The sequence below is a fragment of the Lycorma delicatula genome, chromosome 7 (assembly GCF_047948215.1).
Source record: "Lycorma delicatula isolate Av1 chromosome 7, ASM4794821v1, whole genome shotgun sequence".
In the NCBI taxonomy this organism is placed as follows: Eukaryota; Metazoa; Arthropoda; class Insecta; order Hemiptera; family Fulgoridae; genus Lycorma; species Lycorma delicatula.
The window spans coordinates 43885733-44029911 of NC_134461.1; the positions used below are offsets into that span (position 1 = coordinate 43885733).

Below are 144179 nucleotides of genomic sequence, written 5' to 3' on the forward strand. Positions count from 1 at the left end.
ATTGGTAAATTTCATTATTACTCCATATTAACCCTTCAAACTTGGAATTTAAAAAAAAAACGTGTGCACTTACATTGTAAGAACACATATACAAATTTTCATCAATTTATCTTAAGTAGTTTTTGCTGAGCGTTAATGAATCATTTAGTCAGGACAAGTTGCTTTATATGTTCAGATATATATATATATATTTGTGTGAGTGATATGACTATATAAACGTAAATATATAATACACGATAATATATGTTATATTTACGGGAACACTCTCTACAATAATTATTATCATAAAATACTTTACAATGAAACATAATTTTTAAAGAAAAATTTAAGTAATAGTTTAGCTAAATGCTTGTATACTAATCAAGAAAATTATGAGCAATGTTTATTAAAATTGTTGTTTTACTTTATTTCTCTTACATACTTTTACCATTATTTTAACTTAAGATAAACTTTATCAATCTTTTAAGCAAAAATAATCTTTTTATCTCGACATTAAATAAAACAAGTTGAAAACTTCAAACTAAGACCCAAATCCTCTTAAGATCAAAATTTCTCTCTCCCAAATCCTCTCTCTAATCTTTTTAGAATATACACTGATGTTCTGAAAAATACTAACACACTAGTTCATAAAAAAGAGAAATTGTTACATTATTATAAAGGGTGTCTGAAAAAGAACTCTACAGTTTTAAATTAAATTTAATTTATTAGATTTAGAATTACAGATCTATGTGTTTTTTTTACATAAAAGTAATAAACCTAAATAAAAGTAATACAAGGAAGTAAAAAATCTCAAGTTTTTTTACCTCTTAATATAAATCAATATGAACAATGTTTACAGACCTATGGATGTCAAATTGATAATTCACACTTCATTCCACTGTTTGGCAAGCATGTCTAAAGGAGTTGGTTCTATACCTGGTATTATTCTTTGTCACAGTTGGGTGAATTTTTTCTTGGTATACTTTTACATAGCCTAAAAAAAGAAATCCATCCTTCAAATTGGGACTTCACGGTGGCCAAGCGATGGGAGCTTCTTTTCCTTTCCAGCCCTCTAGGATTTTGTTATAGAGCACAGTCCATACACCTTCTTCATGATGTGGAAGGACTCCATCTTGTTGGAAAATTAGGCCTCAATATTTTCAATATGAGGAAACACAAAGTTCTTTAACATTTCGAAGTACACAATATTGTTAACAGTCAGCACATGAAAAAAAAATGGTCCAGAAATTTGATTATGCATGATACAAATCCAAACATTTATTTTTGGACAGTTGTGGACAATTCCATCACTGATTGTCTGAGGCCCATATTCAACAATTATGAAAATTCATGACTATGAACATTAAATATTGCTTTATCAGAAAATAATACATGCTGCAAGTAGTGTTCAATAGCAGTGTTAAGTCTAATATGGATGTTACAAATTTGGTTCTTTGGGGCTTATCTTTAGATTTAACTTTATGGAGTAGCTGCCATTTATAACCCTAAGTTTAACCACTTGAAAACAACATAATAAACAGTGCTTTTATAATATTTAGTTGATGACTTATATTATAAATGAATATTCTAGATTGTTGGTAGGCAGATAAAATAATCTTTCTGTGTTTTCAACTCTTGATTTAGGTCCACATGGTGAGTGTCCTTTCAAAATGTTAACAGTTTCCAGTAACTGCTCACTTATCTTACAAATCCTTTTGTCACTTGGAGAATTTTTGCAATAGATTCACATATAATTTGTTTGTACTACAGTCATTGATTTTGTTTCTGCGACCAGTACACGCACTGTGTTTTCACTTTTGGTGACACCATAAGTACTAAAGCCTGGGCCTGTGTAACAGTCTAATGCAACTGCTGCCTACAGAGAATGTCTAAACTAAAACTTAATTGTTCTCACTTCAAAATCACATATACAACAATACTATTGGGAGCTGTAAAGTAAAAACTATATTCATTCTTGAAACCCAAAGTTCTTTTTCAGACACTATATTAAGAGTTAAACATTGCATGGGACAACAATATGGATGATTGTTATTAGTTTATCTTCTGATGACTACTAATGTGTAATTTGTAAATGTATTGATTATTATTGGTTTATTTTCATTTTACAGAAACTTCAATGGGGGTGGAAATTAGTGCTCAACTACAGGAGAAGGGAAACAAATTTGTTCATGCAATTACTGAGTATGCAACTTTGTACTCAATTAAAATAGAAATGATTAGATGCTGTTAGATGTATTTTAATGTTTGATATGCTTATCTTTTGAACCTATTATATTATGTACTTCTAAAGGCACTTGTGGATGAAACTAATAAAAATAAAACATTTTGAATTTCTTAAAATCACCTAAAATGGAATGGATTAGGCTTGCTATTTTTCTGTATTCATAACTAATTTTTTTTGTTAACATTTATATACATAAAACACACTTGACTCTATGGAGATGGCAAGTTGACAAGTTTACGTTAAGGGGTTTACAAGGATGATGTCTACCCCACCAGTAATTTGAACAGCCTATATAACAGTACAATATTTTCTTTTTTTCAATATCTCACAAACGTGATTTGATCAGGAACAGAACTGCATTTCTTAGTTTTTCAAATCTCTAGCTTAGATTGGTAGTTGTTAGCAGCTGTGTCAAAAGAAAAAATTAAGTATAGGACTGCTTTTTGCCTTAAATAAGAAGATTACTAGAAATATAGAAAATTACATCACCTATATATGCATAATTACAACACCATAATATATATATATATATATACAACAAAAAAAAAAAATAGTCCAAAATTGTTTGCTTTACTCATTACCATTAATGTAGGTGGATTGTGTGAGCAGCTTATAGTCCCTGCCATAGGATCTCAGTTCATACACATATGTGCTCTCTCTTACACAGGCTGTTTAAAACAGTAAGCAATTTTTTTCTCATTGTGTAATTTCTGTACAGTTCATAATGTAACAATTAAACATTATATTATTTAGATTAGACTATTTTATTCTAAGATCATCTTTGCAATAATAATTTTTAATGTTTATTTAAAATAAAATAATAATTATTATTAATTTAATAATAAAATAATTAATCTAAAATAATTGTAGAATTAGAAACTTTTTTTGTATAGTTTTGGTTGTACTATAATATTATTTCATATAAGTTATCGATAAATACTTCGGTATGCATAATTTTAATGTAGGATTGCAAAAGATATACTCAAATCATTTATTCTTAGCGTGAACGATAAATCAACATTCCGGAAAGCAGTTACGATAGGAGAACATTAATCAACCTTTATTTCTTATATGTTTATTCTAAAAATAATTCAAATATAATAAGAAGTTTAAACAACTTATAAATTTAGTAAATTACTGACCTAGCCAAAACAGTTTTCTTTTATATTGGGAAATTTGTTGTAAATCTTCGGAACTGCTATGCTGATCACTCACACTTATTTATACTCACTGAAAGGTGGTTAAGTAAATGATCACTTGAATAATATGAATGATACTGATATACAAATGACACTGTATATTAAAAAAAGGAAAAGTAAACATCCTTTAAACTTGACCATAAAATTTCCGTAAATTATACAAATTTAGTTTATTTTACAACCTTAAAATAAAAAAAAGTAAGTTTATTCTAACAAGTTGTCTGGTTCACTGTCTTCATCATTACGGAAATTTTTAATAAAACGGCTCGTTTCTTCTCGCAGCCCTTTTTTGACAAAATCATCATATTGAAGTTCTTCAGCATGACTAATGCAACTAACCCAGTCATCAGTGGTTACACGTTCAGTGGTATCATGCAGTAACATTTTAACAAATTTCATTTTAAAAGTATCGTTTTTATCAGCAACATCTCTTTTAATCTGGACCCACAGAAGTTCGATTGGGTTAAATTAATAGTGGTATGGTGGAAGACATAAATTAGCATATAAATAACAATTATAGTAAGAGTTGATTCTAGCAATGTATATTTTTGACACTAAACAGTTACCTAAACTGGAGTCATTGGAGTGAGCATGATACACAAAATTTCTTTTATGTTTAATGTACTGAAAGAAATTTACACTACATATTATAAAAAAATTTCTGTATGATAAATCAAAATTTTTCATGAAAAAGTTTGCAGTTTATATATGAAATTGAATTTAATAATCTTTTTAAATTTATTTGAATTTTTATATTAATACATCGAAAAATGAAATAACTGCATAAAATTAAAGGATTTTGGTCTCTTTGTACTTTTATTAATGGATCTGTGAAGAAAAAAAACAGCAGGTAAGTGGCCCTAGATATGATAAACATTTATTTTCAAGAATAATCTTGTTCTGTTCCAAATACCTTCTAATTAATTTGTAAAACTTCATACTCTCTATTTTTATAAGGCATCACAAATTACTTTTCTTGTCCCCATAACTGTCATTTACTTGTATCTGAATGTTCTGGGTATATAAATTTAAATAAAAAATGAAATAATTGTTAAATGCCTTTACTCCTATAGTAACTTATTTTTTCTGTATCCATATATATATGAAATCATGAATGTGCACACACACATATGTGCGCCCCCATATATATAATTGTGTTTTTGTGTGTGTGTGTGCGCGCACTTGTGTACAAACCAGCATATGAGTTTTAATACATATGATGTTCAAACAAGTAAATTCTAATTCATACATGAATTTTGTATGCTATTTGTTACAATATTTTATGTTCTGTAAATTTAAATGTAATAATTGATATCATTTCATCAATGATGCTTTTGTTTCATTGCAGTATAACATTTAGTGCTATTCATCGTTCTGTGAGGCCTTGGTTATTTCCTAATAAGCTTTTTAATTTGACTTCAGTTGGAAAGTTATTTTATCAGTCACTTGATATAATAAACAATTTTATTGAACAGGTAATTAAATATTCACATAATTTTTTTAATGAGAAAATTTAAATTAGTATTATTAATTTAAATTAGTATTATTATAATTAAGCTCAGCATTTTACCTGAAGATAAAATCCATTTCTGTAATAAAAAAAAAGACAAAAAAAACTATTTTACATCTTTTATAACTTACTAGGATAGCTGTAATTGAGCAATTACCTGCAACTACTGTAGGAGAATTAATAATTATTTTTACCCTATCTTACTGAATACACATACATACCAGTGAGTACATTATATATATATATATATTGGTACATATAAAGCAAATAAATTATACTATAAACTATATACAGGTAGTTCGTCTTAAAGAAATGATATTTATATATACAACCAATCCAAGACTAATAATGGAAAATTGTCACATGTAGTGTTTAATATCACCCAAATTTTGGTGGACTTAGTGTGCTTATTATCAAAGACCAGTTAAGAAACAATAATTCATTTCTTTTTTTTTTAATATCTATTCTTGAAAATAGCTATACAATTTTTGGTAATGACTTCTCTCATGCCTGGTTGCCTACAACCAGGCCAATGACAGGTTGCAGCAGCTGACCTTATTTTTATTTATTAGCCAATTGTCTAGTTTCATGATATTCTCCACATATTATTTTATGTTAGATTTTTAATATTTTTGTAATTATTCCATCCTTCAATCTTAGTTTTCTGTTCATTATATTCTAATCTTTTTTTGTTATAACAACTAAATCTGGTTGTCTTAATATTTGGTGATCAATCTAGTTTACTTTTCAAGATTTTGCTTAATTTTTTCTAATCTTCAACATCTCCTACAATGCAATTCAAAGGAATCTATTTTTTCCATTACTAAATTAGACTAGTCTTATTGAAAACTAGAAATGGTCAAACAGATCATACAGAGATAGAATTTTATAAAACATTAAAAAACCCAAAAGAAACACAAAATGACAAGTGTGTAAAAGGTCCTTACCACTTAAAACACACTATCGATTTCTAAAGAAATGCTGTCACATCCATCAAAGCAGTTACAAAGTTATACAGTTAATTAAAATCTGATTCTTTCATTAAATTTATCAAGAGCTCATAAAATATCTTTATTGTTATTTCTATTGCCTAGGTTTACTGTTAGGCCATTCTTTTTTCCATCTTCTTGAAGGCCTCTATGTCAAATTCCAAGGTGGCTGAGGTATCTGAGATGGAATCTTTTGATGCTCCATAGTAGCTGCTGACATCACATGATATCGTTCCAATGGTGCAGCCAGCAGTGTATCAGAGTTGAGACTCGATGCATTCCCCACTAAAGCATGTGGGGTGGCTGAAGTGCTCGCCTCTCATTTAAAGGTCTCCATGCTTTTGGAGGTTCCATTGTTGTTCAAAATCCTCTTTCTCCAATAACTTTACTTTGGGTTTCTTAATTCATTGAATAGGGATTCTGTGTTTCTACTTTACCACCAGTGAGTGCATTGTGTTCATAGTTATTCTGTAGTTTAGCTTCACTACCCTTCACCTTTTGATTTGTCAAAGGCAAATTCCTTGGTTGTGTAACAATTTTTAGTTTGGAGACATCTATTTTGTTTTGCGTTGGTTTTGGGCTACTTTGTCTAGGTGGTCAACTCTTCAAATTTTCATTGATAATACATTCAACCATACTAGCCAGGGCTGGTGCCAGTTGAGAGGGTATGTCTTCTGGTTTAAAGGAAGCTGCAGGGGTGCCAGCAACCTGCGTAGGATGCATAGTTGGCATTCTGCCAAGCACAATTTTCCTGGCTTCATAGTGGCTGATGTTTTGTATTGTTTTAACTTCTTGAAAAGCTATTTCTTGTTTATAGATGGGATGATGGTCTCGCCAATTGGGTCAATGACAATTGACACACAGGTATTTACCTGTGTATTTACCCTGCATGGATCATCAGGATATAACAGAGTCGGGATAAACGAACATACAACCAACCTACTGAATTCAGTCTTTATCTACTCTGGACACTTTGGTATGTGGAGGGTATAACTTCTTCGTTGCGTTTTGTGTTCAATCGACACACAAGTCCTTGAACATGAAATTCTTCAATGATTTCCTTCTCTGTGTAGTTCAGTGAATTCCTGCACACAACCATTCATTCCTTTTAAGGTGTTTAGCATTCCATGGGGTGAAACCTTAATGTTCATATTTTGAAAGCAATCTGCTGCTCTTTGGTCGAAACTTGGTTCGATCTGTCTCTACAGTATCAGTAAAATCTTCACTCATCCTTCATTTCACTTACAAAGACAATGGTTTAGACTCTCCTAGATGAAGATTTTAATGCGGTCCCTTTGCCACAAATGTGGAAGAAAGAGTTTCCATGTATGAAGTTTTGTCAGTCAAGATGTCACAAGGTGCGCACGGAGAGATGGTTGGACCGTTTCCATGGGACAATTACTGACAAGGGCCGAAGTGACTGACTAACACTGAGCGGTGCAAGATTTCTGCTGAGCTCACCCTCAACCAGGCCTCATAACCGGGAAAAGGGATGAGCACTATCTGTTCACACTCTGCCCAGTGTTGAGAAAAACATATCACCACCCCAACAAACAATGAAACCGAGAAACATAATTGCAAACCAGCTGAGAGAGTTCGGGATCTCCAATCCCGAACTTTGGGGAGCTCCCTAAGGGAGCTCCTGGGCAAAACCATTGCACTGTTGTTCGACATAAGTAAAGAAAATGCCAAAGTACCATGTCATTGCCTGACCTGGATGTTTGTGTAGGTGTTACTGCACGGATGTGGAGTTGGGTTTATCCAGGATGCATCATTCTTATTCTTAAATTTATGTTTGATATTAAACAATTTAATTTATTTTCTGTTAAAAGCTTTCTTTGCCACGAGTCATATTGCTTTTGATATTTATCTGACTTTGTATAGCCTTGTAATTTTATTACTTAAATAATAAAATTACACAATTTCTGATATTTTTTTCTCCAAATATTTATTTAGATTTCTGATTTTTGTTTATGACGTAGTTGACTAATATTAATTATATGTTGTTCTGGAGGAATGAACATTTAAAATGTTCATTGTTTTTGTTTGAATTTGAGTTATTTAATCAATTTAGAATTGCTGCACCTTAATTGATATATTCCAGGGGTATTGTGCTTATTTTTTATGCAAATGCTTGTTCTAATGCAATGATTTGATTTAATATTTATTTTATTTAATTTTTTGTTTTATGTAATTTTGATTTTTATGTAGAAGTGTGGCAATGCGTTTGCTAGATTTTATCTTTGATGATTCATTTTTATGTAATCTCAAGGGAACATAGGTGTTCTGAGTATATTAATCATACTTCTAAAAACAAATAGTTCATTTAAGATTAAGTGACTGTGAATGAGTGTGTCTGTCATTGTTACTTTTCTGTACATTTTTAAAAAAAATTGTCCTTGTTAGTAATATTTTACAAAGTTGAGCTCAAGAAAATTTATTTGTTTGTTCTACTCATAATTTATCTGTAATCATAATTTATCATATTTATTATAATTCAGTTTTAAACTGTTGTAATAATGATTTTTTCATTATAAATTAACAAAAAATAAACAGAACTTACTTTAAGATTTGACCAAATGTTGAAAGGGAGTTACAACATTTATTCACGAAAATCTTCTTCATCTTTCAAATGGTAGCCATGAATATTTAAAACATTAAAAAATACATATATATATATATTTATTTAATGTAGCTTTAGGTCAGAAACGAGAGACAGATCTAGTAACACAGCCCCTTTGAGGTTTAAGAGGATCAGGGTTCAAACAGACACCTTTGAAGCAATACAAAATAACTAGATCAGATGGTAAAATACCCTCCTCATTCACCATAATGGGTATATTGACCTCTTTTGCTTTTCACAACTTTTTCTTATCTTTGATTTTTTCTTTTTATCATTATTAATTCTGTGGTAGTAGATCTGATCCTGCTAGATCCTCCAAGCTGAGGATAATAGGACTCTGATATTAGAGCCAATACATCCTTTGTGTAGTCTGATAAGACAGACTGCCTGTGGATGACCTAGGGACTAGTTTCCTGTCCACTAACAGGAAATAACATTTGAAATGTTCATCACATAATTACCCCACCCTAAAAATAAAAATAAATATTTTTGAACTTCACCCTTACACAGAATTTAACATCATTTAGTTCTTCAGTAGTGTGATTAACTGTCAACTATTACATCAAGTAGTATATTAACTGTATTATACAGTATGCTGTTACATTACTGTATTATACAACTATTATATTTATTGACGATCTTATTCACGAAAATATAATAAATTTTATTTTTTGAAAGAGTTACAACTTACACAGATTATTAAACAATTATTGTTAAAGTACTTTTGTTATAAGAAATTATTAAAATCTACTTTTTATTTAATCAGAGAACAAACTTCATACATGTGCTCGTGGACTATTTTGCCAATTACAGAAAATTTAATAATATGAATATTCTTTTTTCAGGTTATAGACAGTAAAAAAAAATTAAAAGCACAAGAGAAATCTAAAAATGTAAATAATGAAGATTCATCAGTCTTAGGTTGGCTTGTTTTCTTTAATATAATTCATATTTATTTTGCTAACATATACTTTACTTTATTAACAACTTTTCTTTGAGGTGTGACATGTTGTTAAATCTGTGGTTATTTTGTACAGTGATGTTTCAGCACCATACTTTATATTTTTTGATCTTCTCATCCATACCAACTTCTGAAAAATATACACACTTAGCCTAATGAGATTCTTGTTATTATAAAAATTCATGTCATGAAATATAATAATGTTTTATAGTTATAGTCTGTTTTAAGTTACTACAACCTGGTTCCACTTGTTCTCTAATACTGAGATGCATATTTAAAAGAAATCAAAAGAGATAATAACAAAATAGAGAGTTCTCTATTGGTCTCAATTTTCCTGTAGTTAGGCAGCTTTTTCTATTGCAGAGGAAAGAATCTAGGATTAAAAAAAACTATGGAGAAAATAGATATTGGGATATATAGAAAGAATAAATGCTACATAATTATGTCGTTTATTGATGAATAATAAATAATTGGAATAAATGCTTAGCTTTAATGTACATGCAAAAAAAAAGTTAAAAAAGCTCATCAAATATATTTTATCATTAAAAATGTCATAATTAATTAAAATGATAAATTATTTTAATAATAGTTAATAAATTGCACTATTTAGATAATTAATTGGAACGATACCTACCTAATTACCTTATTTGAACGATATAATTAATTGAAATGCTGCCAAATTAAATTAATTAAATTAAAACTAGGCATGAAATATGTTGTTTATTTATTTACAAATGTATATTTCTTCTGAAATATTAGTTTTATTTTTTTCAAATAAATACGTAAAAATCATAAATTATTTTATTAATTCATTTAAATAATTGTTATCTAATTAATTTTTTTTCTGTTTCAGCCAACTATAAACCATATTTAATATTTTTCTTAGTATACTCTTCTGGCCTTTTTTCTGAATTCTTCTGATATTATTCTTTTTTTGTTTTAGAGCTTCTTCTTTGAAAATCCTACTTTATAAGATTTCTTTTAATTTTTTCTTGATTAATGCTCAATTTTGTAAGTCTGAAACATTTATCCCTGCTTTGTTTAAGCCATTTTAACTTTATCACAATATAAGTTTTAGTTTTTATTTATGGTAAAAGAGAAGAATTTTGTTATTGTACATAGTAAGGTATTATTTTTATTAATCATTTGATTTAAGTAAACTAATATTATTATATTTCCAATTAAATTTACTTGGTTCTCACAATGAAAACAATTAAAACTAGCAGTTTACAAAAAGATGTAAAAAAACTAAGCTCCTTCACATGAGTTAAGGTCATAAATATTTATTTTGTAAAGAAAAATACAAGTAAAAAAAAATATATATTTTTTTCTAATATTTAATTAAACATTTGTTAAAGGTGAGAAGAAAAAGTCTGCATTTCTTGACCTACTTCTTGAACACAATTTGAAGGATGACGAAATAAAGAGTCAAGTAAATACAGTTATGTTTGGTGTAAGTACAAGTATTTCATGCAGCCAACCAAATAGATTAATTTTTATTAATTTCCAATAATAAATAAAGAAAATATCCAGAATATGATTTATGTAACAACAATTGCAACAGTTACTGTAGCAAATAATTGGAAAATGGTTGGCTAGACATTAATAAATTTTACTGTACCACTCTTCATACAAGTGGTTGCATTTCATCTGAAAGGTACTGGATTTGAATTCAGTAAAGTTTAGAATTCTTCATACATTACAAAATAATATTAAAAATATTTCTCAGCATAAAATTAGAAATTAAGAATTGTATTAATTAGTTTTTTTTTAACTAAAATACGATGAAAAATAATCAAAATTTTGTCTTGATATGAATTAAACAATAATAGAATCTCAAATTCTACAAAATGTGTATTTTTTACTCTAAAAAAATGCCTTTTTGGACCCATAAGAATATCACAAAATTTTAGCACATTCTGAAATTAAAGGACATCAATTTTAATAGAACATATTTATATAATATATATTTAAATACTTCAATAAAATTTTAAATTATCTTTATTTTTAAGTTAACTGTTCTTAATTTCTAAGTATGAACCTTTTCAACTATTCACCTGATTCAAAAATCAGGTGAATGGATGTGTTTCTAAGTCAACTTCAGTATTTTTTAAACTGTGAAATAACATTTAGAATTTTATATAGAAAATACTTCCTTTTATTATATACTGAGAAGCATATGTTCTTACTTATTCTTGAAATGATCTGTTTAATGCATTATGTATTGATCTAAATGAAATATTTATTTTTGACAAAATTATTAATTGGTTCAATAACATTTAGTTGTCATATTATTTAATTGATATTTCTGTATTACATTTATGTAATTTTACACAGATTAAATATGTATGTAATCTTTATGTAATGTAGATATTTTTTTATTTTAAAATACTGAATTAATTAATTAATTTAAGTAAAACAAATAAATAAATTAGATTTAATATGTAATAATCTAAGTATTTTTTTAAATTTTAACAGGGTCATGATACTACGACTTCAGCAGTAGGTTTTGCACTTCATCTTCTTATGAAACATCCTAAAGTACAGGTAAGATCATTTATGAATAATTAGATATTTAAATAAACATATTTAATTAAAAAAACTGGTCTATAATAAACTATTGTTAATTTTTTGCTTGAGAAAAAATTCCTTTCCCTCATGTGATTAGATTGGCTGCTTGAAATTGCAATTCTTTACAAAGTCCATTGTGTAACAGAGGATTTAATATTACATTAAGAAAACAATAATAAATATTTATACTTAACTGTAAAATTTCCAACAAGATCAAATTAGTACTGCCCAATGAAAATGTTTTAGGCTCAAAAAGGCTTATTCTTAATGTATTTCTAACTGCTGAATTCAAAAATCACCATAAAAATGACCGATGAGCACTTGGTTTGGAGATACAGTGACGTCATTTTTTACTCAATCTACGTTTTTAGTTTGGGGGTAATATTGTTTTTGGAGTTGTCACACCTGTTAAATGATAAAACACAACGTTCTCCAGCTGTTTGTAGGTTATTAACGTTATTACTGTTGCTATGACTGTAAGTTTCATATTGTTTGTACTGTAATTAGTGCAGAATTTCTGGTATCAGATGCTTTTGAAGTGAAAAATTTATTAAATCAAAATGCCACGAAAATGTGTAAATTCAGTGAATAACTTTTGTTACATTTGTAGTGAAATAACATTTTCGTCACAGCAATGCAATCTGACACCTGTTGTGAAGACTGCCTATCAGCATTATTTTGGTATGAAGATACGGGAGAAGGATAAGTCATGGGCTCCACATATATGTTCCAACTGTTGTTCAATTATACTAAAAGAATGGCTGAAAAATAAAAAAAACGATCTATGGTTTTTGCTGTGCCTGTGGTTTGGCGCAGGAGCCTACACACCATACAGATAACTGCTATTTCTGCATATAGATAACTGCTATTTCTGCTTTACTCCATTTATAAAGGCAAGATTGTCAGTGAAGAAAAGAGGAACAGTTCAGTACCCTAATCTTCCTGCTATTCGACATATTCCACATTCATATAGTTTATCAGTTCCTACTCCACCCCAAAATTATGAGCTTGAAGTAGAAAATGAAGATGTGTGAAGAAGAAGCCTTCATCTCAAGCCTTCATCAAGCCTTCTATCCCAAGACTCTGATTTTGGTGAAAAATATGATAAACCGCACAGACTAAGTCAATGTAATTGAATGAACTTATTCAAGAGCATGATTTGTCGAGAATTCAGAAATTCTAGGGTCAAGAGTCAAGACTACAGCAATGGGATCTTCTCCAACGTAATGTCAAAGGTCTCACAATACAGACATCATCATAGGGATCTACTTTCTTTGTTTGAGAAGAAAAACAATCTTGTTGTTTGCTGTGATGTTAATGGCTTGATGAAATGTTTGCATTTGAATCATGATCCAACTGATTGGAGGCTATTCATAGACTCCTTCAAACTTAGTTTGAAAGCTGTATTGCTTCACAACAGCAACCACCAGTTCACATGAAGGAGACTTGTGCTAACATGGCAATCCTCCTAGACTGACATCAAATATGTCAATCAACTATGCTGAACACTAGTGAAAAATCTGTGGCGATCTAAAAGTCATTTCTGTACTCTTATGATTGCAACTGGGGTTCACTGCTGCATTTTATGTATGTGGGACAGTAGGGAGAGAGAATCACATTATATTCAAGTGGACTGGCCTGTAAGAAATCTTAACTCTAGTGAGAAAAATGTCATTGCTGAGCCTCTCGTGGACCCAGAAGATGTTCTTCTTCCACCCTTTCATATAAACCTGGGTTTGTTAAAAAATTTTGTCAAAAGTATGAACTGAGAAGAATAGGCCTTTAAGTACTTAAGAGATGAATATATTTATAAATTGATTTAAAAAAGACAATACTTTTTATTCAGGATATGCTGGGAAAAGTAAAATAAAGATTGGATTTAGTATTATGGAGTAGAGTATTAGGCTCATAGTAAATATAGAAAAATACAGATATTGGCTGTAGAACACCAATGCCTCTAGTGTGGTCACAAAATTAGTTTACTAGAATTGATGATTATTAAAAATGTATGTAATAAACAGTAACTGGATAATTGGGAAACTTTCTTTATCAGAATGAATCAAAACCTTTATTGTTGAATTCTGGTAGGAGACCAATATCCGATAACTTGTTTGAAATTTTAATTTGTTGAAAATCATTTTATGAAAGTTTTCATACATAAGAAGATTAAATTATCTCCAGTGTTCATTGGTGGGAATATCACTTTGATCAGTTTAAGGTTCATGATTTATTTTTTATTAAAATAAGTTTTATCTACTCTATATATGATGGAGGTGTTCACTAAGTCAAGGTGGGTAATCCAAATTATGGATCTGAATGGTTTAGATATTTAAAAAAAAATTAATTATACACTTTCTATAGATATTGCTAAATAATAAGCAGTTTTCTTTTTTTAATTTTTCTAAAATTCTGATTAAAATTTCTTGTTTTATATTAACTGGTAGTCTAGTAATACTGTAGATTATTTCTTGGCTTTTATTTCTACTTTCTTCACTGTTTTTCATATTTCTTATTTATTCTTTTCCATAGTATACGCTGATGATGATTGCTAAACAATTGAAATGACTATCAAGGTCCAGATTTTAAGTAAACATTTTTCATAAATTCTTTTTGGGTGTTATATGTAATGTAATTGTTTGTAATTTCTTTCAGTAACTGTTTAACATTTATTTTTATTTAATTTAAGTTATATTTATTCAAATATTAAAAAAAAAAATGCCTTTAAAATAATGACTAATTTTTGTTGAACACATTACAAGTTCAAGGGTAATGGAATTAAGTAGAACTGTTATGCATTCTTTGTTTGTCTAAACCTGTTTCAGTTTAACTAGTTTCAGTTTAAGGTAGTTGATTTCATGGATGATACAAAATATTGTCAGAAGTTTTTAATATTTCTTATGAAATTTAATCCAGTTCAAAAGTGTATGTCAGTTGAGATTTCTTTTTTCTGCTTTTAGGAATATAATATTGTTATGTGAACTCAACCATTTACACAAACATGAATTTGAATTTAACAAATTATCCTTATGAAGAGAATATAATAAAGATTGAATTATAAAATTATTTATTTATTTTTTTCCATTTCAGGATAAGGTAGTGGAAGAACTCAATCAAATATTTGGTGATTCTAACAGACCTGCTACATTTCATGATTTAAAAAACATGAAATATTTAAAACGTGTTATACAAGAGACTTTGAGGATGTATACTAGTATTCCAATTATTTTTCGACAGATTACAGAAGATGTTCAACTTTCATGTACGATTAAAAAACTAGTATTAATGAATTTTATTCTTAAACTAATTAGAATAATTATTTTACTCATCTGATCCTCCATTATTTCCAAATTCAAAAATATTATCAATTAAATCAGGAACACTTAAACTGGTGTTATTCAGATAGCTTTTGAAAATTAAACCAGGTTTATAACTTAGAATGAAATATAATTATAATATATGTTTATTGACTCCATTTTGTTGGAACTTGAGGTAAAAGCTTGGTAAAAAAAAACTGAGGTAAAAAACTGTTTGGATGTTTGAATTTAACACTGAAAAATTGTTCTTATATTTACTGTTCTTACAATGATTTATCAGAATTATACTTTAGTTTTATTTGTAGGCAACATTTTAAGTTAAAAATGACAAACCAGTATGAGTATGTATTATTTTGCAAAAAATGTTTTTAATGATTCAATGATTGTAATGTGTGCTTTCTGAAGTGATTTATCATTCTCTTCATAATTAATTTTTCTGCATAAAAATTAAATTACTTTATTTTTCTTATTATAAAAATAAGTATTGTAGAAGATGTGATCAAAAAGTATTTGACCTTATTTTTTTATTGAGGTAATCAGTTGTAGTGTGGGAGAGGTCCCTCATAGAATGTGACTCATATTGGTTGCATATGAATCTGTTTGGCTGCAAAATATTTTTGTTGCCATTGCATCCAGTCACTGCTTATTAACCATGTAAGTAAAATATATGAATATGTTTTTCACATTTTTTTTGCTGTTTAAAATGACTGAATGTAGAGCAGAGAATTCTGCCTGTTGGCAGGTCCCTGGCACCATTGTTGTCTCGATCTGTCTCTGTCCCATGCTTTTCTTTTCATCTCATTATAACCTTCACTGTCCTTTATGTCATTTATTAACGTCCTCTTCCTTCCTGTTCTGTTTTCACTTTCAACGAAGCCTTCAAGAATTGTATTTATTATCCCTTTTCCCCTAATATGTGCTCGATCCAGTTTCCTTTCCTCCTTCCAATTATCACCAATACTGTTCTATTTTTATTTATTCTTCGTAATACTTCTACATTACTTACTCTGTCCACCCATTTTATCTTCTCCATCCTCCTCCAGACCCACATCTCAAAAGCCTCAATCCTAACTTTTTCCATTTTTCCCAGTGTTCATGTTTGACTATTATACAAAAATATATCCCAAACATAGCATTTTGCCAATCTCTTCCTCAGATTCAGATACATGTTGCAGAGTAGGTTTTTCTTTTTAAAAAAAAATTCCTTTGCCATTGCAATTCTCATCTTCACTCCTCCAGTCTTCAGTAAGTATCTGTATGTTTTTACTTGTTCAAGTTTTCCTTCTGCTATTAAAACATCAATATCTTCATAATGTTTATTTTCTTCACATCTATTTTCATCCCGAATTCCTTAATCCCTATTTTCATTGGTTTTGTACCATTCCTTGTAATGTCTGAGTGTCTTTAGCTGCAATCAGCAGATCATCAGCAAATGTGATACAATTTATATTTTTTCCGCCTTACTCCTTTTTGGTCATTCAATATTTATTTTAACATTTCCTCGACATAATGGGTGAACAGTGTTGGTGGTAAACAGCAGTCTTTCCTCACTCCTTCGCCTAATTTTAACCAATTTGTGAGATTCTCACTTATTTTCATGGCTGCTTTTTGCTTCATATACAATTCTCTGACCAGTCTCCTATCCTTCCAACAGACTCTCTTTTGTTTCAGAATCTCAAATAACTTTTCCCACTGTACTCTGACAAATGGCTCAATCTTCTTCATCTTTCAAAACATCTATCACCAATAATTCTGATCAGTCCTCACCTTTTCTAGTTCCTTTTCCTTTTCTGAATCCAAACTGTTCTTCCCCAGCAATCTCCTCCATTTCTGTAACCATCCTTTCATACTCTCAGCATTATTTTTGTAGCATGTGATATTAAGCTGATAGTTCTATGTTCTTCACATTTTTGGTTCCAACCTTTTTAGGTATCAGTGTCATTTCTGTTTTAATAAAATTTTCTGACCTACTCTAGGATCATTAATTGCATTGCACATTGAGAATATTTCATCTACTTCTTCATCATCTAAACATATAAAGAATTCTACTGGAAGTTCTTTTACTCCTATTGCATTCCTGTCATGTGTTTAATAGTTTTTACAATTTCAGATCTCAAAATTGGTAAGCCTTTCTCTTCTTCCATAACCTTTTCTTCCATCTTAGCTTCCCATGTTTCTTGTTTTCTTCTCCCTGCATACAGGTCCTCTATATACTGTTCCCATAATTTCTTTATCTCATTTTATAAATACTTTTACCATCTACCTTTTCAATTTCTCTCATTTTATAAGTAGGATTTCTTCTATCCCATGTGGTGTTTTTTTACCTACCTTCTTATACAACATGTCATACTTCATCTTTTCCATATCTTTACATTCTTCTTCTGGCCACCTTTCCCTAGTTTTATGTGTTTCTCTATTAATTCATTAATCAATCTTCGATAGATTGTTCTGTTATATTCTCCTTCTTTATTTTTACATTTTCTTCCTTCTTTCATTTTTTGAACCAATTCTTGTATTACCCAAGGTTTCTTTGCCTGAGTGCCCCTCATGATTTTATCCCTGACCACATTTCCATAGAACCAGAACTATTGCTGGTTCATTATCCCTTTTACCCTGAGTAATTGCATTTGTCAGCGTTTCACACTTTTACTCTCCTCTTTTATGTTCTCTAGTCTCTCTGTATTCTATTTCTTCATCTCATTGTAGTATGAATTCATTTAATTTTACTTTCATTTCCATCAGTAACAGAATATAATCACTTTCTATGTTGGCTCCTGGAAGCCCATTTTACCTTCTTAACAGTATTCCTGTATCTATTTTCAACCAAAAAATGATCTATCTGTAAGCAAGATCTATCTGTTAGTCTTGCCCTTCAATATGTTGCAGGAAAGGCCTGTAATGCCTTCACAATTCGATGTGTGGTCAATCTTGATTGGGGTCTTAATTTTAAGACTATGAGTATCTTGTATAAGGGCGTTTGCAGGGCAGGTATGCTATATGCAGCGCCTGTTTGGGCGGATACACTAAAATTAAAAGCTATTGGGATATTTTGTTACGGGATCAACACCTTTTGTTGCTAACGGTAACGGGTGGTTACTGTACAATTTTACTGGAGGTGATCGCAAGTGTGAAACCAATAGGCTTGATTGTGTCTGAGAGACTACAGTGGTATGCTGCTAAGAAGTCAGGTGAATTGACTTCAAAGAAAATAAAGGAGATAGAACAGCATGGTGTCACCTTGTGGCAGGCCAGAAGGGATGAGACAGAGTGTGGAAATTAAACACATGATCTTTTCCCTGATGTTGTCGATTTGTGGGACGCCTTTTGGGTACACCCAAACAAGTATGTGATGCAATTTCTTTCAGGGCATGGCGCTTTTCAGGACAGACTACAGAAATTCGGGCTGGCTGACTCTGGTATGTGTCCGCAATGTGGATTGTTGGACGATATTTATCATGTAATATATGAATGTGCTACGTTTGACTTAATGGAAATGGAGACCATTTGTCTATTAGATATTATCGAGTTGACACTTGATCTCTGTGTTAATTGGAAAAGGGCCGGACTGAACGGATGATTACAGAAAGTTTTATTACATATTTCATGAAACAAAGGATCGGGGAAAGGGTTGTATGTTCCACTTGGACTTTCCTTCTTTGTGTTTATGTTTGGCTTTATTGTTGTTTTGTTTTATGGTTTGTTAAACTATTGCTGGTTTTGCTTCTTTTTGATTACAGATTTGTTCGTTTTTTATTGTGTTTTATGTTACTGTTGTGCTACATAATTCATTGTTATTGTTATGTTTTGTTAGTGCTTTTGTGTTGCATGTTCTGATTCATTGCGTTTCGAACCCATTTTTACCTTTCGGGTAGGTAGAGTTCAGTTTCTTGTTCTTAGAAAGTAATTCAGTCTTGTTTGAGACTTGCCTAGATGTGTTTTATTTGGAGTTTATGTTAGTTAGTAGTCCACCGATGGGTATGCCGCAAGCGACATTCCCATCGGTGGCATCTTAGCTGAGGCCTGACTGAAAGATGTCATTGCTGAGGTACTGAAGATGACCTCCAGTAATGCTCATAAGGGCAAGGTACAGAGGGGATGGTGTAGCGACCAGAACTGTCACATGGAGGGTGTCTTTCCCTACGGGGTCAGGATGTTGGTCTTGCCCAAGAATATATTCTTTGTATGTGATTCTTCAAAAACGTATTCATAATGAACAAATCCTTCTCTTGGCAAAATTCAACAAGCCTGTCTCCTCTTTCATTTCGTGTTCCCAGTCCAAACTTATCCACTTTCTTTCCATCTTCACCTGATTGTACCACTGCATTCCAGTCCCCCATAATTATTTTACAGCAATCCTGTTCATTTTATAATAACTCCCCTATGTTAATATATCTTTTCAATATCTTCATCCTTATACTCAGTCATTGGCATGTACACCTGAACTATTACTAGATATTTTTTTGTAGCATTCCAATCCTTAAAGCCATCACTCTATTATCTAGATAAATTACTTTTTGTGTTTTTCTTGCTACATTATTTATTACAGCTATTCTAAATCTGTTTTTTCCTCTTTCAGTCCCTAATTAATATGAGGTAACTTCACCACTTCTCAACTCTTCTCTTCCCTCCCATCGCTTATCCCAGCTAATTCCACTTTATTTATTTTTATTTCTCTCTTCAAGTTTTGCAACTTACCTGATGGTAATAATGTTCTCACATTCCATGTGACTATTCTCATTGCTTTTTCTATGTATTTCACTGTATTTTCTATGACACTACTGCTGCTTCCTCTGGAAATCCAAATGGGAAGTCATTTTACCTCTGCAACATTTAACAAAAGAAAACATTACCAGTGTACCATATGAAAAAGTAATACAGTAGTATTCCGTTGATTTCTGTATTCTAATGCCATTGACTTCCTATAGAAGTTTTTAATGCCTTTGGGGACAATATCTCACACTTGTTTGGGGGCAATAGTTCCCCAAACCCCTGCCGCTCATCTGCCCTACGAAAAGGCCATTGGCACTTCTAGCTCCATATTGGTGGAGCTCCTTGTATTGGCAGAGCTCCTTATCCTGAGAGCCGTTTGGTCCCGTCATTCGTTAGCCTCTTGTGTACACCAAACAACTTTATTATACTATCACTGCTCCTTCATTACCACAGAGAGGTAAATTTCAGCGTTTTACATTTGTGAAATCAAAACCTAATTGGTATTTATTAGATTGTCTAGTACTTTTAGAGAGGAAGTACTTGCATAATTTAATTTTTTCTTTTAACAAATTTAATTATGTTGTTTTCTTTCAGCTTATATATTACCAAAAGGATCTACAGTCTGTCTTTTCTTACATAAATTGCATTATGACCCAAAATTATTTCCTGAGCCTGATGTATTTAATCCAGATAGATTTTTACCAGATGTTGTTAAGTCAAGACATCCATACGCATATTGCCCTTTTAGTGCAGGATCAAGAAATTGTATAGGTAAATTTACTACTTCTTTGCTTTGTTTTAGTTTTTCCATTCAAAAAGTAATAATTATTATTTGATTATACTGTATTACTACATAAGGAATACAATTATATTAAAACTGAAATTAGTGGTAAGTTGAAAAAGTTATGTAAAATAATTTTTAATAATATGTCTTTATTTTAAGAATAATTGCATTAAGCACATCCCTATTTATAACAAGCTCAATAAAAAGAGCTGCACAAGACACAATTATAAATGCTTCGAAAGTATACAACACTACCTCAACAGTTTTATTCTTATTCAAGCATTATACAGTTAATAAAAAAACTGCATATGCCATATTATCAATTACAAATGCATTTACAGAATACATCTGAAATAACTGGTTTTTTTTTGGTTTTTTTTGTATAATTAAACAGAACAAATAAATTATTTTGATATCATCTTTATTATTTAAATAAACTGTTAATTTATTTCTAAATGTAAATTCTGCATAAGTAGTTAATAATAAAAATTAACAAGCAGTTAAACTAATAATTATTTTTAAAAACTGCTAGAACCTTTTAGAGGAAATTTATTTTATTTAATTATTAAAGAATTAAATTAATTAATTATTTTATTTATTTATTTAATTATGAGAACAACTGAAATCTTAGTCTTTCTTGGTCTCTTCATAAACAAAATTTTTGAATCCAATGTAGTAAGAATGACTTTTAGAGTATTTTTCCCTGAAATATATTTAGTATCTGCCATATTTTGGTTATTAGCACTCCCTACATTTTTTATTCTGTTTCCTGATAAAAGAATTTGATAAAATGAAATTCTTAAATCCAAATAATTTTTTTTTATTCCTTTTGTCAAGTGAGGTTTAGCCAGTGCAGCCCCAAATTTAGAGAAAAAGGATACTCTCCTGGGCCAAGCTTTACTTAATTGTATGTCTGGCCCAGGGGAGTTGGGGAAAAAAGCCCCAAAGTTTGGTAAAATAATGTTCTTCCAAACATTAGTTCTAGTTTGATATTTTGAAATATTACTTGGCCGTTCTTGCCAATGAAAATATTTCCCTTAGGTTCATTGCCATCATTATTTTTTTGATTCATTAATAAGGCTTTATCATTAATTGATCTTTTCATCAAAATGTGAATATGATGATGGATTTTAACATTAACTTTTTCTTCTTGAATATAATTTTTTCCTAAGTTATGAGATTCATCTTCTTCCAAAAAAAATATGTGAATAGTTCAGAAAAAGTTTTCAATATAACTATCAATCATACTGGGAGCTATTTGCCAGTGTAAAAAAAAACTTCAACAACTTTATAAAGTACTATATAAAAGTTGTAATCAAAAGTTTGTAGTACAATAGAACTAATGATAAAATAAAACTTTAATGAAAACTAAAAATTAAAATTACTGTAATAATAATTAAAGGTTTTAATTTTTATGCAAGGATAATTTAACCTTTTAGCTTTATAATTTTTATCTTTTTTATATAGGTAATGAGAGAAAATTTGAATGTATCTTATTTTACTATTTTCATTAGGTCTGCTTAATTATTACTCCTTGGCAATAATTAACCAATTAATTAATCTTTATGGTACTTCTCAAAGCTGGCAACACATTATACCAAGAAGTAGTTGTTTCTTTCTTATAGTTACAGTTAATAATATCTGTTAACCATTATAAGAAGCTATAATCTTGAAAAATGTCTTATGCCTGGTAGAACTAAATCAAATCCAGTCATGATATGCAGGCATACCGTATAGATAATGTTTTATTAGAGAACATAAACTTATTTCAAAACTAAAATTATGCTGAAAATCAGTAGTAAATTTTTTTTCCTTGAATGACTTTTTTCTCACCTAAATCACTCTTATCATTATGGCCTTCTTCAATCACCGCAAATAAAGTGAAAAAAAAAACTTAGCCACCACACCTAAGACTACCTCTGACAGCTTTTACACTGGATTCTGGATGCTGAATCTAAAAAATTATATAGGCTTCAACTCAATCTTTTACACAGAACAAAGTATATTAATTTCTTACAAGTAACTCTAGTGGTACTCTAGTAGTACTTAGTCCTTATGTTCTCTACTTTATACAAAATTTATTTCTCATTATAAATGAAATCATTTATCAATTTTTTTTTGATAATTGGTTATAATAATTAAAAATAATTTTGTTACAGGTCAAAGATTTGGTATGCTTGAAATAAAAGTAATTATCAGTGGAATTTTAAGAAAGTTCAAGATTTTGCCACCTCTAGCCGATTGTCCGGATATTATTCTTGGTTTAGATGCAGTATTAAGATCACTTACTGGTATTCATGTAAGATTAGAAAATCGATAAAGTGTTAAACTGAGGATATTTTTTCTTGTCTTTTTTTTTTTTACAAATATGCTTCCTGTTATTTACCATTTGTATTTGTTGTATTGGAGTTAATAACATAGCATTTTAATTGTTCGCTCATTTCAAAATATTTTTTTCTTATTTAAAAAACCATCCACCTCTTTTTATAAAATTATATCTTGCCCAAAACAATATGCTGCCACCTTCATTACTTTATCCAACTGCTTAAAATTTATGAGGTAATGGTACATATTCCACTATTAAAGGTTAACATTCTATTAATCATAAATAATCTCGTGAAATTTAATGAACAAAAACATAAAAACATTAGATTTAGCATGCAGTTCTTTTAACATGCATATTAATAAAAAAAAATATGAAACTTAGCTCTTCTGTAGTGTAATTAATGCTCAAAACTAACAATATAACTTTTCCTAATGTTTAATATATCAGAAAAAATTGTCCAATAAATATAAATTAATTAATTCTTTTTATAAGCTTTTAACTTGCTTTAGTTATAATCAAATCTAGCAACTGCTATATCTTTTGATCTATCGTATGAAAATCAATGAAATTTAGTACAGGTATGTAACTTCGATGACAATACAATCCTATGGTGTTAGAACTTTGATTTAAAATTTTCAATTTGATTTAATTCCTATTTTTTACTTTTTAGAGGGGTTTTCTAATTTGTTTCCTTTTTTTATTAATGTTAATATTAATATTAGTTAAATAAAAGTTTTTTTTTTAAATATTTTTTTATATGTAATCAAATATATTTTAGTAATTTTTTTTTGTATTTTTTCATTCAGAATCACAGTAATAATCACATACAAATTACCAGTAACTCCAATCACACGAGTAATTGTTATTAACAATATCGGTAAACTATTTTAATGTTTTAAATTTTCCAACAGAAAAAAAAATTTGTCATATATATATATATATATATATTTGCATAAACAAAACCATTTTTTGCTTCAGATACAATATGTAATCTTTTCCAATATTATTGTTTAAATTTTTTTAATTTGAACCTAAGCTTTAAAATGACTAAAAAGTTGAATTTTTTTTAATAAAGTGGCTATTTATCATAGAATCATATAAACAAAAAAAACCACAAAATCTTACAAAATAAAGTGCAATATATTTTCATTGTCTAGATGGTGGCTGTTAAATCAGATTTCCTGAGGGCAACGTGGTAGCTTTAGGTGTCAGTTATCTTCTTCGGAAGGCAAAAATCTAAAATCTACTATCGGGGTGAACTTACTGATGTGATGTCCCTCGAGGCATCTGCATCAGTGGCATCTCACGAGGCCGGACTGAACACTGTGGAATGTGATCAGTTTGAGAGCGAGAAGATGTCCTCCGTTAAAGCCACTACTGGCTAGGAATTGAGGGGGTGGTGTAGCGACCTGACACGCTACAAGGCGGGATCTTCTCCCCTCGGGGGGAAATTGAGATGTTAAATCAGATAGAACTGGTTGTGTGTATACTTTATTCAGGTCAATTGTTAAACCAAACCTTGCTGAGAAGTAAATATTTATTTCTGTGAGCTAAGGTAATGGTTTTTTATTTAAACTATAAACTAATAATGCATATGTATGCACGTGTGCGTGTGCATACATGTGTATTGGAAAATACACAAATTGGAAATTTATAATCAAGGTATTTACTCTATTAAGTTCAACAATCATAACTGCTTATTGTATAATAGCCATTACCGTATTTATTTATTGTATAATAGCTTTTCTCTTGAAAAAAAATTAAAAGATTCTTTATGAAATCAATTTTTCTGACATTTAGCAAAGGTTTACTACAATACTTTACACCTGCATAATAAGGGAGTTTTTTTAAAAAAAAGCAGTTCTTTTAAGTAGAAACAAAAATTCAACTCATAGTGGATATTGTGATTAATGCAGGTACCTTATTGTTGGTTTTTCGTATGTTTAACTGATGCTATAACGCTGTGTTTACTGGTACGGTTTTTCAATGCTGGAGAAATCAAAAACCCATATTTTTAACCAGAACGGACGATTTTAGACCTAATGCTTTGGTCTGAAATACTGAAATAAAGTAACAGTGTATACAAACATATCCTAAAAAAAAAACATATTTTTAATCATAACTTCAATACAAGTGAACCAATTTCTATTTTATTTGTACCAAATTACTTATCATTCAAAGGGCCTTCCAATGAAGTGTCACATGCTATAGCACCTTATTTTAAAAAAAGAGTTTTCAACCCTTAAAAATTTATAAAAAATTAAGTGTGAAATTTTGTGTTGGTAATTTAAAAAATAATTTTCACAGTGTTAATCCACACATAATTATTTCAAATGGTTTAAGAAGTAATATCATGTAATATTATAATTATTTTTGTTGGACTGAAATTTAAAAAAATACTACCCTAAATGGTTTTTTGTACCTACCGAGTGAAGAGGTGGGCGGATTTTAATTTTCTTTTCACCAAAACTAATTATTTTTTTCGGGTTTTCAATTAATGTAATTAAATGTTACCATTGCCATTTAAGATTTTTGAGTCGGGGTAGGTGTAGCGGAGAGGGTGGGTTCCACCTCTTTGAAAATAATTTTAAAAAGGTTCATCCCGAGAATGGTATACATGTCTGGAAACAGAAATAAGATATGATTAATAGCTATTGAGTAATAAATGTGGTAACTCTTGAAATGATCACCTGGCATACTATTACGGTCTGGTTTGGTTACAACATTTAAAAATCACAAATATAACTGATATTTCTTTTATTGTTGTTAATATTAATTCCAAATTGATATGCGATTCATATATCCCAAAATACAAATCTTAGTATAAATAAGAAAAACGTTCTATAAATGTAGCTTCATAACGCTTTATTTTTTCTGTTGGTCCGCTTTTGTACGATTTTTAAATTGCAATTCATATTTTAAAAATTAACTGAAATTTATTAAATTTTATTCATTAAATCTGCAATTTACTATAAAATAAATAAAATTCTTTCTTTAACGATTGCAAAATTTTAATTACTGGCCAATTAAATTTAACACGTTGAACGCAGTGTATGAAGAGTACAACTCATTATTATAATAATTATACTGTGTTGTGATAAGTATGCTGTCCTTGGAAACATTTGTTATTAACCCCCGCATTCAGTGTTGTTCGCTCATTCGTTTGATAACTTTCGTTCGACTGTATTTTCAACGTCTTAATTTTTTATGAACTTTGAACATTTTTTGCAAATTAGTTTTTTAAAGTAATTGCAGTAAACTAAATTTAAATTACCAATACGACTCGAAATACTTCAATAAATTTCAAACAATCAAGTAAGAAAATATTTTTTTATTTAAATTTAATTTTTAAACTTCTAAAAAACTTGCGGTCTAATTACAACTTTCATCATGTTCGGGCGATTCAAGTGTTCATTTCGCTATATAAAACTCGGGAGTTAAGAGTTAATCTCCATTAACAATTTTAAAGTTTGATTTGAGTTTAAATTTTTTAATTGTTTTATAACTTTTTAGCTTTTATTATACTGTTTTATTACAACTTTTTTTTTATTATGGATCAGTGTCTTCGATATGTCGGTAATAAATTAAAAATATAATCCAATTTAAACGTTGAAATTACAATTTTTTTAAAAGAAAACCGTAATTATTTGCATAGTATTATATTCCAACATAATTATAACGTGTTGCGTATATTGTTTCCCGAAAATATTAAATCCAGTTTTGTATGTGTGTTAAATGTAATTTATTATATTATTATAGAAATAAAATTGATTTGCAATTTTACAAACTTCTATTATGAAATGATTTAAAAATAAAAAATATAAACTGCACAATTAATTCTTTTTACCACTCTTATATAACTCGTTCTTGGACTATGTGAGATTCATGGTACGAAACTTTTCAGTCAAATTTTTAAGTACTCCGCTTATCCATTCGCTCTGAAATTTTCCATACAGGTTTAGTCCTGATGACAACACTTTTGAGGAACATTTTTAAGTCGCTAAGATGCCCCTAAGTTAGTTACTAAGTGAAAAAAATGTCCCTTTAACTTACGCAACCTCGTTTATTTGCATATTTTCTTAGTGAAAGAATGATCGATGTTTGTGATATTGTCGTTTCAATTGATTAAATTGAACGAAAGAATTTTTTCTACGGCTGAGAAAAAAAAATTGAATTTCATGTAGTCGCTCAAACCTGTACGCTAGCACAGCTGTAAAGTATAAACTTATGAAGAGTTAAAAGTAGAAAATAAAAAATATATAAAAAAAAAAAACTTTTTAAAAACCACCACTCTTATGTTAAATGCGCTAAAAAGTAGAAAATAATTTTAGGACGGTATCTTAGAATGTATTTGACAACAAGCTTTGATGGTGATATGTAAAAAGTTATAGTTTCAAATTAAAAATTTGATGTTTTTGCCAATTTTTTCATATGCGTGATGAATGGCCTAAAGAGTGGGGTGCAAAGATGAGCACCACACTTTTTTTTTTTACATGAAAAAATTGGTAAAAACGTTAAATTTTTAATTTGAAGCTATGATTTTCACATAATCTTACATACCACCATCAAAGCTTTTTGTCAAATCAATTCTGATATACCGTACCGTCCTAAAATTAGTTTTTACTTTCTAGTGCGTTTAATTTCAGAGTGGTTTTAAAAAGTTTTTTTTTTACATATTTTTTATTTTTACCTTTTAGTGCATTTAATATAAGTATGGTTTTTAAAAAGTTTTTTTTGAATATATTTTTTATTAATGTTAGGTAAAAACTGCTTTGTTGTTACGGACGACGAACGTTGCCCGCCGTCCCCGTGTGATTTGACGTACTGCTGACGGCAAACGACAATCGTCTACTTTTTTCAGATTTAAACTTAAAATGTATTTTAAGTTTTTTTTAATTTATCTGGCGGGAAAAAATTCAATTTTCTGCCGCGTTGAACGTATTACTGTATCTCTGTAACTGCTATTTCAGTCAAATTATATTTCATTAGGGGAACTCTAAAGAAATTTATTCTTAAAAAAAAATCACCTTTTATTCAAAAAACCTGAAACAATCGAGTTATGATGAAAATCGATACCTGTTCTCTTAAAATCCAAATTATGGAAAAATCACACTAGATTTTGTGTTAAGCCATCACATTTGAATTTTAAATGGTAATTTTCAAAAATACATTAAACAATTATAATATAACATAACGTAATGTACGTGAGACTTCTAGGTATCCTGAACTCAATGAGTCTTAAGGAACGATACTAAAGAAAGGATACGTAAAAATGAGGGCAGGAATTTGAAGATGGGCAAAAGAAACCGAGTTGTGCACCTAAGTGCTATCTTTCAACGCGTAATCTGTAACAGGAAGAAACAATTGGATTATATTAACATTGATTAAAATACAAACACTCGATACACATTTAAACTATCAAATTAGGAAAATAACTCGAAATTTCAATTTAAACTATCCTCAAGTAAATGAATTGGAAAACGCTTATTATTTTTTATTTCCAGTTTATACAAATGTTATTATTTAAATCTATTTTCCAATAGTTTTTAATTATTATTTAATGCTATTATTTGTAACAAAACATTATGTGAGTGGCAGAACTTGATATCAAATAACCATTCTGTGCACAGATCGAATTTCAAAATTAATTTTTAATATAAATTTAACAAAATTTTTCCTGAACCCGGAAATGTCAAAGAATTAAAAAAAAAGAGAGCATAAAAATTTGATATTTACCATTGAGAAGTTGTTCCAAGCTAAGATTCTGTTACTACATGCCCCAATCTATTTTTTTGGAAAGAAGGGATTGATGAAAATAAATATTTCAGAAAAATTTTTTTTTGGAAGTTGGATTCTGCTCTTTTTGTAGATTAACTTTTCTTTTGGGGTATTTATTCAAGGAACATTAAAAATAAAACAAAAACTAATGGTAAAAATTATAATAAAATTTAATTTAGATAATTTCAAAATTTTGAATATACCTTAAGTTACACTATATATTTTTTTTAATTTCATCGATTGCTGGGTTTTTTGGTGTGAATATTGATTGCATATGAAAAAAATATCCTTCAATTATTTTACTTTAAAAGTAACCATACTTTACATATTTCCTAGTTGGCTTCCCTCAATATCACTTTCTGTTATAAATGTATTTACTGGAACTAAATAATTTGAGAGTAAAAGTATACCATTACAGTTATTACTGAAATTTGGTTAGCTCCAAAAAACATAACAACAATTGACAAAAATATATACTACTGAAAAATACATGAAAATTCTACTGTTTTGCTATAAATAAATTTTTTTGTAAGACAACTACTTTAAATTCTCTCATATGTTCAGTACATTGCATAAATTACCTAGGTGAAACAATAACTAATTTTATTTTACTTTTTTAATTTATGCATTATTTTTCTAATATAATATATTAGAAATATCAAATGAGAAAGCTTTTCTGTTTTAAATTATTTTGTTAGAATTTCATGTAACAGCAAAATATGTATGATATTTTCACTTAAAGAAATTTGCAGAAAAACACAGTTTTTTTATACATCTTTAAGCATGTGTATCAACACTGCTGTTTATTCTCTCCTTCTTATGTTACATACAGAAAAAAATTAGAATTTTTCGTTTAAGATATAAAGTGTAAGTTTGTATAAAATTCCATATTGGTGGTAAAACGTCTGACACAACACAAACTCGCTTCTAAAAATGGTTTAACTCATTCCAAAGAATGATTAATATAATATACTGGGCTGACTGAAGATAATGAAAAAATAAATGATTTTCAATTGCCTTCTTTACTTAGCAAAATGCATTGTTGCTGACCATCATGCCAAGCCCATTGATATCAGATTATATTCAACCCTTCAAGGAATATCTATATTTTGTTCAGCGCTACCTGTATAAATCGTTATAAACTGATTATCAAATTAATGCTTTCAGAGAAAGCAACAATGATTAGTGACAGTTTTACCTTATATATATTATATGAGTCACATTCATAAGGAAAGCTGTGACAGATAGTATAAAACAAAAAATTAATATACAACTTTTATAGGAAGCAATGCATTTTAGACATTGTCCCCATGCGGTAATATGTACATTTAAAAAATCTTTGCTTGTTAAAGGAACATCCTCTCAGAATCATATAGAGTATCTCTGTTTTAGTGTTACAAATCTAATATACTAAATATATGCTCATTTGAGTCATTGTTTCTTAGGTAAAGTTAAAACTTTTTATAAAGATTTCAAAACTTTTAAAACCCCTCTCAATTAGTACATAAACAACTATTTTAATTTACAACTAAGCTACTTTTATTTATCCAATTTTTTTAGCTTACAGGTTATGATGAAAGCAAAAAATCATTTTTTGTCAAAATCTATTTATGTATTTATCATGGTTTTGAAACGACAAAAATCCTAGTAATCGTGGGTACAAACGTTTTTACGAATGTAAGTTATCTTTATACTTAATGTGATGTGACCAATGCTATTTTTCATTTTACATGAGGAAAAGTTTAACGTAAAACCATGAAGTTTGGTAACTATTGAATTAGAAGGTTCTTTCTTTTTCCTGTTTAGCCTCTGGTAACTACAGTTTAGATAATTCTTCAGAGGATGATATGCATGAGTCTAAATGAAGTGTAGTCTTGTACATTCTCAGTTCGACCATTCCTGAGATGTGTGGTTAATTGAAACCCAACCACCACCAAAGAACACCAGTATCCACGATCTAGTATTCAAATCCGTGTAAAAATAACTGGCTTTACTAGGACTTGAACACTGTAACTCTCTACTTCCAAATCAGCTGATTTGGGAAGACACGTTAACCACTAGACCAACCTGGTGGGTTTGATTTGGTATCCAAATTACATAAATTAACACTGTATGTTAACTCTCAACTCTCCAAATACACGATATACAAATTCGTGTTGCCTCCCATTACGTTTAATAGTAGATTAAAATATTTAGGATTATACTACAATCCTAATTTAACTTTATGATAAATGCATAAATGTTAGGATCAGGTATAAATCCCTTATGTAACTAAGTTAAGAGCATAACCCTCCCTAATGGTTGAAAGTGATCTGACTTGAACAACAAGCCACTTCTGAAAAGCGATATTGTTAATCTGAAGAATAACAATCCAAGTTAGTTGATCTTGGGATGGTAAGATTCACAATTGGATCCGGTAGGCAGCGCTGCGATCGCGTTTTAGAAATTTTTTTTTTTTTAATTTTTGGCGTATCAGTCAGATCCGGTAGTTGGTGCTGCTGAGATCGGATTCTAGGAATTTTTTTTATTTTGTTGCCTTTTCGCATATCAGTTACTTGCGTCGTAGCTTAGTGTTGTTATTACATTAAAATTCGTATTTTTAACCGACTACTGTGTTTAGAGAGTAGTTAGAATTAAATCCGACAGGTAGTGCTGTTCTGACAATTGGATTTATTTACATTCTGACTTTTATAAAGTGAAAGGTTAAATTTTTTGAAGTTCCGTGATGTTCAGTTTTTTAAGGTTTTATCAAACTTTCAATTGTGCTTCTTTAATCTGTATGTATACTCAAATCCAGCAATAGCAAACCATTGCCGAGTCTGCTAGAATTGCGCGCTTATTAAGAATATTTATTATTATTTTCGAATTCTCCCGCTAAATGGAAGACGTTAAGCAAATAACTCAACTTTCCTTTCAGTTCTTCTTGTTGCTCCAATAAGTTTTCATTCTTTCCGAGAAAGCTTGTTTACGCTCTTCTGACCACTTTGGTCTATTCTGTTTTTGTTTTGGTTGCTCTGATGTAACTTCCCATTTGTTTACTTTGTATCCGAAGGTGTCTCTTTCTAAAATGTCTGTTGGACTTATGTTGGCGTTTTTTTTGGTCCTTTCGAAGTTTATCCATCCAAGGTGTTGAGTTCTTGAGCGAGGTTACATATTCTGTTACCCTTTTTGTCAATCGATTTTCTGGTATTCTACTGAGATGACCAAAGAATTTCATTCGTCTTTTCTTAATGTAAATTTCGATGTTTGAATACTTTCCTGTTGTTTTGACTGATTGTAGTCTGCAGCCATCTTGGGTATATTTTGCTCCTAGGATTTTCTGAATGATCTTCCTTTCTACTTTTTTAATTTCTTTAAGTTTCATGTTTTCTGTTAAGTGTCAAAGTTTCACCGGCGTAAAGGACTGCTGGTTTTATGACTGTGTTGTAATGCCAGAGTTTAGTCTGTCTTGACATCATTTTTGTTGTAGATGTTGTGAACTAATCCTAGTGCTTTTTTGACTTTTGGAGACGATTTTATAGTGAGATTTTTTTAAGGCCTGTTGGTTCGATTAATTCCCCGAGGTATTCAAAGTATGGGACCCTATTGAGAATAATATATTATTATTTACTGAAATAACGTTTTAAAGTAAAATTAAAGAATATACATTGTGCAAATTTGTAAGGTGCAGTATTGAAGTGAGTATTTTACATGATTTTTCATGAATTTTAATGATGTACACACGTGCATTCAGTAACAATCAACCTAAAAATTTAAATTGTCGGTTCTCATTTGATTCTATGCAACTTATGAGGTATTGAACGGCTCTTTGAAAATAAAAATGTAAGTTTGTAAAATAAATTATAACATTTATAAAATTAAAATATAAGTTACTTATAACAAAAATTATAATAATTATGTTAATTGAAGTTATAATTTTTGTAGCTGATTAATTTTATAAAATATTTTCAAAAACAGTTTTTAATTCACAATTACCTAAAATTTGGTAAAATAGATGTTAAAATAAAGAATGATAAAAATTTTAACTGCGTTGCTTTTTTACAGTGCTTTAAATTTTTATTAATTGATTAATTAAGCTATCACACATGGTTATGAAACTTCAAAATTAAAAAATTAAATAAAATGTAGAAGGTACTTTTTTAGAATGATCGTAAGTGAAAATTAACAGTAACGTGGATGAAAATTTATTAATTTTACGACGTTTCGATTTTTTAATTCAATTTTCATCGGACATCTCAATATTTAGTGAAAATAAATATTAACCATACTACACATAATTAATCAATAAACCCATTACAATAATACAACAATCACAAACTGATAATATCATACTAATAGTCATGTTAATGAAATTTAGAACACATTCCTGCTAATTTTAACTTAAATAAGTTACTTATATTTATGTGTTTGCATTTATTTCAGAACAACGCCACGTCAGGACAACATCTGTCGGGTCCGCTAGTAATTTATAAAAATAGCCATTATTTAATTTATTTTAAAAATGACTGGAAAACAGTTCGTTCAAAAACATAAAAATTGGCGAGGGAAATAGGAAACAATTAGTTAATGTTTATTAGGAAATACATATTTTTTTAAAAGAATTGTTGCTTGTCAAGCGGGTGTAAAATCAATTCGCTTTAAAAAGTAATCAATAAAAAAATGATTTTTCTAATTGTTCTCAGTTTTATGAAGAAGTATTACAGCAATTAAAACAAAATTATAAGATATAAAATAAAAATTCCCTTTTTTATCATAATTACGAAAAGTATGGAAGCTTCAAATTCGTTGGGAGAGGTGTAAACTGCCTAATAGAATACAAAAATGTTTCTGCGTATACAAAGAGCGTGCTGTAATAATTTTTAAAAAGAATGCTATTTAAAATTTAAATATATCAGAATTATCCCGGTTTTATATGTAATTAATTTTGAAATTAAAAACATTTACGAAAACGTGTGCTGTTTGAATAGTTTAATGTGGCCACGAATGGATCAACAATATTTATTATTAAGCAGGTGTCATTATAACGTGCATCACCTTAACGACAGGATACGACCTATAATATAAAAAACTTCGTAACTACTCATCAAAGCGGAAAACATTGTAATATTTTATCTGATTTTAACATCCAGTTTACTATTCTGTTTTTCGAAAAAAATCATTGATTCACATATTTCATATTTTAATAGGCTAACAAAGCTACGTATATGCTGTACCACTACCGTGGAAACTGTTGGTTGATTGTGCTGTAAATTCGTGTTCTTTGCTTTTGCAAAGCTTTGATACCAAACGTCATTTTTTTATCTGCTAGTAAGTTAACTAAAGTAACTTTTTTTTTTAGATTAATTATTTGTTTTAAGATTATAAACAATACTTAACGTGTTAATATTTTATATCTTTATTACAATTTTTACGTTACAGAAAAACATGTTAAAAAATTAATCTACTTTTCCGTATTGTGTAAATTGAAATTTACAATAAAATACGTTTGAAATTTAAAAATACTATTGAAAACGTTACTGAAGAAAATATCAGAATTTTATTTTATTACTTATATTTTTTTTCCAGATAATAATTATATTTGTATCACTAATTAACTGCTAAATATTATTTTCCCGTCTAGATAATGCTATAGCTCTAGAAGGGAAAGTATTGTAATCTGCCCAATTAGATCATATGCGATTTTCACCGGATCTTTACGTTTTGACACCTAAGGAACCCAAAAAAAAAACCGGATAGAAATTTTCCGGATGTTAATATTCCTATTTTATGTACGTATGTGTTCGGTGTTAGTTTCTAAATCACCTTATATATCCAGAACTACTCGACCGATTTTGACTAAACTAGGTCAGATTACTTCTATAAATGGGGCATTAAATTTATATACCATTAAATTTTCAACTTAAAAGGTCAAGAGAGTACAGCTGTAGAGCAAGGTCACCCTCAGTATCTCGAGATTTCGCCTAATTAAGGTCTTATATTTCTTAGACACATTTCTTACCAATTAAAAAATAAAATTTCCAAAAACGTTTTTGCAAAATCGCACCTTAACCCCAAAAAATGCTGTTGTAGTCGTCTGTTATATTGGAACGTCACAGGTGAGCGGTAGAATTAAATAAATTAATAATATTTAAAGTGTAATAAAGTAACTCGGTTTGGCTGGGTCTCGAACTCGATCGCCTGGTTGACTCGGTACCTATGTATTAAGTCTCGCGGCTACACCAGCTGCCAACAATACAAACGAAATTTGTTCTATGTAATTTGTGAAATTACATTAATTTAGTTATTGCTGACCGTCGCCGCTAGTACCGCCACATCCGCGCGAATTAAATACGGTATGCGCGCTCACATTAATTAGAATCATTGAATTAAATAAATGAAAAATATTGTATTTAAATAAAATTATAAATATTTAAAATTAAGTTATATGTGTATGTGTGAATAAACCGTACATCTGAAAAACCCACAGGAACGCAGCTTTAGTCGCGTGACGGGAAAGTCCTGCAATTGTTGTCAACATTTTTTCAATCTTATTTTCAAGTTATTTTGGATGCTATTTCATTGCTAACATAATGAATCATTTTTTTTGTTGAGATGACGGGTATTGACTGCTTTGATGATTGCCCTATGAGAATGGAAATTTGTAGCGTATGAAAAATGTTATGCTTGTCCGGGATTCGAAGCCAGGACCTTCAGATGAAAGTCTGAAACACTACCACTCTGCAACGGAGATCGGAATTACATAATTTAAAGGCCGAACTAGTATATTATATATTTTTCAATATTTTTCTTCATTCTTATATTTTAATATATTATTGAAAATATATTTATTTTTCAGTGTTTATTTTTGATAAATTGAGATTATGATATTTAAATTATTTCGAAATTTAAATTATAATCTTTAAAATGGAAAAGGATGTTTTATGTCCGCAATTTAACCCTTTTTTGCGTGTAAATGTTTTAGCAAGGTAATGAAAATAGTTTAATATTTTTGTGAGTCTGATTTACATTTTTATTGGATTGTTATTTTTTGAAAACATTTATTAAAGGTAACAGCGTTCGGTTAATTAAATTTCAAAGAATTCATTTTTTAATTTATTAAAATTTTATAAGAAAAAAACTTCCTGAAAAATTGAGAAAATGTAAGCAAACTCCTGTACTCCCTGTACTCTTTACATGCAGGTTTACCTTTTACTGTTTTAACAATCCCGGCTAGAAATTAGCATAGCAGTAGCAAAGAAGATGGAAGATGTAAATTGACAAGGATCTATTTGTTATAATACAGTATTTATATGGGATTATTGGGCTCATGTATAATTGCCTAGAAGGAAGAAGAAGCGATGGTAACTATTGTAGAGAGTTTGAATTGGACTAGAAGTTCAGCATTAACAGTGGTATATGTGATACTGGACGTGAACGGCAAATTATTTTCCATCAATCTCACCAATACTGCTGTAATCTATCACTTAGTTGGATTCATTTTGCAGGTGTTTGGAAAATTTTATCTTTTTTTTTTTTTAGCTTGACCAAATACATTATTAATCATCTGATAGTGGTCATTAGAACCAGAGAAGACAGATACAACTTCCAACTCAATTCTGCTATACCTATAAAAATCATCCTTACTTGGTTTGCTTCAAAATCTTATCTATTTCAAATGATCGAATTGTAATTTTCTACTAATAAAATCTATAAAAATATTTTCAGTTGAGATTAAATACGAATTTACAGAAATTAAATTGAAAAAAATTTGATGTGGACACCACATGACGTCTTTTACACCTACTAAATTACATATACACATTTTTTGCTGCACTTCATTTAAACTTATTTCATTTGAAAGTGAGATACGATGCTCCAATTCTTTAATAAAGTGGACAGTTGCACAATTGCTGAAATATTAGTTTTTATTAACATCAACTATTTATACAACATCAACAATCTTACATGAAATATTAGGAGAGAAATATTAATAAATATTAGAGAGATATTAATCGTGTTACTAGATTAGTATTATTCGTATCTTCATGAGTTGCTGATTAAGAAAAGTTTCAGATTTCTCGTATGTCGTATAAGTAAAAGTTAATAATGATAATAATTAAACTATTCCGTTTCATGAACTTCTGTGTGCTGGATACACATGTTAATTTTGATTTTACGGTTTAAAATACTCAGTTTTTATTATTGGATTATTTGATGAATAATAAAGCATGAAAAAGAAACAATCAAATAGGAAAAAGAAAGATAACATAAAGAAATATATCTCAAAAAAAACGACAAGACGATGAATATGAATAGGAAGAAAATGTTAAGAACAAGGGAAGAATAGAAAAATTAAGAAAAGATGATAAATATAAAATGTTAAAACCAAAGAAAGAATAAAAATATTAAGAGAAGATGATAAATATAAAAAGGAAGAAAACGTTAACACCAAGGAAAGAATAAAAAGATTAAGATACGATGATGAGTATAAAGTGAGAGAAAGTTTGAAAATTGGAGAAGGTGTACACAGATTAAGATCAGAAGAATTATATCAAACCAAAGAGTGATTAAATGATTTGCAACAAAAAACAAACAAAATAATGATCAACTCTGACTTAGGGAGAATATTGTCCGGCTATATCAGAGGAATGAAAAAAAAAAAGAATTTTTTGCATATTAAAGATAAGAGCATATATGGCTCAGTGTATATGTTGTCCTTGTGAGGGTCTATTTTCAATCACTCTGCAGTTAACTTTAATGTAGATAAAATTAAAAAGAAATTCCAAAATAATTAAATAAAATTAAACTAGAAAACTTTCTTAAATCGGTTTATATTCCTCTGAAGCAATACCTAACGGTGGTCCCGGAGGTTAAAAATGCGCTCTGATTGGTGCTTTATGTCACGTGACTTTATTTTTACTTATTAATTTCTTAAATATATTAAATAATCTTAAATAAATTAACAAATTAGTTCATTTTCAATATTTTTAGACTAAGACCAATTGCAAAAAACAAAATTGTAATAGGTTTTCCCTTACTGTCATCTAGCCTATTGTCAAAACAGCAGCACTACCTATAGGATTTAATTCAAACTACTTTCTTAATACAGTAATCGTTTCAAAATACCCCTCTATCTTTCTACTGGTCAGATCGAGGATTTAAATAGCTTTAACCTTCTCCGTACAACGCGGACCATTTTGTTAAAAACCGCGTATAAATAGGTTCAGTAGTATTTTAGTCTACAGCGGACACACAAACGAACATTGCTTTTTATATATATATATATATATATAGATAGATAGATTTATTATTTATATTTAATTATGTTCTACTTTTGTTTTATAATTATATATTGAAACAATTATTATAATTTCAAATTAATGCTTTTTAGCGATTATTTATATATTTTATAACAAAATGTACATTACATAAATATCTTTAATTTTATTATTATTCTTTTAAATAATGTTAAAATATACATTGTATCATTTCATATGTGTTTAAAGCATAAATAATACAATTTCTTTACTTGTTTGTCAGTTTTATTCTAAAACGTTCAGAGAAATTTAAAACTAATTTTCATGTCGTACACAAGTCAAATGATAGATGAAATCAGGTGGAAATAAATTGTAAATTAATCTAACTGATACAAAAGTAAAATAAAAATCCCTCCCGGCACGCCGGAAAGCGGAGGTAGATTTAACCGGTGCTAACTAGGGGATAAAAAAGATTTCCACCTTAAAGTTAAGAAAAAAATTCAAATTTTCTCAATACGAAAACGGTTGCGTGTGAAATAAGTTTCACATGTTTAGCATACGACATGCCCCCATCTTCTTACAATTCCAGCAACATTTTGGTCATCCCTTGCCGTAAGGGTGGTCATATCAAAAATTGTTTCAGACAAAAGTTTTAGTTAATGTTTAGAGAAATAACGACCAGTTTAAACCAACTTGATAATGGTTTTGATTTTGGCCAGTTATATTTTATGTACAAATTTGAAAATGATTGACGCAAAATTTCGGCAGTTATCGTGTCCAAAAGAAAGTGAACTATATATATAGTTCACTTTCTATATATAAGCTTTTAAACTGACAGTGGTTTTGGAGTCTGGGGGATGTGAAACGCAAAGATATGTCGAAATTTTCCGGAAGTCGAATCATGGTACCCATTTCAATAGGCAGCTTTGTTATGAAATCTACCTAAGTTTTAAATCAATTATTTACATACGGAATAAATTGAGAATTTATTGCACGTAATTTTACACAGACGTTTTATAAGTAAAATTCATAAACGTAGGTCTTTATTTTTTCATAAAACGAAGGAATAAATTATTTTTATCTATTAAAACGGCTGAAAAATTTGTTAACATAAATTGCCAGCACGAACTTAAGTAAGTACTTTGCAAATACGTTCAACCACGCGCAAGTGAGTGTTCAGCACGGACGGTATAAATCCTGTGCTTTTTAGTCTCCAGTATGCACCACGCATTAGCACGTCGTCGGGTTTTTTAAACTTTTTTTATTCCAAGACGTGTGTAAATGTTGATAAATAATATATTTAAGCGAATTAAAAACAAAAAAATAATTCAGCAAGGAAGGTTAATGTAGCGATGAAAAGCCAGCAGTGAATGTATTAACTGCAAAACAACACAGCAAATGTTGTTTCCCATTAACTGTGTTTGTCACTAATCTAGCAGAGAGACCCTTACCTTATTTTCAAACCTAAAAATATGCACAATTGGAGTTCAGTATGTACTAAGCATTGGTATCTCACTAATGATCAAGAGAAAAATAGCAAATCGGTCTGATATTGTGTTCACACTAACATGGTGAATATTATTAGCTACATCAATGATCTCTCAGTTGGAGGAGGTGTTGCTAATTAGCAACATAGAATAGACTACCACTAAACACCAAATAGTAAAAGAGGATTATGAGCATGTGGATCCAAAAAGGAGAACTTTTTTCAAAATTTATTAAGAAGTTGTGGGATATTGCAAAAAACCAATTTCGATTTTCTTCAAAGGCATTTCAGAGACAACTTTCTTAAACAGAATGGTTATCTATAATGCATATATAAAAATAACTGAAAAAAAGTTTCAAAAAAATCAAACCTTACCTCTAATTTCATTTTTTTTTCTTTTGCTCTGTCTGGTTTAAATATTTTTCAAAAAAAAAAAATTTTTTTGAAAGTTTATACCTCATGTATAGAGCTATCAAGAAATGTATATTTTTTAAATTATAGATGCTGGACCGAAAATGCAGTTAAGTCTTTTGAAAATTTTACTTTTTTATTTTAGCCTTTATTTTTTTTTAAGCTTAATCTATAAATGAACATTTAAAAAAAAACTTTTTTAATTTATTACCTCCCTCTAAAAAATATATATTTTATTTATTATTTTTTGTTTAATTTTTTTAATTTCTATTATTAATTTTTTTTTTGTATTTTTATTCATTACTTAAGGGGCTATTAAAATAAAAGGAGCTGTGGCACCTACATTATATTTCAAACCCAAAATGAGAAACAATCTTTTCCATTACTTTCATAATATTTATACTTTATTTTTTAAATATTTAGAAAAAATTTTCTTTTAAATTTATTTTTTATTTAAAAAAAATAAAAGTCAGGCCCTTAATGTATGAACTGCAAAAACTCTGGCTAAGCTGAAAAATGTTGCAATGAATAAAGCTGTGCAATATAGCTGTGTTAAGCTATTGCACCACTTAACTTGCTTCAGTGAATCATGCGATACTTTCCCAGCTTTTTTTATCCAGATATTAAGTTTATGATAGTTTATTCTGGAAGACTGGTATTGGCATTGTTTGAATTATTTACAAAGCAATGCTTTGCTGTTTACAAAGCATTTAATTGCAGCTTCACAGTGAAGCTGCAATCTGGAACATGATGTTTTTCATACTGCTTTTGTGAGACAATTAATAAAAATAACATCACAACCAATAAACCAATAAATTTATCAAAACATTGTCCTTGTTTCACTTTTTAAGAAGGAAATATTTCACACCTAATCAAATTAAATTCAAGCCAAAATCTTCTTCGCACTTGAATTGCTGATTTGAATTCACTAGACACACTCACTGCAAATACACATTATGGTATTTATTTACACATTTACTCAATAGTCATTAGTGCCAGTAGATACATAAACTACGATCTATGCAGCTTATCGAATAATAGTGAATACAAACCGGATGAGGACTGTTCTGTTGAGTAACGCATTTCAAGTTAGCTCCCACAGCTTATTAAAAATCGTTATATTCTATAGTTTACATTTTCTAATATGAGGTCAGTCTGTAAATGTAAGATTTTAATTGTGATGTTTGTTTTCAACTTAGTATTAGGATTTTATTTTGATCCTTAATTTATGTGATAAATGCTTGTATACCCAAGTCATTTTTGGAAGGATTTACAATATTACAAAAATTTTGTAATTTAAGAATTACTATGTGATCTTTAAGTTCTGTTTCTTTTTAGTTTTAAAACCAGTACTTGATAACAAATGCATCTTAAAACAGTTAATTGAATGATTTATTGAAAGCTGGTTTGGTGGTAAAACTCTTTCTAATAAAATAATATAAAATTAGTTGGCAACAGAAGCTTATTGCTGTTGCTCTGTTAGTATTACTTATGTAATTGTAAAAAGGAAAAAAAATAGTTATCTATAATAATACAAATATATGCCAAAAAAATACTGTACTTTTTTTTATTGTAATGATTGTTTTTGTTCTTTTGCAGGTCACATTGTGTATTATTTGAATGAAAATATGATGCTATTTACTTTTACAGCAGTATGCATTTTATTAGGTTTACTGTATTACCATTATGTCATAAGATTTTCAAGATTAAATAAATTAACTGTAAATATACCAAAACTTCGGTGGTGGCCAGTTATTGGCAGTTATTTAGAATTTGGCAGAACTTCTGAGGGTAAGATAATTCATATACCAATTGAAAATAAAAAAGTCACCTATTTCCCCTCTGTTTCATCTCTTAGAAGTAGGAAAACCTTCTGGTCCATCTTAGCATTGGACAGTTTGGAGCAGCCCCATGTAACAAAATGGATTAAAATGTAATGAAATAAAAAAATGAAACAACAGAATTTCTTCACTTTTTAAATGACATAGAAATTACTGTCCTAATAAATTTAATTAACATATCTTTCAACAATGGAATACTTTTCAGACTCTTTTAAGACTTTTATTGTTCTTCCATTCCATTCCATGAGAAAGGTTCTGCACTTAATTTTTGATCATAGGCCAACTTCAATATTGTCCATGTTGATTAATTCATTAATACAATTTCATCACTTTTTTCAAAAACTTTAGTAAATTCAGACAAAAATGAAATTGGTATATAATTTTGTAAATTAAGTTCAGGAGGGAAAGTAAAAACGAAATATAATTATTATATAATTATTTTTTCTCAAAGCACATGTTTTAACTTCTTTTGTTTTAAGCAAATATTGGATAAATTAATCAAAAAAACTATTCAAGAAGATGGTTGTTGTATGAATAATGACCAGGACAGTAACTCAGAGCAGAATTTGTTTCAGGAAATAATAATTAAATATAACGAAGTTGAAAAAAAGACAAAATTCACTTCTTCTTCTGATTCCAGTTAATGAAACCATGTTACATTTTTATTATATTTTATTTGTTTTTTTATTGACTTTTTGAAGAAAAATATGATACCACTTTTAGTCAAATGGTGTGAGTAGAGTTAAAAATAAATTTCCTTTATATTTTGAGGTCTGAGGAGTATGAAAATTCACTTAAATGGTGGTTTCTTTGATATTTAAAATTTTGTGGCTCAAAAATCTCCAAAACTACTATATAAATTTTATTGAAATTTAGATATGCTATTGTGGTATATCTGAAATTGTGCGTGTAATAATTTGATGAAGATTGGTTAAGTTTTTCTTGAATTAGGCTCAATTTAAGGTCAAAAAATTGGTTATTTATTTATTTATAAACCTATGTATAAAATTTTGTGGCCCAAAAATTTCCAGAACTCATTTTCATTACATGAAATATGCAGTAGTAGTGTGTATTGTATATTTGTATTATGTATTTTATGTGCTTTTTTCATTTTGTGTATTAATTTTTTTTATCAGATTAAAAGGTTCAGTATTAAAAATTAGTGTCAGAAAATCTTTATTTAACTTAGTATAAAAACAATATTTTTAAAAATTTACTTCTTTGTAACAGGTTAAATCTGTAGTAAAAATAAATTGAGTGTGAAAGTTTTTTTGTAATAATTTTTTCATCAAAAGTAGAATTCCATTAACTTAATGATAAGAAAATGTATTATTAATGCATGTTTAATTAAAGTAATCTTTTAAGTGATATTTTAAAGATATTTAGTCGGGTTCTAATTCATTCTTGGGAATATATTTTATTTATGGAGTAGAACACTTACACGTTCTGATGCAATATAATATACATTTAATCTCATTATTGCCAACCAAAAAAAAAAAAATTTATTGCTTTTCATAGAATAATTTAATATAGTACTGTACACATAATGTGATGAATTAATGCAAAAAAATAAATATTGATCAAGTAAAATGGTATAGATTGTTAGGTACTACATTAATGATGACTGCAAAGTGAAAACAAAATGAAAACAATGGCTAAAGAAGCATTTAACAGAAAGAAATAGTTATCATGTTCAAAATGGAATTAGAGTCAAAGAAGTGTTTCATTGAATGTTATTTTTGGACAGTACTTCCGTGTGGATGTGAAACACAGACACTAAGAAAAAGAAAAACTGGAACCATTTGAAATGTAGACATGGTAGAAGATTAAATGAACAGAAAAGGTGAAAAATTAAGCAATATTGAGAAGAGTTGATGAGAATAGAAGCTTTCCTAGAAAAGGAAAAGGACTGATGAAAACTGTGCTAGAAAGATAAAAAAAAAAAAAATGAGGCCAAAAAAAATTGGTACATAGATGAGCTAAATAATTAGATCATAGGAGATATCAAGATTTTAAAAATTAAGCAAGTGATAGAGAAAAATTAGATTGATTTGATATAATAGACCTGCCACAGAACAGATAACCAGATGATAATTGAGCATATGTACGATGTTGTATATTTAAAAATCATTACTTAGAAAACCACACCTCAAAGCAATTTACTTTTTAGAGTAAACTTTTTTCAAGGAATTTCACAGCATACATGTAAACAAGTTGTAAATTTTTTTACAATCAACCATAACTTTTATTTCAGACATAATAGTTTTTATTTAAACTTTTATTTAAAAATGTATTATTTTTTTATCTGTATATATTATTTATTTAAAAATTTTCATTTACATTTGGAAGTGAGTGTAGCATTCAGAACTAACTCTTTCTACATATTATTTTTTTTTCTTTCTGTATTATTATTTTTTGGAAGTTTTAGGGGCATCAACTGCTGTGGTCATTATCTCCTTTCCATACCAGTCTTGTCATTACAAGTCATGCATGAACAGACCTACTGAAGGATATTAAAACACCATATAAGCACAGGATGACAAGGGTGTAAAGAGCCCTTGCCACTTAAACACATTTAAAGCTAACACATTAAAAAACGTATCAAAATATGTTAAAAACAAATTCACCACAATGAAGTAAGGATGAATGTTCGAATACCTAGTTGATGAAAACCAGTTTTTATCTTCTCCAGACACTTGAGTCAGTTGAAGGTCAGGACATGCAACCTGGAGAGTACAACTTCTCCATTGTGTCAAGTGTTCAGTCTTTGCAATGCAATCACTCCTTGTGGTTGAAGCTCTTCAACAACAATTTCTCCTGTGAAATTTAGAAGGTTCCTGCACCTTAGAAATATTTTCAACTTCAATGTTGATGAGTCACATCTTTTTTGTTTGAGTTGCTTTGATGATTGAATAAATAAACAGTCTCAATAAATAAACCTGTCGCAGTCTTTCTTGTATTCTTAACAGCTTTTCCAGCCGCTTTCATGATGCGTTAAACTATCACCAAAGAAGTAATTTTCGAAAAATCGCCTTACTTCTAAGATAACTCCTCTTGATTGCAAGATATTTAGAAATCGATCCGCCACTCTTCAGTCAAAACATGGTTCGATCCTTCTTTTGAAAACTCTGCACTCTTCTTTGTCACTAAACAAGAACACTTATCATTTTCTTCGCTACCGAAGAAAGAGGTTTTCCAAGTAGAGGGGTTATAAGCAGACCCTCTGGCACAGAAGTGGTGGAACTAGAAGTTCCCATAAAATATATTTCGCCAGTCAATATGTCGCAAGGTGTAGATGGAGAGACGGATTGACTTTCCCCGGACCATTGAACCTGCCTGGGTTCTCCCAGTAAACCACCTTTCACAGATTTAACCCGGGCCGGGGAATCAGGTACTGCCTGACTCACGATACCCATATACCAGGGCTCGCACGTAGCAGTAAGGGCTCCGAACCTTACCCATGGAACAATCCATGCCAAGGGCTGAAGTAACTGACTCACATTGGACGTAGCAAAACTTCGGCAGAACAAGCTCACACCAGCCCACCCGCAACCTAGCTCCACAATCGGGAAGAGATGAGTACTTACCGTCTGCACTCTCCCAAACGTCGACAAAAACAGATAACGGTCATGCCTCCTGCCCTCGCTGCAACAACAAAACCGAGAAGCACAGCCGCAGTCAACTCGGACAGCTCGGGACCGCCAATCCCATACTCCACAGTGAGCTCCTGAGCAAAACCATTGCCCCGTTGGCCGACATAAATGAGGGTAGCGAAGTACTGCATTGTTGCCGCCCCGGAATCGTGCGTTGATATTATTAAACTGACGTGGGGTTGGTTTTATACAGGTTTTATTATTATTGTTTTTTATTTATTTTTCTTCGGGGTTGTGGGATCAAATACTTTGGGGATTTACCCTTTTACCAAAATAAAAAAGAAGAAATAATTCAAAAGAAATAATTTAAAAGAAAAAGATTCATATACTTTAAAATTTTTATGCAAAAAATTAAAAACTATTAAATGAATCTAGATAATAAAATACATTACAAACTCTGAAAATCTTGATTTGTAAACATATCACATTTGTTTATCACCTAGGCTTTCCTTTTCACCATCCTTTCTTACATTTTTTCTCCATCATCCTTACGACCTTCATCTCTGATATGACAAGGTGTCTGAGGCCTCGGTCATGATATCTTCTTTCTTTTCAGATACTAGTGATGTTCTGCGGCCGGCATCAGGTGATGCCAACCTAGTACCGGTTAGAATGGTTGTTAATGGGTCCCACCTTGAGGTACACTCCAATGAGATATTTGGAGTGCCAAATATTATTTGGAGTGGGGGCCCCTCTGGGCTTTTGGAGGTTCCATATCTCCATATTGTAGTCTTTGTATCCAAAGCTTTCCAGATTGTAATAAGCAAGCAAAAGCAGCAGGTGCAGAAGAAGACAAATCTAGGGACATCACCCCAAAGTAAAGTGGTAAGCAATTGCCGAGTGAATTGTCTGCAAACAGAGTTTAGATTTTTTAGTGTGTGAGAGACCCACACACCGGAGAACAAAGTCTTCAGTTCCCTGATAAATGCACAATGCATTTTTCCTCCTTTACAAAAAAAAATTTTTTAAATTATTATTATTATTAATAAGAGGAGGATATTTTTCTTTTTTATATAAATTAATGTGTTTTTTTTCTGTTTAATTTTAGCAATACTACAAAACCTCATTCGAATCACAAATGAAAATGGACCAGTGGTGGCTGGCTGGATGGGTAATGAACTGTTCATCATGTTATCTAGTGCAGATGATATACAAGTATGATTTATTTTTTGTTATAAGCAAGCTTAATTATAATGAATGAGAAACAATGCATTATTTCCCACAAAAGGGATTCAATAATTAATTGATTTACACTATCTGATGACACTCTTTCTTTTTTATTGTTCTTTTTTATTTTTTATTGTTACACTCTTTCTCATGACAGATGTAAAATAATTAAAGTGCAAGCAGCATCAGTTTGAGTTACTACAGTAAGGTTGTTAAAATAATTTTTATACTTATAAGTTTATCTGATTTACATTTCATAAATTATTCTCAGTACAAAAAGTCTTTATTCTACCTAGGGTTATATAGGATGATAAAGTTGTGGGTTTCAAGATTATGCAGGTCAGTTTCAAAACCATCATTACAAAAGGTGATGTAATTTTCTTCACAATCAAACAAAACAGATGATCTAGATAAAAATAGAAAGATATTTTTATCTTTTTTTTTGCTGAATTTTGTGTGCTTTGTTATCACAATGTATTGTAAAAATTTATAAATTTATTATAATGAACACCTAATCTTTACACTGTTAATTAATAATTCTGGATAAAACAGGATTTGGTAATTTTTTTAAAAATTTGCTTTCATTAAATATTTAATCAAGTATTTGTAGTTTTAGAACTTATTTTAATTTTTCTAACATATGCAAATATAAGAGTTGTCAAGAAGATTAAGTCTCTGAAATAGTTTTTAATGACTGAACATTAAAAATTTATGAACAAGTAATTCTATTTAAATTGAGTAATTCTAAAAAAAAATAATTGTAGTTAAAAATCTAAACCATTATCTGATTAATTTCACAAATTAAAATTTTAATTTGTCTACCAACAAGGTTAATGAACATTTCAGTTCAACTAATTATGTAATTGCATCCTCCAATACCATTTGATAATGTTTTATTTCACGATGTGTTTCATTTTGAGTACTTTCATGATTTTCTCTCATCTTCAATTGATCCAATCTTTTAATTGCTCACGTAAAATTACAATACACAACATTAACTAAATAAAATCTTGATAAATACAATAAAACAAAATTTGTTAAAACTAAAGTTAAAGGTTAAAAATTCCATATATAAAAATATGTCGTCAAACAATAAAAATATTATTTAAAAGTTAAAATGATAAATATATTAAAAAAGAATGAATGATATAGAAAAATTATACACAGTAATGTAATATTGGCTTGCCAAACCATACACACATATTCATTTTTATACATTTTTTATGTATGGAATTTTTAACTTTTAACTTTAGTTTTGATTTTAAATCTTAAATTTAAAAGGAAAAAATGTTTAATTTTAATTCCATTTTGATTTGAATTGATTTTAAAGTTTATATCCAAAGTTTTAACAAATTTTGTTTTATAGTATTTATCAAGATTTTATTTTGTTAATGTTGTATGTTTATAATATGATATCTAACTTTACGTGATCGATTAAAAGATTAGACCAACTGAAGATCGAGAAAATCGTGACTTCGCCGGAAACTGGTCTCCGGCGAAGTCGACTTGTCTGTAGTCGTGGAGTTGCGGGTCGTCCATTGAAATCAAACCGGGCTTCCCCTCAGCGACAGTTGGGTCCACACTACAGCGTTATAGTGGTGGCCCTCAGAGCCCCGCAGTGTCTGGTCGGAGTCGGTCGTCTTTCGCCAGCGTGGCCGAGGCGGTTCTCCCCGAGCGATCCCACGCTGGGCCGGCACCTGCTGCTGAGTCCGCCGGCCAGGGCGATTGAAACCCGATGAGCTGGAGCGGGAAGGTAGAGTCTGCGTCCAGCGGCTTGTTCGGCGGGCCGGCTAGACCTGCTGCTCCGGCGGGATGTGGGCATCCGCCGAAAGGTCCCACGTTGAGGCGGCCAGGGAACTTCTTCTGTCTTCTTCCATCCTTTTCTTCTTGTTGGTCTTCTCCAGGTGGTGGTCGACGATGAATTAAAAATTCACTGTCGTGTACGCTCTTTTATTGGAGCCTAAGAGTGATGGGGCCTCAGCGCCTCAATGGTGGAAGAACTGCGCGGCGGGAGTGACGCTGTACCAGCGCATACGTGTACTGTACTCCCGCATCTGAGCTGCTACCGTTGCCGTCCGCCGATATTAAGTTAGGCATATATGTGGTAACAATATATATATATATATATATATTGTGGGTTTCATTTTTTAGTTAGCATTTCATATAATTTTTTTTAACAACTACCAAAAATCATTTTCCAACCATAAAAATAAATTCTAGTCTTAGATTTTCAGTAAATTGCTTTTTTTTGTAAGTGGTTTTTTTTTTCACTTTAACCATAGGCATTGTTGTTTACATCATTATTCTTTATTATTTTTAGGTAGTATTGACTAGCAATAGGTTCTTAAAAAAAGGAGAATTTTACTATCTTTTTAAACCTTGGTTAGGATCTGGACTTGTTACTTCACATGGTAAGTCTGCCTAATAATATGCATGAGGTTTGTTCTAAATTAATCTAACATTTTGTTTTTTTTTATTTTTTGAAATTAGCTAGATATAAGTAGCGGGGTTTAGCACATTCCTTTTTACGAACAAGAATAATTGCTTCCACACACTTATTTTTGTTGATAAAAATCAGTCAGCAGTTTTTGTGTATAATTATTTTAAAAACTTTCCTCATATTATTATTTTATGTGTGGTAGCTTAACATTTTGAACAATGATGATAAATCAAGTTTAACCAGTTTGGTAAAATGTAAGTTGAAACACCACATAAGTTTTAGTTTGCGTTTAGTTTTTGTATTGTTAGTATAACACAAATATAACGACGAGGACCGGTCACTTTGGGGGTGTTAAAAAAAAGTATAACACAAATAAACTAATGAATAATGGTGATTATTAAAAATGTTCAATCCTCAAGGGGAATAATAATAGTGATGGAAGTTATTACTTCCAAAACGTTCAATAAATTTGTTCAACAGTTTTCAATAAATTTCGTGAAAAATACCCTACTTTAGAAATTAAACTACTAGAAGAGCTTACATCTGAATCCACGGGTGTATCCATTTCAGGTACTGCATGATCGCGAGCTATAAAGAAAAAATATGGGGTAGTATACACGCCAAAAAAGAAAAGAAAACATTCAAACCCCGTTTTATGCCAATTTGATGATTTCAATAAAAATGCCGTATGATCCAGTTCACGTTTTTTTAAAATCAATTGCCTACTCAATAAGATAATTTCAGCCATCAAAAGTGATCCGGATTTACCGAAAATTAGTCGGGCTATTTACATGAATTTCTTTTATCGATGGGTTTCAAATTTGCAAGAAAAAGTAGAAACAGTTTTGTAACTGATAGAGATGACATAACGATTTCGCGAAGGAAATAATTGAAACAGAGTTTAGAAAAACCAATATCAGTCAGTAAATAAAGTTTGGCGTGACACTTAAGTTAAGACATCTAAACAGGCTTTTCTTTTGGTTCTCATTATCACTCAATGGTACTTTCACGTACCACATAATTCCAGACGGATTAAATATTTACGAACATGTCTCTACACTTTTTCTCTCAACGGCACTGTTCAATTTCCGTTCAGAGTGTGGGAGAGTCACGCCTCGCTGGAAATATTTGGAACTATTTTAAATATCCTAGTCCATCTCGATATCATGCCCATTTCTAAAGATTGAAACTGTGAATTTAAACTTTTTGTAATCCGTTTCTTTAGCTTTTCTGATAATTTTGCGTTTGGAAATGTTACAATATAGTTTATACATGAAAATGATTGATTTAAATTATCTTTCCGTTGATTTGTTTTTTTTTTTTGATAACCAATAATAATGGGACTCGTCAGTTACGACGGATGATCCAAGGCTTTCTTTGTTGTTTTGAACATAACATAAAAAAGATATACCGTTTGTCGTTGATTTGTACAGTCGTGTAGTTTGATTGTTATATACTACAATAAATTTATTATTATTGTTTTAGAGTGATTTATTTTTATTTATATTGTTTGTTGTGTGTTTTCATTCATATTGTAGGAACACTTTTTATTCATGTTCTAACCCTTTGTGTTTGCATGACCAGTGATTGTGTTGGAAATTAGACTGGGACATTTTGCTGGTAATTTATTATATCTTATTTTATATATATTTTTTTGGTATCTTTTACGATTATTCAAATTATGGTTTTTTTAAAGATTCAGACATTGCATCCATACCCGAAGAAGTGATTCTTGTTGAAGCTAGTATTCTTGACAATAATGTAATGTAATAATAATGACCCAGATAGTTTTTTCCTTTTTTCTGCTGAATCAAATTATTTAATACACACTGCTAAATCAGTCTGATGATAGCAATAATAATGATGATGCCTCAAATAACAGTCGGTTTGCTCTGAATACTACTGCTCTTCCATTTCCTCCTTTGGAGGATTCATGTGATCTGTTTGTGCAGAATAAATTGTTGAAGGAAGAAATCCGCCAACTACAAGAGCAACTCCATAACGTGCTAGATTACTCAACTGAGTGTTACATCAGACTGCTTCAATTTACTTCAGGTCTTTGTTGCAAATATAAATAACGTGATATCTACTGTCCAAAGGCTATTTAGTCCTCCGTGTCTTCAGATTGTGGTACCCAGTGTGACATTTCTTCTGCTGCAGCATGTCCGGGTCTTGAATTTACTCGAATGTTGTTTGACAATGGAATGCAAACAAACTGTCTGTGGTACAAATGTGCAGTGTTGAAGGAGGCCCCCCCTCCGCCTCGAAGAATAGAGAGTGCGGGGCCCGCCAGGCCACCGCACTCTACTTAACGCAAGTTCTGTAGTGAACAATCTCCCTCTTCAACGCCCGACTCCTCCGGATCACTCAACTGCCAGCGTCAAGAACACCTCTCTGAGATGTCATTTTGTGTACAAAAAAAAGGTAATGTACTAAAGAGTATAAAACAAAGCTAGGCTAGAGATCATCGGGTTTGTCCTCTAAAGTTGTACTTCAAAATTATTCGTTTTTAAAATCCAAAATTTTATATCAGAATCACTCAAGTGGCCACTAATAAGGAGGATGAGTTGACGATAGAGTGCCAAGAGCTTCAGCCAGATATATTTGTAATTTCAGAACACGGGTTTACATCAGAAATCATTCAATTCTTCCACAAAATCACCAAGGAGGAGGTTTGGCAATTTTTCTAAAACACTCATTTAAATCCGAACCATTGAAAATCTACTCTGTCGACCTTGATTTCGAGGTCTGTGCAGTTAAAATCCAAACCAAGGTGCACAGAAAAATGATAATAGTGGGTTTGTATAGATTTCCAAACCAATTGTCAAATACAAATTCTTTTTTGATAAACTCGAATCTCTTCTTAACATTCTCACTTTGAAAACAAATAAATAACATTTTAATAGGTGATTTCAATGTAGATGTATTAGCCATGCTGTAAATTATTCATCATAACACAAATGGAAAAACCAATCAAGAAGTCAGAATCCAATTTCCATTAAAGTAGAAGATAAAACTATTGCCAGACCCACAGGAAGTAGCAAATGAGTTTAACAATTATTTTGTCTCGGACACTTCAGGTGATTCGACGTTCAGTGGGCCTCGCCACAATTTAGCTAAAGTTATACAACCAATTGCTTCCATGGCTCTTATACCTGTTGATGAGGCGGAAGTGGTACGAGTCACTCCGAAAAAGACATGTGATATTGATGGCATGTCTGTGTGGTTGCTAAAGCAGTGCTGCGGGCACATCATAAAACCATTTACAGAGATGATCAATTTATCCTTTGTAACAGGAATTTTTCCTGACTCCTTAAAAACAGCTAAGGTAGTTCCAATATTCAAAAAAGATAACCCACACCAAACCAGTAATTACCGTCCTATTTCCATTCTTCCAGTTCTGAGTAATATCTATGAAAGACTCTTCTTAGAGAGACTTCTCATCTTTCTGGAAAGATTTAACATTCTTGCTTCGGAGCAATTTGGTTTTAGGAAAAATAAAAGCACAGTAGATGCTGTAGCAAATTTTATTGATGGCATTGTCAGGGAGGTTGGATGGGCGAGAACATGTGCTCGGCATATTCCTTGACCTTTCCAGGGCGTTTGACTGTGTGAATCATGAGACACTGCTGCACTAATTAGGAGCATGTGGTGTGCGGGCTCTGCCACATAAATGGGTAGTGTTTTACCTCCAACAGGTAAACAGTGTGTCCAGATCTCAGGTGCCACATCTAACAGAGTAAGATTGACCCATGGGGTCCCCCAGCGGTAAATCCCGGGGCTAGTTCTGTTCCTAATTTATGTCAACAACCTGAAATCATTTGTCTGGCATGGAGACGTGATTCAGTATACTGATGACAACACTCTCTGCTTTAGAAATAAATATTTAAGTCATTTGGCGGTCAAAACTTTCGTTGAACTAAATCAATTAATTCAACACTTTACAGAAATAAACTTAAGGACCAATAAATCAAAGTCAAACGTTATTAAATTTTATCTCTGAGAGCATGAGCATGACAGGAAACCTTCTGTGATGGTTGATGATGAACTCCTGAAGGAATCTGAAACTGCCATTCTTGAGTACCAACCATTCAAGGTTGCTACCTTGATCGAGGACTGACCTGGGATAAACACATAGATCATGTTTGAGCTAAAGTTTCATCGGACATCTTTGCCCTGCATAAACTCACAAGTATCTGCTCTTTAGATCTGTTGAAAATGGCCTACTATGGACTAATATTTTCACTCTTTTCCTACGGGATTCAAATTTGGAAATATTGTGGTCGGAGCTTGCTGAGTAGGGTGTTTCGGCTGCAGAAGAAAGCTGTTATGACTGATTATGAAATTAAAATTCAGAGAATCATATAGGGACGTCTTCTCCGAGCTGGGATTTCTGACTTTGCCCTATCTTTATATCTTGGATGTTGTTTTATATTGCCGTTTTACCTGTGAACTTTCTGTAGATGAATCTATGATATTATTTAAGGGGAGAAGTTTTTTGAAACGGTATGACCCCAAGAAACCCATCAAAAGAGGTTATAAATTATGCTACCTTGCTGATAAGTATGATTATATAAAGAGATTTAGTATTTATCAAGATAAGGACAAGGAGGTAGAAGAAAAATTCTCTGACTGTAGACTGGTTGAAAGAGTTGTTTTATCTCTGACAGAAAAGAGTTGGGAAAATTCAGAATGATCTATTTTGATAATTTTTTTAATTCCTAGAAAGAATGAAGACAAAAAAACTGTAGCTTGTGGCACAACATGAGTTGACAGAGAAGGGAAACCTTCTCTTAACTTAAAAGCGAAAAGGAAATGCAAAGAGGTGAATTTGATTTCCAGATTTCTTGCACCGTATAAGGTATTTTAAATGGATGAATTATATTTGTGTCAAATTAGCATCAAATTTCCATGGCAATGAAGTAGGTTCAGTTAACAGGGAAGCATCAACTGGGGTGCAGGTTGGTGGAAAGTGCCCTGCCAGTTGTCTGTGATTATAATAAATACCATAAATGGTGTGGATCATGCTAACCAGCTTCATGTTACATAAATAGAAAATGAAAAAAAATGGTGGCAAAGAATATTCTGGGAAGTTTTGGATATTGCTTTTGTCAGCTCCTATGAAGTGTATAAGCAGACAAGAGAAAAATTCAGTTTGTTAAGAATATCAAAGATCTGTGACTCATGGTCTCGTCATGCAAAAACGACCTTCCCGTAAATAGTAGAGGATTGAAGAGAAAAAAAGATCTTAGTTCTCCTGGAACTAAGAAGAGAGGCAAAATTGAGTCTGTCCCAAAAGATGTTCATTTGGATAACCTTGGAGTTCACTGGCTGGTCATTGTTTCAAAATGTGATACATGTGAAATGTACAGTTTAAAAAAAAATTCAATCAAAACTGTTTTAAAAATGTAGCTACTGCAACACTTATTTATGTTGTAATGATAAAAGAACTGTTTTGTTGAGTACTATGGGTTTTTACTAAATTATTAAGTTAGTTACATTTTAAACTATAATAAACAGTTAATCAGTTACAATAATAGTTTTTCATTTTGTATCAGTAAAGTGTATTTAATTTTTTTTGTACACATAAAATTTTGAAGCATGTGTAAAGTATAGGGAGTGAACAATATTATTCCTTTTGATTAATTTCTTTTTAATAAAATTTAGAAGCAAATGTAGACAGTGACTGAACAGTAAGATTATTCTTTTTTTTTATATATATTTAATTTCTTTTTTAAAATAAAATTTTTAAGCAAGAGTAAAAAATCATTGAGTGAACGCCAAGATTATTGATTTTCTTTTGTATCCAACAAGGGTGCTTTTAAGGACCACTTTTAAAACTAATACTAATATCTTATTAGTGGTACTTCAGAGTATCACTTTCAATGAAAAATTTCAATAAAAATTTTAATATGTTATATATTTTACACCTGCACTATTGTAAAATAATGATTATATACTAAAATTATTTAATTATACGATCTTAACGTTTTTGGATGACAGTGAGTTACGTACCAATAAAAAATTGGCAAGTAACAAGGGAAAACGATTGATTGTAGGTCATGTTGGGAATGAAGATAGATTTATTAATGGTGCATTATTAGTTTTCAGTTTAATTTTATTATTATTACTGGTTTAATAAGATTATGATATTAATTTCGCTGAATACTGTTATTGTTATGGATAATGCACCATACCATAGAGTAAAATTAGAAAAAACCCTGGATACACCACGGCTTTAATTAAATCATTATTATTTTGTATAGCTACTGTGTACGACAATTACTACTATAATGGTAAAACAAAATTAACGTTGAAGATACTTTTAACGTATTTAACAATTTATAACTTTTTCTTATTGTAATAAACATTAAATGTTTTAGAGTATACTGAAAAATAGGCAAATATTTCTCTATTATTATTATTATTATAATAAAAACTAAATAAGGTAAGCAATTTTGTGTACACCCGGTTCATACAGCCTTACTTGGCATCTGTTTTGATTACTTAAGGTTTAGTTGACAGGTATTAGTTAATTCTGCAATCATCTGTTGTTTATGTTATTATTTGTGTTTATGAACTTTTTTGCTTGTTCGTAGTAAGCATTTTTATTTAGTTTAGTTTTTATTTTGTCATAATTAGTGTAAACGTATTTTTTAAATTGAATATCCCTGAAGTAAATGAATGTTTAGAAATCCCTATGCAGAATTAAGTAAGCATGAAAATTTATGTAGCCAATTCACATTATGTTCCTATTTGGTATACAGTGGATGAATTTGTGGTTAAACTTCCAGGAGAAAGTGATTTTAGAGTAAGGTAGATTTTTAAAGATGAAGGTGAGGTAAATTTAGATAATACAGCTTTAAATATTGGTTTAGATTTCTCTAAAAATTCAATTCACAGCAGGTGCAAGTGATTAATGTATGGTATGCTGTTAGTAGTGAAGATCATTTACCCAAATACCATACACCCTACTGATGAATATTAGGTGCAGATTCAGATCTGATATAAAAACTGATTAAAAGTTACTAATAGAGTAGGGTAATCAATGTTGTTTCAGCAAATTATAAAATGGCTTTACTGTATTTCCAGAAAACATTATAGGTATAGATGAAAGCATGATTCTCTTTTTGAGCCAAATTTCTTCAGTCAATCACCGTAGTTATGGCATAAAAGCTTTTGAATTATGTATTTCACTTTAAGTTATAAAATAAATTATGGCAAAGGAAGTGGTGTCAAAAATTGTCTAGTTTTTCAAAAAGTAGATCTTGAACTAATTGAATGTTGTCTTGATTGTGGTCAAACTCTTTATACCAACAATTGGTATTCATGTATCCAACTTGCTGAAAATGTATTAAATCTTGAAAAATATCTAGTTGGCACAATAAGGAAGAATCAAAAATTTTAACTTTAAATGAAAGAAATTGAAATTGGGCAAATCATCAATGATAACAGTGTTGTGGTTCTCAAGTGGAATGATTAAAAAGATATTCTCATGATTACAACAAAGCAAATCGACAAAATGATTAAATTTATTTGTATAGTAGTTTTCACTTACCAATAATCTTTAATAGTATGTTCGAGTGCTTTCGGATTAGTAATCCTTCCTCAAGAACATTGATGTGTTATAATTATAATTATTTACCTCACACATCATTAATTATACTAATTTGAATTTTAAAAAAAACATTATAAATGTAACAATTGATCGTTAAAAGTTAAAAATAATGTCAACATTATCTGTCATGTCATGATTTTAATCAAGATAATAATGGGAAATCAAATCATCAAATGTGATCATACAGTACTAATCTTAAAAAGCAATCAAGTAGTACTGCAAAGTAGTTTTTGATCACTTAATTACAACCAGTAATTTCAACCATTAAGTATTCATCGTGAAGTCACAAAGAAGACAATAACAATAACATAATTTAAAGAACAAATAGTTTTTATCATTATTCATATAATCTTACATTTTGAAGTCAGTGTAAAATTAAAAAGTATGATGAATTTTAAAGTGGATTTTTTTAGTTTGATTCTGTTTTCATTATAAATGAATGTTTTGAATACAAAGAAAAATGAGATATATATAAACATATTTTAGTTAAATTTACATTGTTTTAGGTGATAAGTGGCGTAAGCAGAGAAAAATAATAACTCCTGCTTTTCATTTTAAAATATTGGAGCAGTTTATTGATGTTTTTTCATCAAACGCAGATATACTCATTAATAAATTAAAAGATGAAGTTGGTAAACCTGGAATTGAAATTACAGATCATATTGCACTTTGCACGTTAGATATCATATGTGGTAATTATTATACAATATTATATTGTGATGTAGATTGTTTTAAACTGTTAAAAAACAATAAATTTACTTGAAATCATATATATTGATATTTAATTAGTTTTAGAATATTTAGCATCCTGTAATTTCTTCTATATTTTTAAGGTCTGCATAATTTTAAGGATGTTTTGCTAAACTGATATATTAAAGAAGCTTTTTAGACTGCTAATGTTGTGTCATTTTGGCTCCAAATTTTTAAATCTATTTGAAGAATCTTTTTACATAAAATAAGTCTTGTTTAATTCAAATTAGTATATTTCCATGTCTTAACCAGTCTAGGTTTACTTAATTAGTCGTGTGATGTTCTCAGCCCACAGTACTCTGCTACACTTTCTTTATTTCCAATAGTATAATGATTTTTTCTTAACTTTCTTTGTGCAGTTAAGCAAATCTGCACTATCTTAATGTACTCTCTTCCTTTCTGTGTATGTTATCTTAATAAAGTAATTATTTAACATTAGCATTTGCAGGTGTCTATTAAAGTATACACAGAATGTATGACGAAGTTCTTCTGAAACTTTCATAACCTATTCTACTTGTGAAAATAATGGAAAAGTTCTTATAAACATTTGTCCTAAAATACTTTGTGAGTAACGGGTAGTGAAAGATTTTGCTAGGATTTCAGCTACCCTTATGAAGTGGAGGTTGAACTGAAATTTTGAGGACGTTAATTAAACAACAGAATTAGTGATTTCTTTTGGGTTTTGTTCTTAAAAATCGAATAAAATAAGTCTCAAAATACTATCAGCAGTAGTTTTTGAGAAATCTGGGGTAAAAACCCTGTTTTTTTATATTTAATGTACAATAACTTTGTTAAATACAAAAATTTTAAACAAAACATGTAGAGAATTGTGTAAAAAGTGAGTAAGAATAAAAATTGTGTAAGTTGAATGAAACAAAGAAAGTTAGAAAAATTTTATTACAGATTTTATTTAGAAGCCGGCCTCCTTGGCGCGAGTGGTAGCGTCAACAAAAGTGCATTATATGTACAAGATTACAATAAATGTTCAAAAAATTTCATAGCATGCTTCTGTACTGCTTTTGTTGCACTTTTAGTTCAAGCTGTCCTTAGTTCTTCAAGTTGCTCAGCTGTATCCATAATGTGGACAATTAATTCCTCATGAGAATTTATTTTTGTTCAGGAATATGGACCTCCACAACCGATCCATTTTTCAGGGAAATGATTATTTATATGAGTGGAAACGGCACAAGAAAAATATATTGGGCTGATGTGCTATGGTGCTGGATGTATGCTTTGCGTCTCAGTGCTAGAGGAACATCTTCAAGTAGCTGCGGCAATTCTTCTTGAAGAAAGTGCAAGTAGATCTCAGCATTTAAGCAGACAGGTAATATGAACGGTCCAAACAGCTACTTCTGAAGAAAGCACCACCATACACTGATGCTAAATTGGTGTTAAAAATTACCTTCCACTATTTCCTTCATATTTACTTCTGTGCATGTATGCTCTTTGCATAAGTTGTTGATGTCAACAACTTGTGCAAAGCTCATGAACTGTGCCTCATCGGTAAACAAAATATACTTGTAGAATTGTCAATTTGTATTTGACCGGTTGCAGAACTCCAAGTGAAGTGAACCATCTCCTGAGTGTAGATGTTAAACTGGCCGTTTAGAATAATGATAAAACTTGTTTTCTTTGGTTGTCCTCCTAACCATCGAATGCGAAACTTTGATCCTCTTTGAAAGACATTGTTTGCTGATTCCTGGACTGTGCTGAACTACTTTGATAATAATTTCATCAATAACAGTGCTGTTTTAGTCAGATTGTTTGTACAAATATTAGCTAGTGAACCTGTTTCCCAAACTAACTGTATTGAGATCTGGAATCCTGCGATTTGGAAACGTATTTCATATCCTACTGCAACATTACTTACACACATTCAAAATGAATAACACCGCATCAGCGCAATCGTCTGTTGAAAATAAGTTCGGCATTACTTCAGTGGCAAACCAATCCGTTCAAACTAAAATTCACAGTAATACTTTGCTAACGATAGCACAGTTAACAGTCCATGATATACTTAATGTACTTTACAGAATGATTTAAACAGTAATACAATATTGTGCATTGTTGTTTAACTGTTGTTATTTTATTACCAACATTGAAATAATAATTCTTCAAAGTTATTTATTGTATTTCTGTCATTAATAAAAAATTATTATCGAAGTAATTTTTGTTTATTTATTTTTACTTTATAATTATGTAACTTCCAGTTTTTTTTTTATTTCTTAACAGCAATCTTTAACAGTAATTTTTTTGTTTTGCTAATTGTTCACATTATCACAAAAGAATTTTGTTTTTGTTTACATTAAATAAGTATTTTTTTGACAAATGTAGTAATGTACTGTTTCTAAAAAAATTCAATTTTTTTAAACTTTTTCTGTTTTATTTAACTTATTTTACAGCATTCTGTTCAGACATAAATTCTCTACAAGTTTTGTTATCATTTTTACCTGTTTATTACCCATTTAAGAAAGTTATTGTACGTTAAACATAAACAACAGGTTTTTTTACCCTTATTTATTGGTTTTCACCCCAGATTTCTCAAAACCTACTGCAGATATGATACTAGGATCAATTTTATTAGATTTGTAGATCAAAACCAAAAGGAATCAATAATTCTGCTTCTTAATTAATGTCTTAGACATTTCAGTAGGACCTCATTGCACTGGGGTAGCAAAAATCCGAGTGAAATCTTTCACTAGCCATAACTCACTAATGAAATATTTTAGGACATACATTTATGATAATTTTTTCAATTATTTTCATGAATAGAATATGTTATGAAAGTCCTGGGAGAACTTCCTCATACACTTTGAATATAGAAAATCTAAATGTGCATGAAATATGATTAATGGTACATTTAAGCTTTTTAGAATTGTGATCTTCATCCCAAGATGCCATAAAATTTACTCTAGTTACCATTTGTTATTTTAACAAATTCTGTGGACTTCAGGTAAAATAGTAATAAATAATTTTTGCTTCTGTACAACCATGATCAGTGATCAGTTTGGCTAACTTATAATAAGATCTCACAGGCCAATTTAGTTGAGATCTCATCATTCCTTTAAAGATATGACTGTTCACTACAATAAATTAAAGGAACAAGTGGATTTTAATAAATAATTTTTACAGTTTCTTAAGTATCATTGTGTAACTCGTAATAACATGATAATTTTAAGAATTTTCAATGAGTCACTATCATGTTCTAATCAGTTAAGTTAATAGTAATTATTTAAACTACTATAAGTAGTTTTGCATTAAGGTGGTTTCTTCCTTTATTTTATTTGCTTTATTGTTGGTAGACATATTATGAAAGCTTCCATGGGTTTTAATTTATTTATTTTAATTCACATTGGGATTTGTAAGATCATTTCTTTAATAAATTTATAAATAATTAATGAAAAATGTAATTTAAAGTTTATATGAATTATATGTTAAAAGGTAGTCCACTGCATGCAGTTTGACTACATAATGCAAATGCTAGGGAAGTTTACTGCCTCAGTCGCCAGTCAAAGCTGTATATATTCATTTCCCAAATTTAAGTGCCATTGCTTCAAAAAGACTAATCCAAATAGACTTGGGCCTGAGCTTCAACAAAATGTACAACCTTTATTTTTATTTTTTGAATAAGCCTTTAAGAGACTACATTAATCAACGTAGAATATTCACTTCTTTAGTTTCTTCTTTTTGGATATTTCAGTTTTATGTTTTTGGTCCATTATTATTTCATTTTCTATTACTGTAATTATTTACATTCTTTAGACCACTTTCTGCCAACTCTAATGATTTTATATGTATTATATAAGGACTGACAAATAAATAACAGCAGTGTATTCATATATAGAGAAATATTTTTAACACTAAGTATCCACAAGCCGTACACCGTGATATGTACTACTTGTGGCAAACTTAATAATACTATAAAACATGGAGAGCTCTGAAAATAAGAAATATGAAACAGCTTTATCAAAAGAAATGCATTTGAGAAAGCAGAATTTGCAAGAGAAGCAAAGAAAACTGCAGTAGATGTAGCAAGTAAATTGCCAGATTGTATTGCTTTCAGCTTTAATTTTTAAAAGATATTACCTACTCTATTTCTAAGTTGTAATTAAGTCTACTATCTTAGTTGTTCATCTACAACTCAGATATTCATAACCTAATGACTGATACAGCAACTGTGTGTACTTGACTTAGAGTATGAGGGTTCAAGAGGGTCTTGGAAAATTACGTCTCACCTTTTAAAATTTGTCACCAACCTTTCTTCAACAGTTAATAAATTGAAGCCTTTGATTTTAATGCTGGTGGCTAAAATAAAAATATCATTAAATTTCAGTTATAATTGGTTAAAAACAAGCATATTCAATGTGACTACACATTTTGGTACTGGTCTCTTCTTATGGAGCATAACCAGAATTTTGCTGTAACAGAAAAGATAAAACAAATCATTCAACAATTTGGTACAAGATGGCTGTTTTAAAGTAGTTTCAAAATTGAGAAAAAAATTTATTGTAGTTAAGAAGAAGGAAAATGATTTCAAGTCAATTAATTCTATGTGAGTTCCTCTGAATAACATTAAAGCTGGTACAAGTAAAATGCAGTGGTTGTACTCTAAAAGAAATGAACTGTTTACACTTTTCTGCAAAAGCAATCTAAATAACATTAAATCATTCAAACAAAATGATTTATTAAAATCTTGATGACCATTTTTAGTTCAACTTACTTAAATTATATGAGGCTCCATTATATATTAAATTAGCAAAATATAAAAAAGTAATAAACTACTACTTTTATTTATACATCTGATTCTCCACCAGTTGTATAAATCCCTCTCCATCCAGTTCCAAAATTTTTTTTAATAACATATTTTCTTACTGTGTTGGTATTATTATCTGATAGAAAAAAATGCATCTGTACAATCAATCAGGGAGCAAGTATTAATATTTAATGATGAATTATTTAATTTTTTACTGTCTTCTTATAATAAAAAAATATTATTTATATTTTAAAGGAAGGAAATTTTGTTTTTAAATGATGGATCTTTTTAGTTGTTTTTTAATGTCAGTGGAACCGGCAATCCTTCGCTATTGCAAGATGTTTACCACAGTTCAAACTCGCCATTCTCACTACTAAATAAATAAACAAAAAAAAAAATATATAAATAAATAACTTAAAACTTAAGTCATAAATAGACTTAAACAACGTGTGGGAACCAGTTTGGATGATTGTTATTAGTTTATGATGTATACTAACATGTAATTTGTAAATATTTTAATAATCATTTATGTGTTATTATATTTCAGAAACTTCAATGGGGTTGGAAGTTAGTGCTCAGCTGCAGAAGAAAAACAAATTTGTTCATGCAACTCATGAGTATGTTAATTGTACTTAATTAATATTAACGTAATAACTACCTGTCAATAACGGTTGTTTGATCTACGCACAATTATAATGGCCAGCTTCTTGATTTAATATTCAGCATGCTTACTTTATTCAAATTATCTGGATTTTTTCCCTAAAATTATAAGATATCACATTACTTCATCATTTTACTGCACATCCTTATAATAAAAGCTATTTTAATGTTATTATTTTTTTTATTACTAAATTCCTTACAGATGAATAAAAATTACTTATTAACTTACAAAAGCATATGATTTAATTGTTATATTGAAAAGTAAAAATATTTTTTATTTAATACTTTTATACAAAGCTATGTATTTAGATGCCTTTATAGTTTTGCATGCTTATTTTAAGGATCTGTTTGCACAAATACATCTAAAGGCATAAGTGAGATGTGGTAGTAACAAAAATAAAGCATTTTTAATTTTTATTTAAATCACTTAAAATGCAATATATTAAGCTATTATTCTATTAAGTTCATAGACTTTTTTTTTTAATATTATTTGTGTAAATACTATATTCTACGTAGATGGCGATATGGTAAAGGGACACAGTAATGGATCCCTTTCTCATCAGTACCAGGAACAGTAAATTTAACAATATATTTTTTACAATATCTCGCAAACATCAATTAATAAGGAACATGAATGATTTATGATTTATTGTTATGAGCTATCTGTATTCCTTAGCTTTGTCAAATTTCCAGCTTACTTTAGTAATAGATTAGCAGCAGTGTCAAAAGAAAAGAAAAATTAAGTATAGAACTGTTTTGACCCATAAATAAGAAGATTACTTGCATATAGAAAAAATTGACCCAAGATTTTTTACTAGTAGGTGTTGATGGCTGCCACCTAAACTGCTATTGGAGTGAGTATGGTACATAAGACTTCTAACTTATTGATAAATATAATGTAGTACAGAACACATATACATTCAGCCTACTAAATTTATGAAATGTAATGGTTTAGTGTGATAAATCAGTAGTTTTCATAACATTTTACAGTTTCTTTATGAAATGTAATTTAGTAATTTTTTTAAATGTATTTATTGTTTTGTAATATTATATTTAAAAACGAAATTGCTCCATAAAATTATAGATTTTTTCTCATTGCATTTTTAATACTGGTACTGTGAAAAAAAGTCAGAATTAAGTTAACTTAAAGATGATAAATATTCATTTTGAATTTTTTTTTTGTATTTCAAATGCCTCATAATTAATTAACTCATAAAACTGTACCCACTTTTCTCATAACTTCTCATTCAAAGATATCACATATTTCTTATGTGATATCAAATAGATATCAAATTTTCTTGACCCCGTTGTTATCAATTATTCGAATGTTCCTATGTGTACCTGCATATTTAAAAAAAAAATAAAATTAATAAATAACTTTTTTCATATAATGATTTTATTCTCTCTCTCTCTTTCTGTTTGTGTGTATGTGTGTGGGTGTGTGTATGTGTATGTGTGTGCGCATGCGCATGTGCACATGCAAGTGTGGTTCTTGTATATACATGCGTGCGCATGCATGCACACACACACACACACACACACACACACATTCTGTTATATATGCCACAACATACTTGCTCGTGTACAGACCACAATATGAGTTTAAACATGTGATGTGTAAACAAGTAAATTCTAATTTATTCATGAATTTTGTGTGTTATTTGTTAAAAATGTTACATATGTATTGTAAATACAAATGCAGTAATTGATATCATTTCATTCGTAATATGCTTTTGTTTCATGCAGTATAACAGTTAGTTTGGTTCAACGCATGGTGAGGCCATGGTTAGTTCCTAATATGTTTTTCAATTTATCTCCAACTGGAAAGATATTTAATCAGTCACTGGATATAATAAACAGTCATATTGAACAGGTAATTAGATATTTATATATACAATTTAATTAATTAGTCAACTTTAGTTAGTATTACAATTATTTGACTCATCAATTTTTAACCGCTGTAAAATTCATCTCCTATAATAAAAAAAGAAGAAAAAAATAAAGAGAAAGAGTAACTATCATTGGGAACAAGCCTTCAGTCACTTTAGGGGAATAAATAATTATCTTTAAACAACTCTGCTGAGTAGTGTAACATATTTCTATATAATTAATATATTATTTACATATGAATTTCATCACATTCAAATTGCATTTGTTCATTTATAATATTAGTATTATTGTTTTTTATTACATGTATTTTTTCAATATATTGTGTTTCTAATTTATTGTTAATTATTTATAATACTTCTGTCTTGTAAATTTGAAAATGTATGTATTTTGCATTTTGTGTGATCTGCATAATTTGATTTTATTACAGGAAACTATTAAAATATAATTTTTATTTAATAAAGAACAAACTTTATACATGTATTCATAATCTTATTTTTAACAATTACAAGAAAATTTGATATGATGAATGTTTTTTTTTTCAGGTTATAAATAATAAAAGAAAAGTAAAAGCAGATAAAACGTTTGAAAATGTAAATAATGAAGATTCATCAGTTTTAGGTTGGTTTGTTTTTCTTTAATTTAATTCAAATTTATTTCACTAACATATATTTTAATTTATTAACAACGTTCCTTTGATGCGTGATATATTGTCAAATCTGTGGCAATTTGTATACTGACATTTCAGCTCCATTCTATACATTTTCCATTTTATCATCTATACCTTACATTTCTTTAGTCGTTTTAGTATCTTTATTGAGATGAGACAATTGTATTTTCTTTCCAGTCTATAACACGAAAGTAAGTTGTCTTTTTTTAGGATATGTGCATTGAAAAAACATTTTAAGAAGAAATTTTTTACTACAAATAATATATTTAAATAATCTGTAAAATAATCTTTTATTCCAATGCTACAAAGTCCAAAAAATCTGTTTTAGTCGGACGGACATTTATGCTTATGTACAGGCGTATGGAAGTTGGCCTGTATATGATCTTATAACTTTGCACCACGTTAAACGCTCTTCTTCAAGTAAACAGATATTAATATTTGTACCAAATACTGTTTGTATTTGGTAGATCATAATTACTAACCAAAGGATTAGGGAAAAAATTTATCATTGGAGCATATCATTGAAATGAAATGACTTGTTTGATTTGGCCATATGCACAGAATACCTACAGCAGAAGGAAAATATGAAAACCAAGTGGAAGGTGGCAAGGATGCGTGCATGAAACAATGTAGAGGAGGCAATTAAATGATTAAATTTTTGGGATGAAAAACAGAGAATGGGAAGTGATAAATGGCTGCAACTGCTACATGTCAATGTTGAATAAGAACGTAAAAATGTTTTTGAATAAATATATAAAATTGATGAATTATTTTATTAATTGAATTTAATAATTGTTACTTTAGAAATATATATTATTTCTCTTTCAGCCAACTATGAACCATATTTAATACTTTTCTTAGCAACTCTCCCTTCCTTTCCTACCAATACTTATAAGTCTTTCACTCTCCTGTTTCCTGGATTCTTTTATAACTAGCTTTTTTATTTTAGAGCGCTTTCTTTGAAAAACCTACTTTCCAAAATCTCTTTTAATATTTTTCTTGTTTAATGTTCAATTTTGTTAAGTCCAAAATACTTAGTTCTGCTTTAACTCTTTTAACTTAATCACAATATATGCTTTTAGTTTTTGTTTGTTGTAAAAGGGATGGATTTCCTATGGGATTTTTATAGTTACTCATTCTTCAAATGTAGCCTATAAAAGCTAATCTCCTCTCATTCATTATTTTTCTGTTTTTTTTAATTTCTGGGATTGTATTTTATGGTGGTGGAATTTATAAATATTAGGTTAACTGTTCTTTACAGGACCAAATATCTTCCTTAAAAATCTTTAAGTCTATTTAGTTATTATCTATCTATTATATCTATTTAGTTATTTTAATCATTTTTATTAATTGTTTGATTTAATTAAACTAATATAATTTTTCCCCCTCTACACTTACTTAGTTTACAATACAATCTAGCAGCATACAAAAAATGTAATAACTGAACACCTTAAATGAATTGTAGGTCTTGTACATTAATTTGGGAAAAAATGCAAATAAAAAAAAATATTTTCATAAAAATAAAATTCCATTATAATTAATAACTGTTTAATATTTATTAAAGGTGAGAAGAAAAAATCTGCATTTCTTGATTTACTACTTGAGTACAATATGAGCAGTAAAGAAATAAAGGATCAAGTGAATACATTTATATTTGGTGTAAGTACAAGTATTTCATACAGCCAAGCAAATAGTTTAATTTTTATTAACACTCAATGTTTTATTTTAAAAAAATATCCTGAATATAAATTTTCAAATAGTAACCGACACTATAGCAAATACTTGGAAAGTGGCTGACTGGACATTAATAATTACAGTGAATTATAGTGAACTACTCTCCTTATAGTGCATGGAGTGGTAGCATTTTTGCCTTTCGTCTATCTGGAAGGTACTGGGAATAAATTGCAGTAAAATTTAGAATTTTTAAACACTACAAATACTCAGAGTAAAATTAGAAATTAAGAAGTGTATTAATCACTCAGTCCTTTCTAACCAAAATATTATGGACAGTAATCAAAATTTTATGTTGTACAACATTGAACAATAATAAAGAATTTATACAATTTATAAAATGTTTATGAAATGGTTTAAAAATAACTTTGACTTGTTGACACATTATTTTATTAATATTCTGTAATTTATTTTTATAATTTTACACAAATTTAATGCACATGTCATCAAGTATGTTTTTAATATAAAAAAATAATTAATATAAATAAATTAGATGTAATATAGTATTAGATGTAAAAAATTATTGATTTTTTCACTTGACAGCACCACTAGTAAAGAAAGGGTCTCCTGAACAGAAAGCATTCTGTGTTTTGCTAAATGTGAATCTGTAATTATAGTTCAACACGTGTTCTGTAGAATGTTTAATTGATCCTCCAATTGACAAAAATATTCATCGATGGCATAATTAGTTTGAAACTACCCAGTGTCTATGTAAAAGAATAAGTATGTTAGATATAAGATGAAAATGTATGTCATGGAACTTTCCTGCGTAGTCCTAAAAGATCTGTTAGGAAGGCTGGCTGCTAACTAGAAATACCAGAACACAGGATATTTTAAGGAAACACTTGCATATGTGTCCATACAGGTTACAGTATTAAAATAATTACTTTCTTGATTGTGTTTAGTTATGATTCAACAGTTCATCTTAGTGGAAATTTAACACGTACAATACCTGTAACTAAGGGTCAGGAATTCCCCAAAAACTCTTATGTTGTGAAATGGACTCTACAAAATTAAATGTTTTCTTTGTAATATCCTGATGTCAAGTTTGTGGGTCTTTCTTTATTGCTGAAGCAAGTGTAAGTTGTAATTCATTACAGTCATTCCAAGTTAATAGATATTAAATAAATAGCTATTAAATTCATTTTTTTTTTGTTGATCCTGTAAATGTAATTTTTTTTACAGGGTCATGATACTACAACTTCAGCAATCGGTTTTGTAATTTACTGTCTTATGAAACATCCTGAAGTACAGGTATGATTATTTATGAGTAATTAAATACTTAAATAAATATATTTATTAAAAAATTGGTTTCAAATATGTCTTGTAAATTTTTTCTTGAGACATTTTTTCTATATCCATCATGGAATAAGATTAGATGCTTGCAATTGAACATTATTCTTTACAAGGTTCAATATGTAATTTAGGATTTAATATTACATTGAGAAAGAAAACAAAATTCAATTTTTACATTAAACTGGAAAATTACTGTCAAATTAAAATTATCAGAAAAGATGTTTAAGAGGCACAGAAAATGATATTTAAAATTATTTTCTTTATATAAAATAATATAATTAAAATTTATGACTAAGGCATTACTCATACTTTCTTTGAAAGTAATGGTGTTCAGAATCTTAGTTAACAAAATGAAGGATTAACTAGTATTGGCTGAATGTCTCATGATCTTTGAACAATTTGATATTTTTATTTGAGAATCATATACTTAGTAAGAAAAATATTTCTTAAGTTCTGCAGTAAATTATTTGTAATTACAAGGTCTTGAATTAGACCATCTTTTATATTGATGTTGTTTGTTGGCTTGAATTGGGGAGAGAGATATATAACTTACAACAACCTGCTTTACACAACGTTAGTTGTATTGGAACAATAAGGCATGCACCACCATTTTTCTCTGCCAAAATATTTTTATGGTGACTTTTTATAACACAGCATCATTACCATTTGAATTCAAGTGATCGTAGCCGAAATCCCTCTTTGAAAGCAGTCAGTGAGCAGAAAAATTTAGTATAATGGTTGGTTAATGAAAGTAAACCTCCCAGCAGGATATGTTCAATCAACATAGTATAGGAAACAGAAATTGTTAGACATCTTTTCATCAAAATCTTGCATCCTACTTCCTCTTGCAATGACACATCATTCAATAAATGTTGAGTTTCAACCCTTATAAAATGATAATTATATAAAAATTAACTGTACTTGTTAGAGTTAATTGAATATTAGTGCAGTGAGTGCATTAATTATATTGCATTCATAAATTGTTAAGGAATATATAAATAATCCCTTAATATATTAAGAAATTCTTAATTTTGAAGGTGAAAATATTAAAAAATCATACATGGGTGACAGAGTCTACCCGACTGTAAGTGATGAAGTACATTTCAAGCATAATTAAAATTAGTACATTAAAAAGATTTTCATCCACACGTACTTTAGAAACATGGTCCTCATTTTCATCTTATAATATTCTGGTATTGTGTAGAAAAACCCTTTGATGTCACAATATTATATTTCTTCATAGATGATTTAAAGTCAATGTGATACACCAATCTGCTACATTATTTTTATTATCTGGAACTTACTAAATGTAGCACTGATTTTGATATAATATGATTTCAACAAGATGGTGGAGTTATGTACACATCATGAAATTCAGTGGCTGTTAAAAGAAAAACATTTGCTGAGCATATTATCTTTCAACACAGTGACTATTTATATTGTTTTCAGTTTCATAATATATACTCATTTGTAACTTCCCTTTGGGCCATCTCAAAAGGAAGATTTTTGTTTGAATTCCGGCTCAGTGAAAGAACTAAAAGCCAGTATTCAAATTATTTGATCCAAGATATAGCTGTTGCCTACAATCTGGATGCTGAAGAAAAACACTGGCGAATTATTTCTTTCCTAGTTACACCAAAATATATTGCACCCCCAAAATTACATGCAGTATCAGGTAATAAAATGCAAACAATTATATCCAGTATAACTCCTTCAACTTAGAAATTAGCAAATGGTTTGAAGAGAAATTAGTAAATTGCCTTTTACTGTTTTTTTTTTTTTAAATTCAAAATGACTTTCTTTTAATTAAAAAAATAAGTTCTTTATAAATCTTTATGTAACTCCACTGTATCCAGCCATTCCCATCTTGCAATCAGAGAGATTCTTCAGGCAAATGGTTGATTGCCTGATCTATTGATTCTTTTAAATTTGAGGAATTCATAAGGTAAACAGTTTTATGTATGATATTAAACACTTTTAAATTTAATATTGTTTTTTTAAACAAATAGATGTAACAGGAATGGGTAATCCCCTATCTAAATTCTTACCTATTTGGGTAACCTAGATATAGGAGTTAAAAAAAATTCCAATCCCCACAGTCTGATTGAAATAATGACAATAGTTTTCCTGTTTTTTTTTATAATCATATTGAAGATTTTGTTAAAAAATTAAACCTAATCAACAAAACCATTAAGTTAATGAATGAAATTTAAAATAAACAGATGCTACCTCATCTTTGAATTTAAAATGATTCGTAAAGAGAATAAATCACTTGATGTATACCAAAAAAATATGCATACTCATGGGTATTTCATCAATGATTCTTTTTAGCCTATGCAACATAAGATGGAAACTTTAATGTAACTGTTTACAGTTACATTTTATTATAAAGACAAAAGAAATTTTATTTTTAAAGATCATTTACACAATTCAGAAGATAAAAAAAACACTAAAACATGCTTGTGCACAACAATAAAGTAGAAGTATGAGATCAGAGAAAGCATGCATATAAGTTATACATTGCTTTCCTCATAGAAACAGGGTAAAGAATTATTTTTTGGAAACTACAATTTCAACTTCACCATGCCCTGCAAATTAACCTGTATCCTCACAAATTTTTACATAAATCTAAACAAGTGAAAAGTAGAAAGAGTGGATAGATTGATGTGTAAAAATAATTATTTCAATGGCCAGTTTGCAGGCAAACTAAAATAAATATATGCTTGGCATATTATAAATATGAAACACTGCAGATATCTTGTGACCATGGTCACAAAAGTAGTTTATTAGAAATTATGATTTTAAAAAATGTAGCTAATACACAGTAACTGAATAGTTGGGAAGGTAATACTTTCTTCCCTTGGGAAGAAAACATTGGTGAAGCAATTCTTCATTGTTGAACAATGAATGAAGACTGATATCACACCTATTTTTTTTTATTAATATTATACAAAAATTTATTTAGTAAACTGATGTGCATTTTATTTGATGTTTTTATGAATAGGATGCAGGAATTCTGGTCTTTACAATAAACATTACCTTGTATTATAAAATAAGAATTTTATTACGAAATAATTTATCCCTTTTTTTCAATTTCAGAATAAGGTACTGGAAGAACTCAATGGAATATTTGGTGATTCTAATAGACCCGCTACGTTTCATGATTTAAGAAATATGAAATATTTAGAATGTGTAATACAAGAAACTTTGAGGTTGTATACTGTTGTTCCTTATATTGGACGAAAGGTTACAGAAGATGTTCAACTTTCATGTAAGATTAAAGAAACTCCAGTACTAATATATTTTATCCTGACCCCATAGCAGAAGATAATCCTGCCTTGTGACAATCCCGGTCGCCACACCACCCCCTCCATTCCTATCCTTGGTGAGCTTTACCAGAGCTCATCTTCTAGACCCTCAATACCTGATTACATATTTCAGTCATCAGTACAGCCTCTATTAGGATGGCACCAATGATGTTTTCAATGGTGTTTAAATCTATCAACTAACAAAAGATATTTTTTTTAAATTACCTAAACTGAATAAAAAAAAAACTGATAGCCAATAAAAATTGACCAATTGAGTTATAAAAATATTAATTTCATACCCTCAAAAATTGTTTGCAAATTGCAGTTTTGACCTATCATACCAAGGCATCCAAAATTACCTATAGATTCAACACATGAACATACCAACAACAACTGGGCACAAGTGCAAAATGTACCTACTCTCGTGGAAAGCACCCAAACAGATCTCTAGTCACTCAGGCTGCTATTCTACACTAAACATCCTCTGCAATTCTTTTGACTGCCAAAAATCTTAAAAATCTTTCAGCAATGTGCCACTCAACTCTTAACTTTCTAGTTAGCCCTCAGGTCCAGACTCGAACCAATACCCTCAAGCTCCTTGACCACCTCTGCACACCTAAACTAATATTTTGAGCAGATGTACAGCACATGATATGCATCATCTGATACTAGGTATTGTGGATACTGACTGGAGTCAGTCAATCCAAAAGGAGCCAGCATGTCATGAAATTCACCATGCTCTGAAAGGAATCAAGTCGCATGCCGGTTCAAGGAAATCCATGAGGCAACTCTCAACGCCTTTACATCTGAAAAGAGACTGTGCATATACCTCCTATCTGCTCTCTCCTCCCACCTATCCTGCCAGATACCAAAATCTTCCTCCTTTATTTCCCGAATACACTGCGCAGTCACTTCACCCGACTTCTTCGTAGTGTAATGTAATTAACGTTCCAATACAATGACGTCAATTGGTTTAACACCCACAATAAGTAGAAATGACTCACGTGAAATAGGCGTGCAGCCCCAAGTCACAGTAAGTAACAGGAGATGCTGAGCCCACAACAGAATATTGCGGTGGCTTTTATACTTCATTCTGTTTGCCCAAACAGGTGCTGCATTAAGTATAATCACCTCACATAGATGTTTATGCAACAGTTTCATTGTCTTAAAATTTAGATCCCAACTGGGATAGACCACCCTACAAATGCTGAAGAAGTTATCACACCCCTTCTTAGCGACACTGAAAGTGCTCCTTGAATCTGAAATTCTCATTAAGAAATATACCCAAATACTGTTGCAACAATATATAATGAATGGGATGGCCGGTCATCGAAACAGGGGCTCACCGTGTAGCAGCCAAAAGGCCCTTCAGCAGCATCACAGTGGTTTTCTCAGGGCTGAACACCATTTTTTGTTTATTACTCCACACCTCTAGTACACTACATGCTTGAGTAGCCCGGAATTCAACTTCATTTCATGAATCAACTTTGATCAACAGACGCCCATCATTGGCATAAGCTATGACACGATATCCACTAGACAATCTCAACCACATGAGAGAGTCAAACTCCACAACCCAAAGCAGAGGGCCCAGTAAACTGCCTTGGGGACATCCTTGGACAGTATTTCTCACCCCAGTGTCACCATCATGAAGCACTATTTATCAGTTACAAAAGTAACTTTATAGTACTCCTATCTCACCATGCATACACACCCACCGTTGCAATTGATACAAGCAAAAGGCCACAAGTTGTTAAATGCCCTGAATATATCCAAAAATACACCAGGGCATATGCAGAGCTGGAGTTAGTAATGATGTCAATCTATTTTAAAATTGCAACCTTTGTACCTTTCCTGGTTGATAGCCATACTGGTATTCCTCAAGAGATTTCGCAAAGCTTACCTTCCATTAATCCGCAAATATAGCACCTTCTCAAACACCTTACCAAGCACTGGTAGAAGCATCAGAGGCCTGTACGATCCTCTCACAGGAGGATCTTTATCACCATCTTTACAAAGTAGCTTAATCAAACATTTTTTCAATATGGAAAATAGCCAGCAAAAAGTATTCTATTCAGAACCTTTGCTATTGCACCTATGCTTACACCCAGCAAGCAAACAAGGAGTTCCACAGTGATCAGTGATTTTGTCACACCCAGGGGCCTTATGCCTTGCAAAACTGCAAACAACCTGCTGCACTTTAGTTTCTGTAATCTCCAAAGATGCTATAGCTGAATGAAAAGTAGTGACCTCATGACTAACATGCAGATACTGACACTCGCCCTCCACATCATCATCTGGCAGTAAATCATTCAACAGAGTGCTCAATATTTCTGCCAGTCAGTACACCTTGCCAGATCGAGAGAGCATACAGAAGAACATTTTTGTTTTGTTTATGTCCCAAAATCCTATAAACGACACCCCAGTGATCCTTATTACACTAATCCTGCACGAAAGTACGCCAAGGATCCCTTTTTGCTGATCGAATCATATGAAAATACCAGGTCCTCAAATCCCTATACTCAGAAGCAAGTTCTGCTCATCGCTCAGAGTCACCCTCATGTTGAGAAGCTTGCTTAAGACGACTCAGAGAACGCTTTAGATTAGAAAATTCTAGTGTCCACCAAGGGAAACTACATGGGATAGTGCTCTGCAGCATCCACGTAAACAAGAGAAAACTTCTCTGCCAACTCCTCCAAATCTATAACTTTCAGATCCAGCCGAGACACAAAGTCGGCCTGATAATACATCAACAAATTTTTGTCAATCTGCACTCCTGTACAGGAAATGCCTCTGCTGAACAGGAACATTACACAGGCATACCTCACAGTGAAGTGAGGTTCTTTTATTTATAGAGCAACCTGATGCTACTTTGTTTCCAAATTCATAAATGTCATCAATTAAATAAGCAGCAGTTTTGTTTGTTACCTTTTTTTAACTCTTACTTAAACTGCTGTTATTCAGATTGAGAAATGAACCTAGCCTTAAAAATTTGAATAAAACTTAAAATACGTTTATATTGACTGCATTTTGTTTGAACTGTGGCAAAAAATTAAAAAAAGCTATTTGAATGATTAAATTTACCAATGAAAACTATTTTTAAACGTAAATGATAAATGATTTACAAAAATAATTCTTAAGTTATATTTGTAGGCAGCATTTTAAGTTAAAAATTACAGACCAGTGAGAATATTTTTTTCAAAGTATTAATTTTTTTTTGATACTGTGACTACAATATACATATTTTTTAAGGGTCTTCCTTCAGTGTATATGATGTGGTATACATGTGTATATGGCATACATATATATATATATATATATATATATATATATATATACACTACATCCACTATACTTAGTGTACACAGAACTTTGAACCAAAACTTACATGTAAAAAATCTTTTGTTTTACACCAAATAGTAAAAATAATTGGATTAGTAAGGGGGTTCAGATGTGAACCAAGCTAACCTTAAATAATTTTGTTTTTATTTTCAGCCAATTACGTATTACCAAAAGGATGTACAGTAAGTCTTTTCTTATATAAATTACATCATGATCCTAAACTATTTCCTGATCCTGAAGTATTTAATCCAGATAGATTTTTACCTGAAGTTGCTAAGTCAAGACATCCGTATGCATTTTGCCCTTTTAGCGCTGGACCAAGAAATTGTATAGGTAAACTTTCTGTGTTTTTATTTGTTTTAGATTTATCATTCAAAAAACAATATTTAATTGACAATACTGTACTAATTCAGTTCTATCGATTAAATACTGTCTTTAAGCAATAAAACTATTATATTAAAGGGAAATAAGCAGAAAGTTAAATGTCATGTAAAATGGTTATATGCTTGTTTATCTTTATTTTAAGATTAACTGCACAAAGAACTAACTAAATGCATGGGCATCTTTCATGCCTGGACATTTGTTTAGATTCATTACAGGCTAAAGCTTAATAAAATGCTGTACAGGTCATATTATCAATTATACATATGCTTAGACAGAATACATACATGTGGACTAATATTGATTATTTTTCTTTCCAATCAAATTTTTTATATAATTTTACAAAATAAGTAATTATTTTTTGTCTTCTTTATTACTTTAATAAATTTGCAATTATTGTTACATATATTGAAATTCTTCTTTTTTTAATCCAGTTTTGTATATAAGTAGATAATAATAAAGATTAAACCAGTTAAACAAAAAATAACAGAACATAAACTTTTTAATAAAATTTATCAAACAGTTAATTGTGAGAACAAATTTTACCTCTTTTTTGTTCTCTTCTTAAAAAAAAAAAAAATCTGTGTTCAATATAGAAAGAATGACTTTCAGTTTTTTTTTCAGTACTGAAGTAAATTCAATATTTGCCATGTTTTGGTTATTACTAGGAATTCCTTATTTCTATTTTGTTTTCTAGAAAATTTTGTGTTAAGAATTTGATAAAAAGAAACTCTTCAATTCCAAATAAATTTAAAACAGCAATTTTTAATACTTTTCTGTCAAGTGAGATTTAACCTCTTAATGGTTTATTTAATATTCAGCTGCTAACACTAACTGGTTCGATTTAATTTACACATTCAGATGAAAATGTGCAACTAATTCTAAAACAAACCATAACTTTATTAATTTTTTTCTTATATCAATATATTTGAATCAAAATTTTAGTACATTTTATCAAAAATAATTAATTATAAAGCTTTTATTTAAAAATGTTTTAAAGTGTGGTAATTCTTAAAATGGCACTACACACAAGCTTACATCCACATTCAGTGCACTGACAATGGGAGAATTTTATTTTTTTACGGTATGAACACACAACACATGTTCTTAAACTACCCTTTCTAGCACTAGTAGATGATACATCATCTGGAAAATGTCTTTTGTTTAATTGTAGATTTTCTTCATTGGAAGGTCTACGTTTTTTTTGCTGTTGTCTTCATTGATGTCTAACAATTTCCTCAACTACGGCTTCTTCTCAAAACTTCACTGATTAAGTTTACCTCTTTTTTATGCAGATATTAAGCATTAAATACAAATGTAATTATTTAAATTCTTTGGTTCTTTTTCTTTGTAGAAGATAAGCAGATAAAACGAGAAAACTTCTGCAAAATTTTGTACGCTGAATAATGTTAGTAATAAAAATTAGTATTATGGACAATCGTTTCAATTATGTTGTCGGCAATAAACATTTTAAAAGGTTTGTACGGATCACTGAAATTATTAATTTGTACCTAAAATTCCGAATTAACCGTGAATGGAAATTAATTTGGGAAATTAGTTCTTTCTTTCTGCGGAATCCAATTCATTTCATTCTGATTTGACCAATTTCATTATTTTCCGATTCCTCATCAACGTCATCAAGCGTTTCACCATTACAATCACAACCTGAACAGTTTTTAAAAGACAACAAACACTTACACAATCAGAACTCCCTTGTTTAAATCAGTTTCGACGAACTCATAACCTCACAACCGCTTGATATGAGATAGATTATTTCGTTGTCGGACGCTTCAAATAACGATATGGTAAAATTGAAACATATACAAGGAATAGCCAGTACAGTGCACATTTGCCCGTCAACGTTTCTTGCGTTAAACGATTCTAAAGGGTCAAAATTGCAGCATCGATATAAAGTTAGCGAAAACCTTTAAGGGGCTTTAATTTTTGTATAAAAAAGTCCACAGTGCAATAAAACTTAGTGAAAGAATAAAATTAAGTAAAAAATAAAATTAAGTACAAATTAAATTTAATATAATTAATATAAAATGTTTATGTTCCAGAATTATTTTAAGTAAGGATATTTAATATTTTAGCTTTATATTATTTTTATCCTAACTTTATTTTTTTACATAGAGTATGAGAGAAAATCAGCAGCCAGAGAAAATTTCGGCAGCCGATACTTTAACATCGTGATGTATACACTGAAATATAGAAATGGTATTTCTATATTTCAGTGGATGTACACTGTCCACTCGAAGGTTGTGTGTTATCTCTGCGACACGTGAACACCTATCTAGCCTGTTTAACCCCATTCTTTTTATAATTTCAATTTTATATTTTTTCAAAATAATTTCATAACTGTGGTGTTTGTGGTGCGTCATGTGCAGATAAAGTATTGAGTGCTAAGTGCAATGGTCTACGTGCAGAAATTGTGCATCTGATTAAGATGACCTTGTTCAACCAAACACGAACTGCTGTGAACGGTCTCACAGACCGAGTGCGAGATTTGGAGTATTACTCCAGAAAAAATAACGTGTTGTCAGTGGAGTACCAGCCACAGCAAAGGGGGACACCCTTAGCCTGGTGAAGAACATAGTGGTGGTGATCGGACAGCAAATGGAGGCAATTCAGGTAATAGCTGCCCACCGCGTGCCGGGCTTCAACACTCGGAGAGACTCCTCGCTTATTTGGGGGTGGGATGTGTGGTTTTCCAACTTTAAAGACAAGAGAAACCTAGCTGCCAAAGATGTTAATCCTGTGTTCCCGAGCACACGCATCTACATAAATGAGCATCTATGCTCTGAGAACAAGCAGTTCTTAAGTATATTTAAAATAAAATGTAAAGTTAGGTGTAAAGTATGTGTGGTTTCATTAAGGAAATTTTTTGTAAGGAATCAGAGGGTGATAAATGTTTCAAAACAGCTAAGCTTGAAGAATTATTCAGATTCAAGTAGGTTGTAAATCTCTCTCTCTCTCTCTATATATATATACATATATATTGTAAAGATAAAATTCTTCTGTAAGTATAAATATTTTGTTTATTTTAGTATATAATGGATTATGAAGAATGCTATAATTTTTTCAGTTGTTTAGAAAAGTCTTTTTGTTTTCCATTTTGGATCTAAAGATGTTACTGTACTCTACATAAATATTTGAAGTATGTGGAGGAATTTTAACCCTTTTTTGGCCAAGCTAAGTACATTGACAATTGATTTAATTTTTTTTATTCTTAGTGAAATATGGATATGCAATTTTATAAAATTCTTGGTTTTAATATTGCATTAGTAAGTGTAATAAATTCATGTCATGTAGGTGGGTTCATATGCTATATTAATAATTTTAAATTTTCTGAGCTAAATATAAACATGACAACCGCTGATTGCCTGCTTCTCGAAATAACATTTAACAGATCCCCTATTAATCTGCTACAGATTACAGCAATTTTTTGTGAAAGATTTCTTAGTAGAACTAAGAAATATTCTGCCACACATTAAACTGAATGCTGTTTAATGTTGGAGATATAAATTTGAACAAACTTAAAAACACTACATGTGTTACAATACAATAGTTTGCTTAATAGTAATGGCTTTTTATCTTTAATAAACCATCCAAATAGAATAACTCAATTTAGTTCAACATGTGTTGATCATATGTTCATGAAATGTAGAGATACTGGCTAATTACAAAGCACAATTTTTAATGTAGGAATTGCAGATCATTGTCTTTTGGGTTTAAAATTTAAGATAGTAGTGAAGAAAAAAATTATAAGGTTATAATTAAATATAATTATTCTGCAATAAGAGAAAAACTGAGTAATGTCGATTGGAGTAATTATGTTTATCAGTTAAGTAATGTAGGTAGCTCTTACAGTAATGTTTTAAGTAACATTGTTAATGATAACAATGTAATTAAACAAATTAAGAGCAAGTTTTGTAAAGCATTTTTGAACCAAGTCCTTGGTTTAATAACTTTATTTTACATAGGCTAAAGAGAAGACAGAGATTATACAAACAAATTAAAGTATGTCCATATCATTTAAACTTTTGAAATTATTTCAATGAATCTTTTACTAAATTAAAGCTTGATATTGATAAGGTCAAAAATAGTTATTATGCTTACCTAATCTGGAAATGTAATATTGACAGTGGAATATAATAAACTGGAGATCATAAAAATAGGAAAGTAAACAAAGTAAGTCTTAGTGATGGCATGGTTTTAGAGGATCTGGTGCAGTTAGCGGTGTGGCTGAAAGATTATATTGTCAATGTGCATAGCACAACTGATAACAATGATCAGCTGTCTGGTGCTGCTCCATAGCTAAATTACTTCCTGAGCAATCAGTCATTTTTCATTACACCTACCAATCATATTGAATTATCTAATATTATTAGAAATAAGAAATCTTATGGTTTTGATGAATTTTCAGTCGAATTATTAGGAAAATTTGAAATCAATTTATTTTAACTATATTAAAAGCCACTTCTCAGGAATCGTCTTATCCACGATATTTTCATTTAAAAATTATGCCAGTACAACAATTGTTTTCAAAACGCTAAGATTGTTTTACATTAGAAGTGGAAAAAAAAGGCTCCACTCAAGTGTACCACAATACTCGGAACAATAACAAATAAATTTTTATTAAACCTAAAGTTAACAAAATGCTCTTCAAACAATCTCGTAACTATCTCGGACCAAATTATCTTAACAAATTACCAAGCAATATTAAAGAAATAAATAATTTAAAAATTTTTGTAATAGAGTAAACCATTGGCTTTTCAGTTTAAATGACATTACTTTTTTGAATCAGACTGTAATATAACTTTTATTAACTTCTCTAAATTTAAAGTTTAACAACTTAGTAAAATTAAAATATCTAAATTTAGGTTGTACTAAAAGTATACAATTTTTCTTGTGATTTTCACCCGGATGCTGCATAATTTATTACAGTCGCAACAGTGTGATTGGACTGTTTTATGTTTTATTTTTTAACTACGTGATGTTTGTTAAGCCATATGGTTTTCGGTAACCATAAACAGTAACATGGTTTGTTTAGAATAACCACATTACTGGCATCAGTGGTTAGGTTGTGTTCAATGCGATTAAGCTGATGATGTTATTGTTTATATTATTGAATAAAATTCATTATTTCAGATTTGAATGTTATATTAATTTACTACTTTCAATTTCTTTGCTTAATTGACACCTTGGTTATAATTAACCAAAAATCTTTTTTTATATTCTTTATACCATTATGAATAGCTATCATGTTACTTCCTTACAAAATTCCTTATGCATGCTAGAATAAAATTAAAATTCTGTCCAAATAAGCAAAAATATACATGTTTTATTTGAGCAATGTAGATGCAATTAAAAAACCAAATTAGGGAGTCAACTAGAACTAAATTTCTTTTTCTCTAAATAGCAGGTTTTTCTCATATGTCCGCCTTCAATGGTAATTAAGGTGACCACATCACTCACCTTAATTAAAACCAGTTCAGACAGTCTTTATACTGGATTTTGTATACTGAATCTAAAGAATTATGTACCATAACTCAACCTTTTGTACAGAACACAAATTTTGTACAGAAGTATACAAATTTGTTACTATGTAAATCTATAGTGTTTTATCCTTAGTTTTCTTATTTGTACAAAACTTATGTCTCATTATAAATAAAATCATTTATCACTTTTTAGTAATTGTTTATAGTAATTAATAAGTTTGTTACAGGTCAAAAATTTGCTATGCTTGAAATAAAAGTAATTGTAAGTGCAGTTTTAAGAAGCTTTAAGATTTTGTCACCAGTTGATTGTCCAGATATTATTCTTGGAATACAAATTGTATTAAGATCAATTACTGGTATCCATGTAAGATTAGAAAATCGATAGTGCTATTTCAACATTTGTTTACAAACATTTTTTTTTTTTATGAATATGCTTTTATTATGCATCTTACAAAAGGTTTTTTGTATGAATATGCTTTTATTATTTATCATTTATATTCTATTGGTATTAATAATGTAAGATTATGATTGTTTTTTTTTCAAAAATATTCAATTAAAAAGAAAATATTAAATTTTTTTTCTTATTAAAAAAACCCTTATCCTTTTATAAAATGTCATCTTCTAAACAATATGTTGCCATTTTCATTACTATATCTGACTGGTTTTTAACATTTATTTGAATAAAACACTGAAGGAGTAGGCAAAAGATTATGCATGCATGAAATTGAGTTGATGATAATTATGAATTATCTTCTCACTGGTGATTAGATCTTAGTGTGTGTTGAAATATGAAGTAAATAGTATGGTTGCTAATTGAAGAGTATAGGAATAAAGTCTTACTTAACTGAAGAGGAATCACAGTATATACTAGATTGAGATAATTTTTTACAGTCTCTGGAATGCAATAAAGATTTAGAATTTGATGCTTGTACCATTAAAGTAGTTAAATATGCTAGATACTCTCAATGTGTGTGGGCTGATTGTCATTGGATGATGGCTTTGATGATTTTGGTGGAAGAAAATTCATTAAGACTAAATACTTACAGAAACTTTATGTTCTCTTTTGTGGAATGTAACAATTAAGATTGTTTAATAATTAAGAATAGGATCACATTATTAGAGAAGCATGTCTCTGTCAGCCATCCAGAAGGTCCTGGGTTCAAATCCCGATAAGGTATGGCATACTTTTTTATATGCTATAAATTTCATACATCATTAAGTAACTGTATTTGGGTGTCAGTGTCTTGTTACTGGAATAAATAGATTATTATCTATTACTTTTAATTTTTTATGAGTGACATTGATGTCTATTTATTAGCCATACCATTAAATTCAATCATGATTACAACTCCCAGCAAGGTGCATTCAGCATTCGTAACTTTGATACTGTATAGGAATTGGTTCATTGAACATTGATTTGATCATCGACGGTTACCTTACTTTGCTCATAACCTTTATCGGCAGATTAAGTAATGGTTTTGTATTAATACCGAGCTCATTATGAAATCCAGTAATTAAAAAAAAAGAGGTGCTTTGAATTTTATCATCATAATTAACATACAATGCTAATGTAATGTTAATTCATTAATAGCTTCTGGTTATTTTATTTTCATGTGTTAAATTGTTTCTATGTTAGAGATAAAGCATGCAAACATGTAACACCATGTAAAATAATTGACATCAATATTATGGAAATAATATGTAATAGAAATATAAAAATCGTATGTCATGTTTAATTATGAAGAAATGAAATTTAAAGTATACACTTTTTTCTATATGAAAGCTTATTAGCAGTTGTAGTAGGACACAAGTACATTTAGAACATAAATTATCCTACTTACTAATACATCAAATTTCAAACAAAAGGTCTTTTTTTTTTTAAAAAGTTACTTCCTCTTTTAATTTGACCACAAGGTCATATTATCATTAAACAAATTTTTAACGATAGCAGTTTATAATGGTGTAGAGTGATTCCATTGTTACGAGTTGTGTGGTATATTGTTTTGATTTTGTAAGCTGTAGCATTTTTAAAATCTTCAGTTTTGTAATCTTATTTTATGCCAGTGAACTGCCCTGTAATTTCTTAGACATATTAACCACTGTCATAAAATGGTTTTCTTTTATACAAGAACTGGTCGATTAACATTAATATTCCATTATTTTCTTTCATTATCTAAAATAACACATTCTGTTCCCACTAAACTTGTTTCCTTAGGTTTAAGTTTTTATTTTTTATATATGTATGCTTACAAATTGTAAAATATCCTGTGGATTATAAAACCAAGCTCATAATTCTTTAACCTTGACTACCAAACGTTAAACCAACCAGAAAAGTATTAAACAAAAATCTGTTTTAAAATAGCATACCTTTTCATTGTTTCAGTTACCATTTATTGGACAATAAAATAGTTTACAGGATCAATTCTGTAGGAAAATGATTGTAATATGTTTTTTTAAGTGTACAGATGAATCACACAGAGATAATCTGTTTCTGAAAGATGTTTACATTTTAATGTTTGCTTAACTTATCAAACTTCTTTATTCTGTGCTTATCTTTTGATCTATACATATTTACTCAACCAAAACCTCTGTTTTATTCAATGAGTATATCTTCCATTACAGTTTTTACCTTATACATCACAAATTTACTAAACATGATATTAAATAACAGTTTAAATATCAATAGACTAATATTTTAATAATAGTTTATAACTGTACAGAGTGATTCTTCGTTTTAGAGTGGGATATTCTTTTGATTTTGTAAGCTTCAACATTTTAAAACTATTAATTTAGTATTTTTAAATTATGCCAATGCATTGTTTTCAACCATTTCTTTAGTATTATTTTAATACAATATAAAGACAAATGAAGTTGTCCCAACAACCTAGCTACTAATTTTATTTACAAGATCATACAAATTTCTTTACATCTGGAGCATTATAATCATCTACCATGCTATTTAATTCCTCATTACCTGTTTTATTATTTCAAGGTGAATTTTTCTCATAATTATTATTCCAAGCTATATGGTATTTGAAAAAATACCATAATAGAAATTCATTCTTTTTCTCTTTTCTTTTGGCTGTAGAATACAGCCATACCTTACTTTTTTCTATGAATCGTGGCTAATGATAGTGAAACTGAGAAAGGAATCAGAATTAATGAAACAATAAATAAGTATCCCATCACGACTATCACCACAAAGGTCTTGAGACCACGGATGATTGTATACGATGTTCCACAAGATATTGGTGAGGAGGGGTTTGTTGACACATTGAGTTCAAAATACAGATAAGTCTGTGAAGGAATTTATTAGTCTTTTTAAGGTGGTATTGCGGGCTGGCTGCAGAGAATCTAATGTGGTGTATTATTTAGTTGAATGTGAGTAGTAATTGCAAACAAAATTCCTAGAAACCGGTAGATTTTTTTAGACTATCAGTCATGTAAAATTAAAGATTATTTAAATGTCAGTCGATATTTTCGATGCAGGACCTTGGCCATGTAGCCAGGGTTTGCAAGGAGAAGGAACTTTCTTCCTTCTGTGGCAAGGATGGGCATCTGGCAAAGGACTGTTTGGTTAGAAAGGACAGTGGTCCCCCTACCTGCATAAACTGCTCTTGAGCCGGGAATCACAATTGCTGTAACGAGGAATTTCCAGTGTACGGAACGGAACGCAAGGATAGCGGGAGTTTATTTTCTACCTACTAATTGCAGAACATGGGCAAATGTCCCTTGCTGCTGTGTCTTTCTGCTTTTTGTGACGGTTATAGATTTGTTCGTATTTGCGTTCCGATCCCTTAGACCAGTGAGAAAAAATTGACTGGGGCTGATACGAGGATACTAAGCGTGTATGTGCTTTGTACTTCCGGCAATATTCCCCGTCAGTCCGTCCTCTGAAGTCCTTTCGGTCAAACAACAGGAATTTGCCTTCCGTGGGAGCCCTACTGTTTGGAGGAAGCTTTCAGATACACGTGTGTCTGGGAACAATTTGAGGGGATTGCGTGGACACCGTCATTGTCCTGGTTCCCGTGAAACAAACACAAAAAGGAGGCATGTTCGGTATTGCAATAAAGATATAACAGACCTCGTTCAGGACAATATGACATACCTCTCATGTTTAAACTTATTGAATTTGTATAATTTTTTTTTTATATATGAAGCGCGGCAAAATCGCTCTAAATGTTCCGTGCGCTCAAAAAAAACACCGTAATAATGTTGAAAAATATTAGTATAGTATGGACTTAAATTCAGATATTTTCAATAAAATTTGAAAGTGAACAATTTATTTCATTTATCATTTTGAATAATTAAGTGGTCTACTAGTAGTTAACACTGGTCAGGTAAGATATTTCCGTTAGTAATAGTGACTATTAAATCAGATTGGGATCAACATAATACCAAGTCAGTGGATTTGATATAAAAGGTTTAAAAAAATATTTTATTTTGTTTATTTAACTGAAGACTTCCACTAACTCGACTGTAGACAATGAAAAGGGTCAGCCAGGTAGCAGCGTCTTATCAATTTCCTGTTGAGGACACCACCTTCGGAGCATAATACAACAAAACCATGTGTTCAATTATTATTAAGCACTTGTTAGGACATTAGATTTTATCTATATCTATACTATTGTAGGATATTATAATGGGGTAATATAGGTTTGCTTGGCATTTCTCCCGTCCCATTCGGTCACCCTAAAGCATAAGGCCGAATGTCTGTGCCATAAACGGCAACTGAGCCTTGAACAGTTTAGCGACCAGTATCCTAACTAGCTCGAGCGAACTAAGCGTGGTGCCATACACTACCGACTTACGTGTCCCAATCGCTCACTTGTCATATATTTCCTCAAATGGGTAGGTGCACCCCGCCAATTATTAAAAATATATGACATTCGTAGATAGAAATGTATTTCCTCTAGACAACAATTCGCTGAATACCAGTAAGTACACTATCTTAAAGCGCTTAGAACCTTAATTGGCTGGTGGCCAGCCATATATATATCGCTAGGCTAGCTTCACACAGTAGTGCAGTATGAGTCTTTTCCCTTAGGTAAACTACTGATGTCGGTTGAACAGAGCAACCGCATCAAGGAACTCCCACACGGTCCGACAATACGGCTCTTACCACATTGACTCGCCGCTTGTAAGTGGCCAATTTTCCCCTTGGCCACTATGTTCCAGGGTAGCCCGGTCACTAAATTATGGGTTTTCCTACATTATCATCAGAGATCAAAGATAGCATGATAGTAAATATGTTCAGTAGGCTATCAATTTATAATTAATTTCCTGAGCTTCAGTAAATTTCCTACCGAACTATCGTATTTCATATTGTTATTTATAATAACTGCACAGCTTTTCAATTCTGATTATAATCAACAAAATTTTATTAACAAATTAAGATATACACCGAACAGGTTTGTTTTAATATATATATTTACACAATTTTTTTACGAAAAGAAGAATAATAAAATTTGTATTGTATAAGTTAGGTCTGCGGTTAAACCAGCTTCTTTTATTTTGATATAACTTTATAAAATGTTGTCTACAATATTTATAATTGTAATTGTAAGTTATTCTCTGAACTCACGTAAATTAGTTGATTTTATGCATGTTTATTTTATCTGATTCAGTTAATTTGCTCGTTGCAATTTTATCTGAATTATTATTCAAATAAAATTGCTTTATTAAAATTATTTTATTATTTATCGTATTTTTTTTGGTAATTATCTTGTATGAATCATTAAAAATAGACCATATTTTCTGTATGTTTGTCTTCATTATAAACAAAATGTTCTTTGTATGTTTATTACTAATTAATATATTTTTCACATTATTATTTTACTGCTGAGATCCTTGAAAACTTAATTTGTTTTGTTAATGAAAATGACTGGACCGAAAATAACGAAATATTAAAAAACAAAGAAAAACCTTAAGTAATTAGTACTGTGGGAATTAATTTTCATATTTCTCATCCGATTAATTTCTTGCTGATATTCATCCTTTCACCCCAGTTTACCGAGAATGCCGTTGAATATTTTTATTTTTGAAAAATAATAGCATATATATCCAATCCATTTTTATTTTAAATCTTCTGTGCCAGGTCCATTCATAAGTGTCTTAGCTTCTCTTTGAAATTTGCCTATCAGACATTACATCTTTTCAACTTTAGCGTTATTTGTTCTCATTTCTCTACCGATTTCACTTCATACACGTTTTGTTTTTTATTCCTGATTTTATATTCCGAACAAATACAAGTTTTCTCTTAACAATTCTATTAATTTTACCATGTCACTCTTGTATCATTAAATTCAGTATTTTTAAAATTCACAGATTCAATCACAATTTAACTAAAAAATGTATATGTATAAACAATACGGGAAAATACTTTTCTCCAAAACGACGGCATTTAATGACAGCTTGAGGATTAATGAATGTGACAAGCGATGATAATGTTAATAGAAATATTTTGAGATATCCTCTAAAACTGCTATTAGCAAACGTTTGCTACATCTTTAATTTTTACAAACTTTTAGATAACAAATGCTTTACGATAAACAAGACAAATATTCTAACATTTTGTAATAAGGAGAGTTGATTTTAGATGTAGCATGCACTGTTAATCGTAGCGTAACAATTAACATGTTACGCTACGAGCGTCATTCTATTGATGTTCAAATTGGCATCCCTGAAAGTATCAGGTAAAAATTTTCATTGTTATAATCTCTGTTTTCTTCAAAATGTCGTCTCCGCTTGAGGCTGCTACCGCGGGAGAACAGCAAGCTATGATAATATTTCTATTTTCTAAAGGTGTAAAACGACCAAAATTCACTAAAAGTGCATTACAAAATTGGAAAGACCGACTCTGCAAATTACAGAAATTTGTAGTGTGACTGTTGGAATTGACCGTTTATTTATCCATGAAAGCTGAATTACTGCAAATAATGTTCAAGAGGGGTTCCGAGTTGGTTGACTAAAAATCACAGAAATCCGAATTCACATTTGTACGGAACTTAAAAAACGTTATTTAGCGAAATGTAATAGTTGTTTTGGTTTGCATAACTAATAATAATTTTGGATATTCATTTTGAATTGGAATCCAAACGTCAGAGTATGGAATGAAAACATTGCTTGTAAACCTACGCGTCAATCGGTAAAGCGATGCTTACGGTGTTTTGGGACTATAAAGATGTAATTTATTGCTATTTGTAAGAATAACGTACGATCAACAGTGAGTGCTATTGTAAATATTGGTAGAAGATAAAGTTGAAACCTGCAGTAAGGAGGAAATATCCTGATTATCTTTCAAAAAGTAATTCTGTGTGATAACGGCCTGCCCCCATAAAAGCTTCCGTTCAAAGAACAAGGGAAGCTATTCAAATGTTTGGTCGGAAGGTGTTGCCCTATCCAATTTACAGTACCGACGATCTCGCAATATCTTTTTTGTTTTTACGTGACATCAATGAGCGAGTCAAGGATGACAAACACCAAGGTGAGCAATTCTTTAATACTGGAATAATAAACGCTCACAGAAAGACTAGATAAGTACCTAAATGAAGCTTGGGATTATGTTGAACTATAGGGTTACTTACATTGTCATTGAATAAATAATATTGTTTCTAGTCATTTGCCTCTAATTTTTGAACAGCTCTCGCATATAATGTAATGCACCTTAAGGGTCATTCAGTTTTAAGACTGCCACCTACCACTTTGAACTGAACCCGACTGAAAATGTGATCACCAATGAAATATCTGCGATAGAAGTTTGAAAGCACGGTTTAAAATTGGAGATTGATATGTGAACTAGTTAAAATGATGGGAAAATATTTGTATCTAACAAAGATAAGTAGTGAAGATAGTTTTATTGATAAATGTTGATGGCAATGAAGATATTCAGTCGACGCTGAATAAATTAATCAATACTTGCTAGGAATTAACGATAGACTATTTATATTGGCTAACAATTAAACAGATAGTAGAATACAATTATCAATATTGTGTCGGTGTCAAATTCGTTTTGATAGCAACAATAATACAGCAAGTCTTCACTGTTAATTTCTATAGAAATACAAATAAGTTTTGAAAGCACTTCTTTGCGCTTTGCTACTATTTTTTTGTCTCATACTAGGTATCTAACATTTTAGTAAAAACCAGAATTCCTTTTATTTTTTTCACCTTTTCTTTTTTTTCATTTGTCATCTATAAATACTGTATCCAAATAATATAAATTCCCCCACCTGTACCTATTATTACCAATTTTTTATATACAAAGAACAAGCAGATAAATTGTCTGCGTCCCAGAGGTGTGGAGAATTGACCAGTTCCTTTCTCCTTTAGAAGCGTAGAATAAAAGATTAATATTTATGAAGATTTAAAAGATAATACTTACATATACAAATATTTAATTTTATTGTTAATTTTAAATTCATATAGCTTAAACTATTGTAATCTATATATACTTATCCGTTTTTCCTTTTGTAGAGCTGAAATCTATGTTACTGTAAAGGAATAAATGAATTTCTTACTAGTTTAATAAATTAATACAAATAATTTTCAGAATTGGTCATAACCGACTTATTCTAAAAGTAATTGTTATGTTTTAATAATATTAAGATTCAATAAAACTTACAAATTCTCTACTATAATATTTTATTATTTTTTTGAGGTAGGAAGTCCTCAAGGGGAAGACGGGTCCAATTGTCACGCCTCCCCCTCCATATCTAGACCTTAGGGACTACCAGAGGTCATCTTCATGGTCTCAAGACATATCTCATCTGACCACTGTCAAAATGGCATCGATGCAAATGTCAGCAGACTTTTCCAGTATACAAACGTGCATGGAAACTTTTCAGTGGCAGAATAGATATTTAGGCGGTTAGTAGTAGGGTTAAATATTTTCCTGGGTTCTGGGAATTCGTTTCGTTTTGTCGATTTATCCTTTGTGTTTTGTGTGTTAAGTTTTCAGTTTTTTGTTTTACGAGTTGTGTTATTTTTGATGCTTTGATAGGTTTGATTATTCTGCGGTATTTGTTATTTTTATTTTGTTTCACTTAGGTTTTAGGGGAAAGATTTTCTGTGTCTTTATCTAGATCTTGCCAGTAAATTTTTTCATCTTTACAATTCCCATGTGAGTGTGATGGAGTTCTATGAGAACTATTTGATGCATTGAAGTTGGTACAACTACTCATTGCCCATTACAGATTATGCCATTTTGAAGGTAATACTCAGAATCATAATTTTCGCCATTCAAAAGGTCTGAGTTCAGTTTTGATTAGTGTTCATCAGGTGAAGTTTCTTCAGCGAGAGTTTTATAATTTAATGTTTTGTTGGAAATGTTAGAGATTATTTCATTAAAACTTAGAGATACTTCTTTCACATACTGTTCAATTTGAGAAATATTTGTGTAGAATGTGAGTCAGTTGATGGTTATCGGTACACAGTATGAACTTTTTGCCATATATATATATATATATAAAATAATAGAATTTTTTTTAGGGCAAACAGATCCCCTCCCTGTCAAGCTGGCTATAATTCATCTCGATTTTGGTTAGTGAACAAGAAGCAAAAGCCAGAGGCTTTTCTACTTTGTTTATTGTATGAGAAAGTATTCCCGATATCCCTGTTGGAGAAGTGTCGTATGTAGTTCACTGTCAGTGAAAGGTCTGAATTGAATGGAGTTAGTACATGATCACTTGCGATTTCATTTTTCAATTGTATAAATGCCACTTCACATTTTGAGGACCATCTGGACCTCAAGGGGAAGACGAGTCCAATTGTCACTCCTCCCCCTCCATATCTAGACCTTAGGGACTACCAGAGGTCATCGTCATGGTCTCAAGACATATCTCATCTGACCACTGTCAAGATGCCATCGATGCAAATGTCACAAGTGACATTCACATCAGTATATTGCGCCTAGCTCAGAACCTACAATCAAATAATTTTATCAGGTCCTCAACAGGACCACCTGACTAGGCTGATGCAACCACTATCCTACCCGGTATTAGGGATGAGTTCAGCACACAACTCAGGCATCCAACTTACCCATAAAATAATAAACAACAAACTAAATAAACTGACCAAAAAATAAATAAAAATTAATCTATCCATAATACAAAACAGTAACTGAATAAACAATAAATACCAAACCAAAATAACACCTCAAGAACACACAAAAAGAAGCTCTATAAATACTAATTATAAAAGTACCCTAGAAAAACAAACTATTAACCCTAATAAACAAAACCTAAATTTTAAACTTAATAAATCACAAACGAGAAACAAGAAGTGGACAGTCATAACATAAACTAAACAAATCACGTAAAACCTAAGAAAAATATGCTTCAATACATAAAACAAGTAGAGATTTTGGAATCAGTAAATATGATTAGATTAAAAGATTAGCAAAGAATAGAATGGTATGATGATAATATCATGCCAGTCAATTCTGATGACTTAAAACAGAAGTTGAGCAAACTTTAAAATGTAGACATTGTTTAGAAACAGATTATCTTTTGTTTATGTTTATAAAGACATAAACATATGACTAAACATGTTTAGTGACAACAGAATGTGTGATTTTAGATAATGAAAGAAAACAATGGAATATTAATGTTAATCGACCAGTTCTTTTTTAAAAGAAAAGCATTTTATGATATTGGTTAATATAATGTCCTTAAGAAATTACAAAATAATCAAATTACAAAGCAATGCACTGGTACAAAATAAATAATAATAACAAAATTGAATATTTTAAAAATGTTGAAGCTTACAAAACCAAAGAATATCCCACCCAACTATTTAACAACATAATCACTGTATAATACAGTTATAACTGTTATTGTAAGCTTGTTTAATAATAATATGACCTATTTTGTTAGGATAAAAAGAGAAAGTTGCTTTCTTACAAAAAACAAACCTTTTGTTTTGAATTTTATGTATTTGTATGTGGGGTAATATGTGGTCTATTCATTTTAAAAGAAATGAACCAGTGTCCGACTGTTATATTGCTAATACATTTTCATATTGAAAAAGAGTAAATACAGTAGCAAACAAATTAATCTGAACAAAGGAAATTTTTATTCTGTTGTAGGGAATTTTCATTTTGTTGCGACTGCTTGGTGTTTGGTGTTTCAGGTTTGTTGTTAGTTCATATAAAAACAGAATTAGTGATTTTTATGCTTTTATAATTCATTGTCAATTAGTTTTTGGTAACCTTGTGAGTTTCTATAAGTTTGCTATTAGTTTCTAGTTAATATAAGGGATATTACCCCACGAAAGCAATAAAAAATTGTCGTTCTGTCCCAAAACACACAAATGACTCAAAGACAGATTGCCAGTGAGTGTACTGTGAGATTAGGTACTGTAAATGAAATCTTGAAAAGGTTTAGGAAAACAGATTCCGTTTCTCCAAAGAGAAAAAGTAAATGAGGACAGAAAAAGAAAACCACACCTACACAGGATCAATTACTATTAAGGAAAAGCAAAATTAATCCACAATTGTCAGGGACTTGAGAACCAGTGAGTCCCACTGGTCAGAAACATTAGTCCAATGTTTCTGATATGACAGTTTGTAGAAGATTTTTGACAGTGGGAATGATTGTTCAGAAACCTAAAAAGAAGCAGTTACTGATATAAGTTATGAAGACAAAAGACTTCAATGGGCAAAGGAACATGAAGAATGTAATATTTAGATGTAAAAATAGAGTTATTTTTTCAGATGTGTCTCATTGAAAAGATAATTCATAATTATCATCATCTCTTAATTCCACGCATGCACGTATAATCCCTTACTTACTCCCTCAAAGTTTCATTCAAATAAATGTAAAAAACCAGTCAGATATAGTAATGCAGGTGCCAACATATTGTTTAGTAGATGTCATTTTATTAGAGGAAGGGCTTTTTTAATAAGAAAAAAATTTAATATTTTCTTTTTAATTGAATATTTTTGAAAAGAACAAACAGTCACATTATTATATTATTAATATCAATAAACAGAATATAAATGATAAATAATAAAAGCATATTCATAAAAAAAATGTAAACAAACATTAACAAATTACAAAATAGCACTACCAATTTTCTAATCTTACATAGATACCATTAAGTGATCTTAATACCATCTGTATTCCAAGAATAATTTCTGGACAATCAACTGGTGGCAAAATCTTAAAGCTTCTTAAAATTGCACTTACAATTATTTTTATTTCAAGCATACCAAATTTTTGACCTGTAACACAGTATTAATTACTATAAACAGTTATTGAAAAGTGATAAATTATTTTATTTATGATGAGACATAAGTTTTGTATACATTTGAAAACTAATGATAAAACACTGCTAGATTTACATAGTAACAAATTTGTATACTTTGTTCTGTATAAAAGGTTGAGTTAAAGCTTATGGTACGTAATTCTTTAGATTCAGTATACAGAATCCAGTATAAAGACTCTCAACTGGCCTTCGTTATTGTGACTGAAGTCTTGCCTTAATATTAGAAGGGAGACAGGATAAGGAAAAAAACTACTATTTAGGGAAAATTCAGTTTACTGCCAAATTTGGTTTTTGAACTACATCTACATTGCTCAAATAAAACATTATGTATATTTTTGCTTATTTGGATAGTATTTGAATTGTATTCTAGCATGCGTAAGGAATTTTGTAAAGAAGTACATCATAGATTTTTGTAATAGTTTTTTTTAAAAATTATTTCTTGATTTAATTCATTGCCAGCTTTTGAGAAATATAAAAAAAATATTTCTGATTAATTATGATCAAGGAGTGATAATTAAGCAGAGAAATATAAAGCGGTAAATTATTTTCAGTAGGAATGATGACTGTCTTGTTAATCAATCACATAAATAATGATGATGTTAATCCTAAAGGTAATATTTCCAGTGATATGAATGGCTAAGTAGACTTCCAACAGAACTAAGGATTGGAAAAGCATTATTTTTCTGAAATTTGGGGCTGCTGTTAGCTAAATCTAAATTGATAGAAAAGTCTTTTAAGAATTACTTTTCATCAAATCAAAAGACAAAAGTAAGGAATGCTAGTAATAATCAAAACATGAAAAATGTTACGTTTACTTCTGCACCAAAAAAACAAAAAAACTGAGTCATTCTTACTATATTGAACACAGAATTTTTGTTTAAGAGAACAAGAAAGAGATTCAATTTGTTCTCACAATTCACTGTTTAATATTTTAGAAAAATAATTAAAAATTTATTAAAGTAATAAACAAAACATAAAAATAATTACTTAGTTTTGTAAAATTATTTTTAAAAAAATTAATTGGAAAGAAAACTTATCAGTATTATTGCACATGTATTCTGTCTAAGCATTTGAAATTGATAATATGATCAAGCCTATAAGCATTTTATTAAGCTTAGCCTATAATGAATCTAAACAAATGTCCAGGCATAAAAGAGGCCTGTGCATTTATTGTTAGTGCTTCGTGCAGTTAATCTTACAATAAAGACAAACAAGTTTATAACATTTTACATTACTTTCAACTTTCTGCTTATTTAACTTTTAACATAATACAATTCTGAGCCACCTCTGAATGAATGTTTCAAAAGCAGCGATGAAGAATCAGGGAGTACTGAAGAAGACAACAATGATTTTGATTTTGAATTATCTTCCAATAAGCCACATCTTATATCACAAGGTGAATTAAATGACTCGGTTAGAGATTAAAATTTTTTCCAAAAAATCAAGTTGAACTGTTAGGACCATTCATAGATTCATCCAAGTATAGTTTTTTAAGTGGTTCTACTACCCAACAGTAACAAATATTCTTTGATACCAATTGCTTATGGTATTAATTTGAAAGAGACATACGATGTGATGAAAGATGTTTTAGAAAAAATAAATTATAAAAAACATAGCTGGAATATATGTGGTGATTTGAAAGTTATAAATATTCTGCTAGGCATACAGTTAGGTAGATGTGTTTTATTTGCGAACGGGACAGCCGAGCTAGGGATAAATATTATGTTACCAAAGAGTGGAAAAACGAGACAACTTAACTCCAAATGGAAAAAATATTATTCATGAGCCCTAAGCTGAACCCAAAAAAATATTTTTACCCCCTCTCCATATTATCAAGCTAGGACTAATGAAAAATTATGTAAAAGCAATGAAGAAGGATAGTCCGGGATTTTTGTACATTAGGCAGAAATTTGTGAATGTAAGTGAAAGAAAAATTAAAGAAGGAATATTTGTTGGTCCTCAAATAAGAGAGTTGGTCAAAGATGATGAATTTAACTCAATGTTAAATAATGTAGACTGCAGCTTGGGCGTCATTTAAAGACGTTGGCAAAAATTTTCTTGATAAATAAAAATCCGAAAATTACCACAATATTGTTAATCAACTTCTTACTTCATATAGAGCTATGGGATGTAATATGTCTTTGAAAATACATTTCCTCCACTCATATCTGGATTTTTTCCCGGACAACCTCGGAGACGTAAGTGACGAACACAGTGAACGTTTTCACCAAGACATTTCGGTGATGAAAAGCCGCTATAATGGGAAATGGAATACTTACATGTTAGCCGATTACTGTTGGCCATTAATTCGGGATGTGTCTGAGGTTATTTATAAAAGAAAAGCATTAGCGAAATCATTCTAACACAGGTATGGCCATGCAAAATTATCAATTTTGCAGATTTTAACAATATTTTCCCTTAATTTTTTTTTTTTAAGCGTAATTTATTTAAAACTAAGGGTGATAGAAAAATTGTATTTAGAGATCTGTAATGTACGCAAAAAAAAAAACAATTCAAGAAATGGTATTACACTTAGTTTTTTGTTTATCAGCGTAATATTTTCAGAAAAACGTTTTTGCAAAATCACACCCCTACCAAAAAAAAACTAAACTAATGGCAAGTGGGCATACTGCGTCAATAGTACCCATTGTCATCATAAGGAGCGCCAGTGTAGCACTGACGTACGGTATGCGCTAGCGCTTAGAATTATTGAATTAAATAAACTAAACAATATTATTTATACTATTATATAAAGAGGAAGGGGTTTTTTTTCGGGATAAACGAAAAACTACCCGATCTAGCGTTACTATTTTTTATCGATCTTTCTTGGCATAACCGAGAAGATTTTTGGATATATTTTATCTCGAAAAAAAATTATAATGTAGTAGTGGAGGTTTGCCAGTTGAAGCACAAACTTTAATAAATTGTGAACTGTGAGTGTCTATCACTGTGTGAGCTGGGTTTGGACTGATTGATTATGGACATGTAAATCTATTTCTTGAGTTTCATGAGGTAAAACCGATTTTTGAAACCCTGTTATTTTTTTAATTTCTCTGTAACAAATGAAGAAATCAGTTTGATTTTGATGAGTGTAATCTTCATATCAATAAACCAATTTGTAGGTTTTGAAATTCGACCTTGAAAGGAAATGAAGTAAGGTAAAAAAAATGTTAAACAATGATTATAAATTTTCCCAATTCCGACTATGGTAAACGAGATATTCAGTAGGTTTGGGCTTGCAAATACTCTTCAGATGAATATTTAAAAACCATTTTTGGGTTTGTTAATTCCGATTTTTTAAGGGTGCAGCGCTGTGGCTCAACAACCACAGCCACTGCCACCGTTAATGTATGAGTGACTGGCTGCATCTGTCTCCAGTTACTTGACTAATAAACATAAAATAAAAAATATATAGAAAAAACTTTTTAAAAACCACTCTTATATTAAATGCACTAAAACTTAGAAAATAATTTTAGGATAGTATCTCAGAATGGATTTGACAACAAGCTTTGATAGTGATAATTATACGTTAAAGTCATAGCTTCAAATTAAAAATTTCATATTTTTGTCAATTTTTTCATATGTGTGACTTACGCTATATGACTTGTAAGTAAACTCATATGCTATGACTTTCACATAATCTTACATATCACCATCAAAGCTTGTTGTCAAATCCATTCTGAGATACCATCTTAAAATTTTTCTGCTTTTTTAGTGCACTTTTAATATAAGAGTTGTTTTTAAAAAGTTTTGTCTATATATTTTTTATTTTCTACTTTTTAGTCTTCATAAGTTTATACTTTACAGCTAAGCTAGCGCACAGGTTTCAGCGATTACATGAAATTTTAATGTTTGCCTCAGCCGTAGAAAAAATACTTTCGTTCAATTTAATCAATTGAAACGACAATATCACAAACATGGATAATTCTTTAACTAAGAAAATATGCGTGTAATGTAAATGAGATTACGTAAGTTGAAGGGGCATTCTTTTCAACTTTCATTCATTTGAATGAATCAGCGGAAGTGCTTCAAAATTCAATTGAAAAGATACGTACCGTGAATTTCACATATATAGTCCAAGAGCAAGTTAATATAAGAGTGGTAAAAATAAAAAGATTGACTCCTACGGGAAACGCAATTAACCATATAGCACGGGCGAAGCTGCGTTGGGGATCTAGTATTATATAAAAAGATGAATATTTTAAATTAAGTTTTGTATATACATGTGTGTGTGTGTGTGTAAGCCGTTCATCAGAAACAATCCGCAGTTGCACGATTTTCCCGGAAAGCAGCTTTAGCCGCGTGACGGTAAACTCCTACAACTGTGTTAGCCTTTTTAAATTCTCTGATATTTCGGGTTCAGGAAAAATTTTGTAAATATATTAAAAATAAATTTTCAATTTCGATTTGTGCACAGAATGACTATTTGATATCAAGGTTTTGCCCTTTACATAACGCCAAATGCTTCTAGGACTTAAATAATAGTATTTATATAAACTGGAAATAAAAAATAATAATGAACATTTTCCATTTTATCTACTTTAGGGTAGTTTAAATGGAAATTTCGAATTGTATTCCTATATATGATATATTGTATTCCTATATTTGATAGTTTAAATGTGTATCGAGTGTTTGCATTCTATTTATTATGTTAATATAATCCAATCAAATTAGGAAATCTTAATGTTGTTTCTCCTTGTTACATTACTTGATGAAAGATCGCACTTAGTTGCATAACTCGGTTTCTTTTGCCTTGCCCATATTCAACACCCTCACCACATTTCTACGTAACCTTCTTTTAATACCATTCTTTGAGACTCGTTTAGTTCAGGATCCCAGAAGTCAAATTCACGTACGTTACCTTGTATTTTATTACATTTGTTTATGTATTTTCTGTTCTACCACTGTCATTTTTAAAACTACAATTTAAAATTCAAACGTGAGGGCTTAGCTCAAAATCCAATCTAATTTTTCCGTAATTTGGATTTTGAGAGAACAGGTAACGATTTTCATCGTAACTCGATTGTTTAAAATCGTGATTGAATAAGAGGTGATTTTTTAAAATAAATTTCGTTATATTTCCCCAAAATAAAACGTAATAATTTAACACGTTCAACGCTGCAAGAAATTTGAATTTTTCCCGTCGGATAAATTAAAAGAACATTTAAGTTTAAATTTGAAAAATGTACGATGACAATCGTCCGCCATCGTCAGGAAGTCAAATCATACGGCTATAGCGGACGACATTTGTCGTCCGTAACAACCAAGCAGTGTTTACCTACTAATAAAAAAGATAAATTGTGCAGGTTATATTTATTATTTTTCTTAAAATCATTTCGTAATAGAAGTTTGTAAAATTGTTAATCCATTTTTTTTTTAAATGATTAATTATGTATAACATACATACACGTTCAAACATATAAAACTGGCGTCAAGATTTGGAAACATTAATGCTGCAATGTTTTGCATAACACGATATAGTTATAATGAAATGTAAATAAATATGGTTTTCGTTTGAAAAATTATAACGCCAATGTTTAAACTGGGTTACATTTTTAATCTATTACGATATATCGAATTCACTGATCCATATTAAAATAAAATTGGAAAAAAAACATTATACTAAAAGCTAAAAAGTTATAAAACAATTAAAAATCTTAACTGAAATCAAACTTTAAAATTGTTAATGGATATTTAACATTTAGCTCCTGGGTTTTATATAGCGAAATGTACGCTTGAACATAATGAAAGTTGTAGTTAGACTAGTTTTTTAGAAGTTTAATAATTAAATTTGAATAACAAATTATTTTCTTACCTGATTGTTAGAAATTTATTGAAGTATTTCGAGTTGTATTGATGATGTAAATTTAATTTACTGCAAATTATTTTAAAAAACTAATTTACAAAAAATGTTCAAAATTCATCAAAAATTAAGACGTTGAAAATACAGTCGAACGAAAGTTATCAAACGAATGAGCGAACAACACTGAATGCGGGGGTTTATAACAAATTTTTCCAAGGACAGCATACTCAGACATCACAACACAGTATAATTATTATAATAATGAGTTGTACTCTTCATACACTGCGTTCAACGTGTTAAAAAAATTAATTGGCCAGTAATATAAAGTTTTACAAATCTTAAAGCGGAATTTTTTTATTTTGTAGGAAATTTAAGATTTAATGTATAAACTAAATTTTATATAATATTTCAGTTCATTCTTGAAATATGAATTGCAATTTAAAAATCGTAGAAAAGCAGGCCGACAAAGAAAGCAAAGCGTTATGAAACTACGTATTAAGAGATTTTGTCTTATTTATACTAAAGTTTATATTTTGGGATAACTAAATCACACTCAGTTAATATTAACAACAATGAAAGAAGCTCAGTTACATTAGTGATTTTTAATTGTTATGACCAAACCAGACCGTAATAATATTTTCAGAGCGTATCACGAAGTTCTCCCGATACTTTCATAACCTATTCTATTTGTAAAAAGTAACGAAAAAGTTCATGTAAAAATATGTTCTAAAATGCTTCGTTTGAGAGTTACAGCTAGTGAAACATTTCGCTCTGTTTTCAGCTACTCCGGTGAAATGAGTTAGTACTAAAAGTTTTAGGACGTTAATTAATGAGCTGAATTAGTGCTTTCTTATGGTGTTCTACCTGAAAAAAAAATTGGTCCCAGAACCGTATCTGCTGCAGATAACAGTTTTTGAAAAATCTGTGTGAAAATCAATAAATTGGGATAAAAAACCTGTTTTTTATGTTTGACGTCCAATAACTTTGTTGAATTAGGAATAAACACATAAAACTTTAAAAGACTTGTAGACAATTTAAATCTGAACAAAATGGTATAAGAAGATAATTTAAATAAGATAGAGAAAAATTAAAAAATTCGAATTTTATTTAGAAACAGTACAATAGACCTAAACACATTAAACGTACCAGTTTATAATAAATGTTCAAAGATGGCTAGCCATTTTCAACACATTTCATGGCACACCTCTGTACTGTTTTTTTGCTCATTTTAGTTCTTCAGTTTTGTTCTTAAGTTGCTCAGCTGCATCCATAATGCGGAAAATTAATTTCTCACGAGAATGTATTTTTGTTTTCTAAGCAATATTTTTCATACATCCCATACGAAAAAATTTAAAGATGTTAGATCAGGCTATCTTTGTGGCCAGGAATATGGACCTCCTTGACCGATCCATTTCTCAGGAAATTATGAAGTTATGAAAACGGCACAAAAGACATAGGGAAGGGGCCACCGTGCTGGAAATTTACTTTGTGTCTCAGCGCATCTTCAAGCAGCTGCGGAAATTCTTCTTGAAGAAAGTGCAAGTAGACTTCAGCATTTAAGGGGCCAGGTCCATGAATGGTCCAAACTGCTGATTGTGAAGAAGGCTGCATTGTACTTTGACGCTAAATCGGTGTTGAAAATTGTATTCCACCGTTCATTAATATTTACTTCTGTACGTAAGTATCTCGCATAATTCAAAAACGAATAGCCGTAGGATGTTGAAATTTTGGATTTAGGACTGTTGTAACATCTATTTGTGCACCTCCCATTTTGATTGCAATCGACTGAACCAAAAGTTTCCAAAGAGCCCAAATTTTTGGACTAAAAGAAATCCAAATTTTTTGGATTTTTGACTTTTTCTTATCTGCAGTAATAAGCCCTCATTGAGAGTTTTTTTAACAATATATCATAAATGGTACTTTATTTTCATTGGTATGGTTACTTTATCAATTTTTTAGTCAAAAACTATAAGAAATAAATAACTTTCCCTTTAATTAACGTAAAAATTTCAAATTGACTTAATTTCACCAGGGTAGCTAAAATCTGAGCAAAATCTTTCACCAGCTGAAGTTTGTAAATGAAGCATTTAAAATATATGTTTATATGAACTTTTTCCATTATTTTCAAGAGTAGAATAGGTTGTGAAAGTTCTCAGGAACTTTGTGGTAAACTCTGTATATGTATATATATATTTATGTATATATATATATATATATAAATTATATATACATATATTTACAGATCTACCCTTTCACAGGTAAATTCAAGTTGCTTTAAAAGATCACTCAACATTTTTAATAATATCCATAAAAGTTGTAGTTACTGCAGTTTACTGAACAACTTTAAGTTACTGATTTAATAATTTTAGATATGAATCTGTTTATATCTGTTATATTTGTCCTGTTTGGAATCGACCGTATTTTAAAATCATTAAAGTTTAGAAAATTTTAATATCCTACGAGTACAAATTCAAAAAAATGTGTAATTATAAGATCAATAATTGAGTGTATTTCCTTTTTGAAGCGAAGTTTCTTAACACAGACTTTGGAATGGGGAGTCAACTGAAAAAAAAACAAGCAACAAGAAATAGTGTCACTCACCAGCTGATTCCCTCATTATGCCTACTACATGTAATGCAGTACAGCTGACCATAAAGTATAGAATACACGTGCTCCAACTTATAACCCTTTCCACTCTGACCAGCATCTTTGTGTGGGGTAGTAAAAATATTTAACCCACTGGGTTGGTCTAGTGGTTTTCCCAAATCAGCTGGTCTGGAAGTCAAGAGTTCCAGCATTCAAGTCCTAGTAAAGGAAGTTACTTTTATACAGATTTGAATACTAGATTGTGGATACTGGTGTTCTTTGGTGGTTAAGTTTCAATTAACCACACATCACAGGAATGGTTGAACTGAGACTGTACAAGACTACACTTCATTTACACTAATACATATCATCCTGATTCATCCTCTGAAGTAATACCTGAACGGTAATTCCTGGAGGCTAAACAGGAAAAAAAGAAAGAAGTACTTTATTATCATAGAAGTAGGGTTATATTTACATCATACTTTTTGAGATTAGAACTGCAGATTATGCTTGTAAAGTTAATGGAAAGCATTAACTTGTAAATACATACACTTAATAATTAAAAAAAAAATCATAATTTATTGGCAATACTTAATAAATTGCTAAATACATGTAATTATTTATTTGAGAGGATGTTTGTTTAGCCTGTCAAAGTTACTAATCTAACGTAATATTATAACTAATAATTATGTTTTATTTATTTAATAGCTAGCAGTGTACTTAACTGAAACATTGAAATACTTATTCTCAAAATGTTTTGAAAAATATATATCTAGTAATTTGGTAAAATTGATCGATAAGTTCAGAGTTATGTAAATATTTAATTAGTGATGTTCTCTATTCAGTAATTTGATTTATACATATAACATTTTTTTTATCGTGTTTTTTTTTTAATAAAATACAGATGTTTTAGCTGTTAAATATAATTCAAAGAAATTTGGTCGTTGTGTTTGACAGCGGCCATCTTGCATTGATCTGATTGGTTTTCCTTTGTTTACATTTCCAAATTAAAAATGTACAAATTAAAAATAGATAGATAGATTTATTAAAAATTGATGTAAACAATCTTTGATGCGGGTTATATATCGTGCTAAAATTTGAGCTCAATCGGTGCAGAACATTTTGAGTTTTTGAATCCGTACACAAACGAACTTAACATTTTTATATATATAGATATATTATTAAATATCCAGTAATTCATTACTACTATAATTATTTTTGACGACGATTAAGTATTTTTTATTTCAGTGTATGATTGTTTTATAAATTAAATAGGTATAATTTTTTATTTATTTTTTAACACATACACATTTTACTCAATATAACCCTAACCAACACAATCATGCTGGTCACTTTTCATGGAAAATATAGATTTTTTTTCTGTTATTCAGAGGTAGACATAGGATAAAAAACATTAAAAAGATGTGAAGATATTAGTAAAAACGTTTTCAAGGTGAAAAGAGATAACAATCATTAAACTTCAATATTTTTTGTTTAAATCTTTTTATGTTTTATGTAAATTAATATTTTTTATAATATGTAAATTTCATTATTAGTTCATATTTCTTATTAATTAAAAAAGTTTTCATTTGTGTATATTGTGTATATGTTATTTTACCCATTAATAATTCATAAAATGTTGCATAAGAAGCTTCGCTTCCGTCGGTCGGTTCGTGTGTCCACGAATCGACGTTTTAATTTTTTAATGTACAGTTGTGTATATTTGGGTGATAAAACAATTTTAAAAAAAAGTTTAGAGTAAAATACTTGTCAGTTTACGTACGTTATTACATAATATACAATAAGTTTTTGCTCTGAAAAAAATTGTGTCATGTTATTATTGAGAAAGTGTTTAACTTAATATTTTATTTAGAAGGGAGAATTAAAGAATCATAATTCATCTTACCTTATCAGTACCAAATTATTATGCCATTCTTATCTTATACCGATCTCCTTGGCGGAGTTCCGGGTTTGAATCCCAGTCAAAATTTAATTTTCCATATCCTACGCGCAACCTTCAAGCTTAAGCATCGATATCATCAAACAAAAAAAATAAACTTTACCAATTAATGAACACACAAATAAAATGTACAATAGAATGCATTTTCCGAAAATTCAATTTTTTACTACTTATGTTATTTTTTCTCAAAATTTGTAATACCTACAGGTTTGAAATTTGTTGGAGAGTTTCCTACATATATTATTCACAAAGTAACACAGGGATTTAAAGATTATCACATAATTACAAAAATTAAAAATAATATTGCGACTAAAAATATCGTAAAAAGTAGTCACCGGCAAAAAAGTTTATTACGTTTATGAAAAGAAACGTTTTTGAAAACCCCTCCATTAAAATTGAGATAAGGAAATGGTATTCAGCATAAAAAAATTTCAGGTTGAAATCTCAGATAGTTTTAGAGAAAAAGGAACATGAATTTGCTCACGACTGATTGCAATCGACTGGGCCAAAAGTGCCCAAAAAGCGTAAATATTTGTATTACAAAAAAATCTAATTTTTTTGGATTTTGGACTTTTTCTTGGCTGTAGTAATAAGCCCTCATTGAGAGCTTTTCAACGATATATCATAAGTGGTACTTATTTTCATTGATTCCAGAGTTATAGCCAAATAAAATTTTAATTAATGAAATATTTGGATCATTCTAGAGGAAGGCCTATCGGTTCATTAATAATTTTAGCCTCTGATAGAAAAAAATTACAATAAATAATATTCAATAATAACAATAAAATAAATATTTAAAAAAAATCAAACGTTATTAGTGAAATAAAATCTTATGTACTTTCAAAAACGTGCCGTAATTTAATAAACGTACAAGGAAGTCAAGTGGCCACATCAGATTTTTTTAGTTTAACCCACCGGGTTAGTCTAGTAGTGAACGCGTCTTCCCAAATCAGCAGATTTTTTTTTTTATCCTTCAGGACCACCGTTAGGTATTGCTTAAGCGGATGAGATGAATGACTTTTAACGTGTGAAAATGCCCATGCCTAACCGGGAATCGAATCCAGAACCTCCGGATGAAAGGCCGAGACGCTACCACTCGCACCACGGAGGCCACCAAAAAAAAAAAGAAAAAAACAGCTGATTTGGAAGTCAAGAGTTCCAGCGTTCAAGTCTTAGTAAAGTCAATTACTTAAATACGGATTTGAATACTAGATCGTGGATACCGATGTTCTTTGGTGGTTGGGTTTCAATTAACCACACATCTTAGGAATGGTCGAACTGAGAATGTACAAGACTACACTTCATTTACACTCATACATATCATCCTCTGAAGAATTATCTAAATGGTAGTTACCGGAGGCTAAACAGGAATGGAAGAAAGAAGTACATTGTTGCCATGGGACTACTCATGCAAACAAATTTGTGGTAAGGAAGTGGCCTTCTGTCGATTGCGGTTAGGACATACCAGAGTCACTCACGGGTATTTCATGTCAGCAGTACGATGTAACTGCCGCTTGACTGTATATCACATCCTTGTGGATTGTGTATGTTACGCGGCCTGGCGTCGTAAATTTAAATTGCCCAGATACATTCTACGAATCCTGGGTAATAATAAGAAAGTTTTAGATCGGATGTTAATATTCTACACAAAATTTAGTATTGTGGTGTTTACAGTGGCGGCTCGTAGCTAAAATTAATGGGGGTACTGCTAATGAAAATTTTTCTGGGCATTTTCACGGCCATGTTTAAAGTTTTCTGTAGAATGAAAGATCCGAAGAAATGAATCAAATAGAATAGCTGGAAGCAGGATAATAATCTACTTCTACACTTTATCACATTCAAGAATATGATACATATATTTTAAACAGATTGTGCTTAAAAACAGTATTAACTGAATAAATAATAAAATGTCAATACGGATAATATTTTTTTTGTAATATTAGGTAATAACTTAATAAGATGTCCGCATAAAAACACCACAGTCCAATGGTATTTAATTTAAATTTCTATGTACTCAGAAGCTTTACTAATTAATTACCTTCTCTTCGCCCTTTCAGCGTGTTTTTGGACAGATTTGGCAAAGAGCATTGGCTTTCCGCCATCTTCTGATCACTACTGAAAAAACAACTAAACCACTTTCATATTCCTTCCACCGACTAAACTAGCAAAGGGAATGAACAAGAAACGTCCCATACACACGCGGAGTAAAAAAAATTACCTTCCACCAGCAGACTAGGGTCGGCACTGCGGAAGCGACTATAAGTTTTTGTTTGTTTACTTTTTTAGTTTTTAGCATAGTTATAATTTTTGTTATTTTCATGTTATAATGTTTTATTTTGGACGATAATAACGCGGAAGCGTTTTTCACCTTCTAAAAGAAAAAAATCTTGGAAATGGCAATATCACTGTTTAATTTGTGTAATCACCATAACTTGATCAGCAATAGCTATTTGAATCTTGCTTATTGCCTTTACTTGCAATTCACTAAGTTTCTGAAAAACTGTAACGGAGATTCTCTAATAATCGTTCAATCATTTTGAACAGCAACGAAACACTATAAGCATATTCATGTGTTTTACTTTCATGGCTAATAAGCAGCGAATGGTTGCAATGGAAACAAAACTATTTTGTACCCAAACATAGATACACAACCAATATGAGTCAAAATATTCCACGAGAGCCCTCTACCGCAATATAACGTGTTACCTCAATAAAAAGTAAGATCGGCTACTTTTTGAATAAATCCTCTACAATATTTAATTTTAAAATAACCAAATTAAAGTAATTTATTTTTTAGCAGAAGAATTAATTATGAAAAGGAAAGATAGACCACTTCAAAAAGCACACATCACAATCAATTATTTATTGCAAAAAAATACATAGTGGTATATCTATCAATTTTAACCTAAAATGTTGCTTACAAATAAAACTGAAATATTATTCTGATATATCATTCTTAGAAAATTAAAACAGTTTTTACTGGTAAATTCAAATATCCAGATAGTTTTTTAAGCTTTACCTCAGTTCCAACTAAATTCAGTCAGTAAACTAATATTATTATGTTATGAAACTAGGTTTAATTTCCAAAAGCCGCCTAGTACAATTTCTTAGAGGTTAAAAGACAACAAAAAGAATGTCAGTAAATTAGTTGATAATAATCTTTGATTTGGAAATAATGGAGCATCAGGTGATAATATAAAATTTGTTCTAATTAATTTAAGAAATTCAGTATTACTAGTTTTTTTAATCATATATGAAAATTGAACATCGTTTATGATGTTTTGAAAAATTGTAGTAACAACGGTGTATATCTTCAAACTCTCTTGTATAACACGTTCTAAATATACCATTTCTTTTAAATCGTGAAAGGTAGCAGATCTGTTAGAATTACCAAATATTCCATTAGGTCTTCCAAAAATAAATAAATTATTAAACAATGCAATTTTTGTTATATTCAGTTTATTATAAGGATACTTTTGTTAAATGGAAGTTCATGTCTGTGTAAATATTTGAGTTCCCATAACAATAGTTATTTTCCCAAAAATTAGCAAATAAAATTCATATCAAATGAGTACATACACTTCTGAATTGGGTAAAATTCCGTAAGAAATATTCAAAAACTTATGATAATATTTTTGATCATCAATGAAATCAACTATCTTAAACCGAGATTAATAATTAACCAATTTCTATGAAATAAAAATACAGAGAATGCATCAATTTCTGCTTAATTCCAGTTCCCTTTGACTTGTAAAGTGTTAAACAAATAAAAAATTGTCATTTTTTTAATTTTATGCAGCATTTCATTGATTTAGTATTTGAACATAAATTAAATAAAAATCTATGGTAAACAGTTTCTGAAATAAATTAGAAAACAAGATTACACTCCAAAAAGGTTTATGATCTTTATGAAAAGATTTTCAAACACTCAACATCATCAGCAGACATTATGAAAAGGAATAAATAAGGAATATGTAAAACTGTGAGCAAAGTTAAAATAAAAAACGAAATATAAACAATTTAAATATGATATAAAATTCATATAAAACAAGAAATTTTAGGAAAAGTAAAAAAAAAGATTGCTCAGTTATTTTTAGAATATCTAAACTATTTAAACCTGTAATACAGATTGATCATCTTGACTTAATTCACGCTTCCATTATAGGTTGAGTATATAAAACTTATTTTAATAAAAACTTAAACATCATGAACATTAAACGAATCAAAGTTCTATCCCTATCCAAGAACATAATTTTAAACATGGGTATAAAAATTTAATCTTGTTATGATTGAAAACTTTCATAATTCAATTTTCAACAAATTTAAACTTCAAGCTGAGGTAACATCAGTTTAATTTCAATTTCATACATAAATTAAATGTTTTAGTTGATTTGGTTTAATTTTTTAACAAAAGTTTCAAAATGAAAATGATCAAAAACAGGAAAACTATCTTCCATGTACATCAACCAGACTTGTGGAAAATATTGAAATTCTTTTTAACTCATATTTCTATGTTTCCAAATTAGGTAAGAACCATGATGGGGGTTACCTATTACTGCTCCATCTATTTGTTTATAAAAAGGACTATTAATTGAAAAGTATTTTATTTCATACATAAATCTGTTACCTTATGTAATCCTCTATTTTAAACAAATAAGACTGGACAATTAACCAATCCATCAAAATCTCCACTGTTTGTGTCACTGACATTTAATCTTTCTTGAAAAAATATAAGTGTATATAAAAGTTCTGCACTCTGACATGTGGAAATATTATACTATCACTCAAGAATTTTCACTGCTTTCACAAATTACTAACGTAACTATCTAATCAGAATAGGAAAATAAACTAGTGACATCGCACATTCACTTTCCAATAGAGCAGATTACTCTTAACATTCACCGCCCTCACAGATTACTTATGTAATCTGTGACATCACAGATTACTTATGTATTCTGATTAGGTAGAATCAGAATAGGAAAGAACTAATGACACTGCATATTTGATCTCCAATGCAGCAGATTACTCATATCATCCATCGCCCTCATAGATTACTACCATTACTATCTAAGCAATATAGGAAAATAAATCAATGACAATGCGGGGTATTCCATTTTAATTCAACAAATTATCACTATTTTTGAAATTGATGACATTTGGTTTACTCCCTACTTCATAGAGATCAAAAAATATGTTTTTGGACAATTTTTTTATTGAGTAATATCCTATTTTCTAACTAGCCTACATATAAAAACAGCCATTTTCATCACTGTTTCCATGAGCTGTACAATTTTTATTTTACATCGTATAGAGGGTGAAAAAGGCTTTTTGGAAAGTGTAGAAATGGACTTCATCTTAATCTATTCAAAATTCATTTTGTTACATAACCAAATCTTGTAATCTTTATTGAAATTATGTTTACATATTGTTGTTTTTTCAAATTTTGGGCCCAAAATAAATACTGAAGGCCTTCGGGTAACAGGCCTGTTTTTTTACCTTTTAATTCTTAGGTACAAGTAGTACTTATAAAAAAAAATTGGACTGTTACTGAGTGTTCTTCATTAAAAAAAAATGGCTGCCAAATTGTAAGATTTTGAAACTGTCCCAATTGATGGGCCAAAAACTCACTTGTGGACAAGTGGAAAAAATCTGAAATTTTTACAGCAGTAAGTACTCTTTATGTTCTTTAAAAGCATATAAAATATATTTTGTTACTCAGTGGGGTCGACGAGTTATGAAGCCAAAAAACCCCCAAAACACCATTCCTTCTAGCCATAAACAACATATCCAAAAATACTGAAGTTATGTATTTTGTTTACATTATAAAAATTACAACTAAACTCATCACAGTGCATGTATTGATAATTATTAAATAAATAGCAATTACAGAATGATAAATAATAATTACAAAATTATATGGAATTCAAATACATAAAAAGTTTTTCAATATAATTTTACCTTATTTTACCCCTGTTAATGGAAAATAAGATGTTAATGATTAAATCTTGCACTTTTTGATAAAAAAACTTAACTAACATAACTTGATGCTCCTGCTATTTTTTTATTGAGTAGAACTGAGATTAGTACTCATTCATCTTTGGCGAAAGAGTAATCTTACACCAGACACTACACTTATAGTAATTTGGCTTAAGAGTAATTGCGGTATTGAAGAGTGAATGTGTGTTGTCATTGGTTTTGTTTTTATTGGCTTTCCTATTCTGATTCGATAGTTATGAAAGTAATCTGTGAGAGTAGTGAATGTTAAAGAGTAATCTGCCGTATTTAAGACTGAATGTATGTGTCATTGTTTTTGTTTTTATCGGCTTTAACATTTTGATTAGATAGTTATGGAAGTAATCTGTGAGGACGGTGAATTTTAAGAGTAATTTGCAGTATTGAAGTGAGTGTGTGTTGTCATTGTTTTTGTTTTTATTGGGTTTAGTATTCTGATTACAAAGTTATGGAAGTCACCTGTGAAAGTGATGAGGAGTATTCCATTTTAATTCAACAAATTTTCAAAAATATTATTGCATCACCATTTTTGATTTTGATGATATTTTGTATATGGTAACTACTTACCTTGTAGTGGTCAAAAAATATAAAGAGTGTATGTTATATAGTACATACACACTGTTTATGTATATATAGTATGTATGAATATATCACACACACTATAATAGATATATACTGTTTCACAGGTAGAAATGCTTCAAAAGATCACTTAACATTTAAAAATAATTTTTCCTAATATTCCTAAAATTACTGCAGTTTATTGAATAGTTTAAAATTACTGATTAAATCTATTAACTTTAGATATGAATTTAAGTCGTCTATATTTGATATTTGTTTTGTTTCGGATTGGCCATATTTTAAAATCATTAAAGTTTATGAAATTTTAATATCCTAGGAGTAAAGATTCAAAAAATGTATAATTATAAGATGAATAACAGAGTGAACTCTCATATTTTTATGTACAGCACTGTGTATATTTGGGTGATACAACAGTTTTTAAAAAAGATTTTACAGTAAGTACTTGTCAATTTACAAATCTTATTACCTAATATAAAATAAGTTTTTGCTCTGAAAAATTGTGTTGTGTTACTGTTTAGAATGTACTTAATTTTAAATGGAAGGCAGAATTACAGAATCATAATTTATCTTATCTGTACCAAACTCTTATGCTGATTTTATCTTATACTGGTCTTCCTGATGGAGTTGCAATTTCAGTCAGGCATGGTATTTTTGATATGCTACAAAATCTCATTTTCCGTATCCTATGCACAAGCTTCAAGCTTAAGTGCGATATTATAAAGCAAAAAAAAAAAAAAAAAACAATCTTTACGAATTAATGAACACACAGATAGAATAAAAAGACAGTGATTGGCATGAGATGTACAGTTTACTGGTTATTTTTGGTTGCAAAAAGAATAAGCGTGTTAAATTTTCATAATCAGTGAAAAGGCAGTAGAAAGGCAGTAGTTAATCAGTGTAAAGACACGAACTAAATTATAAGAATTTTTTTTACATTATCTTTTTAATGTATCTTAGTCAAGTGCAGTTAATTTTTGTGATTAAGTGGTTGTCCAAATTCAATTACAATACTAATTTGATAATTTGTTATACTCCACAGCAGCGTAGCAAGGCAGCAAAGTGTTCACAGAAATGATAATGGCTCCCAAGCCTGAAAAAATTCAAGCTTCTCATTACAAGGGTTAAAATTTAGTATATAATAAGAACTCAAGCTTTTGTAAAGAATTATAATTTTATTTTATTAACACTAATATTTAAAACCTGTAAGATAAAGTTTAAACAATCAGAGTATAGAGCATACAATACGCAATATTTTAATTAATTGATAAAATATGTGTATTATCCACTATGTATTTTAATATTATTTTATCGATTTTCTAATCTTACATAAACACCAGTAAGTGACTTTAATGTAATATGCATACCAAGATCAATATCTGGACAATCAATTGGTGGACAAATTTTAAAATGTCTTAAAATCCCACTAATAGCAACTTTCAGTTCAAGCATGCTAAATTTTTGACCTGAAACAAAATCATTATTAATCATCATATTACAGAAAAGCTTTTATTTTTTATATTATTTATAAATATTAGAATATGTTTAATAAAGATTTTATATTCCCTGAGTTGTATGTATGTATATATATATATATATATATATATATATATATAATTTACTGAAATTAATCTTTTTTGGATTGATATTATTCCTCCGTACTGTTAAATTATATTTTAAGCTCTATTTATATAAACCACTAGTACAGAATTTTGAGATAAGACATATCTTACCTAAATTTTATCATTAAAGTACTTTTGTGGGATTCTGCATCCTCAGTCATGATCAAAATATTTTATTAAAAAGAGTTTGATTAAATATTTCAATCATGACTGAGGATGCAGAATTCCAGGAAAGTACCTTAATAGTAAAATTAAAGTATATGTTTATCTCAAAATTCTGTACTAGCTGGTTTATATTGTCATAAATTAAAATAGTCATTGCCATAAATTCTATATTAATAGAATTTAAAATATATATATATATATATATATATATATATATATATATATATATATAAATATATACAATTCTGTTGATCACATTCTATTTTTTTGGAATTATGCCCAGTAGTGTGTAAAAAATAAACAGGGAAAGTTTTCTTTTTATAAATAGCATGTTATGTATTGCATAATATATATTATGCAATATATATATTATGTATAGCATATTGTTATGTATGTTGCTGTATTGTTTTATACCCTTTAAAACAAGACTATGTTTGAAGAATTCAAATTTCCATTTTATTTTTAATTACTTATAAAAAAAGTTATTCAAAACCAAAAATGAAATTACTTTTTTTACAAAAAAATCAAATATGAAAATCATATTAATGGCGTTTTGTGAACTTCAATGGTGTTTTGGATTTTATCGGGTTAAGATTTTTTGTTCATGATTTTATTAATGTTTAAGTGTTATAATAATAATATTTATTATTTACTATACATTATGCATTTATCCTGTAATTTAATTCATTTTCTCCCTAAATAATTACATAGACATATTATTCAATATTGCAAAATGAGTTGAGAATCCAGTAATCAGTTGTCAGCAGTTTGTGCTTGTAAAGACATTTTTCACAAAATACTATCGTAGATTGAATTGTTGCTTATGATCAATTTTGTTTGATTAACTGAATGTATTAAAAATTAAAATGATGAGATTTTTTTACAAGAAAAAAGAAATACAACAAAAATGTATTAGTGGGCAGGATGCAGTTTTGAAACAGGCTATCATGATCATTAGATTTGTTCCAAATATGATTTCTTGAGTTTATTATTTATGATATAACAAATTTTCTTCAAAGTATTTCTTTACTTTAGATATGTTAAAGATATTGAAGTTTTAATGGTTAAAATAGAAAATGTATAGAAAAATATAGTAACTTGAACCACCTGTGTAAGTTGTAGGATCAAATATGGTGTAGTGGAATATTGAAAAGATTAATTAATGTAGTAGTCTATTTCAATTATTATACTTTATAAAAATGTTTTTTGTTGATGAAAGGTTTACGCATGTATATAATATGTTGGCATATAAGTCGCCTTATATCTCCAGAACTATTTGACCGATTTTCACCAAACTCCTATGTATTACTCCTGTATTACTCCTATGTATGGGGCATTTATGTCATTAAATTTTCACTTAAAAGGTCAAGAGAGTAAGGCTGTAAAGCGAGGTCATCCTCAGTATCTCCCTAATTAAGATCTTACTTTTCTTACACACATGTGGTAAAAAAAAAAAAAATAATAATATTTCCGCAAAAATGTTTTCCAAAATCGCATCCGCACCCCAAAAATAATCTAAATAATCTAGTGGCTAAGTGGGTATACTTCGTCATTAGTACCTCTCACCATAAGGACCGCTAGTGTCCTTATGGTGAGAGGGGGTACTAAGAGCGAGGTACTACTGAGCGAGGTTGATCTTCAACGTGTTCTCGGCCTTCCAGAAATGCGAAAAACTTGTGCACTTGATAAGCAATGTTCCCCATAGTCCTGTTTCAACTTTTCAAAGGTCACACTCACGGATTCCCCAAGACAAAACTGGATTGCAAAACGTTGCTCTAAATTCCGATGCTCCATTTTTGTAACACACAACAAAAACACAACTTCACTGATGGCGCTGTCAAAAATAATGTGTTGGCTGAACGAAGTTGAAACTCGTAATGAGCATGTGGAAGGGATGAACAAACCGGTTTAGCACAGACCGGTAGACACAACGTTGCCAGATTGCTTGCAGTGTTACCTATCTTATTACTTTTTTCACATACCTCGTATATATAAGAAAGAAAAGATGTTAAATGTAGATAATAATATAACAGTTTGGAATGAAAAATCTAAAATGTGGGAACCAGCTGTCATTGTTGACAAACATAGCTGTCCAAGATCCTATTGGATTAGGGGTAAAAATAATTAGGTTAAATTTAGAAATACTTTTCATACTAGAAAATCTTATAATACTGTTATAATTGTGATTATGAGTTTAATGATAATGTTATTTAGAATATTGATCACTAAATTTTCTACTAGTTCTAAGAAATGATTATTGATATAATATGATTAGTGTTCTAATGGTAGTAATGGCAATGATAATGTTCATGGAAAACATAATGATAAAAATATTTTACCTCCTAAAAAGTCAATGTCCAGTAATGATGTTAAAGGTAATGAGTATATAACAAGGTTGAGTAGAAATGTTAAAAAGTGTATGCCATTTGATTTGTAAACTGTAAAAAACTATTTTATAGCAATTTGTTCGATGTTTTTTATATATATTTTTATGTTCTCTTGAATTTGGAAAGGGAGATGTTGAGTAATGTGAAATTTCAAGTTATATAATTGTATTATTGATATATTGACTAATTAATAAGGTTGGTTGAGAGTGAAGGCTAGTGGTCAAGCCAGCATGTCGGACATCAAATCAAGTTGTAAATTTGTTATCAACTGCCTGTAATCATACACGTTCTTGTTGTTTATCAACATTCTGTATTTTATTATAATTCGTGATTCATTAAGTTATTTAACAGTTAATTTTCTAAGTCTAAGGTTCTGAGGTTCAAATCCTAGTATAATTTAGTTGTATTTATATGGATTTGAATACTAGACAGTAGATATCGATGTAATTTGGTGGTTGGAATTCAATTAACCACGTGTCCCAGGAATGGTTGGCCCGAGTCTGTACAAGACTACATTTACATGTCATATATATATCATCCTCATTTTATAGAGCCATGGGAGGGGGGTTACTTATTGTTCACTAGTTGAACAGATTGCAATGTATACATTAGCAAAATAAAAATAATATGTAGTGGAATAAATATAAAATACATACTTAAAAATATATATTTTTAAATAATTTATATTATAAAATTTCTATCTATACTTGATACAACATAATTCTTTTTTTCATGATACTAGTACCTGTCTGCTTTTCATCTCTTTTTACTTTGTTTATAGTTTATAACTTTACTATCTGAATAATAAAATTTAACATCCTTTATTACATTATAGTCATGAAGTAAGACAGTTCTTTTATAATTTATTGGTGTAATAAAAATTAATTATAGTAGAACATATTTCAAAAGAAATTTAGACAATCTTACTGCTATGGCAAAATAAGTTGAGTAAGTGGACTTTTATAGATCAGCAATATTCAAATTCCTTTATGTAGGATGATAGTTCTTTAGCCCAATTTACATAGTCTTTAGACCACCAAGCTATTGGTAGTCATAAGGCCGGCAGTGTGGTGTAATAGTTAGCATGATTTATATTAGTTCAGCTGAATTTGAGTTCTGTATCCAACAAAGGACTAGTATGTTTTCATCTGTCACGTTATACTCCCCAGCTTCCTTATTAAAATGCATATGCAGTATCTGAAGTTTAAATAATAAAAATGAATCAAAATTATCACACAAAATTATTTTACAAAGAGCTTAAATCTATTTTTTTTCTAACTGAAAAATATTTGTATACAATTTTAAATTGTTTTCCTTCTCCGATAAGAAGTAGTTAAGAAATCTGTAAATTTAGGATTAGTTTTTCACACATCTGTTTAAAGCATTATTAAAAATTTTGTAAAATTTAGCTTACCTATACAGTTTCTTGGTCCAGCACTAAAAGGGCAAAATGCATATGGATGTCTTGATTTAGAAACATTTGGTAAAAATCTATCTGGATTAAATACTTCAGGATCAGGATATAAAATTGGATTGTGATGTAATTTGTAAAAGAAAAGCAATGCTGTACATCCTGTTGGCAAGACATAACCAGCTGAAAAATAAAATAGTATATATTATCTATGGAAAAGTATAATTTCACACTAATGGAGATGAGTATCTTAGTGGGAGTATTTTATTAGGTATCTATTTCTATGCTGATTTTATAGATCAGTTGGATACCTCCACACTACACATTTCTGGGGATAGATGAGAATTTTCTGTAAGGAAGCCTGAATCTCACCACTCTGGGCTCTTAAGCATCTGGAAAAAAACAATTTGTTGTAGGATATCTCTTATGCTAGTCTCCATTAAAAAAAGCTAAACACAGTAGTAGGACTTTCCTGCCAAGCAGCTTTTTCTGATGCACAGCTTACATACACAACTTAATTGAAAATATTTATCATTTCATTTACATATAATAGTTGTTGTTTATTTAATTCAGAAATTCTAACTAAAGCACATGCACATACTGTATTTAATTTGTGTGGGTGTGGTGATACTAATGGCCACTTTAAATACTTTTTTATACTTTAAATATTATTCATTCATTCATTCATTCTACTGTTCACCTGTGATGTTAGAACATATAAGATGACTACAGCAGCTGTCAATGCTACGCTAGTGCTCCTTGTGGTGAGAGGAGGTGCTAATGACACACTATACCCACTTAGCCACTAGTTTATTTAGAAATTTTTTGGAGTGGGCGTGCAATTTTATAAAAACCTTTTTGAAAATATTAATTTTTAATTGTTAACAACCGTGCCTAATAAAATTAAGACCTAAATTAGGCGAGATGCTGAGAGTGATTTTGCTCTACAGCCTCACTCCTTTGACCTTTTAAGTTGAAAATTTAATGGCATCATTGTCCCATATATAGAAGTAATCTGCCTAAGTTTGGTCAAAATTGGTCAAATAGTTCTGGAGATGTAAGGTGATTCAGGGTTCAACACCTAACACCAAACACACACAAGTACATCTGGAAAATCTCCATCTGGTTTTTTTGGGTTCCTTAGGTGTAAAAACATAAAGATCCCGTGAAAACTGCATATGCCCAAACTGGACTGATTACAATACTTTCCCTTCTAAAGCTATAGCGCTAGACAGGAAAGTAAAATCCAATCCAGGATTAAGGTACTTATTGGGGACATCTGAACCTCGTAATTTTTCCTAATATAGTACACTTTGTACTACAATTATACATACGATTATCTGGACTGAAAAATATATAGTACTCATGAAAACTTAAATCCCTTAAATATATTAATTAATTATTAAAATTATTATATAATATAAAATTATATTAAAATATATAATAAAATATATATTAAAATTATTATTTAATATATTAATCAGATTATGTGGGCTGATTTTTTTTGTTATCCCTTGTATTGTTGCTATTCATCTAAAGATTTTAATTCCTGTTGGCACTGCAATAATTCGCTACTGTGCATGTGAACACTATTGAAAACATTTGGTTTTATTATTACTTGCTTTATTTTAACTAACAATGTTTTTTTTTTATTTTTCCAGTAATTTTTTTCATGTTTGTCCTCAAATCTTGCATCCTTAATTTAACATACTTCCTGACATCGACGTCTGATGAAATTTTTTGCAGTTTCTAAGGTCAGGTGACATTACAGTATTTTACCATTACTTTTGCAAACATCCTTCTGTTCGGAGGGTGGAAATTAAATGTGTGGTTGTAAAAAAGTTTTTGAAATCCAAATTAACCTACTAATTAAACTCATGCAATGTATGATAATAATTTGATTGAAGTAAGTAGTATAAAGCAAGTTTTTAAAAATTTTTGTAATATTAATTTTAAGTGATTTTTATTATGAAGAAAAAGGAATTTATATTAGTCAGAATTAAAGAAAGGTGTTCAGCAATAGATTTAAAAAATTTTATGCCCTTTATTTTTTCTTCCATGAAATGTTTTTGTCATGAATCACTAAACTGATTCAGTAATTTACAGTGTATTTCTGGTTCAATAAATTACAAAAAAGTTACTTCTTAAAGGGGAAGGTGAGTCCCTAATTAATAATCTATGAGAGTTGCTACAAAAAATATACACTTAGATTTATTTCTTTATTACAGCAAAGAAATAAAAAAAATTATAAAAATGTTTGCCAATAGAATTTTATGGAACTTTACTGGAAAATGTTCTGAATTTTCATCTAAGTTTATATTTCCTTATTAACAAACAGTTATTTTTTGCTATTTATTGAGTAGAATACATTTCAGTATACATTATCATGGCTGAAAAATTTTACATACAGCAAATAAAATTTGTAAATAAAAATCTTCTGCCAAAAATATTTTTCAAGATTTTGACCAATTTTTTACATCTGAGCCTTAGATAAATTTGATGCCTGAAGAAACACCAGGTAATTTTTAATGTGCAAAATAGCATCATCAATTAGTTTTTTATGCGTGAAATATATTCATTCATACATTAATGAATTAACTTGTTAATCAGTTTTTTCACATTATCATTTTTCACAACCTGTTTGAAAATTAGCCAAACATGAAACAAATTTTTTTTGTTATCACTTAACTTCAATTTCTGTAAAATTACTTTAAATACTTTTTTTAAATTTAGACCCAGTATTTAACATTAATTAAACATTACTTCAGTGATGTGAATTATAGTGATTGATTTAATATTCAAAATTTAACCGTATAACATCATTTTGAAGTAATGATCATAAAAAGGTTCAAGTAAACTGAAGTAAAAAAAAAAACATAATACAAATAAATTTGAACTTAGATAACATTTTTAAAATCGGTTAGTGCTTCTGCTTTCACTTTGAAAATATTTTACTGAATTGTATAATGATAATATTTTATTGAAATTAAAATAATGTATTTTATTCAATGTTAATATTTTGTAATTCTTACATGAAAGGTGAACATCTTCTGTAATTTTTCGAGAAACAACTGGAACAACAGTATATAATCTCAAACTTTCTTTTATAACACATTCTAAATATTTCATACTTTTTAAATCATAAAATGTAGCAGGTCTGTCAGAGTCTCCAAATATTCCATTGAGTTCTTTAATTACTTTATCCTGAAATAATTATTTTAATGTAGTTATAGAATTCAATACCAGCTGAAGATGTTAGGGCTGTATAAAGCAAAATAAATTATATATGAATTTCTAGAGGAGAAAAACAAAATTAATAATTAGAAGAGACTATAATGCAATCTGAACTTGCCAGAGCTTTGAAAGATTTAAAGAAAAATTAAGGAGTAGGAGGAATTGATGATACACAGCCTAAATTACCATCCTGACTAACAGGAACCGCTTTGCTTAATAACATATAAAATGTAAGGTACAGACGTGCCCTCATTTGGAAATAATCTTTCCTTCAATTATTACTTTTTGAATACAGTCATATCGTAGGATGTGACCTGTCCAATTAGTTTTTTTTTGTATTGTCTTGGTTATATTCTATCTCTCATTTATATTTGTCAAGATCTGATCATTAGTTACTCTCTCTCGTTAGTTGATACCTAACATTTATATTGCAAAGTTTCAACATTAATGAGCGGTCTATTATAGGAATAGTGTACTTATGGACATATTAGAAAACTTCTTATCCTACAGATTGAAAATATTGAAGCCTAATTTTACAACAGGATGGAGACCCTTCACATCTTGTAGAAGTTATGTGGGCTGTGCTCAACAACAGATTCCTAGAAGACTGGATAAGCAGGAAGCTCCCATCATTTGGCCACTGTGATTTCTTCTTTGGGGGCTGTGTAAAAGAGACATCATACAGCAAGAAAAAATCCAATCACTTGACCAACTTGTACCAAAGAATAACATCAGCAGTGAAAATTAATCCTGCAGACATGCTCACTAGAGTGTAGAATGATGCAGGTTATCAGTTTGATATCTGCAGCGCTGTAAATGTTTCTTATATAGAGTTACATTAAAAGGTAAAAAACTTTCATTAGGTACTTTCAAAGGTAAAGGTTTTTTACTCTCATGTAATAAAATACATATGTTTGTAATTCTACATGTAATAGAAAGTAAATTTAATTTAAAACCATGAATTATTTTTTCAGATGCCTGACATATATACAGAGTGTATCACAAAGTTCTCCCGCAACTTTCATAGCCTTTTCTAATTGTGAAAATAATGGAAAAAGATCATTTAAACATAAGTTCTAAAATGCTTTGTTTTCTAGTTACGGCTAGTGAAAGATTTTTTTTGAATTTCAGCTACCTTGGTGAATTGAGGTCATACAGAAATTTTTAGAACTTTAATTAAGGAGCAGAATTAGTGATTCTTTTGATTTTTGACCTGAAAACTGATTAAAAATAGGTCTCAGAACCATGCCTGCAGTAGTTGCTGAGAAATCTGGGGAAAATCAATAAATTAGGGTAAAAAACACTGTTTTTTATGTTTGACATACAATAACGTTGTTAAATGGGTAATAAACACATAAAACTTTTAAACAAAACTTGTAGAGATTTACTTCTGAAAAAAATAGTATAAATTAAATAAAACAAAGAAAAGTAAGAAAATTGAATTTATTTAAAAACTCTACATTAGATCCAAGTGCATGATACGTACCAGTTTATAATAAATGTTTAAAAATGAGCGCCATTTTTAACACATTTCTTGACATGCTTCTGTACTGTTTTTGTTGCTCTTTTTAGTTCTTCAGGGATGTCCTTAAGTTGCTCAGCCGCATCCATAATGAAAACAATTAATTCCTTACAAGAATATATTTTTGTTTTGTATACAATGTTTTTCATCCATTCCCAGACCCAAAAAAAAGGCAATAGATCAGGTGGTATTGGTGGCCAGGAATGTGGATCTCCATGACCGATTCATTTCTCAGGGAAATGATGAGTGAGTGGAAACGGAATAGAAAAGTAGGGAGGAATTTGTATAATAACTAAATTTATGTTTAGCTAAATATCTTTCATCAGCATTAGTATCTAAATAACAACATAAGAAATTGTAGGTGAATGATCTTACCTGAATTTCAGGATATTTCATTAGACAGTAAATTGTAAAAAGTAATGCTGCAGCTATAGTTTCAAACCCCTACATAAAAAAAGAAGGAAATTTATTATACTTTTATATTGTTAACATGTGATTTTTATTGAAAAATTATAAATGAACAATTATTAAAAATATCTACAATAATAATTTACTATCTGTTGTTCAATTAATCATATTCTAGGAGCCATTTTGCAACATGATTAAATAAAATCTTTAACAAAACAAATATACCAACTATTCCTTGTGCAGATAAATACTCTGAATTTTTAAGTTTTTTCTTTTAAGTAACTGTAAAGTAAATATATGGAAATACTAAAAACTGCTTTGTTACATTAATGTTTTAGTAAACTTTATTTTTAAAAGTGTATCATCTATTTTCTGAATAAGTTGAATAGTTATGGTTTTGTTGTAGTGCAGATTTATTTTTATATTATCTGTAGCTGCCACTTTAAATGTATTTTATTTCATTACCATTCAGTTGACTAAAATTGTAAATAATGATTTTATGTGAACATAGGGGATGTTTAGATAGTTCCTTCTATTTTAAGCAATATTTTTATAAATCGCAACTTCTGTTAAGATCTTTATTTACAATTTTTGTAAGCAATATTGATTATTGTCAAATTATTAATTTTCAGCTATATTTAAATAATCATAGTTAATTTAAAAAAAAAAAACCACTTAAGATTGAGATATCTCTGAAATTATTCTTTCTATATAAATAAATGAAAGTCAAAATGATCTTCTGCTTTGTATTCTTATATTTTCAATTTTAATGAACATAATAATGAATCTCTTTGTAAAAAAATTGTTTAGGAAAATAGAATAGATATATATACTTACAGCTGCCATAAATGTATTTACTTGATACTTCATTTGCTGATCATCCATATTGGAATCAATGAGTAGATCCAGCAATGGAGATTTTTTTTTCTCACCTTAAAATCATTACTATTTTAATAATTTACTTATTTATTCATACACTAACAACAGGGTGACAGAATAATAGTTACAGTAATGGAACTTAATAAATTATGCAACATGTGAAAAATGACTGGGACTCTAATCTTGAATCTCCAGAGGAAAGGTTCAAACACAACCACCCCTGGAGATTGGCAGAATATATTAATAACAAAATTAATAATGTTTATTAGAAAATAAAGCCAAATTAGATGAACATTTCTTCCAAAATACTGCATAGAATTTAGAATTTACAAATGTTAAAATTAATACCATTAGGGTTCCTCATTTACATTCCATAAAAATTAAAATTGATTAGATTCCTTTTAAATATATCACTATAATAAAAAAAATTAGAATAGTGAACAGGAAAGTTAATCAAGAGAGTAACTTCTGGTATAGGCAGATTTAGTAATACTTTTAAAAATTATAGTTTTGAACAGATTCTATGATGAAAAATCTTTTATAAACCACATATACCACTAAGGTTTAGAAAATAATCAGATTAATTTAGTTTTTATGATTTTTCATGTGTGTAAAAAAAATTTGAAAGTAGTTTGTTTTCTCTACTGTTGTGTATTGCATGATATTCTTTTTTAGAAGAGATCATGAAACTTTAGATTCATGAAGATCAGTATTATTTGTATAGTAAATTTATGACAAATTTTGCTCCTCTAAACTCAGCTGAAATAATTATAAAATAAATTTTTGTTGAAAATTTTATAAAAGTACAATGGGGCTAAGGAAAAATTATTATATAAATACACAGGTGACTAGATATTGGACTTTACTTATAAACCGATGGTATAGCATGAATATGAACTTTCTGAATTGGAGAAAAAATCTAATAATCAGGATTGATAAAAACATTTAAAAATTAGATTACATAAAAAGTAAAATGCATGAGTATACTTTAACACACATATTAATGATACCGATGGTGTGCATGTTAGTGTAAGAAAATATTTTCATATTGTGCAAACATAAGCTGTTAATAAATAAATAAAAGTTTTATTCTGATTGGTTCGTTGTTAAAATTTATTAGTTGTTAATATATAAAATGAATTAAATATTGTTAAAGTAAATATATGAAAGGTTTTTAAATATTTGAATGCAGGTCAATTAATATTTAATAATGTAAAAGAACAAACCCTTCTTTTTTTTCTTGTTTAGCCTTTGGTAATTACCTTTCAGATAATACTTCAGAGGATGAATGAGAATGATATGTATGAGTGTAAATGAAGTGTAGTTTTGTACAGTCTCAGTTCAACCATTCCTGAGATGTATGGTTAATTTAAACCTAACCACCAAAGAACATCGGTATCCACAATCTAGTATTCAAATCTGTGTAAAAATAACTAACTTTACTAGGACTTGAATGCTGGAAATCAAAAGAACAAACCTAATTAAAACATATTTCACTTTAATTTGCAATTGAAAATTGATAAATATAAATAATATTGAACTGACCTAAAATTAATTCATCATTTACTTCTTCAGTTTTCTTTTTTGCATTTAGTTTTCTTTTACTGTTAATAACCTGAAAATTAATTTATAATTAAACTAAGTTTAATAGTAATTGACTAAAGAAGAAAGTTGATAAATATGTGAATTAAATAAAGAAAAATAAACAAGATTTTCTGATGGTATAGTATAATAATAAAGAAAGAAAATTACATCTGTTGGAGTGAGAAAGAAGCAAATTTAAATGCTGGAATTTATTTCCAAATCTATCAAATCTTTACAAATATTTAAGTTTGATGTTATGTATAACATACTTTAATATTTGAATCATATAAAAAAAAAGCATGATTAATACTATTTAAAACTATATTTATCCATTGTTTCTCTGGGAATAGATATTAAATACTTTTCTGAAGGAAATCCTCAGTTAAAATCTAAGCAAAAATGAAAGTTTCAAAAATTTCTGTTTGTTGAGAAAACAAAAACTCGATAATCTATTCCTTTTTTTGTACATAAATGAAAATTTAATCATACTTTTTAATTGTCATAATAAACAAAAAAAATCTTTAAATGTAAGTTAAAGATACCTGTACCTGTGCAGTAAAACTGTGTATAAAATTGAGTGATTGATAGAATTTTTTTCCTGTTGAGGAGAATTTGAAAAATACATCTGGATTCAACCAAGGCTTTAAAGAACGGCTAAAGATAGCTCCACAAACACTGTACACAAAAAAAAAAAATTTAATATTTGCATTATATTAGTAGTATGACTTTTAAGCAAATTAGTACAGACTGGAATGTGTGTATATGTATGCTCATGGAGTGTACATGTACACACTAAACAAAGTATATATTTATTAAACATTTAAAAAAGTTATCCCATGTTATTTTATGATTACATACAAAAGATTAGAAAGAATGTTTAAAAATTCATTTAAAATACTTGGAAATTGTACTTCTATATCATTTTTGAGTTAATAATATGGTTTTTTCATCAGGGGAATAGCTAAAGCCATTTTTATTATGGTTTTTGCAATTTTCTACAAGCACAATTTTGATATATTCTGAAAATGAGTTGTGTAATTAAAAAAGACAAATTTTATTTTACCAGTCAGATCAGCCGTCCAATTACAGAACTTTTAAAAGATGGATTTTGTGACATTTTTAGGAGCTTGACTGGGATTCAAACACAGAACCTTCTACATGAAAGACAAGTGTACAATTTTACAAATTGAACTTAAAAAATTAATGTTTATGATTATGTGAAAATTAAATAACTCAATGGATGAATTTTTAAAAATACTATATTATTACTGAAGTGTTAATATTTTACCCATCAAATTTAAAATGATAATAATCACCTAAGTAGGACTTAAGTTACTATTGTACTAACAACATCAGCAATCTAATCTAAAAAAACACATATTTTAAAATATTTCTGTGAAAATTTTGTCAAAAATTGTATCAAACCATACCCTGTGAGAGATTGAATTGTTAATTAAAATAAGCATGTTTGTATTAAATCTAGCTGATTTATATAGGTCATTGTAATCAAATTCCATCTAGTGGTTAACATATTTGTCTAAAACAGTATAAGTAATACTTTTCTAGATAATAACGTTTCCGTATTACAATTTTTTCCATGTTATTTTTATCTTTTTTTATGTTATTTGTTGTAATTTTTGTGCAGGTATATTATTTGTTTGTTTTTTTATTTTATTTTTAATTATCACATAGACATTGTTACAGGCACATATTCGTTAATCAATTTTTGTTTAACACCTTTAAGTTTTAAAGCATCAGCTGCCTTAAAGTGTTCAGAAGCTGAGCTTTATAAACTTGAAACCAGATGGACTAATAACTCCATTATAACAATTTGAATTCAGTTTATTTAAAAAGTAAGCCCCTTATGTTCTCACATTAAGCCATATAATCTCTCGGCTCTAAAAATGACAATTTTCAGAAACCTTTATGGCTTGCACTGAAGGATGCTACTCCAAACCAATCCCGTCCAGTAAAAACATCAAAAAGGGATAATCTATTAAAGAAGTAATGAGGAACAATTTTTGTTTTTTTCATTGTCAATTGCAAAAGGTTTCATCAACAGTAATAAGGGAGCAGCAGTTTTTAATATAAGTAGTATCATTTTAATAGTTTAATATGTTCTCCTGCATATATAATGGAATAAGGTAAATCATTCTACTTTATTTATTCTGTATTTTGGTTGGTCTAATAGAATAAATAAAATAAATAAGTAAATATAAATATTTTATATATATACATGTATATATTTAGGCAATTACTTTGCTTTTTATTATAAGTGTGAAAATGTACATTTAGAACAGTACATTCAATCTTTACCTTCACTATTACTAATTGATACTCATCAATGAATAAAGAAATAGTATTAATAAATAGTTTATTGAAATGCATCATATAAACAGAGTATAGAAAAATTATTAAATAATTTTTTATTCACACATTCTTATTTGAGATTTTTCTACTTTTCTCTTTCACAAGTGGTTTTACAGTATATTCTGCTTCAATAGTCCATCTTTAAAAAAATAAGTATTGAAAAATCCTCAGACAGTAAGTGAAATTTATTATAAATTACCGTTTCAAAAATTCGTAAATAGTGTGAATCACATTAACTAACGTTAATATTTATTCAATTCTGGTGCTTGTTAAAGAAATGCTCTAAAAAAACATTAAAAATTAAAATTAAAAACAATCATATTAAATGTTCTCCTGGCAAAACTATGTAATAAATATTTTAAATTTCACTTAAAGATTACAAAAAATTAATTTTTCACAGTAAATTTAAAAAATATTGTTTGATCAGTAAAATAACATTTACTGTTAAGTGTGAAAAAGTAAACAATAATTTTTAAAATTATAAAAAATTACAAGTGACTTGTTCACTTTCAAATTAAATGGAAATAATTCTAGAGCTATTAATAGGTAGAGGTAGTTGTCGGTATCTTCTTCAGTAGAAGCTGTAGCGCTACAAATAAAATCCAATAATTATGTAACTGAATAATGTATTTAAATAATATTTGATTACATAAGTAAAAAATTTTCATATCTTTTCAAGATAAATTCCATTAACAACAGTGCTATTTGATATAGAAAAAAATGCTGATTAGCTTAAAAAGGCTTTTGAATCAATTATTTCCATATAATTTGAAACTAAATTGTTTGACATTTTTTAAGAATTGAAAAGTTTTAACACATCTCATAGAGGTAATAATAGAGTATTACAGAAAACTAAATAAAGACCTTTTTAAAACTTTAAAATTAAACAAGATAAATGAAGTTTATTTCTTAGAAAATAGTTTAAATTTGTTGAACAGCATGACTGTGTTTGTTAACTGAAGGTAAATAATCACATCTAGAAAATATGTGAAAATAAATTGTACTAGAAAATATTTTATAGTCAGATATGCAGCTTTTGTTAAGTGGAATTAGACAATATAAATATTAATTTCAATTATAGTAGGCATTAAATGAACAAAAACCATTGAAAAACACACTCCTCTTGTTCTCTCCTCAATATTCATCACACCATCAATTTCTTCAACCTTCTAGCATCTTTGATTCTTCCACATCAGCATTCAGAGTTATTAAATATTCTTTCAAATTTGACAGCATACCTATTACATTGATCTATGGGTTATTTCTAAATAACTTGCACACTCTTAATTCTTTGTTAAATTTTCTTGTACAGTATTTTATACAACACAGTAAGATCTTCTTCCTAACTGCTTCTTCTGTTCTTGTTTGCACTGTAATGCATGTTCTCTGATCCCTTCTCATGCCTTTATTGAAACATGAATTTTATACCACAAACAGAAACACTAGTCTTTGGGACAGGTGTAATAATTTTTTTAATATTTTCTTTTGGTCCCACACTGCAGTGCTAAAATATTATGTAAATTCCTAATTATGTTTCTCAGCACATAATTAAACTGCTTTAAATTTATTTTTTATTATAGTAAAATAAAAGTATAAAAAGTCAATTGATTTTTAAAAAGAGGTTTTTTGGTGTTGTAAGAATTTTAAACACACAATTTTCAACAAAATAGTTTTATTTACAACTAATTACATTGATATAATTGGCAGAAAAAATAATGCATGATAGTATAGTGTTTATGTAAATATTTATAAAAATGATAAAACATTTTTTTTAAATTCAAAAACATTTTATTTTTTATCTTTGAAAACATTTTATTGAGAATTTACACGAAAAGAACATAAAGAACATAAATGTTTTGTAACATATAATAAAATAATAAACTATGCAATTTTCAAAGTGCCTAATTGTTGGTCCAATATTTTCAGTCTTTACATACAGTCTAATGCACATTATTACAAATTTCCTTGCTACATTCAAGACAAATGGGAATTTGACAATTGACAAATTTATATTGGATTTTCCTTTCCTTAACTGAAGGGCATTTTCCACAGGTTTTCCTCCTGGGCATCTTATCACAGAGTTCTCCGCAATATCCTCAATTCAGGTCTTCACCAAGCATTTTCATTACAAATCTCTTGTGTCCCTCTGAAGATATGGTATTTTCAGTCTCCTTCTTAGATGGGGTTTAACAAGTGCCTTGGAGAGTTCTTTAGTGAACTGAAATCTTGTCATAATTTCTGTGTTCATGTAGCATATGTACAAAATGTGTGTGTTTTCACTTGCAGTGTTAACAGCTCTGTAAAAAAACTGCCCAGGGCCAGCCCTGGTCCGTCTGTCCAATGCATACAAGGCACACTTCATATCCAAAATATTCACAACACATTTTGCAGTGTTATAGTAACATACAACTTCCGGCTTTTTCTTTTCCTTATTTATTTCAATGCTATGATGCATCATGGAAATTAAAACCACTGCTCAGTTTTCCTTTGGAAAAATGATACCCATGTTTTATTCCTGTTAAACTTGAAATGAGCTGAATTTAAAGGTCGATCCAAACTGGGAAGGAATTCAACACATATCTCTATTTTATCTTTTCTCATGGTGCCTAAATAAATTAGATCCCTTTTTTCATGCTGGTCTGTAACCTCCATACTAGAAAACCAATTGTCTGCTGTAACATTTCGGTTATTTCCTTCAATTAGTTTGCACAACTTAAAATGATTTGAGTTGGTCTGAAGTTGTGCTCATTAGGAATGAGTCCTATTCCATCAGTATCCTTTCTCATATAAATACACTATACAAGAAGAAGGTTTTGGTGTCTTCCAGGCACATAATTTTTATGCCATATTTATGTGATTACTTTGGCATATACATCTGGAAACTGCACCTACCTCTAATTGGGACTAAAATCTCATCAAATGTTATGTTTCTGATAACCTGTACATCTGTTTAGAGTTTTTAATCACTTTGGTGAAAATCCCTGATATTGCAGCTACTTTATCACACAACCTTTCCTTACATGTCGAGTTTGAGTATCATCAAACCTCAAACATGAGAGTAAAATTTCAGAGCGCTTTACTGACATAGATGCATTGAAAAATGACCTATTGATAACATTTTAACCAACATGGATGTAATGGTTTCATGATTTGATTTTAAAACCAAGGATAAAAGCAATAAATCAATTACAGAATTTATATCATTATTGACAGTATCACAGTAATTTGACTTACTCTTTCAATCACCTAATGTATTTCTTACTGCTGTAAGTTTTACATTTGTGTGTACAACTATTTGATCAATTATGTTGGGATGAAACAGCATAACTCACCACCACTCACTGCATCTTCAAGCCCCATTTCACTGTCCTTATTCTTTATATCTTCACTTGACATTTCATCAGACAACAGATAATCTGGGTCAGTGTCGGTATTGTCCACCGACTCACTTATTTCTGAGGCATTATCGTCTACTTCCAATTCTTCACACATCATGTTTATGCGTCCTTCATAGTTTTTGTCACCGAAAGCAACCAGCCTACTGGTACTTGGACTCTCCATGTTCATCTATACTATTTATAAAATCTTTTACTAAATATAAATGTCGACACTATTTACAAAATATATATATCCGCATTATTTAAATATGTTTTGTACAGAATATATTTCAAATTTCACACTATTTACAGAAACTATAAAATGTTTATACTGATAAATACACTGTTAATAAATACAATGTTAATAAATACAATGTATAATGTATAAGGAAAGATCTGATATGACAGAACAGCATATAACAAATGTGCACAGAAATATCCAGTCATACAGACCAGGTGAGTTTCACACAATAAATCATTGTGAAAACAGATTTGTTGTGGAGAAGGATAGTGGGGGTTAAGCTACTGACCACCCTAGAGATTAAGGTCATGCAGGGATGCTGCCATACGAAAATAAAATTTCTCCCCACTCTCAGATACTGGATATTGGATTCGATAAAGGTGTTATACTGTCTCTATCTTCTAAGTTCTTACGTTCCTGAATATTTGGACAATCATTCATTCTTATTTTAATACTTTATCATCACCAAATTTTTTTCCATGTTTCCAATGACATCTAGAACTCTAGCACTTCCTCATTGTCTGTCGGTACACCTTAATCTCTGACCAGTAGTCTATATTGTCACCTCTATCCAAGTTTAAGGCTTTGAATCTATTACAAAGTTTCAAAACAAAATTTCTTCGTACATCTCTATCTTTTAATTTATATAGTATGTATTTTTAACAGTGAATTTAAATCTTCGTAAGCAGTGCAAGAACTTAGATTATTCAGTATCCATGGCGTGAGTGGCAGCATCTCGGCCTTTCATTTGGAGGTCCTGGGTTCAAATCCCAGTTAGACATGGCATTTTCATAGGCTACAAAAATTGTCATTCATCTCATCCTCTGAAGTAATACCTAATTGTGATCCTGAAGGTTAAGAAAAACAAAGCACTGCAAGTAGTTTGACTCTAAATTTTGCTGTCATCAAATAGTTATCACTTGCAGTATCAGCTCCTTGCATATTTCTGACAACCAACATCCAACACATCACTTCAGAAATCTTTGTTCAAATCATGTTAGTCAATCTGATTTTGCACTTTTAGTTTCTAGACACCTTTATAATTTTAAGACATTGTTTGTGTGATAAACATGGTATACACCAATAACAAGATCTTCACTTGCACAGAATTCTGTGAACATTTACTCATTTTCATTTATATCTCTGATACCATGTTTACAAATATAATCCTCATTCTGTAACTGAATTTTACTATTAAGATTACCCATAACAATTTATAAATGATGTATAGTTCTATAAATAATTATGATGTATACATCTATAAATAATTAGTATAATTAGATCATTAGTATGATAACAAATGATTTATACCACCATATTATGTTAACCAAAACCATATAGAAAACTGGACTCTGAAACAATTGAGTGAGGAGCCAGTAAGCAGACTACTAGACATGAAGTTAGTCAATTGTAAGTTATAACTTCATAAAGAAAAAAAAAATTGTTTATTATAGTGACTATTGTTTTTAAATTGATTTTTAGCATTGTTAGAATTAATTGAATATAATTTTACATACTCATAAGTTGCTTGGGCAAATTTGGTTTCTTTCTTCTGCAGCTGAGCATCAATTTGCACACCCATTGAAGTTTCTGGAAAATGAACATAGATAAATAGTCTGTTATCTTTCTGAAGCATGAATTTACAAATGTATTTTAATGAAGATGAAATGAATGAAGTGGCCATGAATGTATTTAAATAAAATTTGTTTTTCCTTTGTAGAGATTAAAAATAAAAAAATATAGCCAAATTACAGTAAACAAAAGTTATAAACTTAATCAGATCTCTGCTTTTTCTGTATTTGTTCCACATGAGCTCTGTATCAGGGTTAATAAAGTTTTACCTAAGATTAACAGTTAAGTGCTTATACTTGTAACTTACAGAAGTCTGGCACAAAAACAGAATCTGATTTAGTTCTGTTTGTATTAATAGAGCATGCTCAGAACAGTTGGAAACTTACAAAACAAATTTTATTTGGTTGCATACATATCCCTTTAAATAACCAATGCTGAGGCAAGATTCTCCAAGGGCATTATTTTTTATATCTGGTAAACAGACTTTCATTTAACCACAACATGTACCTTTTCTTGGTTTTTCACAACTGGTTCCATCAACAGTATGAACATCACATATTTCTCTTAAATGCTCATTCTGGTCAACAACTATGCCTTTTGACACTTATTCATCTTTACAAATATGAACTCTTCACACCAATAGCAGATGTACTGGATAGTTGTGATCTCTTCCAACCAGTTATCTTAAATTTCAGTTTTCTAATTTCAGAAATTTATGTTGAACTAAAAATTAAAATACAATTTCATATTGTGCTGAATTCTACACATTCTAATTGAAGGTAAGAACATGTAATGCAGATAAGAAATTAACTATTATATTATCAGAAAATGAACATACAAATCAATTCTAAGTATAAAATTAAATTACACTACATTATATATAGTAATAATTATGTAATTTAAGCAAATGAAATTTCCCTTGAGGAAATAATTACTGAAGCTATGACATGTAAATAATTAGTCTGTACAACTTAATCAGTGATCAAATAAATTTTATTAAACATGAATTAATATTATGTAAATAAGTGCTGTTTAAATAGACAAAACAGTAACTCAAAGGCTATAATTGTAATTACTCGTATATACATACATAACCTTTTTTCAAGGATAATGTTATGTATCTGGAAAATGTTAGGTTTTGTTCTGGTTAATGTTATTCATTTTTATTTGATTTATATCTTTTAACTTCAACACACCCACTAAATTTTACATGTTTTGTATGTTGTTTTTCTTCCTTTTTTATTTACATCAGTTACCAATATGCCAATTATATTATTAATCATTGTTGTGTTTAAAGGTTTGTCATGTTTAAAAATGATGAAGTAATTACTGGTTGAATGTGGTTTTTAGTTTCTTTTAATGAGCACAAACTATTTTACATTTTTTCTGGGTAAATGCATTTTTAATTTTTCATCACTTAAGAATTACAAAAAAAGTGGTGGTTAAAGAAAATAAAAATAAATAGAGTTAAGTATATTTAACATTAATTATTTAAGGACATTTTTATCTTTGGAATATTTTTTTTTTTAAATTCTCATTGGTTTCAGTTTGATGGCCATTAAAAAAAATACTATACTCTATAAAAGTTTTTTTTTTTGGTACTAAACTGTGAGGTTTTACAATACTATATTATAATTTACTGAGTTGGATAATTTTAATTGATGACGGAGAAAAAGAGGTTGCAAAGGAAATAATTTTCATTGAAACTGGCAGAAATTTTGGTCTTTGCTAAAAGTGTACAGTTAATTCATGTAATCATATAACAATATGCAGATCCAAAGTGTTTTCAGCTGTTTTGTTATGGAGTGACTGTATTCTTCTCTAGTAGATGGCAAAGATAGGATATAATTTTCATGAAAATACAACCTTCTTCATATCTATTATCTAAAATTATGGAATCTAGTATATATTATAATGGTAATAAAACATTTAGTTCAGTGCAAAAAGTGTCTTACCTTTGCTGAGGACCATAACTGGAACTCAAAAAAATGCTGCCATATGAATAACTACAATATTTTGTATAATCTCTTATTGAAGTTATATAATATTGAAATTCAATGACAGAAAAATAGGCAAAAAAAAAACTTTTTGATGGGTAAATCTCCATTAGTTTAACTAAACTTTCTAGAAAAATTCTGAAAGAACAAGTATGATGAAACATCAGTTTCTTCCATTGACTGTCAGTTAGAAAGTTAAAATCCCAAAGCAGCTTTAACACTATGCTTTTAATACATTATATGTAAGTAATGCTATAAATTATAAGAAAAGATCACTGTACAAAAAAGATTAAATGTAAGGTATTAAAAATCTTTGTAAAATGAAATTACTTTCATTAATTAAAATAATTGTAGTAACTAAATGAAACAAGATTGTGGATCAATGGTATTAAAATATAACAGGGTACATATTTGCACATCAAGTTGGTTTTTTTTTGTGCATTTTATTAAACATAAAAGCAAACAAAAAAGGATCTTTGAAAGAGGGACATGAATTTCCTCGTTATATCTTAAAATTGTTCCCTTTGTAATCTAAAGTAAATTTCTTCTTTTTTTTTAATGCTTTTATTTACAGTCGCATCAATAATTACAGTCATTAGCGACTAAAGTAACACTATCATATAGTGTTATATAAAACAACAAAAATCATATCGTAAATTTACTTTCTAAATAGAAGAAAAAGTTACTAAATCTGTATCTAAAGAATTTTTCATCTCATCAGTCAGCATAGTATTTGGTACCTCTAAAGGTTTTTGATCTTGTAAGTGTATAGGAAGAAGGAATAACATAGAAAATAATTTACATTAAAGAAGTTAAATTATAAAGCTATACACATAATAGTTACCGCATATGTTGTCTAATGCAAAAAGTGTGATGTATTTTGTGATTTGAACTCCAGATTTTCCAGTTTCACTTTTCAATTTATTAATGAGTATATTGGTATTTGATGAAAATGTATCAACAAACCTTTCTAATACTGTTGGATAAAATGCAGCTTTTATTAATTTTCTTTGTTTACACCATTCATCACCTGAAGTATTATGAATTTAATTAAACAAATTATTATTTAATTTTTCTGAATTTATGGTATACATAAAAGAATTAAGACACTATGATTATTTAAAGATAACATTCAAAAAATTAAAAACTTATTTCTTTACCCATAAACTCATGATAAAATTATGAGTAAAATAGATTATTACAATTAACTAATTACTTGTAATTAAAAATACCATAATGTAAAATAATTGGTATTTCTAGTGATTAGTTATTATTAATTTCCTTATTCTACTTTAACACTAGAAAAATGGATTTTTTTTATTGCTAACGATAGATTTGACAATTAAGGTATTTTATTTGTAACAGTAACTTTCTGAGTAAGTTTCTTCAGGTTATATATTAATATTCTTTATTAATTAATTCTGTTACGTTTTCTGCTATAATTTTCTGTTGTAATTAACACACAAATTATATTAGCTCAGTACATATAATAAACTAATAAAGAATCATGTATATTTAGTTCCATGTTTATTTATTTATTTGGTTCATTTGCTAATTCAACTGTTTATGCTATTGATTAGCTTTGAAAGAGTTTTGGAAGAACAATTTCCATGTATTTTCAAAAAGAGTGGTAATTTATTTTTAATTTTTTTGAAGTCCTATCTTATCTCATTCTTGTTCAATGAATAAACTAAAGAAAAAACGAATATTTATATTATGTAGATATTGTTTAATTTAATTAAATATAACTGATTAGCTATCATAAGTAGTATATGAAGTCTATTCAAAAAATATCCGATGTTAGGTCATAAAAACAAAAATATCTCATAAATTATACCTCTAAATCGACTTTTGTGGAAAAAGTGGTAGCATCTCTACCTTCCATTCAGAAGGTTTTGAATTGATACTTTTCATTCAGTTCAAAAATTCATTTCTCATTATAAAAACACAAGTGGGTAGGTAGCAGTAATTGGCCTAGGCCTATAGTTATAGGAGCGAAATAAATGAATGTATTTTTTTTGTTCTTGGCCATTTCTCCTTTACAGGAAAATCGTGTTAATATTTCCTTTTAACTAAGCCCTTTTCCCATCATTCAAAAATATTATTTCTTGAAGTTTTATTTTACCTGGATTGTTGAAGTTATAATGTTCCCTCATCCCTCAAATTGTAATCATTTATAAAATTTTCAGCTTGGATAAAAACCAGAAAATCAGGCAGTGATATGTAGAAACATTTAAGTATTGGGAACCTGGGAATATATTTAATTAAAATGCTCTGGAAAAGATGCAGGGAATGGGCAACTGCCATAATGTTTATAATGGAACAGTGCTGCATGATGTTATTTTCAGTTGGTCAATTTTCTCGGGTCACTCTTATGCATGTAGCATCATGAAAATGACAAACTTATTTCAGATGAAGATATTCTATGAACTGTAACTTAAATAATTAAATTCCAAACTTTAAAATAACATTAATAACTATTCCCAATACATTTATTACTTTTTATAGTTTGACCATTTTGAAATAGTTATACCATTCTTTTGTAGATTAAAATCACCAATATAAAGTGAACGCAGTGAACTGAAAAAAATAGTTAATTTTATGTTACAAAAAGAAATAAATAAATGTAGCTAAGATGATATTAAAATAATGATTTCATATTTTCCCAACATGTGACTAATTTTGTTTAATAATAAATTCTTTCGGAATAGTTATCAAAAGAGAGATTGTTAGTAAATGTTTAGTTGCCTACAGATAGGATCTTATTACTTACCTAGAAAAATTGGTACCTGATTTTACTATGTTATCTTCATATAAACAAAACAAGTGATACATTTTTATAATTCTTTCATAGTAATAGTAATAATAAAGTTGGTATTGCTAACTAAGCAATAGATCCATAATTTTGAAAATACAGAAGGCTATTCAAAGACTTTTCTTATTACAGATTTGTTCAGTACACTACATAGAGCTTTTCATTCTAGAAATATATTGATAAGAAAATAATAACAAATTAATCTTATTTAATAATTTCATTTTTTATCATTATTTTGTGTAAATGAGTAACCGCAATTTTTATTCTTTTAAAATTCCAACTCATTTTCATACCAAAAAATTACAATTTATCTTTGAAAATCTCCAGATATCTTTCAAAAGGTTTATAAATACACAATATTTTTTGATAAGTAATGCACCAACAATGAAGGCTCAAATATATCTCTGAATATTCAAATTAGCACAGAAAAATATTTTAGGAAAAATTTAAATCTTTTTTTGAATTCTAGAATCAGTTAATTAAATTTTTCTAATACGGTTTGGTAACAGATTTCTTGTAGTTTCACATGACATAAATATGATTAAAATTTTATTTAAAAAAAATAAAAATATACGTTAATTACAGTTTTGCTAAATTATATTTAAGTAATACAAGCAGTGATTATAAATTTATTTTCAAATAAGGAAAAGCTTAGGGAAGCAGCCATATGAGGTTGCACAACACTCCTATGCTAAAAAAAGTGTTAACACAATTATACACAAAGACAGGGAGCAAAGGCTGACTTTGATGAATCATATTAATACAAGGTTATCTAAAGCAAAATGCAAAGCCATTCCTCTTAACTATAGCTAGTTCCAAAGCAAAGTCAGATATCTTTGAACAGACTTCATATGTTCTATTAGGTAAACTTACCGTGTGAAGTTAATAGACCAGATCCTAACCAAGGTTTAGTGATGTTATATACATTAGCTTTCTCTAATAACTTATTGCTGGTCAAAATTGTCTACAAAATTAAGAATAATTATGTCAGTAAATTCTATAAGTTATTAATTAGTATTTATTTCATACTTAAATAAGAATAATCTATTAAGATACTCAGATTTAAAAAAATATGATTTCACTTCAAGAAAGTATCACAATATAACTAACCATTTAACATATAATAAATCATTAATTTAATATAATGATATATTTTATTTTATAATAGCAAATAATTATCATTTAAAAATATATTATATAATAAAATATTATTCATGCAGTAAAAAAAAAAAATTAATTTGTAACCGATCTCACCTTCATTTACATAAAAATGAAATTGCTTAAAACTACAAAATAAAATAGTGATTAAAAACCCAATGACAATAACATGTATTGTGAAAATAAATAAAATTAATAAAATATATAAATAAATATATATATATATATAAATAAACATTTAAAAAAAAAATATTATAAAAATTATTAAAAAGTACAAATTTACCTTACCAGCAATTAATTTTGAACTTATCAAGATCTTTCAGTCCTTAAACCAATGGTTCCCAAACTTTTCCGTGTTGCAGCACCATTTTTCAATTAAAATTTTTCCATGGCGCCCTACCCAAAGTGAAACTATGACTGCTTGTAAGTAAGAGATAAGAATAAATTAAACTAATGTATCTTCAATATTTTTTTTACTTTATTAACATTAAATTAATAATTATAAATGTGTTGGTTAAATTAATTATGAAGATTTACAATATTTTGTGGCATCCCTGTGGAGAGTTTGCAGCTCCCCGGGGTGTCACGGTGCACAGTTTGGGAAACACTGCCTTAGACCATCATCAGGAGATTAAAATATATTATAAAATGAAGTTATCAGGTTGGTATGAAAAATTAAAATTTAAACAGTGATAACTGATTGCTAGTTATCACTAGATTGATTGAAATTTACAGTGTAATCTGGTGGAATAAAACAAAATCAATGGGAACTACGTTGTACAAATGATATTTTATTTGAATTATTATCTCTTTATATCTATATTTAGGGTGTGTTTACTTGTCATATCTTTATCTCTAGCAATTCGTGTAGTGTGCTCCAAGCTTCAGAAAATTAGTATTCTAGACATTCTATAAATCACCAAAATTCATAATACAATAGCCGAGTTGAATCGTCATAACACAAAAGTGAATTTCTGCTTGATCCTTAGCTATGTGGGAATCGTGGGTAAAAAACTTGCAGATTCCACTGTTAAAGATGTATGTAGTCAACAGTCTTTCACCACTCGACTTACCTTGATTATCTCTACTGATTTTATTAATTCCATTGAACATACTCTTCAAAGAAGGTGGTAAGGTGACTGGATTGCTAGTGATAATAAACTCTGACACATCAAAGATATGGTGCTACCATGGGACTTTTCATGCAGAAAAATTTGCTGAGAGGAAGTGGTCCTACGCCGATTGCAATTAGAACACATCAGAGCTACTCATTGATACCTGATGTCAGCAGAAAATGCACCTAAGCAGCAGTCGTATTAAACGACTGCTGCTTAACTTTTTGCCACATCCTTGTAGATTGCATATGTTATGTGGGATTATGTAGTAAATTCAAATTACTGAGAGACATTTTTTGCATCCTAGGAAATTATAAGAATGTCCTAACCAAGTATTGTTACTTCTAAGAGGAATCAATATACTTTATAACATTCAGTGATAACCAACCATAAATTTTAGCTTTATTTTGTTATTCCTGTTACTATATTATCCTAATGGTTACGTTTCTTTTATTAGTTTAATTTTAATTCTGTTATTATCTTTGTTTTAATTTTATTTCATTAACATTTTAATATCCAAGAAGGGCTTTTTTATTATTTTGTTGTTCCGGGTGTTGATAACACGAAAGTGTTTTTCGCCCCCGAAAAAAAAAAATGAAAAAATGATTGAAAAAATTGATTAAATACTGTGCAAGAAATTTAATTGTATTTTTTTTTAAAATCATGTATCCTTACATTCCTTAGGAAAGTTAAATTATATTAACTTCCAAGACATCAGGTTTAGTAACTTCATGCTACACAATCTGTTGAAGTTGTTTTGATTGTAAAAATTGGTACTAATGTAATCAAGATTGGTCTTAAGATTTTATTGCTATTTATACTTGCAACAAAATGGTTACAGGATACAAAATGGTTCAAAGATCATAAAAACAGATGTGGCAATTTCATTGTAAGAAATTATTTTTTTCTACTACTTTTTATTGCTTCCTAAACTGATTTGCTTATATTTTTAGCTGATGGGATAAAATTACCATTGGCTTTTATTTAATGTTCCGTTCCATGTTGAGTCAGTTGGTGCTGCACTCTAGCACCTACTAGCGCTGGCAGGCGAGTTAGTCTAATATGACCATTTGAGAGTCGGATCCCACTTAGAGCAGTCATGATTTGTTTAATATAACATTTCATTCTAGTGCAGAATAGTTTTATTTTGTAGTCTAAAGTCTAACGTGGCTTATAGTGTGTATTGATAATGTTCAATTGTATAATTTTGACTGATGTGTCATTTATTCATCGGTCTAATGTGACATATTTTCGATATTCAAAAAATGTCTAATATAACAAATTAAAATTTAACGATTCAAGAAGAATATGTTTTAGTTCATTTCATCATTTCAACCAAATACAGTCCATACTTTCTCTACAACTTAACATTTAACAATCCTTAACCAAGACTTATTCTTATTTAAAATTAGGTAAACAAATTGTGATCAGACAACCTCATATAGTTAAAAAGATGGTAAAGCAGGATATATATTCTTAAGATCATTCTTGTATGTTTTATCTGGCCTCCAGATAATTTCCTTCCCTTATATACCAGACATCAGTAACTGCCAGTTGTTGACTTCAATTAATAACTTAGTCATCATTAATATCACAACCATCGATAACAATACTGCAGCTAATAGTATAAGTTAAATTTATAAAATTATCTTCATCAAATTTTTGTATAATAACAAACATCATTTTGTTATATTCCTAATTGTAATAAAGAATCAACAGTAGTTACCTTTGTAGACATTAAGTGTAAATTTAAAAATTAAGTGAATTTAGGTGGTGAAGGTGTAATTTCCATTGAAGCTGTTATGCAAGCATTAAATCTTTTAAGGAAATTATTTTATATAGCATTAAAGAAAGAATTCAATTTCCACCAGAGATGCAGCGCTAAAGTTATGTTGTACTATTTTATTTCAAAAAGCAATTATGTCTGTAGGTGTTGCACTGGCCTAGCATCTCTGAGAGAATTTCCTAAATCATGATAACATATTGTGTCACCTCAGCTAGTTACACCACACCAGAAACATAGTATTTATTAATCAATTGTTATGTTTATTTTTCCCTGTGAATGGTGACAAAATCTTACATTTTATTTGTTCATGAATCATGGGTTAGATTAGTTGTGACTGCTTAAATGCTGGTTACTTTTTCATACATTGACCACCTATTTTTTTTCAAAAGCATGGCACAATAAAACTGATTTAATAAGGAACATGTAATTTATTTCATTTATCACAATTTTTATTTTCTCTTTTAAGTTCTAGCTGTATTTGCTGCTATAACTTATCAAATTTAAAAAAAACTCATTCATAAGATTTTTCTCTTCAATATACTGAAGAAAACAATGTGCCATTCAGTGGGAAAGTAATAGTTTTGGAGGGAGATTTTAGACAAGTATCATCCATTATTCCGCATACTTCTAGAGAAACAACAATACTACATAAAAAATTCATAGAGTATTTTATATGGTCAGTGCTTAAAACATTCATGCTTAAGAAACGTAACTGAAAAAATGAAGAATTCTCTAACTTCTTAAATAACATTGAGGATGAACTATATCTTTAAAATACCAGAGGCCATTGAAAATGTGATTGAGTTGTCTATTCAAATTATGCTAATAAATTATATTGTAAAAGAAATATTTGGTACCATTACAAACAGTAGACAGGAGTATGTTATGTAATTACACCATACTGGCTACAATTAATTAACACTGCCATAAAATTATTAATAAACTGCTTAACATTAGGAAACATACACTAGTAACAGAACTCTTATTTTAGAATACAGCAACAACATAGCACAGTATCCAAGTTAATTTCTAAACTGTTTAATTTTGAGAAAATGTTCTCCTTGTACTTTAAAATTAAATTAGGGAATAATTGTCATTCTTTTAAAAACTAATACTTTTTACCTAGTCTTATGAATGGTACCAGGTTAATTGTACGTATGTATGAAAATTGCTGGTCATTGAAAAGACCAAAAAAATGCTCTTCTGGGCCTAGATTTAATATTGTTTATTGACTGTCATTTTTCTTTAAGAAAAGGCAGTTTCCTGTACAAGCTGTCTTTTGAATGACAATTAATAACAGGAACAAACTCTTCAAAAAGTCACATTGCATTTACCACAACCTGTATTTTTTCATTGAAAGTTGTGTGTAGCTTTGTCATTGGCATGTTCATTTTAAGGTGTTAAAAGTACAGATTGGAACCGCAGATAATTGCCCATTAATATTCTGTACAAAGAATTTTTTTTAGGGCCAGTACTAACAACTTTTTAATAATAAATTTCTTAATAAATTCATTTTTTCAGTCTATATGTTCTTTATGTTTAGAAATGTAGGGGTGTTTTCTTAAGGAGACCTCAGACGTTGTCTTTAGGATGTCGTGCAGATATATCCTTAGTTAAACACAAGAGTTGGCTATTTCTAAATTCAAGGGAAACTTAAAATATTATTGGATTTGTCAGAGAAACCCTTTTTATATCCTGCAATTCTACTTAGGTAGCCACTGTGTTTGTCCTAACAATGTTATTGTGGAGTATGAGTATTCTAAAAAATTCAATAATTAAAATAAACTTAAAAAAAATCTGCTTTTTGGAAAAAAATGAAAAAATTCAAATGTTGGAATGTTTCTATAGATAGTTCGGCTGAAATGAGTAGAGGCCATGTTAGTTGACTTTGTGAAGTATGTAAAATTTTTATTTTTATTAGATAATAAAATGGTTAATTAATTAAACATTATGGTAATGGTATTTTGTTTTGTAAATCAACTCTACAATATTTAAATGCAAGAATAAAATAGAAATAACTTATTCTAGCATTTATGATTGTAATTCAAGAGAAAAACCATAAGAAAATACTGATGCACAATCTTTTAACAACTCATCCATTTAAAACAACAAAATTTAATGTTTTAATAACATTCATTCATTTAAATATAGCATACCACTTTCTACATTACCAAACAGACATAATATGGTCATAATAGGTAGTATGATTATAAAACCTCCTTAACTTCACAACTCTGCTGGATAAAATGTTTTTGTTAAGAGAATAAACATATGTAATGTCCTCCTAAATAAAAAATTAGCATTTGGTTGAGAACTATTTTAGAAGTAACAAAATCTCTACATTCCAATAATTGTTTTATAACTACCATTACCTTAGTGTGAATCAGTCATTTTAAAGAAAAAAATATATACTTTTATTTCATTCACGCCAGACAAAAAGATAACCAATTCATGACCCATCCAAATTGCCACCACTGGTCCATATTTGTCTGCAATTCTGATAGAGTTCTGCAGAACGTCTACAAGAAAAATGAAAGAAAACAAATATAATAATTGACAATAAAAAAGAATATTCTTCAATAAGATGCAGTAGAAAATGGATGTAGCAAATATATGCCAGATATGCACTAAAATATACTTATAAAAAAAGAAAATATATCTACTTATAAAAAACGAAAATATATATTAGTTGATGACTACTATACTTAATACCTGGATTCAATTTCCTGTGTGATTGGAATTTTTTACATAGAAAACACCGATAATATTCTGATAGAGTAAATCCCATAAGGAACCTACTTTCTTCATAATTTTTTTTTAAATTGAAAACCATTAATTACTTATGTTATTATGAAGAACTTTGTTTTAAATTGTAAAATGTATCTACCAATTTATATTTTTAATTTTTACAGTCGTTGAATAATGTGTTCTTTATACTCAGTTGCATTTCTGTTATGAAACCTCTAGTTTTTCTTGTAATTATTTCCTTCCAATTACCATTCACTGTAAAATAGCGAGAGAATACTGTTTATTTAACCAATTACTTAAGTAAAAATACACATGCTAGTGAAAATCAAGGAATATTGCAGGCTTCATTAACAACACCAAACTAAGAAATTAGGTGACCACAAATATTACGTGCAGAACTGGCATGCTCTGTCTTGCAGCATGAATTATAACACCAGTCTGTGAGTAGATATTGGTTGGCTGAAGTTGAAAGAAAATCTGAACTATATCAATACAATATCCACAGTAACACTGATTGAATGTACCTCAATATTTTTGAGAAAATAGAAACTAATAATGCTGCTATTTTTCTTAGAACATAACTTCTGTGAATTTAGAGATAATCTGTGTTGATTTCTTGAGATTATGTTCAACCAAAAATAAAAATTCTACTTGCTAAGAAACACTCATGAAAATTAGCATAAGCAGATTTTAATAATTCATTTAGCAATTGATGATTATTTTTGGATTAACATATTAATTTTTAATGACAAAAATGCTAACCATTTGATTTTTCATTATTAATTAATTGTGGCAAAATTTGGATTTTACAGGTGTACAGATTCTAAGTGAAGAATTTAAAAGTTTATAGTTAAACTGTGGTTAAATAAATCTCAGATGATTCAGTGAAATTTGGATGTTGGATGAGTTGTAATAAATAAAGTGAAGGTTTACACATTTAGTATCTTTATATATTCTAACTGTTTGTGTCTTTAGGTGAAAATTGTTTTCTATGACCCATTCCTCTTCACACATGATACCTAACCTTTATTATTCCTCTTTCTACAGGAACAGAAGGTACCATTAACCTATCAGAACAAAAGACGCCATTAACTATGGCATTGTCGTTAAGACAATGTACAGGCTGAAGGCCTTATACTACCATTAGTGTTCATGAGTGGACCATTACCATTAGTGGATAAGCTGGATGAAGTTTACTGGTATACCTTAGAACATACAGTCAGATTTATTCCCTTGCTCCTTCTTAAAAAGTTACATAAAACTTAAGGTTTCATGAAGCTTCCCAAATGATGGGTAAAATATGTAGAACTCAAGGAAGACTGTAGAAAAGCTGTGTTTTGTCATTTTATTCTGTATTATAAATGTTAAAAACAGATTACAATTTATATTTTTTTTAACACTAGTATATGAAACCAATTATTATAAAAGAGAATATAATAGTTTGATTTTGGAGATAATGTATTG

The 144179-nt window shown here is 29.4% G+C and overlaps 3 protein-coding genes and 1 long non-coding RNA gene across 8 annotated transcripts; 2 read left to right on the forward strand and 2 right to left on the reverse strand.

Moving 5' to 3' along the window:
• Positions 1-9408: 9408 nt before the first annotated feature.
• On the forward strand, positions 9409-23314 carry LOC142328004 (cytochrome P450 4C1-like). Its single transcript, XM_075371439.1, has 6 exons — positions 9409-9466; positions 10865-10959; positions 11985-12053; positions 15165-15336; positions 20696-20872; positions 23045-23314. Exons 2-6 carry the CDS (start codon positions 10951-10953, stop codon positions 23203-23205), a joined length of 588 nt encoding a protein of 195 aa, XP_075227554.1. The 5' UTR covers positions 9409-9466; positions 10865-10950; the 3' UTR covers positions 23206-23314.
• A 3049-nt stretch (positions 23315-26363) lies between these two features.
• Positions 26364-81686, forward strand: LOC142327492 (cytochrome P450 4C1-like). 5 transcript variants are annotated; one of them, XR_012756999.1, is made up of 14 exons: positions 26364-26526; positions 41722-41913; positions 46665-46771; positions 49104-49194; positions 57348-57533; positions 62892-62961; positions 64751-64877; positions 65437-65512; positions 67126-67220; positions 68478-68546; positions 71688-71859; positions 75392-75571; positions 76974-77096; positions 81348-81462. XR_012756999.1 is itself a non-coding variant. In XM_075370613.1 (14 exons), the coding sequence occupies exons 3-14, from the start codon at positions 41751-41753 to the stop codon at positions 81503-81505; spliced, it is 1494 nt and encodes a 497-aa protein (XP_075226728.1). In that variant the 5' UTR covers positions 26365-26526; positions 34176-34296; positions 41722-41750; the 3' UTR covers positions 81506-81684. The 5 variants fall into 5 exon arrangements, 4 of the variants coding, with proteins under 4 accessions (XP_075226729.1, XP_075226730.1, XP_075226728.1 ...); XM_075370613.1 differs by lacking the exon at positions 76974-77096 and adding an exon at positions 34176-34296 and having other exon boundaries at positions 26365-26526; positions 81348-81684; XM_075370614.1 differs by lacking the exons at positions 76974-77096; positions 81348-81462 and adding an exon at positions 76794-76923.
• On the reverse strand, positions 61688-99341 carry LOC142327493 (uncharacterized). Its single transcript, XR_012757000.1, has 3 exons — positions 99203-99341; positions 63003-63103; positions 61688-62009 (listed from the first exon to the last, which is right to left on the reverse strand). It is a non-coding gene; the product is annotated as an uncharacterized LOC142327493 (long non-coding RNA).
• Positions 99342-111632: 12291 nt separating this feature from the next.
• On the reverse strand, positions 111633-121943 carry LOC142328277 (cytochrome P450 4V2-like). Its single transcript, XM_075371981.1, has 5 exons — positions 121911-121943; positions 121041-121109; positions 118942-119113; positions 115913-116092; positions 111633-111790 (listed from the first exon to the last, which is right to left on the reverse strand). Exons 1-5 carry the CDS (start codon positions 121941-121943, stop codon positions 111633-111635), a joined length of 612 nt encoding a protein of 203 aa, XP_075228096.1.
• Positions 121944-144179: the final 22236 nt, after the last annotated feature.

Coding starts and splice junctions, on each gene's coding strand:
- LOC142327492 (XM_075370613.1), top strand. CDS start 41,751: ATGATGCTATTTACTTTTACAGCAGTATGCATTTTATTAGGTTTACTG. Junction 41,914..46,664: donor ATTTGGCAGAACTTCTGAGG/GTAAGATAATTC, acceptor GTTTAATTTTAG/CAATACTACAAAACCTCATT. Junction 67,221..68,477: donor TGAATACATTTATATTTGGT/GTAAGTACAAGT, acceptor TTTTTTTTACAG/GGTCATGATACTACAACTTC.
- LOC142328277 (XM_075371981.1), bottom strand. CDS start 121,943: ATGAAGTATCAAGTAAATACATTTATGGCAGCT. Junction 121,110..121,910: donor TAAATACATTTATGGCAGCT/GTAAGTATATAT, acceptor TTTTTTATGTAG/GGGTTTGAAACTATAGCTGC. Junction 116,093..118,941: donor AGAAGATGTTCACCTTTCAT/GTAAGAATTACA, acceptor TTTATTTTTCAG/CTGGTTATGTCTTGCCAACA.
- LOC142328004 (XM_075371439.1), top strand. Junction 15,337..20,695: donor AGAAGATGTTCAACTTTCAT/GTACGATTAAAA, acceptor GTTTTCTTTCAG/CTTATATATTACCAAAAGGA. Junction 20,873..23,044: donor AGGATCAAGAAATTGTATAG/GTAAATTTACTA, acceptor ATTTTGTTACAG/GTCAAAGATTTGGTATGCTT.